Consider the following 102,459-nt stretch of genomic DNA (forward strand, 5'->3'; position numbering starts at 1 on the left):
CAGAATTTCCAAGGCAGTTGTGACAGCAATTATATTACTATGTTTATAAACACTTTGCAAATTGAACATACAAGAATTTTACCTTATAATGCTTCCATTTGTAACATTAAGCCTGATTTTTATTTAGCATATAGATATTATGGACATTTTAAGTATTTTAAAAAGGACAGATGATTAGTTTGGTTAAAATAATGTTAAGGAAGTAGAACAATGTTATTTGTTGTTAAAATCTTCCGACTTTTTCCTGATGTGAATCATTACAAATTATCACGTACATACAAAGAAAAAATAAATTTGGTCCTGCAGCTCTAGGGTTAAAAAGAGGAGGGCACACCGCCTCACACACAGGCAGACCTGACGTATCCAGCGTAGTGCAGGACTGAGCTGTCTGCAACATCAATAACTTGCATCAAGGACTATCCGCACACGTTACTACCGGCTGGTTTACAGGCCGATGAAAGAGAAGGCTTATAACATTTTTTGCAGAGCAAACGCAGGTTGCCTGGGGTGAAAAGAAACGAAACGGATTTTATTGTTGTCTTTCCAAAGAGGGCGTTTCAGGAAAAACAAAAGGTGACACGTCCTTCATCAAAGTGATGATTTCACATTAGCAGTCAGACAAGGACGATTAAACATGTTAAAACCTCAACCCGATTTAAGAAGGTGGGTGTTTCTTAAAAAGTAAAGATCGAGGGAGATGCTTGTGAATTCGTACTACAAACACAAACAAATGCTTTAGATCCGATCTAATGGGAAAATGCTTGGTCTCGGGTCAAGCTGCTGCAGGTGGATGGCTGACCTGACAGTGTATATTTTGTTTCCGTCCCCCGCTCCTGCGGCGCTGCAATGCTGTGAGTCTGTGATGGTAAAGAAGGAGCCCGGTAGCGATCAGTGAACACGGCTGTTCGAGTCATGCTTCCTGGGGTCGGGGTGTTTGGGACCAGCCTGACTGCCCGGGTGATCATCCCCCTCCTCAAAAACGAAGGCTTCGCAGTCAAAGCTCTTTGGGGACGCACGCAGGAAGAAGCCGAGGAGCTAGCCAAGGAAATGAATGTGCCGTTTTATACTAACAGAATAGACGATGTCTTGCTGCATCAGGACGTGGATTTGGTGTGCATTAATCTACCTCCTCCTCTAACTAGACAGATCGCTGTCAAAACGTTGGGTAAGTTAAGAAAATAAATTATTTTATAATGAGTTCTCGCATTTGTAGGCTACTCTGATTAATAATATGCAATATTGAGAGTTGCGAAATCTACTTGTCTCTGCTTATATAGTTACGCACTTTACTTGAATGAAGTTGATTTTTTTTAGAAGAATGACTATTTCTTGAAGATAAACCTTAACAAATGTACTGCAATTTAGAATGTCGTTCATTTCTGTATATACAGTATAGGCAGTTATATTTATATGGACACTAGAAGTCGAGAATTTCATTACAAATCAAGCATTCGTTATGTTTGCATACGACCGGAATTAAGGTTGAAGGGGAGAGGAACGGGTTAGTCCTGATACTTGCACTGTAGTAACCAGCAGCAGTGTCACAAGGGAAAGCCGCGAGACTCCATGTGCTGCTGTGCCTTCTGACATTATTGGTTCTTATACAAAGACAGTACAGTTCAAAGTTGGCTGTGTAGTGAAACGAAACCCCATTTTAACGTAGTGAATTAAATAAAACTACATTGCTAATCTTTTTATAAAGAGGCAACGATGACATTTGCTTTTTTTTTTCTTTGTGACCTGGAAAGGTAATAAAATATACGATAGATGGTATTAAAACTGCTGTGAAGTGTACTGTATATTTAAAGAGGAAGACTTCTTAACCTACTGGCTGTGTTTGTTAACTGTTTCCTAAACATGAAATGCACACTGCAATATTTGAAGTATTTTGCACATGAAAGAGAAATCGTCTTTGCATCATATTTTTCTCTGTGCTTGAAAGTTCCGTTGTGCTGGGTGGGGGGGAATGGCAAATGTCTGCAACAGGGAATTGCTCTGGAAAACATTGGTCTTTACTATTCGCCACGTGTTTCCCCATGAAAATGTTGTTGGGACGACTTCACTTTCCTTCTACAAGCCAAAGAAATAGGAGTCCTAATGAAAAGTACATTTTAATTTAAGTTATTTAAAAAAAAATCCTGCTTGAGAAGGTAAGAAACCAGCTTGGGTTAAGGTAAACTAATGACCATATCAATCACTGTACATGGTAGTTGTACAAACTACCATGTTGTAATGTAGTTTTAATTTAGAAAGCACAATCCTGACACTTTTTGTGAGAGTTTTGTTCAGAGTATTCTAAAATGTTGTATTCAGAGCTGGGGAGGTGCCTTGACCTTGCAGAACAAAAGCAGGTTGAACAAAGTATTCGGGCCAGTGGCAAGATTATGGGTTCATCCTTTGACTCAATAACATGTCTAACTGAACAATTTATTATTAATCTTGCACTTAAAATTTTATGTCTCTCCTCTCATCCACTCTTTTTAGAATATACTCTACTACCTTCTGGAAGGAGGTACCAGGTCCCCTTTATAGAGATTAAGGGAGCATTTACTTCATTCATACCTATAAGATTGATTGTTGTTGTTGTTGTTGTTGTTGTTGTTGTTGTTGTTGTTGTTGTCGTCATTACCAGCTAATTGTCTGTTTGTAATCTTATGATATTGGATTTAGGTCTGACAGCAATGTTGTTAAATATTGTTTTGTATTATGGTATTGTAGAGTTGCTGTGTTGTATTATTGTCATATAAGGTATACGTTAGGAGCTCTTGATGTGCAAAATTCACTTAGGGACAATAAAGGTAAATTCAGTATTGAACAAAAGACTTGCAGAAGTAACCTTAACCAGCTACTACTGCAATATCTGCATGGGTAAAGTTTCTATGTGTTTTTAGTGTGTAGTGTACAGCAGTATCTGCTCACATTTTTCATTCGCATTAGTCTAAAGTCTGGACAGTAGAAAACAATTGCCCTGATAAGTGTATTAATGTGTATAAATTAAAAGGGTGCTTGTAGGTCAATTGTGACTTTTAAACTGCCTATTATTTGTAGTACATTCATGAGCGTTCTGTACCTGGTAATTGCTGTAGTGTGCAGTGTATCTTTATTGCACAATTCCCCTTGCTTGTGCTTGTTTCTGAAACAGTTCAGACATATAGAAAAGAAAACTATTGTTATGGAGGAGCTGGCTGATGGTATGAAAAGAGCTTCTTTTGGTTATTGTGAACAAGCCTGGAGTTTGATTGTGATATTGAATTAAATCAATCTGCTCTGTAGATTTTGGCTTAACATTGAATGTACAGTAGACTGACAAGTCCAAGAGTTTGGTGTCAGCAGACATAAAAAGCTAATTTGTCCTTTTTATTTGCAGAATTGCAATGCCATCATGGAACAGAAATAATTTTGCTACTAGTGAAGAGAAATTTACTTGTAGTTAGTAACAACAACAAGAGTAAACATAAACTTACCCTGTCATGCAAAAATTCTAGAATGCGCTGTCGTATTTCAAATACATTGCCACCTCATTGTAAAAAAACATTTTGAACCCCTCCAACCTGGCTTCTATCAACTTCACAGCACAGAAACTGCCCTGGTCAAAGTCACTAACGATCTTCTAAGAGCTTCTGATTCTGGTTCTCTCTCTATCCTCATTCTTCTTGATCTCAGTGCTGCTTTTGACACTGTTAACCATGAGATCTTACTTTCTCGTCTTGAGACTCTGTTTGGAGTTTCTTACACTGCTCTCAAATGGTTCAAGTCTCACCCCACTGATCGCTGTCACTTTGTCTCTCTTGGCGGATTTAGGTCTGAAATTGGTCTCATTAAGTCTAGTGTTCCTCAGGGTCCCCTACTTTTCAGCATTTACATATTTCCACTTGGTCAACGTTTAAGATCACATGGCCTCAACTATCATTTCTATGCTGATGATATTCAAATATACATCCGTACAAACCTGACACTGATGTGGCTGTCTCTGTTCTATCTACTGTAATTGCATCTCTCACATAAAGACTTGGATGACTCAAAATGTCCTTCATTTTAACTGTGACAAGACTGAAGTCATGCTTATTGGCACCCCCCATCGACTTTGTAAAGCCAATCCTGTAACCCTATCTGTAGATGGTTCTCTACTTGAGCTTCAATCTAAATTGAAAAACCTTGGGGTTATATTTGATTCTGGCTTAACATTTGACCCACATGTGCAGCATATTGTCAAAACATCTTTCTTTCACCTCAGAAACATTGCTAGACTATGCCCTATGTTATCACTAACTGTGGCTGAAAAGCTGATCAACACATTTGTCTTCTCCCCAATTGACTACTGTAATGGTCTACTTGCTGAGGTATCTAAATCCACATTTAACAAATTACAGTATGTGCAAAATTCAGCAGCCAGAATCCTGACCAGGTCTAGTGTAAGTGATCACATTACTCCCATCCTGGAGTCCTTGCACTTGCTTCCTGTCAAGTTTTGTGTCATCTTCAAAATCCTCATGCTCACCTATAAGGCTCTGCATGGCTTGGCACCTCAGTACATTCTTTACCCCTCTGCTCCTACTATATTTAGTACCACCATCTACTGTCTCCTCTGCATATTCTTATCATGTTTATCTTGTGTATTTTATATTGTTTATTTTTAATTGTCATTGTTGCTGTTGTCATTCTGTAAAGCCCTTTGAGAAGCCACCTTTAAAGGCACTATATAAAATAAAGTTTGTAATTATTATAAACAATATTCTGTCCATTGGGGAACAAAAAACACATCACTTGCCAGAACTTTCCTTATTATATGGTAACAGGTGTTTGTGTGTGTGAGAGAGTATGGAAATGCAGTGCATAACTGATGTGCCCTTAAACTATGGTAAGTATGCCACATGAGTTAGTACTTTAAAATCACCTTCTTGCATTACAGAGAAGTTTTTAAAAATACTTTAAAACAGTATTTAGTGAATGATTCTCTCTCTGCACAATATTAAATTTATGCTGATGCATTGTTAAGAGTTTTCTTGTATTTCCTTTTGTTATGTCATCGTTTTATTTATACACATATTGATTGTAGCACTATATTGATTGCGTGCTACTGTATATCAATCTAAATTAGGGCCTCTGATAAGCCAAAAAGCACACACAGCCACCCTTTAACAGTGATGGTGTGTGTGCTTTTTTCAAGGAAGTGATTTAAGATGTTTTTAAGATGCCAAAGGCATTTGTGATATACTGTTCTATACAACTTCAGATGCTTATGTTTAACCTCACTTGTCTGAGATCGGGAGCATGCGGTGTGCCTTTTCAAATATCATGTTCTCCAAAACCTCCAGCATGACAGTGCAAAGTCTCATGTCACTGTGGAGGTTTACAGTACCCACAAGATTAGAACATCCCTCGGTCTCCAACTGCTGATACAGTGTTGATTGCACCATTACAGTGTTGAAATTGTTACACCTTCCACTAAAATTCAATATTGAACTACAAGAGCTTTGTCTTGCTCAGGAAAAGAAGGAAAGAATACTCCAGATATACTTTTTACTTTTTATAGTAAAAAGTATATCTCTAGTCTATCATGGTTTATCTGTATTCCCACTAATAAGTTTCATACATGATACTTATTTAAGAATAGTAACTTAACTCTGAATATATGTGACAATCCCTGGCAAAAATGAGTCAATCTTTTGCATAAGCTTGGTCGTGTCATTGTTAAAACTCATTAGTATTGCTTAACAACCCTCAGAAATGTAGTGTAGTTTTAAAGCTGGTTAGCATTGGAATAACTGGACATCACTGTAACTGTTTGATCACAGGATGGTTCACTTATGCAACAAATGAGCACTAAGAAATTATTACTTGACCAACATCTTCGTTATATTCATGATCTTGTTCATGCCAATACCAAGAACTATGCCCTCTTTAAACAGGGTAGTTGCAAAACTATCTTAGTGGTTTTCTTTGTATTCTTCGGACAAACATGATCTAATCTTGATTTAGATATCGGTCTAGGTTTTTTAGATGGTTGTAACACTTTTATACTGAATATAACAATCGCCACTTAAGCAGTACTTTGCTAATTTGCAACAATATACCTTTTGACACCTTTGACTTGGTCGTAAGTGTGGTTAAAAAACAGTGTACCTGCAGCAATTGAGACTCCCTTGCTTCTGCACCCAGCTACAAATATGTACCAATTGAATGGCTGTTTTGTTTTTGATAAGTGTAAGCTTCCATAATCTAACACTGTAAATACAAGTTGTTTTTTTCCTGGGTTTGTGTCCCATTAAAGAAAACATCATCCTGACAGACTGCTGGAACAATATCATGTTTTATGATTTGTTTAAGAGGTACTTGAAATAGTGCAGTGGAATTTCATTTCTGGAGAGCTGGGTCTTACCTTTACCCGTACTGATCTTCATTAGTGTGTGAGCTCACACCTGAAGAAAGTTCCGCACACAAAATACTGTTTTTTCTATCTGCTGTATAGAAAGCAGAAAGGTGGCTTCTCAAGGTGCTTTACTGAATGACAACAACGATAAATAAAAAGAATACACAAGATAAAACACAATTACAATATACAGAGGAGACCGTTGATGGTGGTACTAAGAAAAGCAGAGGGGGGAAGAGTGAACCAGTTAAATAAAGGCTTTTCTAAAGAAGAAGGTTTTGAGTCTGGATTTGAAGGAGTTTAGAGAAGGTGACTCTGATATCCTTGGGCAAAGAGTTCCAGAGCTTGGGGGCATAACAGTAAAAGCCCTGTCACCCATACAATGTAGAGGGGCTTAGGGGACAGTAAGGAGACCAGAATTAGAAAGTTGTATTAGAGCGAAAGTTAGAGCGAAAGTTGTAAGGTGGGGAATAGGGCAATAATAGTTCAGAGAGGTACTGAGGTGCCAAGCCATGCAGAGCCTTGTAGGTGAGCATGAGGATTTTAAAGTCCACATAGAGTTTGACAGGAAGCCAGTGCAAGTACTCCAGGATAGGACTAATGTGATCACTTATACTGTACTAGACCTGGTCAGGATTCTGGCTGCTGAATTTTGCACATACTGTAATTTGTTAAATGTGGATTTAGATACCCCAGCAAGTAGACCATTACAGTAGTCAATTGGGGAGAAGACAAATGTGTTGATCAGCTTTTCAGCCACAGTTAGTGATAACATAGGGCGTAGTCTAGTGATATTTCTGAGGTGAAAGAAAGATGTTTTGACAATATGCTGCACATGTGGGTCAAATGTTAAGCCAGAATCAAATATAACCCCAAGGTTTTTCAATTTAGATTGAAGCTCAAGTACACAACCATCTACAGATAGGGTTACAGGATTGGCTTTACAAAGTTGATGGGGGGGTGCCAATAAGCATGACTTCAGTCTTGTCACAGTTAAGATGAAGGACATTTTGAGTCATCCAAGTTTTCATGTGAGAGATGCAATTACAGTAGATAGAACAGAGACAGCCACATCGGTGTCAGGTTTAGTACGGATGTATATTTGAATATCATCAGCATAGAAATGATAGTTGAGGCCATGTGATCTTAAAAGCTGACCAAGTGGAAACATGTAAATGCTGAAGAGCAAGGGGCCCAGTATTGAGCCCTGAGGAACAGCAGACATAACAAGTCCAATTTCAGACCTATACCAATTAAGAGAAACAAAATAACAGGGATCAGTGAGGTAAGATTTGAGCCATTTGAGAGCAGTGTCAGAAACTCCAAACACAGTCTCAAGATGAGAAAGTAAGATGTTATGGTCAACATTGTCAAAAGCAGCACTGAGATCAAGAAGGATGAGTATGGAAAGAGAACCAGAATCAGAAGCTATTAGAAGATCGTTAGTGACTGATCAGGGCGGTTTCTGTGCTGTGAAGTTGACGGAAGCCAGATTGGAGGGGTTCGAAAAGGTTGTTTGTCATGAGGTGGTTATGTAACTGAAGTGTGACAGCACATTCTAGAATTTTTGCAAGAAAAGGTAAGTTGGTGATGGGGCGAAAATTGTTACGGTTGTCGAGAGCCATGATAGGCTTTTTTGGCACGGGGGTAATGGCAGCAGTTTTGAGGACCGTTGGTACAATGCCGGTGCTCAAGGATTCATGTATAATATTGAGCACGATGGGACAGAGAGAAGAGAAACAGGACTGAAAGTGGTGGGAATGGGATCTAAAATAGATGTGGTGGTTTCATATGTGTAATTAGTTTATTGAGGGATGTTGAGAAGCTGGAGAGAAGGGAACCAGAAAAGTTGGATGAGGAGGGAGGAGGTATGGAAATGATATGCATAGTGGAGAGAATGTGATGTTGGATATTGTCGATCTTAGAACTAAAGAAATCTAAGAATATGTTGCAAAGTTGTGATGAGGCAGACAATGTGGTGGGGCAGTTTGGCTTGAGTAGTTTGTTGATGGTGGATAAAAGATGTCTGGGGTTGTTTTGGTGATTTTCAATGATTTGAGAGAAGTAGGTGGATCTAGCAGACTCTATAGTAACCTTATATTCAGACAAGTAATCTCTCCAAGCCTGATAATGTACATTTAGGCCAGAAAGACGCCACCTACGCTCAAGTGCGAGAGGCTGCCTTCATATTTCGCAGATGGTTGTTGTTCCAGGGGGCAGGGCGAGAGAAGGAGATGGTTCAAGTTTTTAAAGGAGCAAGCTGTCAAGGGTAGATAAAAGAGCACTGTCAAGTTACTGTATTTTGTCCTCTAGAGCAGTGGTTCTCCAACTGTGGTATGCGTACCACAACTGGTACGCCAAATGACCCCGGAACTTTGTTGTGTGCACTGCAAAACTGGGACGGGTTTTCATATTTTCTATTTTCTTAAAATTAGTTTGTGTCGAATACGCAGCCTACGTACTACGATACAGCGCGTGCTAATACTTGAGTGGACACAAGAGCTACAATGTAATTCTATATCATTCTATAGGAATGCGTGCTACGAACGCATAAAAGTTATCTCCAGCAAATAGGGAGGTAGGAGAATGCGTGACTTTGGAACAATGCCAATGTTGTAAGCACAGGAAAGCATAGAAATGCGTACTACGAACGCTGGCAATCTTGTGAGCACAGGAAAGCATGATAGATAACAGAAAAATATTTAAGAACTGTTCTAGGTTAATTTGAGAGAAATACACAGAGCATCTTTGTGTTTCGCTCCCATGTGCATGAAATAAAAACTTCTTTTAACTCCTGAGACAAACTGCTGAAATGGAAACTGGGAAAAATGCAAGCTTGCGGATTGCTAAAGCAGGTAAACCCCACACTGGAGAAAAAGCTGCTGAATACCTCGACTTGCTGCCCCCTTAGAAAGACAGTCACTTGTAGAATTATTAACATGGCAGATGATGTCAAAAATACGCTGATAGAGCGTGTTAAGATGAGTAGATGTTTTTCACTGCAATTAGATGAGTCTATAAATGTCGTTGATTTGGCCAATTTGCACATTTACACATGGGCATATCCCATGAGGACTTTCTGTTCTGTAAGCCGCTACAGGAACTACGGGAGAGCACATATTTCAGCTTCTGAATGAATTTATTGAAGAGAATGGCATCAACTGGATAAAATGCATCGTTTGTACAGACGGTGCTAGAGCTAGAGTTTGTACAGACGGTGCTAGAGTGATGACAAGCCTTGGCCGTCAAGAAAATGCCAGACGATTTAAAATCTGTTCGACTCTGTTGTGAATTGTATCAAGGCTCGACCAATGAATTCACATCTGCTTTGCTTGACTAAACAGGCTCACCCCTCTGACTGAAATTGTGCTTTTTATTGTTTATTTTTATTTGTTGTTGTTGTTGTTGTTGTTCCTTTTGTCATTCTGTAAAGCGCTTTGAGAAGCCACCTTTAAAGGTGCTATATCAAATAAAGTTTATTATAATATTTATTATATGTGTGTGTGAGTGTGTACGTGCGCTCATGTTGGTCATTGAGATTTTCTGGGGTTCCTATGAGAAGATGACTTGTAGGTGGTACTTGGATACTTTGGTTTGATCAGGGATGGTACTTGGTCCAAAAAGTTTGAGAACTACTGCTCTAGAGGGTCAGAGGAAGAGAAACAAGATAAGGAGGACAGAACAGAATTTGCAAACCTTGGGTGATCAATTGATCGCCAGTTGTGGAAATTTACAGAGTGTGAGGGGGAAGTGTTAGAAACAGGTAATTCCAGATTGAAAAGAATAGCTAAGTGGTCAGAGAGGCCTAGATCAAGGGGAGACCAGTGGGAGACAAAAGAGTCATTTGCAATAATTAAATCTAGGGTGTGTCCTTTGTTATGTGTAGGGGTACAAACAAACTGAGTAAGATCAAAACATCCCAATAGAGTCTTTAGCCAGACTGGAAGACCTTGAATCGATGTGTATATTAAAGTCTCCTAGAATAAGGATCCTTTTAAACCTAAGGCATAATAATGAGAGTAAGTCAGCAAACTCACCAAAGAAGGCTCCACTGGGTTTGGGTGGTCTATAAACTGTGGCAATAATAGTAGATTGGGGGATAGAAACATTTAAAACAAGGCACTCAAAAGAAGAGGGAGGAGGTATAATAATGGGACTTAGATTGTAAAAAAGGTTGTAAATAACAATGATGCCCCCCCGCCCCTGAAAGGCGTGGAAGGTCAAACAAACCATACCCAGGAGGGACTAATGTGTTAAACAGCAGTCCATCGTTTTGTTTGTGCCAGGTTTCGGTTAAGCACAGAAGGTCCAGTTTTATTTCTTTGATAATGTCACATAAAAGAAGAGCCTTGTTGTTTTTGGAGTGGGTATTGAGTAGCGCTGATCTAGCCAGTCTCGGGGATTCAGGGGGAAGTGGAGTGCGTCGGCGCCGGTTCGGGATGGTAAAAGGTCTTCCCCACTGTAATTACCACTGTCTGCATTATGGTCTTGTATTAGTACAGTGACAATCTTATACATGCAGAGCCTGGGCAGGAAACATATTTTTCACTTGCTGTCTTTCAAGATAATTTCAAACAAAAGAAACTATAATCTACTTTTAATTTTCAAAGAGATACAGTATGCGTGAAAGACTGGAACTTGTTCTTAAAACTAAGAAAGGAAAGTATTTCCTATTCAGTGTACTAAATATCCTGATTAATGTGGTATTACTGTATATGGTCCAGAAGCTTAACGAACGAAGAAGACAAAGGAAGACTGTGGAAGAATGAACTAAGACAAAGGAAGCACAGTATAGAAATCCAAGTACTATTTTATAGATTAGTGATTGTTAACACAGTTCTGAGATCAGATCTGAGAATACAGTGCTTTACACTCGCTTGCATTCTTGGTAAAAAGATGGCTGGTTGTTGTTAACCATATACTTCATTCATACTTCATAGTTTCATTTCTCCTCTGGTATTTTTACTTTATTATTACTGTATATACTTTGTTTTTGTGGACGTCTTTAATTAGGGGTTAACTGATGTACAGATATGCATTTGTATGTACAGGAATTTATTGAAACCAAATGTGTTCAGAAACATAATAATTAATAATAATAATTTCTTACACTTATATAGCGCTTTTCTGGACACTCCACTCAAAGAGCTTTACAGGTAATGGGGACTTCCCTCCACCACCATCAATGTGCAGCATCCACCTGGATGATGGTGTATTAGTGATGTTTGTAATGACAACACCATATTATTCTAAATTTGAAGTTGCAGACTGAGCATGGATGTTCATGCTTCCCCAGCTCCTATCAAACATGAATGTGTGAGACACACTAATGAACTGTAAGTGGGACAGTACAGTATGTGCAGTTATAAGAATATTGTGTAATGTGTTTATTAGTGTCATAACTGTGTCGTCTTTGGCTCTTCGAAGTTTCTTTTAATTTCTTTCTCTTTTCCCTCCCCCATTGTCTTTCTTTCTTTTTTTTCATATGTATTTTCTTTTTTTTGATCTGGTGTCAAGAAAGGAAAACAAGAACAAAAAACAGACTTTTAAGGTTATAGAGTTAAAGTAACATAATCATGCTATATTTTACTGTATTTTACTTCCCTTTAACTCAGTTCAGTTTTATTGTGTTAAGTAGATTTCTGATATTCCCTGTTTGTGATAGTAGCTCAGATAGATTAAATTAGTAAAATGAGTGCACTTTACCTAAAGATTAACTTCATTATTTTCTGCATGGTTAAATCCTAAACCTAATACTGAATTTAGGATTTAACGGGATTGAGTCAAATAACACTGAAATTCCTAGCTGATCAATTTTCATTTGGCCTCTGTGTATTCCTTCTTCCACAATTAAAATCACAAAAGAAATGTACTGTATCAGTAGCCTCCTTTTCTTACAGCGTTTATATTAAACAGGCTGTTTGAGATCTAAAAATAGTAATTATAATTGCTGCCCTTGGCTGGAGTTAAGATTCATTCTCTCTTAAAAGTCAGACAGGCTTTCTTTAAATGTATTAAGAGCCAGGAACCACAATGTAAATAAGCATTGGCTAAATTTCAGGTATAACTGCTCTTTTACTGGAATTAAATTACTTTTTGTTTGAAGGGTTTAGATTTTCTAATGTAAGGATAGAGTCTTGCATATTTGCATTAAAAACGACAAATGAGAGGAGAAGATTCTAGCCATCTTATTTATTTGATTGCTCAGTAGGTACTGTAAACATTGCACAATCTTAAACAGGTACATTCAATGTAAAACAAGTTCCTACTGTTCTTATTGTTCCTCCTCTTAACTTTTACTTGTACTATATGCCTGGATGTTCATTCCATTGCTAAGACTTTTGATCTGTAGCCTCTTGTCTTAACATTGATTGGTCCTTTGTTTGATATTCTTTCAAGAATTTTTTATCTTTTTTTGGTGAATAATTTTCTACAATCTTTTGTTGGCTTGCTATCTGTAAAACACTTTTTTAACCTTTCACCACAACCATCTAATAGAGACATGGTCTCTATGTCTCTATGTCTATGTCTCTAACTCCTTCCTGAAATGCCACCGTTCTCCTGATACCATTCCAGCTTAACCCTTTAATGGTCTAATTAAAGAAACTTTTGGCTTAATTGGAACTATTCGCATATTTTCCAGCTATTAAGGTGCTGCTCAATGGATTCCTCCAGGATTGAAGGAGAATACCCTACTACAATATTACAAGATCATTCTGCAGCACCAACCCCAGGTTCTGTAACACTGCAGCTGTTCTTCTTATGCACTGCATAGAGTCATGAACTGCCCATGTCATGCACACTGTTTGTTAAGGACATTCTCAGAATGCAGGATTTTTTACTGTCCTTATTGTGCCAAAAAGGTTTTTTGTCAGCTTCTTTTTATGGTTGACTTTTTAAAGAGAGTTAAGGAAATCCAAATACCTTTCCTTTTCACTTAATTCACTTTCTCATTTCCCAATTCCTTGTCTGGGCGGTCTTTTGGGTTGAAAAACAATATTAAGAACATGCCAGTTCTTGCCTGTTTTGCTAACAAGTTCCTGATGGATGCCGTTATGATTGACTGGCTCATTTACCATAATCATCAGCTTTCAGCAAACACCTTTCAGTGCCAAGTTAAGAATGTAAGTGTTATACCCTGTCTCAGAGATGGCCAGGGGGCAAAAGACAACTGAAATACCTATGTTCACAGATGTGTGCCTTAATCATGATCTATATTAGTCCATTAGAGGTTTTAAAGAAGCAGTAAATTAATGTTTTGTTCAAATGTGGTAAAGATTGTCCTTGTGAACATTTATTAATGTAACTGTAAAGTGCCACTCTAACTGCTGGTACAGAACTTTCAACCTGACTTATCTTTCCTAAAACCTGTATGTGGTGTCGTCCTTTGGATGAGATGTTATAATGAGATGCAGACTGCTTGTACAGTATACAAAAGACCCAATGGCAGTGTTTCAGAAAAGTTGGGGGTGTTAACCCCATTGTCCTCTGTAGATTCTATTCTGGGCTTCAACAATCTGACCTACATTCGTTTCCACCTTATTTCTCTTCCTTTTCTGCAGATACTCTATAGCTTTTAAAAAACCTGCTTAATTTCAGAACTGTTGAAATTCAGTAAAAAGTTGGTGAGCAGGTGACAGTAATATAATTTGAGAAGAAATAATTATTTAAAAGATTAATTTAAATGCCATTAGCATTTAAATGCCAATTCAAGCCAGAATAGGTGTCGCATATACTGTAGGTTCTGTGGGATCCTTTATTTTCCAGGAATTAATGACATTTGTTCATTCCAGCTTTTAACTATTCACCCTTGTTCAAGAGTACAGCAGCAGTACATCAAATCAAATCAAAGTTTATTTATCCAATGCATAACAATATAGCATGCAACAGTAGTTGCTGGCAATGAAATGTCTTTTCTGCGAGCTCACAAAAATCACAAAATAAGGTTAAATAATAATAGATGTAATAAAAATTGAATAAAACTCAATATGAATAGAGCTTCTATGTGTCCACGGTGTATGCAATATATACAAGTAGTGGTATGCTGAATACAATGAAAACTGTATGTCCATGTAGCCATTACAGGTGATTTGCAGGTTGGCTATTTAGCAGTCTTATTGCCTGGAGGTAGAAGCTGTTCTGTAGTCTGCTGGACTTGGACAGAATGCTTTGGTACCGTTTACCAGACGGTAGGAGGGACGGTAGGACTGGGATGACTGGGGTCCTTGAGAATTGACCTGGCCTTCTTAAGACATCTAGCTGAGTAGATATCCTGGATGTTTGGTAGCTCACAGCCGGTAATGAGCTTCAGTGACTTCACCACCCTCTGCAGTACTTTGCGATCCTGGGCGGAGCAGTTTCCATACCAGTCAGGATGCTCTCAATAGTGCACCTGTAGAAGTTGGCATGGATATGTGATGGCATGCCAAACTCCTTTAGCCTACGGAGAAAGAATAGGCGCTGCTGTGCTGTTTTGACCACGGTGTTGGTGTGGTGGGTCCAGGTTAAGTCCTCTGAGATGTTAACTCCCAGGAACTTAAAACTGCTGACCCTCTCCACTGCACTCCCATTGATGTAGATAGGTGTGTGATCTCCTCCCTGGTGTTTTCTATAGACCACAATCATCTCCTTAGTCTTACTGGATGGAGTTTGAGATATGCCTGGTGACACAGTCATGGGTAAATAAGGAGTAGAGGACAGGGCTAAGCACACAGCCTTGGAGGGCTCCAGTGTTTAGAGTCAGGGTAGAGGATATGTTGGTGCCCACCCTCACCACCTGCGGATGTTCCGTCAAGAAGTCCAGGATCCAATTACATAGGGAGGTGTTCAGTCCCAGGTCCTGGAGCTTGATGACAAGCTTTGATACTATGGTATTGAATGCTGAGCTGTAATCAACAAACAGCATTCTCACATATGTTTCTTTCTTATCCAGGTGTGAGAGGGCAGTGGCAAAAGCATCTTCTGTTGACCTGTTCTGGCGATACGCAAATTGCAGTGGGTCTAGGGTGTCAGGTACTGAGGAGGTGATGTATGCTTTGACCAACCGCTCGAAGCACTTCATGATAACTGATGTGAGTGCAACAGGGCAGTAGTCATTCAGGCAGCTGACTCTGGGTTTCTTAAGAACAGGGACAATGGTGGTTTTCTTAAAGCAGGAAGGAACTATAGACTGAGCTAGGGAGAGATTGAATATGTCCGAGAAGACATCTGCCAGCTGGTCTACACATGCCTTCAGAACACAGCCAGGGATAGCATCAGGGCCAGGAGCCTTGCGTGGATTGGTCTTTTTAAAAACTTTATACACATCCGCTCTGGATATGATCAGTGGGTTTCTGTCTTGGATTTCTGGAATCTTCTTGACTGGATCTGCGTTACTGACCTCAAACCGAGTATAGAATGAATTTAGCTCATCAGGAAGAGAGACAGACTGTTGTGTGATATAGCTGGGTTGCGTTTTGTAGTCTGTAATGGTGCGTATACCACTTCACATGGTTCGTGTGTTGCAGCCGTGATAATATGACATATGACTAATTTTACCCTGTAGTTGTATTTAGCTATTTTGATAGCTTTCCTGAGGTCGTATCTGGATTTTTTGTATTTATCCATATCGCCAGAATTGAAAGCAGCTGTTCTAGCTTTCAGTTTAGTGCGTATCTCACCATTTTACCCACGGTTTCTGATTTGGATATGTGCGAACAGTAATCCTGGGAACCACGTCTTCAATGCATTTACTGATGTAACCACTAACATAGTCCGTATACAGATTTAAATTATTTCCGGCAGCTTCGCGGAAGATCTGCCAGTCAGTGGTAGCAAAACAGTGATTTAGTATAACATCCGATTCATCCGACCGACATTGAATGGTTCTTAACGCTGGCCTCTCCTGTTTAAGCTTCTGCTTGTAAATGGGAAGTAGCAGAATGGAGGCATGATCGGATTTGCCGAAAGGAGGTCGGGGGACAGTTTTGTAACCATCCCAGAAGGGAATGTAAACATTGTCCAACATGTTTGTTCTGCGCGTCGGGCAGTTGATGTGTTGATATAGATTAGGCATTGTTTTCTTCAAGTTCGCACCGTTGAAATCACCCACTGTGATGAATGCCCCCTCAGGATGTCTTTTCTCATGTCTGTTAAGGTGAGAGTGTAGTTCATCCAGTGCCTTTGTGAAATTTGCCTGCGGCAGAATATACACCCCTGTGAGAACTACCGATGTGAACTCCCTCGGGAGATAGAAAGGACGACATTTTATTGTCAAATGTTCAAGATGTGTAGAGCATGATGTTGAAATAATCTCCACATCCGTGCACCAGGAATTGTTTACCATGATGCATACCCTGCGGCCTTTGCTCTTACCCGAATCCGTTGTTCTGTCCTGACGGTGAATAGAAAATCCTCCCGGGAGGATAGCAGAGTCCGGAACAGACGGGTCAACCCAGGTTTCAGTGAACGCCAGCATGTTGCAGTTCTTGATGTCCCGTTGGAAAGCAAGCCTTGCTCTCAGTTCATCCAGTTTATTGTCCAGTGACTGAACATTAGCAAGAAGTATACTCGGGAGGCGGGGCCTCAATCTTACCAGAACGCCTGTCCATTTACCCCTCTTCCTACGACACCGTCTTCTTCCCAGTACAGGTACAGGTGAGACACCACAGTCCGTATAGTCGGCAGTAATTATTGGTGTAGATTTAACTGTGCCAATATTCGATTTTATGTCTGTAAGTGTTTGTTGGTCATATCTAGTCACCGAGCAAACAGTATGTGCCTTTAGCAGCACGAAAAACAACAAAAAATAAAGAAATAGACAAGGACAAATGGGAGCTCGCAGGACCGCAGCCTTCCCTGTCGGCGCCATCTTAGAAATACATAGTCTTTTAGGTAATAATCCAGAGTACTAAACACTCTTCTACTTTCATTAGTGTATTACATGTAATTCTAAAGAATTAAGACCGAGATATTTCTCAGTGACATCCCAGTAGTTGAAACTTCTTTATTATGAGTCAATGAGGTTTTTTTTATATATGTGAATGTACGAGATTTAGAGACTGGTCTTCAGTGTGTAATTGTTTTTCTTATTTAAAGACAGTGTAGCTCACTGCATTGTGTCCCATTAATCTAGTAATTTTTATATTGAAAAAATGTTGGAGTTGGGAGAAATTGAAGAGCCTATATTCTAATGCTACACAACAGTGTAGCTGTGCCAAAAGCTGAATCGTCAATTAGAACCTGCATTGTTTTAATTGAACTTTAATAACATGTTTGATATAGGTCATGACTGTTTTGTGACTATATATAAGAATGATTAAATACCAGTTATGCCACATTCTAAATGTTATATAGCTTTAATTTATAAAGAAATAGTAGATGTTGGGCCCAAACTTACCCTGCCAGCAAACTATGAGCATATTGTCTATATAGTTCTTTTTCTGTGGAATTAGTAGATTCTTTGCATGAAAAATGAGGCCAATTGATTTAAAAATCAATATGAAGACAGCTGTGAAATATAGAATAGTGCATAACCTGTGTGCTTTGCTGTCAGCCTGTCATTCATAGTTTTTAGCTTGATCATAGTTACATTTTGTCTTCCTGTTCAGCAGAATGTTTTGATTTCTAGTTTCTCCGGTCTAGTGGGTTTTGGAAGTTTGACACCAAAACAAGATTTTATTAAATGTGCTTAGACTGTACAGATGTGGCAAAATGTGTGCTAAGACTCAGGAGACTTGCAGGCTAACAGTGTTGGTCTAATTTTGAATCTTTAGTTTTTTGGGCAAAAGTTTTGTGTGTTATATAACCTGTCTTTGTGTTATACTTTGTAAAACCTTAATTCTAGGGCACAACGCCACAAAGGGGGTTGTCTAACCCCCTTTGTGGCGTTGTGCCCTTGAATTAAGGTTTTACAAAGTATAACACAAAGACAGAAGAAAACAGCCACACACCAGCCATCTCTCCTGTGATGTTGTATGTTTCTTTTCTCTGAGGCTCTTGTGCAATTTATTATCAAAAAGCTTTTATACTGACAATTCTACTTCTATTTAAATACTGATAGATGTACCTAAATCTTTTAGGCTTTGAGAACCATGAATCCATACTGTATAAATAATTTTTAATTGAGTTGTCTGTGATTAAGTAAATTCTGGCAACAATAAGACATCATAATTCCCTTGAAAGTTAAGTACTGTATATGAAGGCTGATTCCCTCATAGAAAATATTATCTTTGCTGAGCTCTTTCAACAAAGACTCTACAAAGGGTTTCAAGGTCTCTTTGTATTTTTTAATCTTCCCATGTTCTTACCGTGTTTATACCATACCATTACTTAATATGGTTTTCCATAGTCTGTTTTGTGTTGTTCAATACTTCTATGTGCTTCCCCCATGATTGCCCAATGTTTTAACCGAGGAGGCTTCAAGGGGTTGTTATTTCAGTAAAAAATGTATAGACTCACAAAACCACTTTTATGGTGAACGGTTACTGCTTTGCTGTTTTTTTGCTGGTTTATGAATAATACTCCATCCATTGTCAGTAATTGCTTAGTCCAATACAGGGATGTGAGACAAGACTTAACCCAGCAGCCAAATACATCTTGAATGGGACACTAGTGCATTTCAGTCCATTTCAGAGCAGTCACACATCTAGGGGGATAGTACAGTATGCGGACACCATGTAACATAAATAATATGTTTGACTGTGGGAAGAGCACCTGGTGAAATCCCATGCTGCATTAGGGCAAACTCCATGCAGGAGGCACTCCTGACCCAATTTTTTTATTAGATACCTGCCATATCTCCCAGGGCCTTACAGTATATGTATTGGCTTATAATATTATTAGTAACTCTGCAAAGAACAGTGAAGATAAAAAAGAGAAGAGATGAGGCGTGTTTCAGTCCTGCACAGAAGAAGCAAAAAAGATGCTTGAACTTGTAACTGATATTCCTGCTGAGGGCCATTCTCTGTTAAGCTGCATAAAAGACTAGATGTCTTTGTAAGAAGTCAATGAAACAATACTCAACACTGAAAGCCACAGCTGTTTTGATACCAAAATATGTTAAAATATTTGTTTTAGTGCAAAGGTTGCATTTCTTTGGTTCGTAGTGCGCTCCCAAGATCAAGATTTGGTGCCTTGCAAGATACCGAGCTGAGATATCTGAAGATTTGCTGTAGCAAATTGAGTTGATACTCGATTTTAGGCTTTTTAGCGGCATTGATCAAATGCAGAGGCAGTGTGACCTCATGTAAACCATGACTTTTGGTGTCTTTTCCTGATCAAGGTAGTTTATCTTAGCCACCAAACTACTGTATTAAGTAAAATCTTTCCATCCATCCATTTTCTACTTGCTTCCTCCAATTTAGAGTTGTAGGGGAGCCGGAACCTATCCCAGAAAGCAACAGGTGCAAAGCAGGGTACTCCCTGAATGGGACGTCAGTCCATCACAGGTCTCACAAAGACACAGACACAGACACTCACATTCTCACACCAGGGCCTGTTTTTCCAGAAACCAATTAACCTATCAGCATTTCTTTGGAATGGAATGAAACTGGAGCTGCCAGAGGAAACCCAAGCAAACATGGGAAGAGCAAGCAGGTAGCACCCCAGGTCTGGAATTGAACACAACCCCGTTCTTTTGGATATCTCTTTCTTCAGTTTTTGCAATTCCCTGCACTTACAGATCATGGGCCATGTTTTCTTGTACCCATTATTTTTATGTTAAACTAAATCTAGATACTCACTGTGCACACTGTTAGCTTTAAATGCTCTCTGAATTTAGCAGGGTTGTTCTCTAGATCTACCCTGATAAGTCATTATGGAAGATGAAGATGTAAAGAAACAAATGTATTGCAATCACTTCATCAGAGAGGGTGATATCCAGAGCAGTCTGCAATTACATAGTAATATGAAAAAATAAGTCTTTGTTCCACGTCTATGTATAATTTCCTTTTCTTGGCTCTTTTAATATTCTTGTATTTCCTATGGTGTCTGACATGGCTATCAGTTCCCAGGCTGATGTTTCAGATCTTCAAGCAAAATAAAGTTCTTGGTCTGAAGCTACAGTATATCAATGCACATAAGCAAGTTTCTAATTGGACTACTGGGAATGTGCATATAAAGCATGTATATTCTATATACATATATCGATTCTGGTACCATGTAGAATAGCTGAACATTGAGTGCTATCAGTGCTCTGTTGTGCTTTCCCAGGCCTAATGCACAGTCTAAGGCACCATGTGCAACATGTGTAGATGAGATCAGCAGGGATCTGTGCAGAAAAGCCAAGACATGCTCAGTTGTGATTGACCAAACCTTGGCAGAGCTGCAATTCTCAGACTCTTTTCCTGTCCTTGTGTTGTTTGATCTGAAACACCACCATTATCCCTAAAAGTGCTGCCTCCTTTGGACACATTGATCATCGATATACTGTACATGGACAGGAGACACCTGCAAATGTGGAAGAAATCGTATTTTGTTTGAGAACCAACAGGTGTGGCTGTACAGTGGTCCAGATCTCCCTAAAGTACTGTACAGTGTGCTGAACTAAAAGCTTGCATTCTTCTGTTTGCCAGTTCTTCTAACATAAACAGATGATTTTGCATGTTCATCACGTTTTACCAGCCTATTAAAACCAGTATTTCTGGTTAAGGAATTAAACTGTTCAACATTTGTACGGGGATCATGTACAGTATTCATCCCGTAACCAGGTTGCTGAGATAAAGGAAGTGTTGCAAAGGCATAAGCATTGTCACTCCTAACGTAGAAGGTTTGTGTGAATTATAGTGTTGGTATATATTTAAGAATATATATTTAAGGACGCAGGCAAATGAGAGGAAGCCATTCTGCCCATTTAGCCCAGTAGCCCATTTAGCCCTGTTGATCGTAGGATCTTATCCTCTCATTTCTTATAACACTAAGTGCATACTGCCTGCTGAATGAATTATCTTTGTTAGCATGTAACTGAGACTCTACAACAAAATTAATAGTTGTTTACATCCAGAAACGCTCAGTATTCCACAGATTGCATTTAACTCTAAAGTCAAGCAAGACCTTAGATCTTTTCTTAATATGTGTTGACTATTTCCTAGGATATTATTTCCTTTAAGCGATCCTCTAGCTTAGTTCTTATAATTGTAGTACTTAACTGTGTCCTTCTCCTTCCTGAGGCACGATGTTAAGTTAATCTTTAATGAACACCTGAATTGTAAGGTCTCAGACCGCAAGTCCGTTCAACGAATTGTCAATACAGCAGGAAACATCATTGGAGCTTCCCTACCATCCATTCAGGACATCTACCACAAACGTTGCACACACAAAGCCTCCAGTATTGTGGACGATCCCTCCCACCCCTCCTGCAAAATCTTTGCCCTCCTACCATCTGGTAAAAGGTATCGCAGTATACGGGCCAGCTCCACCAGTCTCCAGAACAGCTTTTTTCATCCTTTTTACAGCCTCAACATCCTGGTACCTACTGCACCTACTCCAAATCTGGAAACTTAGTTCTTTTTTGCCTAATGTCGGGCATACTGTCTGATGTATTCTTGATGTTAACATGATGTTACAAATAAGGAGGATTTTCAACGATCAAATCAGTAAGTAAGCAAGATTGCAAGGGAACTGCCTTTGTTGTAGTGAAAAACAGATATTAAAATATTTGCTTTGTTGTTATGAAAATTAGTAAATCAAGTATTTGTCTAGCAATGAGTCAATGTACAGTATAAACATTTATTCAGATTTGGGTAATGTACAATATTCATCACCTGGATAGTTTAATTAATTTAGGTTAATCATAACATACCATACTTTTTGCTGAACTGGAAGCTAGCGAAGGTGCAATGACTTTTTGCATTTTAAAGGTAATTCTTGAATGTGGTGAAACTTTAATTATGTCAAATGATTTACAAGAAGGGGTAGCACAGTGGTGCAGTGTTTACCGTTACTGCCTTGCCGCACTAGGGCCTTAGTTCTAGAAGTGCTATCTGCATGAAGTTTCATTCTGCATGAAGAATGTTCTACCTATGTTTTATTAGAAAATAGTGATATCTGGATTCTTCATTAAGGAGTGTAACAATTGACACATTCCCCTTTTTCTTTGGAACATTATTTGCTGTAGTGTCTCAGAACATTTTTGTAATTTTCCTTTTTTTTGTTGCTATGTATCATTATCAGATAGGTGTTGTGTTGTTAAAAAGTAAGGCAAAATGGTCTTACTGTGTAATGATTTAAAAAAGATCATAGTTTAAGTAAGATGTTGCATTAATTCAGAATCTATCCAGCACTAGACAGTCAGGACTTGTGCGGTGTATATTTTTGGAGTTAGAAAATCTTGCTTTTATAGTACTTGCACTATTATTCTTGCCTCTGCTTGGAGGTTTGAGAGACAGGCGCCTGCAACCAAAAATACAGCCTTAGCAGTCTCTCTCCAGTGCCTCACAGGGCATTTTAACATTCATCCCAGCAGTGCTGCCTCTTCTCAGAATTAATTAATCCCTGCCAGTTCCTTGAAAATCTGAAATCTGCTTTTAATATTTTCTTAGTTCTTCTTCTAACTACTCCATCATCAAAAATCCTACTGATAATTATTTACTTCAGTACATTAAATAAAAATAATAGTAATAATACAGTTTAACAGTTAGTAGCTCATTGTTCCACAGATGTTGTCACACCATTTTTGAAAGAAATCTGGTATTTCAAAAAGCATATGTTCTATACAATATATTGATCAAATATTGTAATATTATTTTAATTATATATCATTGATAAAATGATTAATAAAAGTAATAGTTTGTGGAGAGCTATGTATGTACAAAACCATCTTCTGAAGGGGACTGAGTAAAACTGAATTTTTAAAAATGGAAGAAATGCACAAAAAAACAGGATTAACAATGTGATCCTTCATTAAAAAATAAAGACTTTATTTTAGACACCTTTTGTCACTACATGCTTTCAGTCTGTTGTATTATGTAAATGTGCAAGAAGGTGACATTTTTAAATGATTCTTAGCACAGTTCTTCAAAACATTGAAGAAGCAGTGCTGTCTCAACAATGGCTGTTTGTTTGGCTAAGAATGATCCGAGCGGGCAGGCTTTCCTGTGCCAGAAAATTTGTGTTGTGGTTTTAGTGCCACTACTCAATTATCTTTAGTGAACTACTGAAAACCCAAGATTCTAATTAAGAAGCTGTGAAGAGATTTGCAGAGCTGATCCCAGGGGAACAGGCCTGAAATAAATTATTTAAACCTTGTCCCTGCACACAGGCATCTAAACTTCTGTTTTGTAATCAAGTGACCTAGCATGTACTCCTATTTATCACTATGAAAAAAAGAAAGTGTTGCTTCTACACTTTGAATTACAGATTATGCTGTGCCAACTATAATTGTAAAAATTGTCAAACTGATGCTGTAACTGCATATTTCCATCCATCCATTTTCTAACTGCTTCTTCCAATTCAGGTTAGTGGGGGAGTCGGAGTCTATTCCAGAAAGCAATGGTAAAAGTACACCCAGGATGGGACACTAGGGCAAATAGACATAGACACAAACATACACTCAAAACCAGGGCCAGTTTTCCTAGAAAGTAATTAACCTACTGGTATGTTTTTGGACTGAGGAAGGAAACCCACGCAAACTGGTACAGAACATATGATCTCCACACAGATAGCACCCCAGGTCCAGAATTTACAGAATTTGAGAATTGGGGCAGCAATGCTTAGCATCGAGCCACTGAGCTGCATATTTGTGAAATTGAATTTCTTGATGTGCTCTATATTCAGTGTCTTGACATAATTGGATTATCTGTTGGTTTGTAGTCTCTTTAAATTCTGAGTCCCACCAAAACAGCTACAATTTTATATCAGCGGGTCATTGGGAAAATAATATTATTTACCTTATTTCCTAAAAAAAAGAGGAGAAAAATGTCATAAGGATAATTGATTGGAATGTTGTTTTGAGAGTGCAAAACATTGTACTGTTGCTTCCTCTTTCTATAAACTCAAAAGACAAGTAAAGCAAATTTCACACATTTAAGTTCAACAAGAGATTAAGTAGGCCCAGTGATCAAATTTTTTCACAAGTCTTTATACATTGACATTATTTTTAATTGTTTTTAAATTATATATTCCTGTGTTGATGTAAAAAAACTCCTTATACTGCTGAACAGCCTTCTAAACATTTAAGGCCTAAGTTAAGTTCTAAACATTTTATGACAGTAATGGCACCACTGTTTCTAGGTATTAAGTTGGATTTAATTCTGTTTTTATAAAACTGGTAGGACTGCTGCCCTGCAGGGCTGGGATTACATACAGTACCACTGCCTTTATCAGTTGCAAAAGAATTGTGATGCAACCACAAATGTAACACTGATGTTTATTTTTGTTTCCATTAATGTTCCTTGATATATTGGTAAATTTGGTCCTTTTACTTTAGAGGGTGGATCAGTGATTCACGTGTGTTTAGCAATTATGTGCCTTAATGTGGCACTGGTGTGTTTCAGCAATGTGACACGGCTGACAGGAAACTGGGGGATGGTGAGTTAAAGTCAATTCAAGTCATCATGAGCCGGAGCCATGGCCTGCTTGTGAACTGCCACCCACACACAGCTAACCAATGGCTGTAGCTGTTGTTCTGCAGCATGCAGCATCCCGTATCTGCCACAGACGAGTCAGGTGACAGAAGAATTGCTCATACACACATGTTTCTGTAAGATACTTCCAACTGATTGAGTTCTGTACACAGGAGATAACACTGAGAGTAGACCTGGGCATTTATGAAATCTTTGTCTCGCTTAGTCAGACAAAGTTTAAAAAAGTTAAAAAGGTAAAGGTTTATTTCAGTAGATGTTTTATGTATACTAAAAATATGTTATGGCAATATGGTGTTCAATTGCTTTGACCCATATTGTAAAACAATATGCATCCATGTCTTAAAAACATTTGTTGTTATTGAGTAAACCTCGATTTGCTATACTTCAGTAATTATGGTAGTGTAATGTAATCGTGTTATAGTACTTCAATCAAGGGGTTTTCAATATTACCAATTGTGGATTGTGTTTGAAAAAAAACACTGAACAGATTAATAGTGAAATAACTAAATAAACTAACTATGATTGTATATTTCTAAATATACGTTGTTCAAATGTTTTCTTACCTAGTAAATAAGCACTGTAAGTTTAATCCTGTAATGCTGTTTAGTCAGCTGGTCTTGTAAAGTTGAAACTTGATTATTAAAGAATACTGAACACAAAAGCAGAGCAACGAGTTACCATGGGGAAATTCAGAGATTTATCAATACATCTTACATTACATCTTACATCTTAGGCTTTTGTGACACAATTATAAGACATCATTTTTTTGTGGTGTCCATCTTAAAGAACTTCAAGACTAATTGGGTTTTTGCTGTTTCACCAGGAAGAGGATATACAAAAATGTTATTTTTTATCTTCATGTCAATTCTGTCTTATATGCTGTAAGGTGTACTGTACAATACACTTTTATTAGTTTACTGTACAGGTCATTATTATATAAATGTGATGCTTTTGATTTTATCACTAAAACATACAGTATGATAACATACCTTTTCAAGCCTTAGGTTAGACATCTTCAGGATACTCTAGATTTCCACTTTTTTATGGCACACCCCTTTTACCCTATGAGTCCATTATATGGAGGATTTACTGTATCCAGAATTTACAATGTGTTTGTTTGATATTCATGTGTCCTTGCTGAACGTGCTTGGACAGTTACTTAAGATGCTGTAGCTCTTTAAGAAATTAATCGATAACTTGTGAGAAGCAATGAAAGAAACTAATTTACTTTAACTAATTAAAGAACTATTGCCAAGGTACTCATATTTTAAGGGTGATCTAAATCTATAAACGTACTTTCAGTTATAAATTACTTTTCACTTGATTGCGTTATTATCAGTATAATTGGTAAGTTAATCCATTGCCTCTCCGCAGCCAAACTCTATCAAGTAAATCCAATCTGAGAAATCAAGTAACCATTTAATGCTGCCCTACATTGTAAGACATTTGCACCATAAGATGCCTCTGCATTCTGCGCACCTTGGGTGTTATCTGAAGAGAAACACCACCTTTGTGCTTTGCCATCTGAAAGAACAGTGGAGCTGTTTTACTCACAAACTAAGACACAGCAAGTTAACACAGGGTACGCTGGAGAAAGGCACAATCTCAGATATGCCAGAGCATTGTTTTTCTTTTTTTCTTTCCTTTGAGGGTGAAGCTTTAATCTTTGCAGCCAACTAAATATAGTGGTGCTACCAGAGCTCTGGTGTTGCTGAGGGCCAAAAGAATCCTGTTCAATTCCAAGCATACTACGAGCTGACTTCTGTGGAATCTGGGTCACAGCTGGCTTGTTGATATAACCTAGGTTTTAGTATCAGTTTCATAGAGCTCAACCTGCACTTGAAGTGGACACAAGCTTACCCATCAATTCTTTATAACTCTTTATATACCCACAACATAGAGAATAACCATTTGCTTTAGATACCACTTTATACCTGAAAGCTGTGTTCCACACAATAAAAAATGTAGACCTGCAGCTACCATTCTTCAAGAAACCCACCTGTCTCAGTCATTTCAGTTTTTAGGATGCAGCAAGCTTTGCAAGTGCTTTACAGGACAGTTAGTACTGATTTTATACAATCAATATACAATCAATGCAATATAAAATAACTATAGCTCAAATACAATGCAGTGCAGTACATTTCATTAGGTGTCACTGTTTTGCAGAAACACAACAATACCAGTTAACAATACCAGGAACTACATGTAACTGGCCAGTGGAACTCTATGGATTGTTCCCCATATATGTTTGTATGAAATTGAGCCTACGGATAATTAGATTTAGTTTTCACATTCTGAGCTATATTACTTTCCTCTTAGAATTATTTCTTAATGGTGGTAAGTGCTTATAAACATGAATGTCACAGATATACCTGAGTAGCATCTATTATTTGAGGCACACGTGTTCATTATTTTCTGGAACAGCTCTTGCGAAAGAATAATAACAACTAACTGACACAAACATTAAAGGACATACACTGTTACTCATAACACAATATACAGTGCCTCTGGAAAGTCTACGCTTTGAGACTAATAGCTTGTTGCGTGATTTGGAAGGCAGTTGGTTACACTAGACCTAATTTAAATTTGCTATTAGAGGTGTGTACACTTATTCAACCCTTTTTCTTTGGTTTTCATTTTTAATTATTGTTAAGAATGTTTGAGAACTTATTTTCAAATGTGGTTAATGTTATTTTAGGCCACAAAATATTTTACTTTGATTTGGAAAGGATTTGTAGATTTTCTGTACACTGAACAAAACAAGGTGTTTCAGAGGGCTGCATTCTACAGAACCAAGAATGCTAGCCTGAAATCTTACCTGAAAAAATACAATACCCTGACAGGCCAAGAAGAGAAATACCCTGCATCCTAAGGAAAAGAATACAGCCCAGCGCTTAATTTCCCTTTCTATAGCAATCTAAAAATACATCACCAAGCTAGGAGAGAATGATTTAACGTGAGGATTCCACAAAAGAGGAAATCAATGTTTATTTAAATAAAAAGACACCAATCTCTCTAAAGCAAGGTTTTTCTGTCTTCTTCTGTTTGGTCCCTGTCTCTTCTTAATCTTTTCTGTTCCCTGTCTTTTTATGCTACAGTATGTTTTATGTTTGATGAAGACTCTAATGATCATTAACTAGAATAACCCAAATAATTCCCCTTTATCCTCTGTCTCTTAGCCCACATACAGCTAGGAAAGGCCATGAAATTAAAACTGTTTTTAAGTTTTATGACCACTTAACAATCTTATATGCCTAATACTTGAGCAATAAATGTTTCATAGTATACAAAAAGGTCTCCTATTCTTGCCTGCTTTTAGAGTTTGGTAATATATAGTATTTACTATTGGTTCTACTTTTGTTTTTGGGAAGACTTGCTTGAAATCTCTTTGTTTTGCAGGACTACATCTGGATACTTTAATATATTAATTTGTCTATGCCTCCTATTGAGAAACTGAGACATTTCTCTTAAAGGGAGCACATTAATATCTGACCCTCTGCATCGCATAAAAATGACCAAGACACCACAGGCCTGTCAACTTTCTCTTCAACTGTTTTATGCCCAGAGGAAGAACAAATCATTAAAAGCTGCACAAAATGCTGTATTACTGCTGGAATTGGTAGTAAAATGAAGGATAAAATCTACTCTAGAAGATTAGAATGAAAAGGCACAGTCATGCAAATTTCCTTTTGGAAGTCAAACTTGCGGAAGAAAAGATGACGCTGTTAATGGAAACTATTGTATTGATGATGCTGCATTTAAAACAAGCAAAGCATTCACTTCTGTTTTATGCCCATTCTCAAACATAATTGTGTGTATAAATTAATTGTCTGGATTTACAAATAGAAAAATTGACCTTTTGCTTGAATTAAATTAAAACTGACAAACTATAAACCCAACTTGATATGATGGTGATTTTCCATTCTTTAGAAACAGTAAGTTTCTTTAAAATGTAATGTATGATTCAAAAATAGTAATCTGAGATTGATGGATGTAGCGCTGATGTTTGACTATACTTTTCAGGGGTTGTATCACTCATATTCATAAGACTATTTTTGTCAGATTAATAAATGCTGTATCCACTTTACATTTGTATTTACTTTACAACTGATCAAGTTTGGCGAGCTCGTATGCAAGTAGCTTACTCAATGTTGCACCTCAACTGGCGGGATTTTTTATTTTACTCCAACGTCAAGAGTTTGACAGCGACTTAGTCAGTTATATCACATTGACCTCCCCATTTTGTTTCATTTTCTTATTGGTTAGTAACGCTATGACGAATTTTGCAATATGGAGGTGAGTGGGGAAATGAACCTACAGAGTATTTGATTGAGAGATATTAACAGTACCGGTACTTAGCGATACATGGATAAATTGCAGTAATCTATTGTCGTCTCCTAATTATACCCAAAGTGCCCCACTGGCCCCCCCCCCCAGCCTGGGGGCCCCGGGCTTGAGCCCCAGTAAGCCCATGTGTTAATACGTCCCTGGTTGTGAGTGTGCATATTTGTGTCTGTGTTTGTGTCTGGGTGTGCCCTATGATGGACTTGCATCCTGTCCAAGGTGTGAACCTGTTGCTTTCTGGGATAGGCTTCATCTCCTCCAAAACTACAGTATGTATTGTATAAAGTGGGTAGAAAAGAGATGGGTGAATGGAATTGTTAGAATCTGTTTTTCAGTATCAGAAACAGTTTTTCACTAGCCTCAGTGAAATCTGATGGATGGCCAGATAAATCTGATGGATGAATTTACATAAACTGGTTTTTAAACAGAAAAAATATGGAAGGAGGTATTCACTGCAATTTTGAAAATGACCACATCCTTCTGATACAGTATGTTTACTTCATTTCCCTTTATTACAGGTAATAAACACATTTCTAAAACAGCTGGTCTTTCAATACCAGATGAGCCCAGTTTGACAAGTGACAAGTGCTGGGTGTTTGATCTCTTAAAATAGGATAAACAGCAATGTTATTTTAATTTTATAATCAATAAATAATCTTTTAATAAAATAATGAAATGGTCCGAATTCGTTTTACTTTAAATTGAATACCCTTCTGCAGTTGAAAGTACCAGCTTCTTGGAGCTCGTCACTAATCAATGGTGACATTCTACTATTGCATTCAAGTTGCCTCAGTGTTAATCAGTCATTATGTTTCCAAAACAGGGTTTGCACTGAAATGAAGAATGGAATGGTCACATGCTTTACCAGTCAGCTAATTCATCTTCTGTAATCAACAAAATTGATCAGGAGGAATAAAGACTCAAATTTTTAAAGATTTCAAATGTAATATAGCCTGTTACACAGGTCATGTACTTGGGAAAATACTCAAAGTGAAGACAATAAACTGCTACAATTTTTATTAAAAAATGCACTTGGTAAAAGTGTATTACTGTAACTGTAATAGCAGTACAAACTTGGTTATAGTTTATTTTGAGGAGTTGTTTATTAGTAAAGTGCTCCCTTTTTTTAATAAAAGTCAGAGAAGGTTGTTCTCTGTTGCATGCCTCATTGAAAAAGAAAATGGAAATAATACAAGGACAAATCTCTTCAGTCTACGGTACCAATATCAAGGTACACCAAGGACTCTCATGGCTCCAGTACGCCGAACATGTATTCTCACCTGCTGAAATAAATGATACAGTCCTTAGCATTGCTACAGTAGCTCAACCAGTTTGAAGTTCAGCCTACACCACAATTCATTCAAATTGTATATTTTATAAACCTTTTGTGAGCTATAAATAACAGCATCCAAGAAGGTTTAGAGACAGCTGTAATGTTTTGTAATATTGACAGTTTTTTTCTTTACTTTTAGAAAAAAATACAGTGTGCACACAGGAGTTTTATAACTGCAGATAGTTTTACTTTAAGGTTAATTGCATTTAAATACAACAATAAAATTGATGCTGTAGGTTTCCTATCACTTTAAGAACTTTTTATTTTTAGTTTAAGACAACTTTAACACCTGCTGCTTGCTTAGTATGACTAAGGATTGGAGAGTCTCTCCATTTAAACTGATGACTGTTTCAAAATTAAAGAAGCCTAAAAGCATGTGATTTAGTCTTTAGTCAGTGGTACATCACATTTATGGAAAAGGGGGAATTGAAGATTAATCACCTTGAAAATTATTTTGTCTTAATGGATTACAGCTATATTATTAGTTTTAAAATATTTTAAAACTTTTTTTTAAAATTGATAAGCTATACATTAGGGTGGAGTGGTGGCACTGTGGCTAAGGATCTGTACTTGTGGCTGAAAGGTTGCTGGTTCAAATCCCACAGCTGGCAGAGAAATCCTACTCTGTTGGGCCACTGAGCAAGACCCTTAACCCCAGCTGCTCCAGGGGTGCCATATAAATGGCTGACCCTGCACTCTAACCTCACACTTCTCTCCCTGCCTGTGTGTCTCATGGAGAGCAAGCTGGGGTATGTGGAAAGACAAATTCCTAATGCAAGAAATTTTATATGACTAATAAAGTGATATTTTATTTTAAAAATGTAAATGTCAGACGAGAACAAATCTGTTGGTAGCATAACCCATGATAACATCATCAATATATATTAAAATAACAGACTGTAAAACCATATATTAATAGTTATTAACAGTAAATGCATCCAAGAACCTTTCATTATAAGCTGTTTTTGCATTTGTAAGAAAATAAAACAATACTTGAAATGTTCTAGCAACTGTTCAGGATCTTAATTCTTACAGAACTCAAGCAAATAAAACATCCTAGTTCTTTCTTTAGCAGATTGTTTTTAAAATACCTAATTACATAGTCATGCTTACATTGAAAAAATATTAGTTTGCCATTAGGACATCTTCACAATATAGACTCAGTACCTGCTGACACATAATACATCCAACCATTTTCTAACAGCTTTATGGGGCGGAGTAGTGGCACTGTGGCTAAGGATCTGCGCCTGTGGCTGGAAGATTGCTGCTTCAGATTCCGTGGCTGGCAGAACAATCCTACTCCGTTGGGCCCCTGAGCAAAGCCCTTAACCCCAGCTGCTCCAGGGGTGCCGTATAAATGGCTGACCCTGCGCTCTGACCCCAAGCTTCTCTCTCCCTGTCTGTGTGTCTCATGGAGAGCAAGCTGGGGTATGCCAAAAGCAAACAAATTCCTAATGCAAGAAATTGTATTAAGGTGATCTGATCTTATCTTATCCAATACAGGGTCGTGGGGGAGCTGGAGCCTGTCCCAGCAAATAGTGGGTGCAAGACAGGGTACACCCTGGATGCGCCCTATGATGGGTAATCAGTCCATCATAGGGCGCACACACCCTGACCAGATTACCCTGGAGCCAATTAACCTACCAGTATGTTTTTGGACTGTGGGTTGAAATTGGAGTAAGTCGAGGAAACCGACGTGAATACAGGCAGAAAATTACAAACTCCATGCAGATAGCACCCCAGATCCCAAATGGAACCCAGGGCCCCAGCTCTGTGAGTCTGCAATACTCCCCACTGAGCCACCATGCTGCCTATTGGCACATAATGGCGGCAATTATTCTTACATATGAGAATGCATGTGTATGAGTGTTACCTGTGGGTGACTTGCTAGTAGATCACTGTTTGGTTATAGTATAGAACAGCAAAATGTTAATGAGAAATTATGCCTTAAAGGGGAACTGCAACACTATAATTATATTTCTAGGTTAGAGTTGGCATTGATGAGTAGTTTTTACCTATTGTTGTTCGAAATGCACACAATGACATGTAAAACCTTCAGTTTACATCACAAAATAGACAAAAATTCCAGATATGCTCAGCACCATATTGCCGGTGTCTGTGATTCAGCATGAGGCAGCAAAACTTCCTGTGATGTAAAGCAGCCCTATTACATTGTAAACAAGCAGGCTTGTGGATAACATCTCTTTTAATCCAATAGAAATATTGCTCTCAACCTTGAGATGTTTTTTGCAGACAAATACAACTTAATTGTTAACTCTGCATGCAGATCATGTTGGAACATTTCTTCCATGAATTGTCTGCTGCACAACCCTTACTTATCGGCTCTTACATCACATTACATTTGTCATTAGAGTGACTAGTGAGCAGGAAGAGCCACTTCAGGTTGCAGTTCTCGCAAACTTTCACTCTTGCCTGTGAAGAGACCAGAGGCTAGCAACAAAATGGAAGCCATGCAGTACTTTCACAAAATTCACGATTTTGTGCTTAATTCAGAATTTGAAAAATGTTGTGATACTTTCAATTAATTTATTTTGTTATCAAGAATTAGTAACTGGTCTTAGAAGTTGGGACTGCAGTTCCTCTTTAATAGTCCATCTGAATAATATACTCTCGTTATAATTAATTGAGATTGTACTGGGGACAGTGGTGCTTTTTCTTTGGTTGCAGAACTACTGTGAAGAGCTACAAGATAAAATGCAGACCAGACGTTTCAAAACTGTCTCGTATAGGTTTTGTCACTTGTGAGCCCCTGTTGCTAGAGTGCAGACATTGTATGAATCAGAGAACATGCTTGACCTGTTTTAAATCTTAAATGTGGCGTGTAAGCTAATATTTAGATGGTTATTTTAGTTCCTGTGGTACGTAGGTCAGGAGTTTAGTGATTTTTTCAAGTGCAAAGGTGTAGTACATTCTTTCTAGTCACTTGACAAAATGAAACAACGAGAATATGATACAGTTAACATTTTTTTAGACATTGTCTAATTTAGATAGTGAAACCTCATGGTTTCTTGACTGTAAATACAAAAAAAGCTGTAATATTTTCCCTGCTGTTTTTTTAGATTCTGCTGAAGGAGAGAAACTAAAGCTATAGTATGCATTGCTATACAGTAAACCCTTAGTTTAATAGACTAATGGGGAAGGTGTGTCTTTAATTGCTGGATGTCCATTAAATCACAAATAATGTTTTTTCAGGCCAAAAAACACACTATTATATGAGAAATATACATGTACTATGTTGACCTACATTTTTAACACCAATGAAAATTTTCTTTACCTTTTATGAGCTCTTTATTGCTTGTGTATGAAATTTGCTCAAGCATGCTGTTACAGCTTTAGGTGACTTAGAAGTGTCTAGATTTTAGATAACGTTTGTGACACTTGGGAAGAGTAAATACAGTACTTCAAACTTCAAAGGAGAGAGGATGTTTGCTGAGGTCTGGGGGTCCCTTGAGCAGTATGTGATCTCCTGTCACAGCCTGAGGAACAGTGAGTCTGCCTCCCAATAATGCTCCATCTGTTTACAGTATATGTGAATATTTTATGAGATGCCATTGTTGTAAATGCCTGTTATATGTCTGTAGATTTTATTTTACTATTATTGTTATTTTGTTTCGTGTTAATGTTATTATTTTATTTGCTTTGGCAACACTGATTGTACCCATCAGTCATGCTATTAAAGCACCTTGAATTGAATTGAGAAACAATGATAATGTTTACCTTAGTATACCTAGGGAAGTTGTGGATTAATGATTGCAAAGGAGCAGTGCAGAAACACACAGCGTAAATTCACCTTAAGAGCAGAGAGAGAGGAGAGAAGAGAAAGAAGCAGGAGGAAGGAGAAGGATCAGGTAGAAGGGAGAGGAGCCCAGAGTGGTTGGGACTTGAAGCTTGCACCAGGCAAGAGCTCCTACTTCATGATCATCCAAACAAAACCTGACTGGAGCCAAGTATTCGAACCTTGTTAGAGAGATCATGCTGTTTTTAGGGAACTTGGGTTTCCTGGTACCTCAGTTAGAAATGTCTTTCTAACTCCCATTTATTTTGTGGCATCCAGGGTGCAGAGAGGGAGTTTTAACTACAAGTTACTTTTTATTTAGTTCGAAGGCAGCTCATCTCTCTTGTTGCCTCGGTAGGCATATTAAGAGTATAATGCTTAGTAGCAGTCTGGGGATTTCTGGGTGACCAGAATGTTAGCCTTCTGCTGTACATTTAGTACACTAAGGATTGCATAAGCAAACACACAGATAGACATCTCATCTCAAGTTTTCAGATGACGCAGCCCCAGTCAGTTTATTAAAGGACACAGAATACTATCATGGGCTCATTCTAAATGATGTTACTTACTAGTGCAACGAGTTCTCCCTAAAGTTAAAAATTTCAAAAACAGAGGAACTGGTCATTGATTTTAGGAAAAATACCACACCCCCTCAATCCACTAATTGATGGTCAGCCTGCTGAAATTGTCAGTGACTATAAGTACTTGGGACTGGTCATTGACAAAACCCTAAAATGGGACAAATGTTGTGACACTATCTATAAAAAAGGCCAACAGAGACTATTCTTTCTTAGGAAACTCAGCTACTTTAAGGTAGATAAAACTATTCTTACATCTTTCTGCAAATCATTCATTGAAAGTGTCTTAACATACTGCTTCACTTGCTGGTTTGGCAACATAAGTACCGGTAATTGCAATAGGTTGGGTAAATTAGTGAATAAAAGTGGCAACATAATCGGGAATAATCAAATCAATTTAAATATCCTTTACAAACAGAGGGTGACTAAGAAAGCCAAAAGCATCATGGAGTGTGTCTCACCCCCTCCACTGCAAATTCACACTTCACCCATCTGGGAGACACCTCTGTGCCCCCAGGTGTAAAACCAACAGACTCAGGAAATCTTTCATTTCAATTCTCTATGAATTGGCTTCATTACTCTCTGCTCTCCTCCCCACTAATAGCTGATGTGTGGTGAGCGTTCTGGCACACTATGGCTGCCGTCGCATCATCCAGGTGGATGCTGCACATTGGTGGTGGTGGGGGGGAGACCCCATTACCTGTAAAGCGCTTTGAGTGGAGTGTCCAGAAAAGCGCTATATAAGTGTAAGCAATTATTATTATTTATTATTATTGTTATTATTATTATTATTATTATTATTATTATTATTATTATTATTATTATTATTATTTCCTCTGCAATTACACTCTTAAACATGCAAAGCAACTATTTTGTCTCTTGTTTCTTATCTCTTGTAACACTACTGTATTCTCTTCCCTTTTGGTGATGTTTATTTGTCATTGTGTTATGTTTGACTGTGCCGTAAAACAAATTTCCCCTAGGGGACAATAAAGCTTGAATTGAAATTGAATTGAATTCTCTGAAACGCCTTTTCTGTTTATAATGTAACTTTATGTGTTTTGTTGTGTGTTGTGTCATTGTTTTAAAATATCTGTCCAGTCCTATTTGTAACAATATAATGTAACTTGGTGTGTTGTATGTTTTATGTCTTGTGTAGATAATTGTAATAAATATTTGTTTTAGCCAAGTATGCCTGGATTTTTGCTCCTTTCAACAAAGCTGTGCCAGAGAATTAAGAATTCACATGCCTCTAATTACATGGTTAGAAATCACGTACAAGTTGGGGGTAATGAATAATTATTTCACTGATTGACTAAACCGATTGAATTCCTGATTTTTACCAGTTTCGTAACCCCCCATTTGTAACACTACGAAACACAAAGAACACCCATCACAAGCGATTGACCCGTTTTCTTTAATTTTACCTAGTTTTATTACTTTTGCATTACCTTGTTATTGCAGGAAAAGTCAGGTGTTTATTATTTTACAGAAAATTCTCCTCTAGCAGATTTTGTCCGTTACATACGAAATCTAGTTAAGAGAAGTCTGTTAAACGGAGGGTTCACTCTATATGCAGATGGCCTGTCTACATTTGAAATCAATTGTAATGGTTCTGTTTGAAAGATTAAGTACTGTATATGCATTATAAATGTAGATGGTTGGTAGCTCCAGAGTGGCTTAGCAAGGGTGCTTGCTCCATGTGGAGCTCAAAGGCAAAGAAATCAGCTACATTTGTGTCAGTAGCTGAATGTGATAACCCAAGTGGAGCCATATTGGCTGAGCTCCATCTGGACTATGGCTAATGGTCATTCTTGGCCTCTCTTGCCTCCTGGTGAAAAAGCAATAGGTTTGCTTTGACGTCAGTCACAGAGGACAGTCACCACCCCGGGCATGAGCTCTTCACCCCACTGCCCTCAGGCAAGAGATACAAAAGCACTTACCACCAGCTTTCTCAATAGCTTCTATCCACAAGCAGTGCGATTGGCGAACACATTTAGCCATGCCCCTCGGACCACACCTACACCATCTACCGCATTATGATTTCTTATTTATTGCACATCTCCAGTCATTGTTTATATGTCTGCATTGTTTATATTCAAACTGTTTACTTGTACATTGTCTACTGTTTGTATATTGTCTTGATGCACTGTCTGAACTTTGTGTTTTTACACTTGTTTTAACAATCGAGAGACTTTCCTCTCCTCCAAGAATTCCATTGTGCCAGTACATGTACGGGTTACATATGGCAATAAAGTTCAAGTTCAATAAGATGTGTGTCTTCAGCCTACAATACATTCAAGTACTGTGGAGCTTGCAGCATGTAAAAACATGAATGGCTCTGATAGGTGGGATTACTAGAGGATCGTGTTTGCCTATCCTGAAAAGTACAAGAGTCATTCAAATGAAGCAAGATATGTAGGAACATTAACAAAAGGAAAATTATGAGATTTCTAGTATGTCAACACATCATTTTAATTCTGGACACCGGAACTCCCATTTTTTAAAGTATTTTTCCAAGTCCCGCCTGATCCCCTCTATAAATTCTCCTCCCCACTGATAGCTGATGTGTGGTGAGTGTTCTGGTGCACTATGGCTGCCGTCACATCATCCAGATCAATGCTGCACTTTGGTGGTGGTGGAGGAGAGTCCCCATTACCTGTAAAGCGCTTTGAGTGGAGTGTCCAGAAAAGCGCTATAGTATATAAGTGTAAGCAATTATTAATTATTATTATTATTGATGTGACAGCCTTAAGCATTTGCAAATAAAACTGCCTGATACTATAGTTACCCACCCATATAGAACATTTTTTTCTAAACAAAATGACTCGGTATCACGCAATAGGGCCTTAAACACATGTATCTAGTTTCACATTGTGGTGTGCACGTATGACTAACTGTATAGTTTACTAATTTGAAACGCAGTGCATTGTTGAGTGGTTTGTGTATATAAGTGTGTCACTGAAGGATAAGAGGGATGTGTATTTAGGAGGTGTAGTTAGGGCACTAGAAGACTAAGTAGAGTATAGTTTGGTTTTGGAGGTTTTGGGCATTTATACATACAGTACAGGTGCTCCCATACTGCAGAAAGCCATACAATAATCATAATTGTAATCATAACAGTCTTAGTGGTTACCCTTTGGGTACCAAGTCTGTTTTTCAAGGGTCCAGGTTTCATAGGTCTTCCTAGGCAAGTTTTCTGTCCCTCTTAAAGGTGCTGATGCTCTTTCTTTTGATTTGGTGTACATCTTTGTTTTTGAATCTTGTGTTGCTCTTGCTGGATAATTATTTTTGACATTTTTTAAAAAGTTCAGAACAGTTTTATGCAGAGTACAAATATCAACTGCCTTCAACTTTATTACTGTGGGGCATGAAAGAGAATTCTTCGCTGCTCTTACTGTGTTAATTAACTGAGGCTCTGAAACTCTAAATGGAACAGAATTCCCCGTTTTATCTTACTGTAGGAGTATTTGTCACTAACTTAAGGTGTCTTTGAAAGAGCCTAGACATAATCAATAAAGAGCAACATTCGCTTTTGTGTGAGAAAATAAACAAAAACAGCTAAAGCAGATGTGCAAACAGTCCTATTTAGTGGTCTGTCAGGACTGTGTCATTGTGCCAGCTCTTTCCAGAAGGGCTTATATGATTTCTGGTTATTTCCAGCTCCTGACTCCCTACCTGTCATGTGTTTTAGGCAATTAGAGAAAAAAATCAAATTATACATTGTGCATTAATTGAATTATAATTATACACATGATGTTAAGCTAGCCTATTCCATATAAGCCACTCCTTTTCCTAAATTGTTACCAATTGTGGTAAATTCCACAAAGTTGCTTTGATTGAGCAATTACCTCCTGAACATAACACCCAGTGGTCTCTCTATGGTTCGATGAAACACTCAGTCAAATCACAGGGATGCCCTGCTAAACATTTCTATGAGAAATATTCTGTTTATGATATTTATTAGACAGCAAGATCACAATGTTTCATGGTGCTTACAAGTGAAATCTATGTGTGTGGTGTGAAAAAGGAATGGGTTTTATAAAACTGAGTAGGAGAACTTGGATTCCTTCATTCTTTGCTTTCTGGCCATGATAGAAAGAGAGAGGAAAAAACTATTTCAAACTGACTTTATACTCAACATGAAAGCCTTCAATTCTTTGTATCAGTTGACATCTGAATTTTGAAAAAAAATATGCATTATGCATGTGTTTGTTTGTAGTATATGTGTATTTTTCTGAGCTGCATTAATTAGTTTTTAAAAGCTCATACGGTAAGACATCCATTTCCTTTAAAAAAACAATAAAGATGATTTCCTTTTTATTGTTTCTTTTCACTACCTGGGGTTATATTATCAATGCCCAACTGAGTCCTGAATTCCAGACTGGACTGAGTGTGGATTCCTGGCAACTGAAAGTTTTCCTGGTGGGAAAGCCACAGCCAACACTGTTCCCTCTAATGGTGGAGACCTAGTCTACTGAGATAAATGCTGATTTGTCATGCTTACTGTTTTTTTGTGACAGCGACAGTGTGGAAAACAGAAACCATTCAGTGTTTCCCTTTGACTACAACAAGACAGCTAGACTCTTAAAGTCTAGGCAGCATTTGAACCTCAGGTACTTTGAGGACGATCTGTATGGAATCCTGAACTTACATCTCCTCAGTCTTATACTGTCCCTTTGAAGCAAATCATGTATACAAATGAGAAGAGTTTATTGCTGAAAATAAACTACAACAGAGGAGCTATGCTGATAATCTTAAAGCCCCTGCCAGGATTTACACAGAAACTGGACAAAATGCACATTTCCTTGTCAGAAACCTAATTATAAGGAATGCTGATTTAATCTCATTGGGTCTCTTATTTGCATAAATATTCAGCATGCATTGTATTTTTTATAATAGAAACATGAAAAGCCTTCATGTGAAATTAATCAAAATGCAGTTTGAATAGATGATTATAAAACTCAAAAGAATCACAGCCGTGAAATTACAAAAGTATTTTAATTTTGATGTTGTAATAAGCTATATTGGAAGCAACATTTTAAAATTTTATTTTAAGTCAACCCTATTTAGCTGTGTATGTCTTAATAAGATCCTTATTGAAAGTTTTTGCACATCTAATGCACCACTCCTTTCCAGCCAAGACTGTCAGCCATGGAGAATTTCTGTACCTGCACTGTACTGTACCTCAAACAGGACTAAGGAGATCTGATAGTTGGTGATACAGTATTGTTTAAATGCCAGTTTATTCCTCCATTGTGCAAGAAGATCAGTTTGAAACTTTTAAAATGGGACAATCAGCTGTTTCTCTACTAAAATCCTTAAGCTGTTACCAGTAGTTCTTAAACAAGGTTCATAGCATGTACAGTACCATTGATGCTGTCAAAATACAATTGTAGGAGGGCACCAGTGTAATGTGGCTGTGTCTGCTCGAACATGCATGTCTGGGACAAACATTTCCACTGCTTGACCACTTAGGATAAGTAAATATGTTTTCTTAAAAAGATTAAGGGGTGTAGCAAAATGAATTGTTTAGCAATTTTATTGTTATAACACCTGGTACACAGACAGCAGTAAGAATGCTTACACTATCAACTGAAAACTGCTGGATGCTTCAGATAGTAATATTACCGCACAGGATTTCCTGCAGGAAAAAGCTTAGGCCAGATGGTAACCGTCAGACATTCCTCCACCAAAAACAAACAACAAATTGACAAATTAACATTTGAATATCGACAACAATTTCAAAATTCTACTTTCATTACTTCATTTTTTTAATCAACCTAGACTTGATGCAAATACATTACATTTTCAGAGGTGTGAGACTGTGAGATTTGGTCCTGATGTTATTTGATTATGTATCAAAGCAACTGCTAACTGGCATATGATCTTGTAGTGTATTTATTAGAAAACACTATGTCGATATGGAGTCTTGTGTACGTTTTGTCAGCATTCACTCATTTGTTAGGCTCCTGGCCTGTATACAGCAGAAATAATCAGCAGAAATAATGCAGGAAACCATGTATTACCTTTGGAGCGAGACAATAGGTGTTCCCTCTATGATTGATAATAGAGCAGGCTTATTATGTCAAAATGTGCATGAAGTCTATTAAAGTGTGTGTGGTGGTGTGAGGGTGGAATGGATAATTGTACTTATAGGAAGCCAAAACGGCTTTTTGTTTGGTCAGAAATCTTTATCAGTGATCATATCCAGTGGGGACCCTCTATTGCCGAATTATACTGTATAAAGTAAGTAACCTTGCATTGTCTGTTGGGAGGATTGTTCCAACTAAAGAATGAAAGAGGAAAGTATATAACTTACAAGATTTTCATAAACAAACTAAGGAGTTATTTTGCCTTGGCATGAGTTTCAATATTTGACAACCGAGATTAAAGCCATTTCAAGTTCTTTTTTTTGAATTCTTGAAATCCATGCTATAACTCTCATTTTATGTCTTTGGGGGTTTCCGCTTCATCTCTGCACTTGTTAATGAAGTACACCTAATCTACAGCATTAAGTTAAAGGATGTGAGCTGTGGGGAGTTTATCATTGTGCGGTAGTGAAATTGTGGCTGTTGATATTGCAAGTAACTGAAAAAATACAAAGACTTTTCACAGCTACTCATATATCCAAGATAAAGTGATGAAAGTGGAATATAACTGCAGGACATTGACCTGCAAGGAAGAAAAGGCTATTCCAGACACATCAGGGTAATGGCAATTAATGTTATTAAAATAGTTTACAACTCAGTTTAAAAAAAGCTTCTGAAAGAAGAAAATAAAACCTTGTCTTCTTGGAGTTTTAAACTGTACTTTATTCATAAGAATGAACTCACACATGAAATATCACAGGACACGAGTACCACAGCTGGTAGTGGGGAATGAACTCCCAGCCTCGTACATTCTCCCATTCTTACATTCTCCCATTTAAAAACTTTTACATACATTACAACACATTAAAACACAACATAACATCATCATTTCTAACATTAAAATTACATAACGTTTAACTCGCAACAAGCACTGTAATCCTAATGTCTAAACACATTTGACCAATGGAGTTCAGTGCACGTCCTGTATATGACCCCCTTCAGCCTACCATATACACTTTTTATACCTTTAAAACAAATGTGAACACTTAAACCTTAAACAACGAAACAGTGACATTGCTAAACATAAAACTACAGACATTTAAAAATTCTGGTACCTCAGGTTTACTGATATTACCGAGTAAATATCATGGTAGGGTTTCCAGAGGATTTTACAGGATGGCACAGGGCCTGAGTACTGCAGCTGGCAGTGGGGAGCTAACTATTGTTCCAGCGTTGTGGGAGGACACTACTCCTGACTCCTGTGCCACCATCTTATCATCTGGTTACACTGGGTAGTGAGTACTTGGGTAGGGGGCAGGGAGTGGCTCACTCACTAGCTACTGTATATTCATCTCACAATTCTAGGATTTGGTGCTTGGTTTCATTCTGCTCTGCTCTTCTTCCATCCAAGACCCAGTGGGCCAGGCCTAATTCGGAAAAAGTAATTTGATAAATGTTAAATTTGCGGATGTTGAGAAAAATAATAATAGGGTTTTATAATGGGGACTCCCCATATAATGGGGACTCCCCTCCACCACCACCAATGTGCAGGTGGATGCATATTTGAATAGAAGCAGGTCCTAATGCCCCAGTGTAGTGACGGGGACACTATACTGTAAACAGGTGCCATCCTTCGGATGAGACGTAAAACCGAGGTCCTGATTCTCTGTGGTCATTTAAAATCCCAGGGCGTTTCTCGAAAAGAGTAGGGGTGTAACCCCGGCATCCTGGCCAAATTTCCCATCGGCCTTTATCAATCATGGCCTCCTAATAATCCCCATCTATGAATTGGCTTCATAACTCTGCTCTCCTCCCCACTGATAGCTGGTGTGTGGTGAGCGTTCTGGCGCACTATGGCTGCCGTCACATCATCAAGTTGGATGCTGCACATTGGTGGTGGTGGGGGGGAGTCCCCATTACCTGTAAAGCGCTTTGAGTGGAGTGTCCAGAAAAGCGCTATATAAGTGTAAGCAATTATTATAATTATTATTATTAATCCACTGAAGACCTTAACCCTAAGGCACAAAAGGCATTTTAGGCACAAAAGGCAGTTTCTTTTAAAACCTAGCACCTCATTTCTCTATCAAAGTTCTTAAATTGTAATTGTGTATATGGTGTTCACTGTATGTTTTGAAAAGTTGCATTTTTAATTAGGGCTGGGCGATATGGCAAAAAACATTATCACGATAAAAATGTTCATATCAGTCGATATCGATAATTATCACGATAAATGTCAAATCATTATTTCTTTCAAGTTTAAAGGCAGATTTTTTCTCCTGAGTGAAAGTTGAAGAAACCAGACAGTTAATTGGTAAATTAAACAACTCTTTATTTTAAGAACACAACAAACACTTGCCAAACAGCAGAAACATTAAACAAATCTGAGGTAGAGAGTATTCAAGTCTTTTTTATTTCAAAATATGCATGAGTAAAATTTACAAAATAAATATCTTAATAGAAAAATTAAATACTGCAGTGTGATAAAGTTGAATGACCGTTTCTGTCAACGATGTCATCATCCTTCGAGCTGGTCATTGGCAGCACTACATTTGCTTCAGTGTCGCTCATTTCTCCACTCTAACTATAATCCTGTCAGCCACCACCGTGTGGGTAAACAACACCACGATAGCTGCCCGGTCTGCAACACGCACGCCCACTCGCGCTTTATTTTGTGCGCAAAGCATAAACATATATCGAACATTTATCGAACTTTTGTTAAAATTATATCGAGGAAAATTATATCACGATAATTATCATTATCGAATTATCGCCCTGCACTATTTTTAATTATTGAATATTATAGCCTTCTGTCATGTTCTTGAAAGTCTTGTATGTGTTTTCTAAACAGATTGCATGGTGTACTGTGGCTCCACTCATCCCACACTGCAGCATGATGTTTATTGTCTTTATTCCCTCACTCTCAGGATTAACATTTCTTCACATGAAAAAGGATAATGCCAGGTTCAAGATTAAAGGCTGAGTAAACATACCTGTAAAGGAGTTTTCATCTTCTGTTATTGCTTCTTGGAGGAAGGAATGATTTACTGTTCCCTGCCCATCTATAGGTTTTTGACTTACTATTGTTATTTCATGGAGACATAAAAATATTATTTTTATTAACAATTAGTTAATTCTTATTTTAATAATATATATATATAAAATCATACATCATGTATACCTTTAGTTTGTCAATAGAACAAAGAAGCACATCTGGACTTGACAAGGCTGGATATTGTATGCTTTCATCTGCTGCAAAGGGGGAATAGAAGTTCAATTAGTATGTATGGAGAGGGAGAGTACTGTGTTTTGCAGCCCTAGTTTGTTGACAATGCAAAATGCCATGGTGATTCATGTATACTTCCAGTTAGCATACTCTAATGTTATACAAGAGCCTTTTACACATCCCGTTTATATATTATATAAACATAGTCCAAGATATCTTTACTTCCTTTTTGTTCTCTTGTTTGCTGCTGTATACTTCAAAAATGCCACAAAGCAGCCTGTTTGCTTTCTGACACAAATTTCATCTTACTTGTCCCTTGGATAGACAGTGTGTTATATAATTTTCAACTGTTTTATTCTATTTTGTTTACTTTCAAGTACTGTATTACCGTGAAGTGCAAGAGAACATGTCAAGAACATTTTTCATTGCCTGAATCTTTCTCCATTGAAGTGGTGGCGCTTCATAGAAAACAAGTGACTTTCTGTCTCTTTAGAGTGAGTTAATGTTTATAATAAATGTCATTATGCAGGTAGCCAGCTGTACATTTTTTAATATAACACGAAGTTCCTCCAGAAAACCTCTGTGCTAAGTATAATTTGATTATGCTGTACATTCATTATTGGTAAACAGTTTGACCTACAGTAGGTGTTCTGTGATAACACTGAGTTCTGCAATTATGGAGAAGCCTTCAGTAGACATACTAGTGTGTGTTTTGAAGCTTATTGAGCCTTATAGACATTGTTCAAGAGAATCTCTCATCGAACCAGATGATTCCTCTTAGTTTGCATTTGTAGCCTTGAGTGTGAAGGTTAGTCATTAGGTGCCTGCCAGTAGAATTCCAAAATAAGATTTTCTTTCACTGCATTGGTAGATCAAAGGTAGAGTCAAACTGTGCTGCTCAGATGGAATGTGCGGATCTGCCATTGTCTGGCAGCAGCAACAGTGTCTCACAGAGGGGTGATGCTGCTGAACAAAACAGAAACCTTTCTACTCCATCTTTGACTTTAACAAGTTGTTCTGGCACTGTCATATCACTACATGTTTTTCAAAGTGCAGGAAAATGTGGGTCACTTGATCTAATTATTTAGCCTAAATTTGCAGTTGATGGCAGATTAATGAGCAATGTAGTTTCATAAGATCTGAGACCTGTTTGTCAAACCTGTCCTTTCTGGAAGACCCCATAGGAGAGTTCCAAGTGAGTTCAGGGAGAAATATATAGCAACCCTATCTGACCCTTATAGTTATAGTTCCCCATATCCATAGTTTTTCATAAATAACAGAGCTTTCCAGAACTTGCTATGATATAATACAGTTTATTTGTTAACGTGTTATAATTTACAGATATCATCATCAGATTGTCCGTCCATCCATTTATTTTATAACAACTTTATCAAATGCAGGTTCATGGAGGATCCAGAGCCTTTCTGGACAAGCAGCAGACCCAAGGCAAATATGAACACACTCACACTTGGGCTAGTTTTACCAATTAACCTGCCAGTATGTCTTTGGATTGTGAAAGGAAACCACATAAACACGGAGAGAACATACAAACACCACACAGATAGCACTCCAGGTCTGGAATTGAACCCAGGGCCCCAGCACTGCAAGGCAGCAATGCTAACCAGTGTGCCACCCGTATTTCTTCATCCTAGTGTTAATCCCGCATCAGCCGGGTCTGCTTGTCGGCACGCCTGTCTCCATTTGGCGTGGTCATAGGTGTCTTCCGGGGCGACATTCACTTTCCGCATGTCTTTAGTGATCCGATCTATCCACCACTTCTTGGGCCGCCCTCGCGGCCGCCGACCCTGCTGGCTCAGTCGCATCGCTATCCGTGCCACCGTGTGCTCGCCACTTCTCATCACACGTCCATACCATCGCAGTCTTCCTTCTCGCATCTTCTCCGTCATTGGTGCCACTCCCATGCGTCGATGGATACCGTCATTGAGGACGTGGTCAAATCTTGTTAGGCCGAGACTGTGCCACCCGTAATTAGTTATGATAAATAATCAATAATGTAAAATGCAGTGTTGCTAAATTTGTTTATTTCCTGTATTTTTTTTTGAATTAAACTGCATATAGGATCCGCATAAAAAACTGCATTTTACTATGAACACAGGGCTTCATAGCAGAGAATAACTGCACTACCCAAGACTAATGGCAAATAATTATTCTCTCCATTTTGAATTTATACATTTAAACTTCAGTTAGGGTATATGATTTTACAGATTAACATAGGTTATATTGTTAAATGTTTTACCACTCTGAATACAAACTTTCTTTGGTGTTCAATTCTTTTTATTGAGTATGACTGAACAAAACAAATTGTGCCTGGTGGGTATTTTTAGTTTTGTGATGTAGTGCTCTGTTAGCCTTAAACAATAGATTTGTCATTGATGTTTCTTCTGTGTTTATTTAAGTCTCATTCATCTAAGCAATCAGAAGCTCAAATGTCTTACTGAATTAATTGGGTGAAGATAAAGTATAGTACTTACAGTTTTTAGAATAATTATGGTAACAGAAATAAAGTTATGTGTAAATATGTGTTATAAATTAAAGACTCTTTGAACTGAAGACTGAATTGTTGTATTGTATTGTATTGTATTGTATTACACTGTCAGGTAACCAAAGGGAAAGTTTTAAATATTAAGGCCCATGTAGGTACAGACAACAACACCTTTGTAGAGCTTTAAATGTAGTAGAATGTGGCACCAGGGAAGGAATTTTCCATACAGAAATAAATGTTTAAGTCGTTTAATCTTATCAACGGGTTACCTTCACATTTCATCCAGTGCAGTAAAACCATTACCAATGGTGCCTCATAACCAATGACATTGCAGTATACCAATACATGCTGTATTGTATCATATTTAGTTTTTATTAGCACACAAATGATAATAAAATCAAAATATAATTACATTATTATTATTTATCATTATATATATAATACTTAACTGATATATCAAAGCCACAATTTTTTATAATATAATACTAGGGGACAGTTTTCAGAAGGAGGAATATGTGACCAGATGTACTGTAGCTGCCTAGGTGTATTTTGTCCTCTGTTGTCTGAGAAAATGTAGGTGTGGTTGAGAACCTGTGTGCTACAATCTGCACTGCTTCAGTTAGGGCATTCCATTGCCAGAACAGGACCAGTTCCTCTCTAGGAGCAGCATTCCATTTTAAAAGTGATTTATTTAAAAGTGTCTGAAACAATGCATTTCTTTGCTAGACTGGTGCTGTCGCCCAAACTAGCCTTAAAAAACAAAAAGAAAATTATAGTTGTATAATAACCAAACTTTTGACAATGAATCCACATTGAGAAACTTAAATTGCTAGTCCTGTTGGCATGCTTTTTATTTGCCATTTTCTATTACTGCTCACCCACATTCATTTATCGTTTCATAAGTCATTGAAAGTTAAATTTGAACTGTGTAATTTACAACCCGAAAAATGAATACAGTTGTGTGATTTATAAAATCAATTGTGTGCATTGTTAGGACTAAAATGTTAGCAGTTGCATCATTGATTATGGGTTGCACAGTATCTCTGTGGTTAGCATTGCAGCTGTGTAGCACTGAGACCCTGGGTTCAATTTCTGGGATGCTATCTGGGTGAAGTTAGCATGTTCTCTCCATGTTCACATGGATGTCCTCCCACAGTCCAAAAGCATGCTGGTAGGTTAATTAATGTAAAACTAAGCCCCGGTCTAAGTGTGTCTGTGTGTGCCTTGCAATAGATTGATATCTCAGCCATGTCACCTTGCTGCAGTTCACAACGTGCAACCCACTGAAGCTAAGCAGGCATGAGCCTGGTCAGTACCTGGGTGGGAGACCTCCTGGGAAAAACTAAGGTTGCTGCTAGAAGTGGTGTGAGTGGGGCCAGTGGGGGGTACCCACCCTGTTCTCTATGTGGATCCTAATGCCCCAGGATAGTGATGGGGACTCTATACTGCAAAAAAAGTGCTTTTAGTGGAGTGTCCAGAAAAGTGCTATATAAGTGTAAGGAATTATTATTATGTGGGGTACATCCTGTGTTGTGCCCAATGATTCCCAATGTTATGCTCTGGGCCACCATGATCCTGAATTGGATAAGCAGTTATTGAAAGCAATTATCATACATTTGGCACACAGCTGTACTGTGACATTATAATTAATCATTAATCAAATAAGTAATTTTCTTTTCAAAAGAATGCTTTGTATTTCAGCCAGTAACTCACTTTTGTCTCTTTTCAGGTATTGGCAAGAATGTAATCTGTGACCGAACTGCAACCCCCTTGGATGCTTTCCGAATGATGTCGGCTGCCCACTATTACCCTAAGCTAATGAGTATTATGGGAAATGTGTTGCGCTTTCTGCCGGCTTTTGTAAAGATGAAGGAGCTGCTGGAGGAGGGCTATGTGGGTGAACTCCTGGTGTGTGAAGCCCAGGTACATGGTGGAAGTCTGCTGGGAAAGAAGTATAACTGGAGCTGCGACGATCTGATGGGAGGCGGAGGGTTGCATTCAGTAGGCAGCTACATCATTGACCTACTAACCTTTCTCACAGGGCAGAAGGCCGCCAAGGTGCACGGCTTCCTCAAAACCTTCGTCAAGCAGACTGATCACATCAAGGGCATACGACAGATTACTAGTGATGACTTCTGCACCTTCCAGATGGTCTTGGAAAGGGGTGCCTGCTGCACGGTCACTTTAAACTTCAACGTGCCAGGGGAGTTCAGGCAGGAGGTAATTGTGGTGGGCTCTGTGGGGAGGCTGACTGTCAGTGGCACTGACCTGTATGGCCAGAAGAATGACGCTCCAAACAGGGAACTACTTTTGAAAGACTGTACCCCAATGGGCAATGCCTCTTTGCCTGAGAAGGCCTTCAGTGACATCCCTTCTCCATACCTCACTGGTACTATCCGGATGGTCCAGGCTGTGCGGCAGGCCTTTGAGGACCAGGACGATCAGCGCACTTGGGATGGGAGACCACTGACTATGGCAGCGACTTTTGAGGATTGCCTCTATGCCCTTTGTGTGGTGGACACCATCAAGAAGTCCAGCCAGTCCGGGGAATGGCAGAACATCATCGTCATGACAGAGGAGCCAGAGCTGAGCCCAGCCTACTTGATCAGTGAAGCAATGCGACGCAGCCGAATGTCTCTGTATTGCTAGCAAAGCAAGATGAATTCATGGACAGCCCCGTTCAGTGTGCTAACAATGAATGTGAACACACCACTTGAAATTGCATGGAGAAGGTTTGCGAATAGAGCATGGTGAAGCATCTCCATAGTATGCAAGAGTTCTGAAAGTCCTACAGTTATTGCATACGGTGAGTTTGCCAGAGAAAGCTTCACAGCATCCATAGAAGCAGGTCTAACTTCTGATCTTGAATGTTGAGAACTAGTGTGAAGAATGTATTGCATGTACAAGTAGCAAATTAAAAGAGCAATACTAGCTTTATGTCTCTGAATTACCTATGTTACCTGTGTCCTTCATTCATGCATTGACACTGAAAACACCATAACACCTAGTTTGGCTAGCAAGATCTACATAAAAAGAACCTTCTTGTTATTTATGCAATAAATCCTTCTAGTAACCCTAGTGGTATAGTGGAATTATGTTATAATGCCTAAAACAAATTAAGAACTTGAACAGTTTTTTTTCTGTCAAATTTGGTATTGTTGAAAAGTTTATGTGTATTTAAATGCAATTTATGTAATGTTGTAACCTAATGTTAATGCATTTTTGTGCTGTGTGCCATAGAGACATGTTATCCCTTTAGATTTTTTTTTTATAAAATCACATCTTGGATCTTGTCTGCTTTCATTTGCATATGTAAAAGGCAGTTTCCTTAGCATATTAGAATGGATGGGGGCTTTACTGTCATGTACAGTACAGTACATATTGAGCTGGAATCCTCTGAGAGCAGAGCAATCCTACAGCTTGAAGGCAGCCAGAAAGACCAAGACTGTGCCACATGCCAGCAGTGTCTGGGAGTGACAGAACAAATCACACCAGGACTGGATGAGGCGTACCTGGGCTGTTGGATGAATCTTAGTGTTGCTGTGGACAGCCATTGCTGTAGAAAGGAGGAGTGCCTGTCTATGGTTAAGGATGGCTCCAGATCTGCAGTTAAAAAGCTGACAGGACCAGGCTGCATGAGTACATACAACTTTTTTGTATTCTAAGTTATTAATACAGTTAATTATGTAGGAACAACAGGTACTTTTATAACTTACTGTAAATTATTAGGAAAATCAAAGGGTGTTTGGTATTATAGTATTTTTGTGTTCCATGGAACAGGTCTCATTTTTTTAAAGCTTTCCTTGACCTACAAACCAAAAACATTTTTATTGTTTTTCCCCAGTTTTTTCAGTAATGACCTATTGCTATTTTCCAGGTATACAGTCTGCATGTCTGCATTGTTTCAAGGTTTATTTCTTATTCCAAACTAATGTGGAATAATGTAGGCTTTTTGAATGTTTAGATTTTAATTATTTTCCTAAAAGCACCAGATGAAATTGACAATGGTGCAGAACAACATTTTCATTTATTAATAATAATCATAATAATTCCTTACACTTATATAGCACTTTTCTGGACACTCCACTCAAAGTGCTTTACAGGTAATGGGGACTCTCCTCCACCACCACCAATGTTCAGCCCCACCTGGATGATGCGACGGCAGCCATAGTGCACCAGAACGCTCACCACACATCAGCTATCAGTGGGGAGAAGAGCAGAGTAATGAAGCCAATTCATAGATGGGGATTATTAGGAGGCCATGATTGGTAAAGGCCAATGGGAAATTGGGCCTGGATGCTGGGGTTTTTATACTATTTTTATGTAATGGTGAATATGAGGATCAGTGTTTGAGCCAAGCATGCTCTTGCATTTCTTTGTACTTTGCCTAATTTTGTAAGGAGAAATGACCTGTAAAGATGTGTTTTTTTTAATATTTCTGTTATTCAGAAGTTGATTAGCTTTTCATTTAAAAAATGTTTGCATAGAATTTTATTGTATTTCCATTTTAAATCAATCGGAGTCAGTAATAAGTTGTATGCCATGCTGCTTTTACTTTCAAATATTAATGTGTGGCCCATTCAGAAACATTTCTCAAGTTTGGGAAATTGTGTAATAGTCACCAGGTGAGTCAGTTTGATTTGAAATGTGTCCAGGTTTAAAAACTGCTGGTTTAAAAACTTTGGTGCTGTAGAAAGTAGCTGCACAGTAGAACTACTATGAGAAACATGCTGCACATAGTCGCTGTCCTATACCAAACTGGTGATAGAAGTCTACAGTACATCTCTTCCTTGACCATTCAGCACTTATTTATAATGAACATCTATAGTTTTTCTTATTATAATTTTAATAACGTTCTCTGTTACTGTGAAAAAATGATTTAAAATTGTTTTTCTTGTCTCAAAAGTATTTCCACGGGTCTTCCGTATTTGATTGAGTGACAGAAAAGCAAGATATGTATTTCTCACAGAAATGTTCATGTAAGACAGTAATCATCCCTTCCATGACATCATTTTTCACTACTTCAGATTTAATGTTTTTAAATCCCCTTGGAAGAGTTTGAAATCAGTGGAAGGCTCAACCACTGAGACATTGTGCTTTTTTTCTTCTACTCTTCAGTATGGAATTAACCTCTGCTTGTTCTTTTGCACCCCACCCACTCACACAGCTCCCCACTCCATAAGTACTACGTTTGTGTCCAGATCTTTTAGCAGGGAATTGAGCGGTTGTTAGACTTGTTGTGCCTTTCCAGAGATTTCTTGTTTAACCCCTGTTACCCTGGTTTATAAATTGAGTAAATCATACTTTTGTTGAAGTTATTACTTTCTGTTGTTATCTTGTGTCCACAGCCAGGATAGTTGTAGTTGTTTGGCAGACATACTCTTCATAGGATCTTGTTAGCTTATCTGTTCTATCTACATGGAGCTTGTTTGTTCTCCCTTTTGGGAAGATTGGCCTTTTTGGTGTCTGCCTGCCCTACAATAGACTGGTGTCCTGCCTTGCACCTGTTGCTTGCTGGGATAGTCACCGGCACCCCTATGACCTTGATTTGGCAGATGCAGTTAGAAAATTAAATGATGGACTAGCAGTAAAGAGTGTTACTTTCATTGGAAATCCCTGATTTCCCTACATTGAATTGGTGAATTGGCCTTTTTTACTTTTGGAGAACTGCACTAGTGAAGCCAGCAACAGTTTAGGCATGTTTGTGCTGCAGGTAATATAAGTCTCCATATATATATAGGAAGCATCTTTTTTAAGTGGAAAACAAAATAATTGTAGGCTAAAAAATTGCGTCCCCTAAAGTTTATATGCATGGAGCCTGTTTTGATATGTGATATAAGTTTAATATGTGATAAAATGCCTTTCTTTCAGTCTTTTCAGCTGTGTTAATGTTAGACTTCAGAGTAATTTTAAGTAGTCTTAGAATTAAACGTACAAGATACAAAATACATTGAAATAAGCAAGAACTTATTGGCTGTTGCTACATGGAGATGGGTTTACATCTGTTGACCTTGTTTTGTACTTAGAACAGTGTGTGATTTGTAGGGAGTGTCTGTGTTAATTATCTATCTACTGTATGTGATAGAGAACTTGCTACTAAAACAGGCCCTCTGTTAAATTAACTGTTATTATTCATGCACCATTGCCTATAACTATGTAAGGTCTTTCTGATTCTTAGTTTAAAACTTGAAACACGTGAAAACACATTTGTTACAAATGTTATGTTTTTTGTTGTTGTTCTGTTATACTTTAATGTGAATTACTGTACATAAATCCATGGGCAGCATTTGTACAAGAACAGTTGTTCTAATGTACACCAGGTTTGGGGGGGTAGTGGGGCTTTAAAGCGATGTGTCATGTTAACCAGAAATCATGTCTGCATTGCTTCAGTACACATTCTATAGGGCTTCCAACTCGCTTGTCTCTGAGAACTCAAACCTAGCCTTTTCAGATTCAGAGGATCTTTCAGCTCAGAAGACGCAGGACAGCGTTGTTTGACACAGTGCAAAAAGTGTTCTGTGTTTTTTCATATTTAAATAAAATCCTGTGAAAAGTCCAAAAGATTTTTAAGTGATAAATTCATTCATCTTTCCATTCGTTACTTGTACTAACTCTTGTTAGACCCATTGATCTTTCAAAATTCCTTTAATAAAATGAGGAGCAAATTTTGCATTGGACCAAAATACTATAAAAGTCATCCTCTTTGTCATCCTACAAGCCCTTCTGCTGAAATGCAGCAGTTATATTAGTTATGAAGAATGAATTAGTAAAGTTATGCATTGCTGTGTTTTTGTCATCACTGGAACATGACATCATGTCTCTGAGGAACCCAGGTACACAAAAGCTTACACAGCTCATACAGTATTTCTAAGCACATCAGGTATGCCAGTGCACTCTGTTTCAAGTCTAGTTATGGGTACGACTTTAAAAAATGAGATGAAAGTATTGCTATTGGAACAATTTTAGATAAGCACCCAAAAGATATGTCAGTTTTTTTAAAAGACAAGAATAGCATTTCAAAGGGTATTTTCTTGGCTTTGGTTATAATTTTCTTTTTTATTTTGCTGCTTTTTCTGGATCTTTTTCCAAGGCAGAATTTTGTCTTCTGGTGCATAGACATGCTCTTGTTAAAATGTGCCCATTTGTTGAAGGCTATTGAAATAGTTCTGTTCATAGCACATAGCCATGCCTCTGACAGCAGGAACTGCTAAAATAGGTAACATAAAAAGCCAGATCTTCTAGCACCACCGTGGCTTCAGCCCAGGGCTTGGGCCAGTCTCATAAAACATGTTAAGTGTCCACAGGAGTGCTCCTAGAGGCCATAAGGACAAAATAATATATTGAAGTCCACACCTTAGTTAAAGGAAGACATAGCAAGAAGTTCATCGGATATTTCAGATGCTCTATCAATCACATAAATGTGCAGCCACATTCAGTGGTGTACAGACAGTGGGTTTGTTACAGCAGGTCCGGTAAAATTTAGCCCGTTTCTGCTTAAAAAAACATTAAATATGGCTTCTGCAGAAATAAGTTTTCACAACATTCAAAGTCTTCCTCTAAGCTTTGGCCTGTTCACACTATAACCATTAATGAGGCATTGAAAACTAGACTACCTAACAGGTTGTTAAGAAGAAAGCATTTTTCAGCACAGCTTTTACCTCATTGTCAAGTTCATTTTTCAGTAATTGTATTACTAGAACATGTGAAAGTACTGCAGGGGACAGGTCTGAAAAAAAATATAAGACTGTTTTTGTCAAAGTACATTTGAAGGGGAAAATGACCTATTTGATGGTCATAATGGTTAATTCTTAATTCCTTTTAACTGAATGAGAAAAAAACTAAAAAGGTGGTAGAGGAGTTACTTCTTCACTCGGACTGTGGAAGTGTCAGTAAGGATTGCAGCAGCCAGGTTTAATCCTGAACACAACTGGAAACACCCCACATGCTAATGGGACTTTTTGAATGCTAATAGAGAACCTTGGGTCTGTGCTTCTCCCATAAATAATATTTTTACCATTATTTAGCATTTATTTCAGAGTTGCTTTTAGCCAAAACCACTTATATCTGTACACTTTCATGCAGCAATGTACTGTAAGTGAAGTACCTCACTCAAGAATACAACAACTGTATCTCTCCCAGGATTTGAACTTGCAACTAATGATGAAATCCCAAACCCTAAAAAAGTTATAACAAATAGTATTGTTGCAAAGTGACAGTAATGAAATATATTTTGTCTGCTTTATGCACACTTGGTGTATCACATTGTCAGAGTACACTACATTCACAGTGTAAATCAGACTGAAAAAACATTTTGTTCTGGGTTACAGGTAAAAGGCTATGCTATTGTTTAGTAGTTTTTGCTAGGTGGTGAGACAGTCTTCAAGCATATTAAGTCTATAAAACTAGGAAAAATGTGCTATCCGCAACAGGAAGAATGAAGATGTTGTTTAATGAGGTTTATTAGGTTGCATTTTTTCCTTTGTATAAATGACTTTAAACAACAGGTAACAAGTAATCTTATTACGTGCAGTTTTTCAGGCTGATGGAAGCTTGGAAAGATTGAAAGACATCTGTTTTAAAATGGAGATTCCGTGGCTTCTTTGTCACATTGAGCTTATTTTGGCTGTTTAAGGAAGATGGGAGCAGTTGCTTTTTTTCAGCTTGCTTTACCCCATTGCTTAATCTATGCCTACAGTGTTTTGGATTTGATCAGTTCTCTCTGAATGAGAAAAAACATTGTCCCAACAAACCTATTCAAAAATAAACAGGTAAGTGAATGATATTTTTTTAATGAATTGGGGAAATCAATCATTTGTATCTCTAGTGCCAGCTGTCAAACGTCCAATGCAAATAAGTCTAGCAGCTTTTTCAACCTGGAGAACAGAGTGCACTGACATTCTGGAATGGGTGAGAAACTATTTAGTTGACCTTTTGAAGTGGTTAGTCAGAGGCAGGCAAGCCAGCCTGAATGTGTCCTGCCTTTATTCAATGTTCATGTTAATTTTTTTTTATACAAAAATGTTGTTTCCTTTTGGTAATATATTGATGATGAATATAATTATTGTAATTTATGGATATTATGGCTGCATGAACGTGTATATATTTTAAGACAACAACAAAATGTTTATCAACATAAAATAGAGAATGTACTTTAGGTATATAAATTCTATATTTTATATAATGGAGAGAGCTGTTGCAAAAAACAGTGTTTAAATTATGAGTTCCTTTTGTTTTAAATGAAATGGCATGGAATTTGAATGTCTCAAATCTAACTCCTTTGTACAGCTTGGTTCTGTGAACCTGTGTGAGTAACCTATCTGCTCTGTGCTTCAGTAATCTGCATTGCTGCTTTGCATTTCATGGGGAATGTTTGTCTGACCTGTAAAGTCTGGTATGTGAAGCCTGCAATGTGCTTTACAACTACAGTACTTGTTCGATACTTCAGTTAAAATGAAATAAAAAATACAAAAATTAAATTAACTCTTTTTTTTAAATGCTTGCTAGTTTGTATTTCTGTTGATAGTAAATTGTGCATATGGCATAGAGAGAGATCATCATTCTCTAAGGGACATCTTTTCAGTATTGCTTAGAATAGTAGTGTCTCATTGGTGCAGAAATATTTTTTCAAAATTACCTCCAGATCACTAGTTTCAAGAAAAGGATCAGTTCTGTGAGGAAAAAAAGGCTAGTTTCATTACGTTTGAAGAAATAGTATGGTTTCTTAATGACTTATTACAAGGTTACAATGACGTATAATGTAGTGCTTCCATGCTCATCCATTGACTAAATAATTGTCAATTGTGTGCAAGGAATCTGAATTAAAAGTTCCAAGAAGTATGTTTACTAGGGTTTTATGATATATCTCTCATGTTCTCAATGGGATTAATTTCTGGTGAGTATCTAGAGTTTGTCCTGTATGTCTCCCATGATTTATTACTTAAACCTCTGTGAATAACTAGATTTAGTATCTCCAAAACACAGTGAAGGTGATCAATGGCATATGGGTTAAGGCTCTTTCTCACAACTTTTGGGTGAAGGTTTGATTCTGGTCTAGATCACCTTCTGATTTTTTCCTCTCTGTGTTTGAGTGGGTTTTTCCCAATTTCTCCAGTTTGATCCAAACTTCCAAAGACATTTTGGATGAGTTAATTAGTATATCTTAATTGTCAATATGTTCATCCTCTGCAAGCATCTCCTTCAGGGCATACTCCCACTTTGAGCTCTGTCTGCCAGGTTGGGCTTTGACTCCCTGCACTGCATCTATAGGTTGAAGTGGCTTTCAGAAATATCACCTATGCTGTCTAATAACATGAACATGGTCACGGTGATGGATTAAATATAGAAGAATGTGTTAAATTAGAGCTCAAGTTCAAATACAATACTTTATTGCCATACAGCTACACCCGTACATCTTTTTCCAAATGTTCTTGAAAATGAAAATTCAATATTATGAAGCATGTGAATCGTTACCTACATTTCAAATAACAAAAGCCAACTTTGAAACTACAAAGAAGTGATGCAAAGAAAAATTGCAAAACCTCAGCCAGATGTAGACAGTGAAGAGGTGGCATACAGTACGACTTGTTTCATATTGAGTGTACACATCACATTCTACTAACTAGTATAGGTGAGAGCTAGTACAGAGCCTAAGAAGTGGCACGAGAGATGTGTGACGTGCTATTCTGTGCACTCTTACTTTTTGTAAGATTATTTAAGGTTTATACTTTATCGTGGACCCTAAAGGTGTTAAGAAACTAAAAACTGTGTGTGTGTACAGTAATTACACAAAAATGGGTACTGTAGAGTACTTAGAATACTCTACAGTACAGTACGTACGAATACTTAAGTATGATTAATAATGCAGTGGTTTTATTACTAAAACATATACCACAGTATAAGTGTTAGTTGTTATTGTTTCTTTAGTTATTTTTGAAAAAAGTAAAAGTAGGGGTGACATTTTCAGGGTCGGAGCAGATCATAGTTTTATCTTATAAGAACTATTGGAAATAGTTTTTTTATTTTTTCTATACAAAAAGGCTTCTGGGAACGAATTAACATTTGAAAAAGAAAATGTACAGGTATAGTTGAATAGAATTTGCTTTGGTGAGCTAATACAATTAAAATGCTACACCGCAAGTACTTGCAGTAAAGTGCCACGTGCGGGTTAGCTAGTTGGGATCCAAGCCCAGGGCTTCTCCAGAGTTATTCAGGGAGAGTCGAGTACAACAAGCACGGAAATTAACAGGTCTGTCCAGGCAGGATGGCTGTCAGAATTTTGACTGCCCGAGTTTTATCTAGACAGAGATGACAGCAGCAGGAGTGCCTGAGCCTTTCAGAGTTAGTGAAGCTGCCTGCTTTCTAGGCAGACGGAGACTGACAGCATATGCAGGGTTTGTCAGAAGTCCAATCTGATATGGTTGAACACAGAGCTGATCATCTATGGCAGTCTTGCTCAGTATCAGAGCTACAATATCAGAGTGCCAAATACATTGTGAATCAAGCCTTTATAATTGTGTTAACTAGGGGCTTGATTAGTAGAGTGGCTGCCCGTTTGAAAGGCAGCTGGACGAACAGACAAGCAGCCCAGTCTCGTTCGCACGGGCTTGTCTGGAGGGTGAGCACTCATGCAAATGTTGTGGTGGCCCATAGCAACCGCAGGCTGCAAGCTGCTCCCAGCCGGGGTGTGAAATAAACAACACAATACAAATATATAAATAAAGCCAATAATAAATAGCATCCTTCCAACACATCTTCACATACTGTACCATCCTAAACACACACCAGGAGTAAATAACACTTGAGACCTTATAAAATAACAATGAGCCATGCAGAAATTCAAAAATCAAAATACAGAGTTCAGGTGTTGTTATGGAACCTAGTAGTCCTTGTCTTGATAGACCTAAGACCTGAACAGAGGGTAGAAAAGTAAAACAACTCTTGTGGGCAGGGTGGGAGGGATCAGCAAGGATCTCCAAAACTTTGCATTTCAGTCTAGAAAAATGCTCCAGAGTCCACAGAGGGAAGGTGGGATCTTATAATTTTAGAGGAAATATACACTATTCTCTCTAGCTGTTTTTTCTTCTGGGCAGAAGCCAAACCATACGGTAATGGAGAAGGTCAAAACACTCTCAATGATCTGTAAAACAGGGTTATTGCTTCCTGTGACACTCAAAATGTCTTTAATTGTTCTCAGATAGAACCACCTCTGGTGAGGTTTCGTGACCAAATGGATGTGTTGACCTCCGATTTTAAAGTGTTGGAGATGGTGGTTCCCAGGAACTTAAAATTCTCCACCACATCTACAACATGGCCATTGATGTATAATATTGAGAGTGCGTCCTTGCTTTGCCTAAAGTCCATCACAAGTTCTTTTGTTTTACTGACATTAGTTACTCGTTGTTTAGGCTTCTACTAATTCAGCCACTTCATTCCTGTATTCTCACTCCTTGTTGTTTGTGATGAACCGAGAGTATGAGATGTGAAAGTAGCATCATTGGCGAACTTTAACATTTCGACTGAATCTGAAAGTTAAATAAAGTCGTTTGTGTACAGAGAGTAAGGCAGAAGTCATAAGACACAACCCTGAGGAGCACCTGTAAGTAAATCCAGGAGCCAAAAACATGGAGTCTGTTTAAAACCTATCTCTCCTAGTGTAAAACACTTGAGAGGCATGGTTTTGTTAAAAGCAGAACTATAGTCAATATAGAGGACATGAACGTTCGTGTTGGGTGCCTCGAGATGTTGAAATATATCATGGAGCCCCAGGGAGACTACATCATAATCTGTAGGCAAGCTAGCATTGGTCCAAATGCACATTAAACATGAAATTGGTGGAGTTGCTAGAAAACCTTCATAATAACAGACATAAAGGCTGGTCTGTAGTTGTTGAAGCACAATAAACTTTATTATACAGTACACAGTATATACATGTAGCCAGCAGCCATTTCACTCTGCAACTCACAACTGGCAACCCACTAACACTAAGCAGGTGTGAGCCTGGTCAGTACCTGGATGGGAGACCCCCTGGGATAAACTAAGGTTACTGCTGGAAGAGGTGTTAATGGGGTCAGCAGGGGGCACTCACCCTGTGGTCTGTGTGGATCCTAATGCCCCAGTATAGTGACAGGGACTCTATGCTGTAAATAAGCGCTGTCTTTCAGATAAGACATAAAACCAAAGTCCTATCTTTCTGTGGTCATTAAAAATCCCAAGACCCCTACTCAAATATAACCTGGTGTCCTCGCCAAATTTCCCATTGGCCCTTACCAATCATGGCCTCCTAATAATTGGCTACATTACTCTGCTCTCCACCCCACTGATAGCTGATGTGCGGTGAACATTCTGGTGCACTATGGCTGCCGTCGCATCATCCAGGTGGGGCTGCACATTGGTGGTGGTGGAGGGGATTCCCCATTAGCTGTAAAGCTCTTTGAGTGGAGTGTCCAGAAAAGCGCTATATAAGTGTAAGCAATTATTTTTATTATATATTGCCTTTAAAAGTGGCTTCTTAAATCGCTTTACAGTAAACAAGCACACATTGAGAGGTGACAGCAGAATTACAAGGGTTTGGAATACAGTAGGAAAACAAAGAGCCACACAGAACCAATTAAATAAAAGCCCTCATAAAGAAGAAGGTTTTGAGTCTAGATTTGAAAGTGCTCAGGGAAGGTGACTCACCGATATCCTTAGGGATAGATTTCCACAGCTTTGGGGCATAGCAAGAGAAGGACCTGTCACCCATAGAGTGTAGACGGGCTTGGGGGACAGACAGGAAACCAAACTTATGAGATGAAAAAGAATGGTGTGAGATGGGATGCTAGTAAGTGAGACAGGGGCTGAGGTGCCAAGCCATGTACAGTCTTACAGGTGAGCATGAGGATTCTGAAGTCTACATGAAACCTGATAAGGAAGCCAGTGCAAGGACTTCAGGACAAGAGTGAAGTGACCACTGAAACACAAGACTTGGTCAGGATTCTGGCTGCTGAACTCTGGACAAATTGGAGTTTAGTGTGGATTTAGATAACCCAATCAGTAGGACGTTACAGTAATCAATTCGAGAGGAAACAAAAGTATTGACCAATTTGACAACACGGGATATAATCTATATTTATACACTACATACATTTCTTTCACACAGCTCCTAAATGTTCATACCCACAATTGAGATTATTTTTGTAAAGTCAGATTCAGAAAAATAATAAAAGTTGTAGCTCTTCTAAAACTTTGTTGTCCACATCCAGCAAAAGACTGATGAAGTTAAATTTGCTGTTATCACCTACAACCATATAGTTTTACTACATTACATTTATACATTATTATTTTAATCATTTGTCTTATGAAACAGTATTAACAGAAAATTGGGTTCACTGGTAACCATATTTTTAAAAATAGGTCTTCTGGTGCCATCTTGTGGTTAATATGTATATTATTGTATATTACTGTAGTAATATAAGCCTTTCTACAGTGGTTCTCAACTTGTGGTACGGAGCGCCCCCAGGTGGCATGCCAGATGACCCTGGAAATTTGTTGTGTGCACTGAAAAATTGGGAATTATAAATTATGTAAAAGTTTCGTCTGTAATTTACTTTTAGAAAGCTTGAGAACGGATTTCATATTTTCTATTTTAATATAATTAGTTTTTGTCAAATACAAACTAAGGTACGTAGTTAGCTACCTCGATACAGCGCGCACTAATACTGGAGTGTTCATACTACTCTCGAGCTTTCAGAGCTCATCGCCACATTCGCCAACAGAACAAGTGATCAAAAATGAATACCTGGCAAAAATCAAGTATTATGTCATGGCTGTAAGGAATAGATACCAAGAGTACTGACGCCCGCTCCGATAGATCACACACACCCGTTGAGAACGAGGAGGCCGCTAGGGTTTTACCATATTTGAACTTAATAAAAAAGGACACCCTGAGAAACATCCCTATTGCCCTATCTGGGAAGGGGTTGGGGATGGAGAGGGTTTTCAAAATATCCCACGTTTTATGTTTATTGGTAAAGTAACTGTGATGATGTTTAACTGTGTGAAATGCACAAGTCCCCTCTGCTGCAATAACAGTATCCTCTGTTTTGCTGCCAGAATTTACAAAATAATCTCATTTGGTTGACGGACTCCTCTCCTCGAATTCCCTTTTTGTCTTTGAGTAAACATGGGCTTGCAAGTCAAGTACACCTTTATTAACCACGGAGATAAAAGTACCAGGCTTACACAGCAAGCATTCAGCTTCCCAGTCTTCTCTGCCACTTCGAAAACAGAAATTTATTTGAGTTCTGCTGTGAATTTACACTTTCATTTTGGCATTGTGTTTGAGGGTAGGAAAACAAGAAACAAAATAGGGAGCCTTTCAATGGAATGCTTCTGCGGAGTCAAGACACTAATACGGACGCCCGATTTCGCGCTCTCATGACATAATCATACACGTACAGGATGAAAACTGAATGACAACGTACCGTAGGTCGCGAAGCGAACTTGAGAAGTTAAGACATTCTCTCTCTATCTTTAAAACTTTTGTTAATTATTCTTTATGGTGAAAATAATGGTGTCGAAATCCCGGACATTTTTGGATATTTGAAAAATCCCCCTGGACAGAGATATAAGGATCAAAATAGCGGACATGGCTGGGAAAATCCGGTTGTATGGTAACCCTATTGGCCACCGACACTAGCTCTGCTGCTGAACCTGACTACATTGTATTTTTATCTGCTGTATGCATTATAGATAGTATCCAAGGTTCTTACTTGTTCCACAACTGTAGACAATCAACCAACTTGAATAAAGGCTGCAGACCTTAAGGGAAATCCTGCTTTATAGTAATTTTTACTAATGAAATGTTTGTTATTCAGAGCATCTTCTTTATATGTGCTTTTAAAAGTCTTTTTATAATATTTTAACGACCATTTAAAAGTTTTAAAAAAGCTGCACATATACACTATTGTAACGCAACGGGGGTTCAGGCAGGCGTCCTTGCCGCATTAGGTCGGCCCCACACCATCAGGGGCTCAAACCCGGGACTCCCGCGTCACTCAGCAGGGAACCAGCCCGGTGAGCCAAAGAGAGATCTCTCTACAGCCCTGTACTTCTGCTATCACAGGGAAGGGCGGCGACGTCACCGCTCTGGTAAGCTGGCTCTTACACACCCTGATGGCCGTATGCGTTACACTATTATAGGCAAAACATCAGTTTGAAAATTGAAAAGTTCAGATGTTCTGAGATAAAGCACTACTTTTAATCTAAGATTTAAAGTGTTGTTTGATGATTTCTCTAGATGATTAACTGAATCATAAAAAAATTCAGTTCTGCACAAGAAATTGCACTCAAGGAAAAAGGGCATGACTGTGTTCCTCTCAATAGTGTAACATAACATTACTACATTAAATGTTCCAAATGATAAACAATGTTACAGCCTTGTGTACAGCTCCACAACAGGCCTCATGCTAAAGCTACTGTATATGATCAATGTATAAATGGGGTACTATACAAAAGGCTATACATTAGTGATTCAGGTGGGTAGCTGCGTCAGCATGCGTAGGCTGCAAAGGAACAAGTAATAGGTTTATTCCATGCTGAAAAAAAGAAGAAAGAGAAGACAACGTTTCGGCCGTGGAGCCTTCTTCAGGTGTGAGAGAGACAGGGCAGTAGGCAAAGGTAAAGTAGCGGGAGAACAAAGGTTGGGAGGGAGGAGGAGTGAGAGGCGGGAGCAGGGGACAGAAAGAGAGGCCAATCAAGAAGTGTGAAGTCAGAATGGGTGCAGAGAGGTGTGAAATGAAACTTCCAATGAATGGAGAAAATTTAAAAGAACAGTAATCTGTCGTTAAGGGAAGGGAGAATGTGTGATCCTAGCTGCAGAATAATTTTAGTTTCGGTGGTCTTTCTGATGTATGAGTTCGGAAAACCGTCTTTGAGAACACAGACGGAGAGATTAGAGTGGTCGTGGCCGTCAGAGGTGAAATGAGAAACAATGGGCTTGGAGAGATCTTTAATCTTCATCAGCTAGGATCACACATTCTCCCTTCCCTTAACGACAGATTACTGTTCTTTTAAATTTTCTCCATTCATTGGAAGTTTCATTTCACACCTCTCTGCACCCATTCTGACTTCACACCTCTTGATTGGCCTCTCTTTCTGTCCCCTGCTCTTGCCTCTCACTCCTCCTCCCTCTCAACCTTTGTTCTCCCGCTACTTTACCTTTACCTACTGCCCTGTCTCTCTCACACCTGAAGAAGGCTCCACGGCCGAAACGTTCTCTTTCTTCTTTTTTTCAGCATGGAATAAACCTATTACTTGTTCCTATACATTAGTGAGCCTTGAAACGTAAATAATCTGTGAATCTAAAACATACTATATTTTAAGTGCATAAGGGTCATTTGTGCAGAATCATGCTTTTTATGTCCTAGGAGACCAAACATAATGAGAGACTTAATAGTAACAATAACTATAGAAAGATAGACACTGTGCAGATAAGCTACAGGCTAATCACAATCATTTAGAAAAGGAATAAAAAAAGATTTATTCCATGCTAAAAAGAGAATAAAAATAAAGACAAGGTTTCAGTCTGAAACATTGTGTTTTTCTTCTCTTTTCAGCATGACACCCGAAGAAGACTCCATAGCTGAAAAGTTGTGTTTATTTTCTTCTCTTTTCAGCATGGAATAAACCTTTACTTTGCAGCTTACGCATGCTGACGCAGATACATACTTGTATCACGCCCTGAATATATCACTTAGAAAATGTAATTTAGAGTGTTTTCTTCACAAAGTGAATTCTTGGAGCAATAACATAAGATGAGCATTTTGAAGGTAAATTCATCATTGCTTTTCATTAAGAATGCAAGGCTCTAGATCACTTAAAAGTTTAAACCTGTACAAAAATCAAATACTGACTAGGGGACACGGTGGCACAGTTGTTAAATGGCTTCTCGGAAAACTGGCCCTGGTGTGATTGTTTGTGCCTGCTTTGTGATGGAATGGCATGAGGTTCAGAGTGTATCCTGCCAAGCGCCCATTTCATAATGTTGTATACTAAGGCTGAAAAAGGGGTTAAAATAATGTCTCTGTCAGGCTTGCTCTTGCTGGAGCACTGCGGAGTGAGTGAACAATGCCATGGTAGCCAGACACACCTCTAGCCACCTGTCAGTTAGTGCTGGTTGTCATTGATAAAATATCTGACTGGAGCCTGTGGGCAATAATCAAGCTCGTCTCAGGTGATTCCGGATATTTTATGTCTCCTCTGACAATGCTCTGGGCTCTGGTATGGGGTTTTTGCCATTGTGTTTAGGTCTGACCTAGTTTTGTTCCCGAGTTCCTGTGTGTTTTTTCCTGTTTCTCCTGTTGTGTTTCTCCCTGCATACTTGACCCTAGCTCCGCCCTGAATATGTCTCCAGATTTGCCCATTTGTACCTTGGAAATGTGAATTTCTTGTGCTACGAACCTAGCCCGCTTGGCTCAAGTTACCTTGTGCAATTCCCTTCTTGCCTTTACTGTGCACCTCTGTGTCTCTAAAACTTTAAACCATGCATTGCAGTGGATCTGGACACTTTTGCTTGTCCTTTTTTTTTGCTGAGAAGCTGTCTTGTCCATTGATCCATTGATACAGTATATATGGTACACTTATTGAATATAGAAGAGCAGATAGGAAATTCTAGTTTTTAGGAACTTACCTGCTCCTCTATTATGAAAGTATAATCTTGTTAAAGAGTTTGATATTTATAAAAACAAAGAAAAGGTTAAGACAAAGTTACCTTGCTTCAGGTTATTCTTTTTAAATAACACACATGAAACAACACAATACATTTCCACATTAGTGACACCCTGAAAATGAGCTGTAAGTGACAGCAAGATGCTACCATATTCAAGTGATTTAACTATAAGAAGAGAATGGAAGCTTCCGATATTGGTACCAGTGCTTTAGGTGCCTGGGCAGCAGCTGGATGACATTTTCAGTCAGAAATAATAGGGCATCCTGGACTGCAGGCCGGAGAAGCTTATCAGAAGGAAGTGAAAGTGTAAGCAGGCACATTTTCTCCTAAAATGACAAAGAATATCATTTTACAATCTACAGTCCATCTTAAGTGTTTTAAACATTTTTTCACATAATACATCTTCATAGAAATTTTAAAATGTGACTGAGATTTTTGCACTACCTTGGAATAGGGCACAGCTTGGCTAGAAAAGGTGTGAAACTGGCTGAGTTTCTCTAATGTGGCATTAAGTCTTTGATCTGTTTCACCGACCAGTTCAGTAGCTTCTTTCTTCAGCATTGCTAACCTGCAAGGAGGAGAGCTGTTATCATGCTATAACTTTTGAAAATCAATAGAGCTGCTCTAAAACACCCACAGACACTGAAACATTTTCTGTAAGTATGTTTTTCATCATTAGAAAAAAGTATAACAATAACATTAACTTTTATTTAAAAAAAACTTTTTCTTTAGTTAGTTAAATGACTATTTTATTTTAGGGAATTATAGGGAATGAAAGACATTGTACGCTTACCAAAAGATGCTGCAAGACTTGGGCTCTCTCAGTTCATGCTTTAATTGTAACAGAAGTAAAGACAGACTAGTCTTATTTTTTGATGCCATTAAAGCATTAAGTAGAGTTTTAATTCTGACTTCACGGTTTCTGAAAAAATAATGCTAGTATTAATAAACTATTAATATACATAGAGCTCTAAGTATGCTAAAACATCATTGGTATAGGGTGTTGAAGAAATGTCAATATTTAAAATAATACAGAAGAAAAACTGGGAAAATTTGTTTAGTAACATTAATTTTTAATAAAGGAAGACAAAAAACAATATGATTTCTTGCAGTATTATATCGTTTTGGTAAGCAATGAATTATGTGAATTATGTTTTGCAAACTTACTTTCTTTTCTCAATGATACCAGTCTCAATAAGGTTATTTGTAGAATTTTTTACTTCCAAAAACTCTGTCTTCACTCGTTGTAGTATATCAGTTTTATTCTTTTGTCTGATTAATAAATATAACATAAAATAATGATGAATAAAAATTAATAACCATCAGAAGGGAATATCTGTTTTTAGAAATAATAAAGCACAGGGATTTAAACTCTACAACAATTAATGTGCTCTTGGCAGAAAAATGAAAGAGCTCTCTGTGGAATCATAATAAATGAGTCAGATTCAACATTCTAAAATTACATGTAGTAGGCATATGCATATACATATACAGTACTGTGAAAAAGTAAGTACACCCCATGAAAAGGTGTGTGTTTTTGAACATATTTGCAGGTATGAATATTTGATCTTCATTTCAAAAATACTGACAGATCAAGGTGATCAAATTTAACAAATAACATTGAATTTTCTTTGATTGCAAAGAATTTTCAACAAAAAAGTCAGAAATGCAATTGTCTGCTGTGGAAAAAATAAGTACACCCCTTTAACTTCAATAGCTGGTGTTGCCCCCTTTGGCAGAAATCACTTCTTGTAGGCATTTCTTGTGATTGTCTATCAGTCTCCTACTGTACATTGACTTAGATACATTTTTGCCCACTTCTTCCTACAGAACTCCTTCAACTGTGTGATGCTTGAGGGCTTTCTTGCATGTACTGCCCGCTTCAAGTCCCCCACATCATTTCTATGGGGTTAAAATCTGGGCTTTTTCCAAGTTACTCTCTAATGATGTTCTAGTCATTTGCACCTATTTTGGTGTACCTGATTCTTATTTTTAGGCATTTCATGCAATGATAAAGGTAGGGGTGTACTAACTTTTCCCCCACAAGGAAATTGCATTTCTATTGATTTAGATAGTACAAATGAGTGCAAAATGTGATTTTTCAATGTTATTTTTAAAAATTAAATCAGCTTTAACTATCAGTATCATTGAAATGACGATCACATGTCCTTTTGTTGGTGTCCGTTTTGTTTAAAAATGTTAAAAAAGACAAACCTTTTCATGGGGTGTACTTACTTTTTCACACCACTTTATTTGGACTTGAAAACAGGTGAACAGAAAGAAATCATAGAGTACAGATAAAGGCTAAATATTTATATTAAGTAATGTTATTAGTGGAGTACCCCAGTGTCACACCATGTCCTGAGGAAGGCCAAAGTAGGTCCATTTTATAACAGAATGGCTCTACCGCAGAAGCACTCAAGTGAAATAATTGCAGTTTATTTACAGTGCTCCCAGTCCCCCACACCAGAAAACAAAACCCCCAAAAAAGAAACAAAACTAATTCTTCAAATAAAAATAAATCTTCTTTTTCTTATTGCTCTTATCTGTTTTCAGTCACATTGACATACCAACAACCAACTCCCTCTTACGCTGAGGAACCATCTTAAATAGAATGTAAGCCCCTCCACCTCTGGAACAAACCATTTCTCCAATTCAATGCATGTGGTTTTTCCCATCTCCATAAATAAACCTTGAAAAGTGGGGTTAGGTTTGGCCTTCTGAGGCCACCATAGGCTGACCCACCCCGGAAGTACCTGCACCAAACAAACAGTGAGTATCATCCATTTTGAGAGCGCTCTCCATTCACACCACAATACTCACTCACTCATGCATGTTTTTAAGTATGTATGTTATGTATGTGAATGTATATGAAATTAAGTAATAGCAGTTACTAGTCAAGCCCTGAGTGTGCACCCTCTGGAACTTATCTAGCAACCACTCAATGGAAGGTGTATGAACAGTGTATTTCCCGTGCTATCTGTACCTCATGACAGGCTCCTCTGTCACACCCAGGGATCTGTATTGATCACTACTCTTAGTTTAGTAAAGTAAAAGATGAGGATTAGTGAATGTTATTGGCTGTTAAAAGCAGCAGAGGTAATTTAAAAAATATTTATAGTAGGTTCACTTCAACACTGGGTGAAAACATGACAGGTGTTGTTTAATGTGGATAATGACAAATCATAAAAATCACAGCAAAACAATTGTGATCAATTTTGCTCACCACATTGCAACAGAATATTGCTATTTGGAATAAAGCCAGACGTGAGAAATCAGTTTCATACTGTAGGTAGTTTTAAAGGTAGCTTTAAAGCAATGTCTACTAAAAGAGGTTTGTTTTGAGCAGGGGACTATGATGACATCTGTAGTATTCTTAAGTATTCAAGTATTCAATACTTAACTATTAAATCTTTATTTTGTCTTGTTTTAATAAAACTAAAAAAGAAAACAATATTTTGATCTAGAAAAGAAACTTGTAGATAGGGTGAAAATACATGTAAAATCTACCACAAAGGAGAACTACAGTATGCTAATGTTTTGAAACCATATATAAATAAAATGCTAAATTAACTGAAGAAACTAATTTTTTTACTCCAAAGAAATCACTTTATGCAGTTTGAAGAGGGTAAAAAATCAGGCCAAATGTTGGCCTAGCAATTTAAGAGGAACATTGAAAGAAATGTTATTTCCTACATAGCTAATTATTAATTGATAATCAATATGAGATTAATTCAACTTTTACACTTTAAGTCTTATCATTATAGTAATGATCTTGTGCTGAGGATGTAGATACACAATCATTCCTGAAGGCTATTAAACGCCTTACTGTTTTATTCTCCTTCAGCTGAGGAGTCAAACAGACTAGATTCTCCTCTCTCATTGACTGAAATGTAGAAAGATTTACTCAGCATGTCTAATGGAAAATCACCAGGATTGGATGGTTTTCCAGCTGAAATTTAAAACAATTTTGGAATCTTCTCTCACCTACTTTATTTAATATGTTTAGTAATATTACCTCCACAAGTACTTTAAGTTCTCCTAACACTGAATACAACTCTGATTTCTGCTTAAAAAGATAAGAACCAACCTACCAAACAAAAATAAAAAAGCCTATAAAAAGCTTTGGTAAAAATAAAAAAGCCTTAAAAATTCTTAAAATTACTTTAAAAATACTTCCAACTTACTTTTTTAAGAACTGATTCAACATAAAGACTCGTGTAGCATTTAACAATGCATCTACTTTTGTCTGTTTCTGTTTGACATGAAGTAGCTTTAATTTGGCGTTAATTTACAACATTCAGGTAATACCCGCCAAGGGGATTCCTGAGAATTTTAGATTAAATTATTATGAATTGCTGATTATTAATCCCCCTGAAAAAACAATGCTTAAAATTATAGGCACTCACTTCTGTGGAATAGTTTCATGGGAAGCTGTAAAAAGAAAAACAAACCATATAACCATTCTGATCATACTCCAATTTAGCAAAACATACATTTTTAAATACCATGTGCTCAATATTGTATTTAGCTTTAGTAATAAAGAAAAGCAAAAAATATAAGCAAATGAATTAGATGTAAATACTCATTTATTCAGCACTGCATAGCATTGTACTGGACCAGACTTATTCATCTTTATGCCTGGATATTTACGTGTTATTGTTGTTTTTTTCACGAATGGAAATTCAGACCTGTAGATTTTTGGTAACAATTTAACATTTTTTTTTCATATTGTCTCTCTACTGTGCTTTGTTGAGATCTTCTATTCTAACGTTTTCAATTGCATTTTCTGTAAAGGTGGAACAAACAGACATCCAGAAACAAAACTTAATAATGTGTCCCTCTAAGTCTTCACAATGGTGACTTCACAGAAAGTCAACACAATTACCCTGCTTACTTTAATTATTTCAGTTGTGAGAACAGCATTTGTACCTGTGTAAAAATAGTGCATGACAAAGCTCATAGTGCACAGTGTTTAAGAAGGTATCAGATGACACGGTCCACCTTTTCCATTACCTTGACCACGTTCTTGTACTTGTAGTGTACCAGAGTGAACCTGGCTTGTCTCCCACTGGCTCTAAACATTATTTTCCCTACCAATACTCAACTATTAGTTTCTACTCTAAAACTCATGCAAACTTTGCCAGTCTGTCAATGTGAAGTAAGGTAGTGAGACACCCTGAAAACATGTTCTTCACGGAAACTAACTGCTCTCATCCAGTAGCAGCATTAGCCATGGGGGCAAATCACTGGCATCTGTCTCCAGTTCCCGAAGTCCTGCCTTCCTCCTGGGCCCAAGTAATAACTGTCTGTACCTGAAATGGATGACCCATAAGACACCTTTTGGATTTGTTTTTCATATTATTTTATGAATTGATGTTGTTCTATTGAATTCAAGATGCTTTAACAGTTTTAATTATTTCAAACAGTCTGCTTTTTTCACACTTGATGTTGATTTTTAAATGATGTGTTATTATTTAATAAGTTTTAGAAAGCCTTACCCTGCATATCTTGTGGAAGCTGATTTTATTTCTGTAAAAGTCAAGAAAATGTAGGCATTAAGATGCATATTCTGACAGGACACTAATGGTGTTGCTGCAATAGTAATTCTGCCAAACATTTGATGTCTGTGCTTGGCCAAGGAGCCATGGTGTAAAGATGATCTGTGGGATTATGCCTGAATGTTCTAAAAGTGGGGATTAACCCCAGTTTTAACCGCAGTGTTAACTGTAGATAAATACTGTATTTCCTCATCTTCATAACTTTCTTACTTTTTATTAGTTCTAATCTATGTTGAAGCATGAACATTTATTTTCAAATATGAATGCATTTAGTTCACAAACATTTATACTGAATGTGAGTGCTGCACATATTAAATATATAAACATATACTGTAATAGGAGTTTTTTTTGTTCTATTAGAATTAGCATGAATATGTAACACTATATACTGTAGCAAGAAACCAGGACATTATAAAGTGGGTCCATCTTTGATATACCACAGATTAAGTGCCCAGCAGCTCAGTGTCCTTCCAAGGTGAGGAACACATATTGTAAGAGGTGAACACAACAATGGAAATTCTCTTTCTCACTCAGTGCCTGGCATCCTGACAAGTTAACCAACCATTTGACTACAAACCCACTGTCTGAGCTGCAAGGAAATTAACTAGGGTTCAAGAAACTCTCGGCTAAGAGAGTATGTAAAATAATTCTGTAGCAAGAGAAGCAACAAGCTCTCCAAATTCTAATTTTACCTTATCAACAAAATTAATACAGTTGGACATTTATTAACACACGTGATTATAAAAACAGTTTCATCATTTGATATATTATTAATATTTTATTTTCCTCTTCAACTCATGGTAATGAGCTGGTGGAGATAGTTATTCCTTTTTGAACTATTCCTGCTCAGCAATCATAATATAAAGCCTGTGTATCTGTTCACAATTTGACTGGACTTGGGCTATAAATATCTTGTCTTATCTTGAGAGTAAGACTGTTACTACTGCACTGTGCCTCCTAGTTTGAACCTGTTAATTGGAACAATACTTTATAAACAATACTTATTTAGTATTCAAGTATATTTTGAAAGTTACTCTATATTAAAAGGCTCTAACGTTTTGCCAGATTTTCTGATGGTAAATTGAATTACAATATGAATTGCATTGTAATGCCCAAACGTTTTGTTTGCTGGGTGTGTGAATACCGGGAGCTGAGGGTGGTATGGATGTGAATTGCCTTGAAGGGCCAGTGACACCTCAGTGATGACTGGTTTTCCTCTTAACATAAGCGCCAAGCAATTGCCACACCATTCATGAGTAATGTGTGGGGTTGCAAACAGGTTTGACTGGACCTTTGGTTGAAAGGGGGGCCTGAAAATAGGATGAGATGGAACAATACTGTGCATCACTTGGCCATATAAAACATACACTTGGCCATATCTGGACAGCACCTTGCTGAAGGAACCATGGGCAGCTGACTCTGCCCATGCAAACTTCCCACCTAGAGGGGAAGAGTCAGGAGCTTCTGTTATGAAACGCTCCCAAAGGCTGGGACCTTTGGAAGAAGTACGTTTTACAGGGCAGATTACGGCATTGGATGCGGGACAGAACTTAGACAACGGGGACTGGAAGCAGTGAAGGAAGACCTTGGCATCGTCTTTCTGAACAATCTTCCCCAAACTCGACTCGGGGACAAACCAGGTAGAGGGAGGAAGCACCAGGGATACATTATTCGGGATGTCCAGGATTGGAAAACATACCTAAGGAACTTCACAAAGAACAGAACTACAGGACTGCATCATTTTGGGACATTTGTTGAGCAACTAGGGTCCAAAGTGGTTCTTGTGGCCACTCTGGAATGAGTGTCTTTTACCATTGAGTTTTTATTATAATGTACTCTGTGTTGAGTGGGGAAAAAAAGGGCACTCTAGCTTATCTGGTGATTCTGGGAGATGAAAAGAACCTGTAGCAAGGAAGTAAGAAGCCCAGAACTCTTTATAATTGACAGGTGGCATAGTCATGTACAAGGCAGAAATAGTTCTTGTTTGAAAGGTCACCTTACAGTGACATTAGCTCACTTGCTTTTTGTGAATGCATTTAAAAAATTTAAAAATCACATTTCCCTAATTGATGAGATAAGTAGCTGCTGTCCTTGTCCTGAGAGGAACATATGAATGTATCACCTGTGAAAATTAAGGTTCTACCAAACATGGAACACTCTAACTGCCTTGATGTACAGGTGAATAATTTGAGTGACAACATCCATTCTTACCTGAATCAGGATGGATGAACGTTTCCCATATATCTGGAGTGATACTCTGGCTGTCTTCAGATGCCAGGGAAAATGACCTTTGCTGTCTTTTGGTATTTGGTGGAGGAATAGAGCTGAAATCCAAAGAAACCAGTTGCAAGTTAACTAGTTTCCACAGAGGATAATGTTCAACACATCCACCAAAAGGAAGTACCAAAACAGTGCTTGATGGCAGTTTTCTTGTGAACAAGCCAAGAGGCTTCTAAGCTAACATTAATGTGGAAGTTGCTCTTGGCCCATGGGTTGTAATCCAGTTATAAGATAAAACTGCATGAAGGACAATATGCTGATGGTGAGGTCTATGCAGCAGTTCTGATTTTAATATCTTTAGTTGAAATAACCATCATTTAGAAAAGTTAATCTGTTACCTAGTTACCTTGCTGAGCTTCTAGGAAGAATCTCGGTTTCTTTCATTATACCTTTTACATATGCAGGAGAGAGAGGGACCTAGAAAAAAATATTGAGCACTTATATACTTATTGATAAATGTAAAATGTGTACATCACTTTTTATGACTATTAAATAATTTTCTATGCCTAGAAGTTTTAGACAGTAAGAATAATAGTGTGTTTAGAAGCAATTGTATGTTTTTTATTTTGAATATAAGATTTACCTGCCAGGATTCTGTGATAAATTATATTTATCTTGCAGTACACTATACACAAATTATATGCAACTTTTTTAAAAATTAAAAAACTGCTGGTGTAAGAATGATATTTATGAATATACATATATTTTTTTTTAAATGCACAAATATATACTGTACAGTATATTATATACTGTACAGTATATTATATACTGTACAGTATTGTTCTTTATATCTCAAGAGACCTGAGTAAAAAATATGTACAAGAGCTTTCAATGTGTTTCATTGTTACATGCAGGGATAATAAGATTGTAATGTGTACAAGACACCTCTGATCAAGACTTGAATGCTGTAGGTTACTTTATAGATGAATGCAGATCATTTAGAACCCTTGATCTGCTCCTAATGGATAAGGATCTAAATTCAATCTGAATACCCAACTCACCATAGTCTTCAGGTCTCTGTTCTTCATGTTTGTTATCCCACATAGCATCATGTAAATCCACTGGAGCTTCTCTGCAACATGCTCCTGTTTTCTAATCAACACATTCCTATATACACATACAGCAGTTAAATATGTCAGTTTAATGAGGCAGTTCAATGAGGCATAGATTATACATCTGATGATAATATAGGAGTGTGGACATCTCTATATTATGATAGAGCATAAAAGATAGAGCATTTCTATCCATGTCCATATTTTACGGTGTTTGTCCTCTTCATAGAATGCAGGGAATATAGATCCATGTACTGCAAATACTACAACAAAGATTTCAATAATGTGGCAGTGTTATCATGAGCAAAGACTACACATTTATCACATTTCATCATTCATCACAGTAGGAGTGTAACCCCGGCATCCTGGCCAAATTTCCCATTGGCCCTAACCAATCATGGCCTCCTAATAATCCCCATCTATGAATTGGCTTCATTACTCTCTGCTCTCCTCCCCACTAATAGCTGATGTGTGGTGAGCGTTCTGGCGCACTATGGCTGCCGTCGCATCATCCAGGTGGATGCTGCACATTGGTGGTGGTGGAGGGGAGACCCCATTACCTGTAAAGTGCTTTGAGTGGAGTGTCCAGAAAAGCGCTATATAAGTGTAAGCAATTATTATTATTATTATTATTATTATTTCTTTGTTTATATTTATTACATTTTATCCAGTATAATAATTTTAAGTCATTACCTAAGTCTGTACTCCTCCTCAGGGTCAATTGCTTGTGTATTAATTGACATAGTGCATGTCTTCCCAGAGTCTTTACTACCTGTAGAGAGGTAAACCACATGTAATTGGTCTTCTGAGGCTTGGAAATGAACCAGATTATAAACATAACCTATTAAACCTGGGGATTTTAAGACAATAGATTTACTGTGTACTATCCATATCACAAAGCTAACAAAAGTAAAGAGTGATTGTACCTTTACCACAACTGTTATCCTATTGTAGTGGGAATAGAAGTGACTCTTCAGTTCAATTATTATCCTTATACTTTTACTTCTGAGTGTACAGTATACATCGAAATTGAGATAATATTTTGAAATGGTAATACAGCTACGGTATTAAGGATTTCCTGTCGATTTACAAACCTGACAAATTCTGTTCACTGGGTGTTTTGGAGGGCAAAATCTTCTTTGCTGAAAATGATGGATTTGCCTTTTTAAGTAAAAAAAAATATAACACTTGCTAATCCTTATCTTCATACTTTCTATATATAACTTACATAACAATAAAGTAAGACATTTCAAACTTCATTGCACAAGTCATTATGGATTTTATAACATTTTGAAACTACAAATTCCAGACCACTCTTGCTTCATCCAAACCATCTCAAAATCTCACCATCTTCAGAAATAAGGACTACATCACAGTTTTTTTAGAAATGTTGCTACCATCTAAAACATCCACACCAGGGTTTTTAAGCATACTGCCAGAGGTCGTCCTGTGTGTAAGGCATGCTTCATCCAAACCATCTCCTCCAAATACGTTTTCAGAAAGAAGAAACCGTTGCTGGCCTGCAAGTGAATCATCTTGGTAGGAGGTTTGACTTTTTCATCCTGTTAATAATAATAATAATCCATATCACCCTGCATCACACAACTGGCAACCCACTGAAGCAAAGCAGCTGTGAGCCTGGTCAGTACATGGATGGGCTGGATGGGAAACCTAAGGTTGCTGTTGAAAGTTGTGTCAATGGGGCCAGTGGGGGTGCTCACCATGCGGTCTGTATGGGTCCTAATGCCTGGGTATAGTGACGGGGACACTATACTGCAAAATGGCACCGTCCTTCAGATGAGGAATAAAACCAAGGTTTTGACTCTGTCCTCATTAAAAATCCCAGGGTGTAATTTCGAAAAGAGTACAGTAGGTGTGTTACCGTAGGCATTCTGGCCAAATTTTCCATTGGCCCAATAATCCCCATAATAACACTAATAATCCCCATCTATGAATTGGCATCATCACTCTGTTCTCCCCATTGATAGTTGATGGGTGGTGAGCATTCTGGCACACTATGGCTGCCGTTGCATCATTCAGTTGAATGCTGCACATTGGTGGTGGAGGGGAGTGGAGGGGAGTCCTGGGACATTAAGACACACAAAGACCGCAGGATGAGTTCTCCGTACTGGTCCCACTGACACCTTTTCCAGCAGTAACCTTAGCGTTTCCAGGAGGTCTTCCATCTACTGTAGGTACTGGCCAAGGTCACACCTGCTTCACTTCAGTGGGTTGCCAGTTGTGAGTTGCAGGGTTATATAGCTGGTGGTAATGTGTATAGTGCTACAAGGAGATTAATCTGCCAAAGATTTCTTAGTTCCCAGCAAAACAATTTGCTGTATCACTTGCAAAGATACATACATGACGTGTAGGTTTTCATTTTTTAATTTTCTTTGTAGAATAAAAATATTACCCCTTTTCCCTTACCTTTTTGGCTTTCTCTTGGCTAAATTTGCTCAAGGTCACTGAACCGCCTGCTGTCTTGACATATTTCTTTTCAAGCTGTTTCTGTTTTGTTTTTTAAAACAAGAAGAGCATTGGTCCTGGAGAAATCTTAATCCCACATTGTTACACTAAAATACATAATAGTCACACTGCCTGACTGTGCAATCCGAGAGTCTGGCAGGATCGACTCAGTCCGTGGCAGAAAAGAAGGTAAAGGCAGCTCCTGTTGTCCCTCAGTTCAATTCAATTTATTTTTGTATAGCACCTTTCACGTCAAGGTTACCCCAAGGCACGTAACAAAGCTGTGTGACAGTACATGACATTACAATACAGAAAGAGAAAAAGCCAGAAGACAACGGAGGAGAGGAACCAAAAACTCCTCTGTAAGAACAAATACCTCTAGGGGTCCAAGGTCAACTGGCTGCCCAACCCCTCTGGGCACGCTAACATTATACAATTAAGTTGTAGAATGTTGCAATGCAATCTATAATGTTGCAGTTGCAATGCTGTTCAGTTGAATTTCTCAGACAGATACTCTTGATAATTACATCTTTCAGAATTATATATCGGAAAACATTATAACATTTAACATAATTATACCTTAAAAACGGATATTATATAAACCCATATATAATATACAAAATATTTTTTTTCATCAACTATGTACAGCAGAAATTCGGAAGGATACAACAGATTCTGTCAAATCTGCCAAATAGATTTTTGTCAGAAAAAGTTTTAATGTACCCAAATAAGAAATGAATAAGAAATAAGAAACCTTCTAAAGTTGGTATACAAAAACCCAAGATGATGCCATATAGTGTGAATATCAGAACCCTTTTTCATTGTGAAAAAGTCAGCTTAGGAATTCAGTCATGATTGCACAATGACACTTTGGTTTGGTATAATGAGATATGTTATACACAATAGAAGGTCATTTGGCCCACCTAGCATTTTTGTAGAAAGACGGACATTTGCAATGAACAGGAAGGTTTTTACTGAAAAACGCACAATAAAGCAGTTTCAAACATGTTCCCTGAGATCCATAGTCTAGAGCTATTTTAGCGACCTTTCACCTGATCTAAATCTATGTGGATTTTACCTTAGGGGATACTTGAACAACTAAGCATTTCCACTGGATACTTGTGCAATGTGATTTGATATTTTGATGCAAGAATGCAAATTTCAAGATGATTTGGATTGTTTAATGTTACTAATAATGTAAGACCATTAACACAAAACTTTCAAGTGTCTTCATCCATACATCTACAATTTTAGCATTTAATGCTTCCTGTTTCTGCTCTTCTTTACTAAGAATTAGCTCTTCTTTACTAATTCTTAAACTAAAGTACCTCTGTTTTTACACATGCTCTGTCATTTGTCAAGTGAAATTTGGTGCATCGATCCTTTTAGTTTTCACTCACTCTGAGTTGCTCCTGATCCTCAGAGGTCAGACAGTAGGAAAATAAATCAACATTGTCCAGGCTTACAGTCCCAACATTCTGATATGCTCTTAGAGTGAAGAAGAGAAACACAGTGGAGTAAATGAGGAAATATTAGTTTAATATCAACATACCGTATTAGAAAAATGTGACCATATCTTTTTATACTGAGAAAATACTAAGAAACTGTTTTTTACATAATGAAATAAATGATTTGTCCATTTTATAAGAAGTGATGAGCAATATTTTTGTTTTGTTTTTCCACAAAGGATTTAGTAGCTAGGAGGAAAACATAAAATAATTCACAAGTATTCAAAAAACTAAATTTTCTAATTAAAGTAAAAAATTCTAAAATTGAAGAAATGCAAGTTAAGAAGAAATGTTTCTTATATACAGTAAAATTACATATTAACACTATTTGTTAACAAACAATATTAACAAATTACTTATCAGCAGGAGTGAAGAATCCATTGCTCAGCAGATCTTTTCTCCTATCATAATTCTGCTTCTTCTGTTGCTCATGTGGAAGGATATATGTAGTGTCGTTTCTAGTTGTCACCTTCACCGGGACATAACCCTGATCTTTGAATACACAATATTTCTTTAAAATATATGCTTATAATAATCATTGTAAATTAATATGTATTAGAAACTAACCCTTCTACAGTTTTACACACCTACTATGCTTTTAAAAATTCCACTTTTATAATCCATCTTCTTTTGAATATTGGATAGTGTTTCTTCTGAGCCTTGTTTGCTTTTCAGATTTTGGATTTCTTGGCCAAATAACAAAAGGTACTCTGTCTTTTAGTTTTTCTGATGATATTTATATTTGATTATGGCACGAATTTCTAACCACCTTGATTTAAAAAATGATCACTTAAGTATGTGTAAAAATGATGGACTATCATGAAGCAGAGGTCACAGAGTTTGTATGAAAAAGTATAACAAAAAAATGAGTACTGTACTGTTTTATCCAACATATTTTATGTAAAGACAAAATAAGAACAATATGCCCACCTGTTTTCAAATTTGTGGAAAACCTTTGCCTTATAAAATTAATGAGTTCCTGGTCTCTGTCGCTCAAAGGCTGGTCCAGGTGAGCTGCTATTCTTCGTATTACTTCAGCCATGTCACCCCTCCTGTAATGTTACAGGTACCTTCTGTAAAATAACATATTTTGTGTCTACATACATGTGATTCTTTCATAGTTCTTGTCTTTGAAGCCTATTTGAGAGATTTTTTTTTTATTTTGAGAATTTTGAAAGCTGGATTCTAGTGGATTTCTACATACTTCACCTCAAGGGCTATTATACAACAAAAATATAACAACTAATACCTTTGCCTACTTATTAGGATCCCCATAAGAGCTAATATGAAAGCTTTAATCAAAGAAATAGAGTACTCTACTGTTTTTATGTATATTTTATGGGCTTTCCAAATATGTGCATCCAGAAGGATTATTCCTAAAAGTACCAAAAAGCTGCACCGAATGTATTTAATAATATTTTGATTTTCTTATATTGTTTCTCAGCTAAACTTGCATTTAGTTGACTTCAGAAACTTGTAGTTATTTCCACACTTTCTTAGGGGGAGGTGTACCTTAGTGGGTGAGCCTTTGTACAGATTATGTCAGATTAGCAATCTCTATATGAGTTTGGGTTTTATTACAGACACTAGTGTTTTACCCTTTAATGATGCAGTGTATTCTGCTTGTTCCACCAGATTTATAAATGGGGACACGAATGTATTTGCGTTTTTTTTTAAATCTTAATTGGAGTGTCATTCACAACCCATGTATAGTGGTGTTCTTTTAATTTTATCTTTTTCTGTCAATTCAAGTCCTTTTTCTGTCAGTAATGTTCTGCAACATCAAGAGTAAAATGCAAGCACTAACTACTGTACATACTTTAGAAAAACGCTTTCTTTCTCTAAATCTAACCACATCATGGTCATGTTCTATAACTTAGTTTGTTCTTCCTCAGAAGGATGTGTTCCCTTGGACTCTTTAATGGCACCTTGGTATTTATAAAAACCTTTAAAACTGTCTACCAGTTATGGAAACCATATACTGAAACGTTTGGGGCTCCTGAATGTAAACACAGGTTTATAACATACTGACAGATGCATATCAGGGATTATCAAACTAAATCTCTTCCAGAAAAGGACCCACAATTTAAATTCAAGTCTGTAAATATTATAAATAATGCAACAAATAGTCTTAAAAAACAAAACTTCAGGTCAACAAATCTCTCTACATTAACAGCCTGTTATAGCAAATCCATTAGAGTGCTGATCTGGGATGTTCCACTTGTATAGAATTTTGGGGTTTGTTTCTGCAAACCCCACTTGAATCTGGACCTTCTAATTACCAGAGGTTGGGAGTCACAGAGTCATGGTCTTAGGGGGTAGGGTTTAGGAGTGGCGTGGGACTCAGTAGTCTATGTGAGTCAAGGGATGGGCCTTTCTTTCCTGCTTTAGAGGCCTGAAGATGGAGCTGGGAGCCAAAGCATAAAGAGCACATTCTTTGTCATTTGTGAGCAGGAATCCTTTGGCACCTTCAGAACCCATCAGTACTACAGTATTGAGAACAGGTCCTCTTAATTAATTAATTACGATTCTATAGAATCTTGATGTTTTAGTCATTGATATATTTGTGCTATGGAGATGAGTCCAGTCTTAAGCTTCACCTTAGATTTAGATAAATCTAAGACTATTGCCTCATTCACTGTTTTTTGTCTGTTTTTTGTCAAAAGTGCCATTTGAACACTTTCTCCAAGTGTTCAAATGGCAGAGGAGTCTCGAAAAGGGTGGACTGAAAATGAATGCAGAAAAATCTGAAATAATGGTAATGGAGAGAAGAGGAGATACTATGACCAATGTTGAGGAGACAAATGGAGGAAAACTGAAACAAGTTGATGACTTTAAATACCTTGGATCAAAACTGGTAAAGGGAGGAGAAACACTGGAGGCAGTAAAACAAAGAGTTAAAGCTGGATGGAACAAGTGGAGAGAAATAACTGGAATAATCTGTGACAGGAAAATTCCCAGAAAGTTAAAGTGCAAAATGTACAAGACTGTGATTAGACCTGTACTACTATATGGAGCTGAATGCTTGGCAGTTGGAAAGAGGGAAGAGAACTTGATGAGAAGAACTGAAATGAGGATGTTGAGATGGATTCTGCAGATTTCAATGAAGGATAAGATCAGAAATGAAGAAATCCGTAGACGATGTAGGGTGGTGGATGTGGTTGAGAAGATGCGAGAGGTGAGGTTACGGTGGGATGGACATATCATGAGGAGGGACGTTGAGGAAGTAACAAAGAGGGTAATGGAATTTGAGGTGGAAGCTAACAGAGGAAGAGGCAGGCCTAGAAAGAGATGGATAGATTGTGTGAGAAAAGATATGGAGGTATGTGAAGTGAGTGAGGAAGATGTGCTCGACAGAGACAAATGGAGAAGAGCAACCAAAGCAGCTGACCCCAGGACAGTCTGGGACTAAGGCTGTGAAGAAGAAGAAGAAGAAGAAGAAGAAGAAGAAGAAGAAGAAGAAGAAGATAAACCCATAGAATAATTTCTATAATTTCTTAATTTATTTAAAAAATTACAAAACTTTTAAGAGAATCGACGCTTTTCAAAACGTTATCAAATACCACCTAATTAAAAACTACATTCTCTAGATGCATGTTGATACAGTATATATTAATAATATTTTTAAGGCATTGTTTCTACATAAGTCGCTAATTGTTCCTGCGTTGTTCAAAAGCTTAATTTCGCCACTTTGATTTAGTACGATTCGTTTATCTACAATGCGATGGTCGCCCAAAATAATAATAAATCCTGGGTTCTATGCTTTTTAAGGACTGTTTTAGAAAATAGCTTTATATTTAATTATATTTAATTAATTCTGTACCTTAGTCATGGCGGGGATTAACAACTCTTCAAATGATTTTGTTTTTTTGAAAATAAGCAAGTACCAAAGATGTAGCGAGCAAACGCGCGAGCGGAAATCCCCGAGTCGGGACATACAGTACAGTGCTAACGGCCGTTAGAGCCAGCAATGGGAGATCTGAGAATTGATCTTTTTTAATTTAATCTTAAACAAAGTTAAGTAATTTATTTACTCAATCATTATTGTTTTAATTTATTACTATGTATTTAATTATTTCATTTATTTATTCACTTAATTTACTATTGTCGCCTGTAAATATATGTGTTTCAAATGACCGTAACGTACAGTACGAGGCTGAAATCGGTTTCTTAATTCGCCAGCTTCTTATTCGTGTTTTTCGTTCCACCTTAAATGCTGCTGCTGTGACGTTATGTCGCCTTTCGCCTGTAGATTACTCTCTACAGTCTTTTTAAAATGCACTAATCCGGATGGATAACTGTGCATGTACTCAGTAAAGTGTAATATGTAAGTAAATAGCGACTGTCCAAATTGCATTCCAGATAATCGAAAACCAATTTTCAAAACTCACAATAACACATGCTGGCATGTTAGACAACGAGTAAATAAGACAAAGGCAAAACGTGAATTCACTGGCACTTTCTGCAAATTTACCACGACCTTGTCTTCTGATCATTAAAAGTCTCAAAGTATTGTATTTTACAAGACATTTTAATATAGCAGTATTAAATGGGAAATTTAGAACATGGCGTATGAGAATATGAGGGTAACCGAGGATGAGCAAAGGGTGATGGGACTTTCTGCTTATTGCTGTGAACCTCAAAATTCTGACACGGAGATATGAGAGACAATGTAACAGACAAGTTCAGATAATGTTCAGAGGGTCATATTTAAAAAACGGTACAGTAAAATTTATTTAACTTCAGGATTTTGACAGTCTGCTATATTGTCTCTCACACCTCGGTGTCAGATTTGTGAGGCGATTTTATCATCGGAGGGGAGGGCCATAGTAAAAAGAAGAAAGTGCAATCACCTTTTCCCAGTGTAAGTTAGTGTTATTGTGAGTTTTTAAAATTGGTTTGCGATTTTCTGAAATATATTCCATACATTTAAGGTGGAACGAAAATCGCGAATAAGAAGCCAACTTCAGCCCCGTCCTTAACGTAGATGTAGTAGAGGAGCAAACACATCTAAACACGTCTTTTTTTACACATTGAGAAAAATAATATGAACTTAAACATTGATTTTTGATAACAACTTTAAACTTTATGAAGAGTTTAGGCAGAAACATAGATATAGGGACTTAGCTGATTAATATTTTTTTTAAATTATGAACTTATTTTGACAAAACCTAATAAAACCTGCAATGCAAAAGAGCCAATAAAATATACAGTATACTATTGTTTAACCTTACCACATATAAAGAAGGTTAGAATTAGAATATGTTCCTAAGTCTTAATAATTTACTTTATTACTTTTAAAAATTGAGAATTTCTATTTGAGACCAATTGTTTCTTAGTGAATTGAGCCTTAACTGGAATATCATGGTGCAGCGCTGAACTTCAACTTGGACTGGATGACAGTCCATACACACACATAGAGCAGTATTGAGACGTTAGCAAATCTGGGCAAATCTGGGGAGCACATCTTGGACTGTGTACCCTGAGGAAAATATCACAGACTACGATAAAACCTGCTTTACAAAGAGCGCTCCCCTAGGATGAGTATATACTGTAAAATTTCTGCGCAGCCTAAAGTTTTTTAAATTATAGTTGGGTTGATGTACAGTATCTATTAGAAGTCGCATGGCGGTGCAGTTCTCTTAGCATTACTGCCTCACAGCCCTGGAGGTCTGAGTTAATTCTGAACCTGGGGTGCTAACTGCATGGAGTTGATATGCTCTCCGTATGTGGGAGAGACCCCATCCCACAGTCCAAAAACATACTGGTTTGTCAATTGGCTTCTGGAAAAATTGGTCCTGGTGTGTGAGTGTTATACTGGCGTCCCATCCAGGGTGTTTCCCACCTTGAGTCCATTGCTCCCCTGCAACCCTGTACTGGAAGAAGTGGATACAATAAAGATATGGACGGGCAATATGTTGAATATTTTTTGTGTGATGTAAGATGGGTCTTTACATATTTCTGATATGGAAAAGTATTTGATTAATTTTTATTATTAACTGAAAATATAGTTGAATATCCAGATTTCCAATGTTATTAAAAATGAACAGATTTGAAGGTTATTTTACTTATATTTTATTTCTTTAAAACAATATCTAAGAAAGAGCACCTTAAGAAAACAATAAACGACCTAATATATATTCACAGCATTGCAGTCTGCCTCTAATGGAAAGGTGGGTGAAAGTGCTGTAATGGCCAATCCAGTATTTCAGAAATCCCACATTTGTGTCATGGTTTCATGTGCTTGTATATGGTTATGACAATTTCTAATGGGGAAACAGTATAAACAGTACTTTATACTATATACGCTATACTTAGAAATACACTTTATGTACTTGCTCATTTCGGAGTACTAGGGAAACCTGATGAATTGGATTACCTCAGAATTTCTGTCATTGAATTATGTCAGAAATCCTCCTTGCATTAAGGAAGCATTCCAGATGTAAAATATTCTCCAGCTGTGGGTTTTCCTGCTGCAAAAAATAGTACACTTCCTAGTGACCCTTTGCTGAATTCCTTCCAAATATACAGTATCTACAGTATGTTGCCTAAGTACAGAGTGAGAAACTGTCTAAAAATATTGATTCAAAGAAGTACAGGAGAATAAACAGATCAGACCAGTTGCCTATGAGAGATTATCATTATTTCTTAAAATAATGGTAATGTAATCAATTAATTTCTGAAAATATCCTCTTTATTTATCGCATTTCTATTGCATTATTTATTGGATTATACAGTATGTATATATTTTGGAACCCTGTGTATCTCTGTCTGTGCAAAGTGCCAGGATGAGTGAAAGCATAGAGTAGGTTCGGCTCATGTGCTGTACAAATTGATCAAGAGCTTTTGAGCCAAAAGTGTTCTTAATATCAGTGCCATGTGTGGTGTTTCAGAAAGCAGGCAGCCATTTCTTGTTTTATTTCACAGTTCAGGCCAGGTTTTTTGCCCTTTATCTGTTCCATGGCTGATATAAACATGGAACAGATAATCATTACATTTTATATTTATAATTTATCTTTTTATCTCAAAGAATTTCAAAGGGTTTTACATATAACTTTGAGTTTTACATCCACCTTACCATTACTGATGCGTGACACCTACAGTATCTATGTGATGTGCCATTATGTGTCAGTAGTTTCACTACACATTAAAAAAGAGGTGGGAAATTACAGTACCTTACTAATTTTAGTAAGGAGAAACTGTAGGTAGGCTACATTGTGTAAACACAGAGAGTAATTTCGTCAGGACACCACGATTAACACACCTGCTCTGACAAACAGTGCTAAGGAAATATTCCCCCTTTAATTATTTAAAGCTATACTGTAGTGTTACCATTACTAGTTAGTAACTGTTTTAGCCACTTCTGCTACCAGCAAATTGCTGAGATAACCTAGCCAAAGAAATGGCTGTGAGTGTGCACCCCTTAACCTCATATTGCTAAATGTACTTGAGTTCAGTTCAGTAGACCAGTTCAGTATTTGGGAGATTCCCAAAGTACAAGGTTCTTAAATTGGATGAGCAACTGTGGTGTCAGAGAAAGGACATGGCTTTCAGGTTTGGCTTTCAGACTCAAAAGGTTTATTTTCTGCAGTCAAAGTGTAAGTGTACAACTAGTATCTCTTGACTAATAAAACTATGCTTGACCATATAACAATTAATGATTTACATCAAAACCCCATTGTGATAATAAACACACTGATGAGCTAATACATACACAAACTAGATCAGAACAGTTCAAATATGACAAACGTACATTATGTTAGGAGCACAGTGTAGAGTGGGAAACAGGCTTAATAATAATTATTAATTATATTTAACCTTAATGCAGGCTTTGTTCAATAAAGCCAAAGCCAGTCAACTTAAAGGATCCCAGCACTACTGAACTGAAGTAAGTGCACATCTGAGACCCTCCAGGACCCCTGAGCAGTTGCACCTTAACACTTTGGCAATTTGGGTTTTCCATCTAAGACTAGTTGTACACAAAGCAGTTTTTGACACTTTAATCCTGGAGGTGTCCCTTTAGTAAGTAGATACTAAATATTTATATGTCATGTTAAATAAATATAAAAAAGAAAAACATGAAACCACAAACAATAAAAATAATTTAAAGTAAATAATTTAAAGACTTAACGTGGGTGACTAGCAAGTGACTATGACTAATAGACATTTTAGTTGACTATGATTATGACTAAATCAAAAACCGGTGACTAAATTAACCTACTTAAGCCAATTAAAGATCATTCTTATCAAGTGATTAAACCAGCACCATCAATATACAATGCAATAGCATTGAAAACATTCCTCGGGTACTAACATAAGCTACATGCATCAAGAGAGTTGATGTATACTGTAGTTGGTCCAGTCCATAAGAATTATAAATATACTCCAAAAAGAATAGTGTTCTTGGACACTATTGAATGCTTGATTTAATTTGGGTATTTTACTGTGTGCCAAGATGTTTAAATTAATTTTATTTTTTTCTTCCCCAGATTTTAGCATTGAGCATTTGTAATGCCTCACATGAGGTTTTATTTCCAGTTTTTTCCACTGGCAAAATCATCTTCTCATGTGACTTGAAATTGCTGATCCGCACAGCTCACTGTTTCTATAGTCTTTTAAGTCAAACAATTCGAAACCACTGACATCCTAAACAAACTGTAAACATTTCTCTATATAATCTCAGTATGCAATATGAAAATTATAGACAGAATAAAACAACTGTATTCTGTAATCTAGAATTCTACAGTTGTTTTATTATGTGTAAATTGTGACAGTCTCTCAGTTGTTTTTGACAGAGTTTTAAAGTACACAACTAATGACTGTTTAGTTTTAACATCCTATAGTCCCTCCCTCCCCTTCATGAACTGGTAATCTGTTCTGTATTCTTTGTTCTTTTTTCAGTTCAGTTATGGGCCTCTGCTTTAGTCATGTTATATAGACAACTAACAATTCAAAATTTAAATGAATACAATCAGAATTAATACACTTAACTAAGAATTGAGAGCAAACTCTTGCTCCATGCATTCCATCCATGCATTCTCATTCTCGGGATTCTTACATTTTCTTGATACTTAACATGTGGCCAATGGGTCTGTGATTCACTGGATTTTCCTAACTCCTGCCCAGCAGCATGTGTGTCAAAGATAGACCCATTGTCTCTGAAAATTACTAGGCTGTGTTGCTGTAAAGATGAGCTGAAGACAATAAATAGCAACCATCCGAAGCTGAGCATACCACTGTAGGAAAAAGGTATATTCTATGTCAGTAAAATTATATGCTGTGTTTTCATTTGAAACCAAAATGTATTGTATTATTCTCCAACAGGAAAGTCTTGAGGGAGATTTAGGTCATTTTCATGGTTTCTGTGTGAATAGTTTAAGCCTCATAACAAACATCTTTAGCAGGTTACTTATTTAAAATGATGCACTTGGCATGGTTTTGTTTTTTTAAAATTTAGGTCAATTCTTCAGACTTCTATGGTAGTGTCAGCATGACAGAAGAGCTTCCCTTAACAGGCTCGAGTAATTTGGACTCTTGCTCCTAACGCATATAGGAAAACTAATCAACCTAACAAAGTGGTTTTGGGGGGTGGGTGAAAACCCATGTGAACATATAGGGAAGTTATAAACTCCAAACAGAAGGTATCCTGGCACAAAGCGCCAAATCACTGTGGCACCTTAGGACAGTTTTTTCATATATTTTCTGGAATTTCTTTAAGAGGACAGGGAACTAACCAATTACTTCTTGTTATTCTGTTGCCAGCACAGGTCATTTTATAGCCATTCTGTAATTAATGTTTTAGTTGTTAATTTTACACTTGTGTAAAATTTTACTGTAGAAAGTTGAGTTTAAATTCAATTTGTTTGCAGTGTTTTAAGTTTTTAGAATGAGAGTATATGTTACTGCTCAGAACATCTGTCTGCAGTTTCATCTGGGCTCTCATCCAGGTCTGAGTTACTTCATCCCCTTAAAAGGTCAGCAGACCAAATTGCAAAGGCTGTGACTCCCACACAGAGTGCATAAACCCCATAACATTGTTCTTTTCCAGTCTGTAGGATGTCCATAGCAATGTTTAGACAGCTTTCAAGCACTTACATTCTACAGTAATTTGTTTTTAATATTTTTAAGTGAACATCACTTAAATTCTGAGGACCAAACCTTTGGCCTTTAATGGGTGAATCTTACAGATTTCTCACATTAAAGTGGAGTATTCAGGGTTTTCTATTTGTGCCCACAGTCAGGAACCCAATGGCTGAGAGTGTTTCCAGCAGGTCAAGACAGAGATGAGTTGGCAGAGCTAGTTGTAAGGGGTGGATAAGCACAGTGAGTGCCAAGACATGTCCAGCCAAAGAGCAGACCTTGTTTTAAATTACATTTTTTCTTAAACAGGAAAATGTTAGTGTCTCTTTAGATTTCTGCTGGCCAGATTCTTTTTAAAAAGTTATCCCTGTAAACTTGTACAGGTACATTCATTTCATTTTCCATAATGATTTTGCCAAGCTTATACCATGTATACAGTACAGTATATACTATATACATTATAGCACTTCACATTGACATGGATTCCTGTAATTAATATCATTCTTCAACTTTTTTCACCTCTGTGCTTTACCAAATGTTTTCCAATTTTTAGTGTGCTCCAATATACTGTAATTCTCTCTTATTTTACTACACAAGAAAGCAGTGGAAACAGAGGTTAATACAGAACTACTATAGGAATGGAATTCTTGTTCACTTTCATGATACAAATTTATCAACTTAGCATTTAATATAATTAGCAAAATACATATGTAAGAAACTGCTTTTAAAACTGTAAAATGGAAAGATGATATTCCTTTTAATGGGATAGTATGTCTGCTTCAGTAGTATTAAAAATATTTCCTAAAATAAGTGTAATATTACCCCCAATTGGATGATCTCTGACATTAATAATAACATAGTCACCAAATATGATTAGAATAAAGTGCTTGCTTAGACTGAAGCATCCCAAATGGTAAAGAGGACAAATTGGTATTTTGTTGCTGTACAAAGGCCATGAGGAATGTACTGCTATACACTTCATAGTGGCAAGCTGTAAGAGTCATGGCCTCTTAGAGGAAGGGCCACTATGGGAAGCTATGATAGGAAATCCCATCATGACTCAAAAGGGTCACAGTCTAGAGCACTGAAATATGGAGGAGTTTTTCGTTTGCCATATGTTAAAGTGAAGATGTATTCCATTTCAGTGAGTCACTTTGTCTTTTTATAACTTTAATTATTTAACTGCTTTTCATCTGCTCTTAGTAGTTTTCAAGGTTCTGAACATTATCTATTTTTGTTATTTTTGTGACTGCAGGATCTTCCTGCATTTGAGTTGACCATTCACCTACCTTCATTTAAATACTTTATTTGTAGAGGGTTGCAAATGACCTGGGGCCTAACCTGACAGACACACAGAATGTCTTTGGACCATGGAAGTGGAACTAGTGCTCTAGGCAAGAGTCAAACTCAGGACATAAGAACTGTCAGGCAGCAGTGCTAACTGCCCTCATTATACTGTAGTTTTCACTATACTGTAAGTTAGATATTTTTCCAATAATTTAGACTTGGGGAGGCAGAATACAGTTCAACATTGTTGATGTACAGTACAGTAGCTGGGCTGGGGCTAGGAAAACATGCTTAGTTTGTTCACATTAAAAATGTGACATGAAAATAATCAATAAGACTCAGCATAGATTTTTTTATAAAAAACACAGAATTAGTCAGATTAGAACTATGATTCAACTATAATTTAGAATTGGCAAATGGGGGCGGGTATTTTAGACTGTTACATTCTGTGGAAATTACAGTAAGTACTCTTTAACCACAAGTATTTCTTTAAAATCTTGATTTAATTCTCACAAGTTGTCCTATTTGTTGATCCGTTGCTATGACTTTACTGGTGGGATTTTAATTTTTTTCCATTTTTTTGGAAGACTAGACAAAATGACATAATTTAATTTTTTTTTTACTTTGTGCACTTAATATTGCATTGGCAGTTGCATTAAAATTAGAATAAGTGTATGGTAAAACTCTCAAAAAGTTGTCCATTTGTGTCACAGCACAATCCTCTAAGTGCTCTTTTGCATTTTGTAACCTTTTGTTTCTCTTTATTCCCTTGAGTCTCTTTTTTTAAAATAAATCAAATACTCTGATCTTTCTTTTGCAGTCTGTTGACTTCTTCCTAAAAGTAACTGTATTTGTATGATATTTATATAATAAGATGTGTACAACAGTAAACACCTGAAATATTGTTTCAAAAGAGCAGTTGGGGCCTGTTTTCCACCAGCTTTCAAGGTTCCTTAAAGTTCTGAACTTTAATTGTTTTTCTCTCTTTTCTTCTTTATTGCCTCTTTTTATTGAGAATGTCTCTGTAAAAGTCATGTTTTACTCTGCCCTTTAATTATGGACATGGTGTACCTAAATACTCAATATATTTAGGAGTGTTTGAGTTTTGTCAGTTTAAATAACTTGTGCTTACTGTTCTGATACCCATGCAACAATTATCAGCACAAGACTCCTGATTGTATGTGTTTGACATTTCTGTCACCTCTGTGTTTCTTTTAAGACTGTAGCCTTTTGTCTTTTTTGGGTCTTTTTCCTCAGCTTTCTCATTTTCTTTTGAACTTCCAGTTCTGTTAGTCTCAAGGAGTGGCGGTTATTTTACAACAATTGGTTCTTTGCAATTACTGCATAAAAATCATTTGTATTTCTTTTAATAAAAAAAAAAACTTCCAAATAATTTCAGTAGAAGAACATTTTTGTTGTTTTCAAGAGAAGAAACAGACAACTTATCTTCTTCATGAGCGCTCTCTGTAAGCTCACTCAGGAAGCTTAGTCATCCTCTGAGACTCTTCGAAAATGCATGTGTTCAAAACTCATTCTGTTCCACAAGTCACTCACTTCCTTGCTCAATCTTTCATTCTATCTCACTCTCCCTCTGGTGCAGTTTGAATAGCAGGATCTGCCCTCTTTCTTCAGACATCACACTTTTTAAACTGTGCTGAGCTGACTGAGGATGGTAGATTGTTCCTCCACCTTTCTGGAGAATGTAGTTCAGACATGAGCTTTCACCTTATTTGAACCTACTGCCCTCTCACAGTAAGATATTCCCTTATATTAAAGATATTTGCTTTACACAGGCATGTTTTTCCGTCGAAGTCCATATGGGAAAAAAGCACAGGCCACCCAGTAGCACTACCACAGCTTCCTCCAGCCTCTTGAAACATTGTACTGTACTGTAGGATATTATGATGGATGTATAGGATCAAAATCAAAAGCCCTTTTATAAGAGTAATCAGAACCTTACTACCCTCTCAATAGGAGGTTTGTTTAAATACATTTTTAGAGTCCAGTGAGAAAGTCATATTTGTAAGAAGTATGGATTTTTCCAGGAAAGCTACAACAGTAATCTACAAAAGAGTACAGAATTTTTTTAAGTGCAATAGATATTAGGAAATTTAAATTTCTTTACAGTTCTCACAGTAGTAATAGTAGCAGTAGGTACAGTATTTACTGTGCAATAATATTTCTTGATAAATTTCTTGATCACTTTTCTCATATGATAATGAAATATTTAGGATTTGTGTCAATAATTCCCTCCTGTTTTACATAATCTTAAGGTTTATTGATTTTATTGGCACATTACAGCCTTTTAATTTTTTTTCATTAAATTCAGACTAAGACTGAGACCCTACTGTATATAAACCTTAAGATTGACACACCTGAAGAAGGCTCCACGGCCAAAACGTGTTTTCTTTCTTCTCTTTACTATATCTGAAGCTTTCAAAGACATCCACAACTGTATTCGAGAATATAAGATACTGCATACTGTATAATATCAAACATTTTTATTATTTGACCCAGGCATACAGTATATAGAGTCCCATATATTGTTAGAAGTTGAAAAATGAGTACAGTTCCTATGAAAGGGCTTACAGCTTATTATAGACGGTAACAAAATGGTGTCATTAGAAATGTTTACTTTTATACATAAATGTTATGCATATGTGGATTTGTTTTCTATTTGTTGTGTAAACAGTGACGTATCATTTCATGAACCATGAAACTGGCTTCATGTTGTAGTTTTTAATGACAGTTTTGTAACTGTAGCTAGTTTCAAAGTTAAATAAGAAATTTTCAGAGTAAACATGATAAAAAAACGTAAGGCTGCCTGTTGTTAAGAAATAAAAATGCAGTATCCCAGAAGAGTTTATCAGAGCTGCGTTTCACAGAAGTCTTTATTATTACAAATAACTCCCCAGCTCTTCTTATTAAACTGAAATGCAACATGTTGCAGTAGCACAGGATGAAAGGCCACTCTGTCTATTTTATCAGAAGAGCCTTTCATAATTGTCAGAACAACTGCAAAAGACAGAGACAGTACCAAGCCCACAGTTCCACAGGGTCCAAATACCTCAGCAGTAACGTCAAGGGAAATGTTGAATTGAATCAGGAATTGATTTCTTTCTATGGTGTTTAAATATGATGTTGACATGATGATTTTATAGGACCAGCAAAAACCTTATTGTAAATAATTTAATATTAAATACATTTTAAAGATAGTAAATGATCTAAATATTTATAGAAAATGTTTTAAGCACAACAATGCAAAAGTAATTTTTTTAATGATCACAGAAAGTCAGGACTTCAGTTTTAGGTCTCATCCGAAGGACAGTGCCTTTCTACAATATAGTGTCCCTATACTGTATATAGGGACATTAGGGCATTAGGACCCACACAGACCACAGGGTGAGCGCCCCCTACTGGCCCTACTAACACCTTCTCCAGCAGCAACCTTTGTTTTTCGTACTCGGAGGTCTCACATCCAGGTACTGACCAGGCTCACACCTGCTTCAGTGGGTTGCCAGTTGTGATACAGCTTCTGGCAATATCTTTAAAGGTTTGAACAGTATCATTTTCCTTTGGAGAGGAAAATTAACCAGAATTAAACTTAAGGTCAGTCCCCAAGTCCTGGAGGGCTGGGTTTACCTGATTTACAAATGTACTACTGGACTGCACAATTTTTGATTAAATGGATATGGCAAGCAAATCCTCTAAATACTCCCTCCTGAGTACAGACAGGTACCCTTCGTGGGTTTTATCCCTTCAATTCACTCCATTAAGAGCATAACTAGTAGCCCACATATTAGACATACACATAAGATGTGGTCATAGATTTATAAAAGGCTTAAAGCCCAGAAACATATTTATACAGCTACATCATATTAATTAACCCTTTCACACAAATATGGAACAAAACAGGAATAAAAATATTTAGGTATCTATTTCAAAAATGTTTTAATGATCATAATCAGCTGAAGTTGAAATATAAGTTATACACTTCATATTTCTTTAAGCATTTAAAGTCAGGAATGACTTTAGAGAGCAACAAAGTGACCTATTACTGCCCCTAAATCCAGTAGAATTAGATATGAAGATTACTTGCTTGCAATGTGTAAAGGGTTATGTTTAATCTATTTATAAAACACTGGTTGGACTTATTAATAAGGATGTACTGTGTGTGAAGACCAAGTTCGAGCAAGATCTGAAATGTTTTTTTGATGAGCTTGAGTGGAAGACAATGTGTGCCAAATATCAGTCTTTTCTTTTAATAGTAGACATAGTTTGTTGCAATTTAATCTAATACATAGAACCTACAGTACCTATCCATCATTCAATCTTCCTGAAGCTCTCAATGCCGTTTCATAGTTTCATCTTCTTGGACTGTCTGCAGTTGCATTGCACAGTGTGTTGCACATTATATCTTTGACACAGAGTATCCTTGACCTATACCAGGGCCTGGAGTGCATCTCAATTGTGACTTTGCATCTCCAGAGCTCTGATAACGTCTTATCTTACATGATCCAGGAGTGAGATGGAAAGAGCTCAGTCCATACCGGTTATTTTAATTGTTCATTTATTGTCATATACTGTAGCGTTCTAAGATGGTTGTTCTTAACCTAAAGTGCAGTAACCTCTGTAATTCTTCCCTAGAATATTCAGGGCAGAAGAATTAAAAATAATACTCAGCACAAGTTATTGGAACAAAAAATTAAGGATCTACTTTGAGATACCTGACACTCTCCTTGGAGATCATTTCTAATTTAAATACATTTTTTTTAAGAAGGGCAAGAGTTTGTGTAGGCAATTGCTTAAATACTATATTATAAATGTTCTGAAATAAATTATAAGCATAATAATTATTAGAATAAATAAGAAATATATTCAATACAAGTATGTAATGAACACCTTCACTGAATGAGTTGTTTCAACTTCAGTGGACTATTCATGTTCTAGTAATCTAAGGAGTTCTGGGGAAATGTGACATAGGCACAGTGTAAGTGTTTATTAATTAAATTCAGGCCCTAACTTCATCATTTGTTTGGTTCCTGTTTAACCTCCTTCCTGTAGTAAAACCTTTTAATCCTGCCTGTAGCTATACATCCTGTGCAGTCTACAATAAAATACAATTTAAAATGCCATCACCATATTAAAATTATTTCCTTGCAAAGACATTTCTTCCCAAGCTCACATCTGTCTGCAACAAAATACTGTATGCACAGACTACAGGGAGAGGAGGCTGTGTCAGATTGCACATCTGTGTGTTCTACTACCAGATTGTAATTGGAATCTGTAGAGCTGATGTAGACAGTGAGCTAAGTTATCCTCAAGTCAGTTAAACTTTGTATTTTTTAATATCAAGACATGTTCCAAATTGAATGCTCAAAGTTGCTTTGCTCAGTGCTCAATGCTCAAAGGTTTATTTCCAGACATGATGTATGTAGTGTTTGTACATAACATAACATATTTTATTCAGTATATTACATATGTATCATATACTGTATGCATCACCATACCTACAGTATATGTTTTTAAATTGGAATTTTCTGAGAGTATTTAATTTAGTGCACCAGAACATTTAAACTGCCATACCAGTAAATAGCATAAATCATAATTTTGTTCTGCTCTTGTTATAATTTCAGAAGCAAATAGCAATTTGAGTACCATTCCCTCAAATAAAAGAAATTCATATCAATGTTAAATTTATTTTAATATTAAAGTAATGTTTCATTAGCCTGGATTCAAGTAATACACATAGAGGTTACGAAAATAGAGAATATCAGAAATCAGACTGATTGGGTACGTGACTAATTAAAATTAATAATGATAATCCTCAAACTATAAAGGATACTGGAAGGAATATACAGAGTGGATGGTGTAATTGAGTTATTTGTACTCTGCCAAAGCTTTGGTGAAGAGCAAAAAGTCAGGGACACTGATGAACCAGAAAAAACATAGGGTCCTAACAAGTATTCAACTCCTATATAACACCTACACAGGCCAGCAGAGGGGTGCCCTGCCGTCTGCACCTAACAAAATACAACCTAGAGTTAAATATTTCTCTCTATAAATCCAAACACTACAAAATGAATGAGAACCTACAGTATTTGTAAATTCCAAAAAATGCCAAATACAGTAAGGCTGTTTTTAACCTAGGAATTCTTAATACAGGAAATCACAGTTTCCCAAAAACAACAGAATGGAAAGCTCTCTTAACAAGGTTCAAATACTTAACTCGAATATGGACAAGGAGCTCTTGACTGGCACTTTCTTCTTTCTCTGTGTCCTCCTTTCTCCTCTCTCCTCTCTGTCTTCCCTGTCTTTCTCTCTCCTCCACCTCTCTGTCTGTCTCCCTTCCTTTTTTATGCTGTGTTCCTGGACTGTTGCTGACTCTCAATCATTTATCTCTAAAACTTAGGTAAACCAGACGATTACTTGGATCAGCATGTCTGAGACTTAATACAACTCAGTAAACACCTCAGTTCCTTTCTAGCTTTAAGCTCCTGGAGAACTATAAATGCTGACACTAGCCATGTTTTAGTTATTGTCTCTAGATTATTAAAATATTTTAATTACCACTTCCGATAATCTATCTGTATTTATAATACTAAAACAGTTGTGCAGTCAAGCATTGTTGGCACAAACAACTGAAATTAGTTTCATATGCAAGCTCAGGCATACATTTTTATGTGTGAGATATTAAAAAGATGAAAAGGCAATAGTACAATAAGTTTGTTTTTAAAGCACAATTAATATTGTAGCGTTTGCAGGTTCTTTTTCAGAACTAAAGAACAGTGGAGACGCGATTAACCAAGCACTGACTTTATTTTACAACCACACCAAAAAACCAAACACAGCATCTACACACACATGAGGAGACTGACGAACACGTACACACATTTAGGGTGGTAATTACCTAACAACACACTCTACTTTTACAGGACTACACAGGGCACTAGAATTACTAGGACATTATTTACACAGGTAGGGTCAGCCGCTGGTCATCGTGCTGACCCTCAGACTCTTCCCGGCTACCACTCCCAGCATGCCCAGCGGTACTACGACCGCCTAGGGGCGCTTCCTCCTCACCACCAGGCGAGGGCGTTACACTGCCCCCACCTGAAGCATCTGGCGTCTGGCGTCTCGCCGACGTCGAACACCCCCCTCAGGCTGTACTCGTATTCGGCCAACTGCTGCGGAACCCTGCGTGAGCGGCCGCTGCGCCGCGGTGACGGCTGGCGATCCACGGACGCCCCACTATCGGCCGGCTCCGGCCCCGGCTGCTCCTCTGGAGCCTCCCCACACGGCTCCTCCTCCCGGGCCCGGTAGGGGGCCAGGCGGTCTCGGTGCAGGACCACCACTCTCCCCCGTGTTCGCAACCGGACACGGTAGCAGACCTCGCCCACCACCCCGAGTACCTCAGCGGGCCCCTCCCACGACGGCGCCAGCTTAGGACTGAGGCCTTTGCGGCGCCGCGGGTTGTACACCCAAACCGAGTCCCCGGGCTGGAAGGCAGGCCCCCTGCAGCGCAGGTCGTAGTACCGCTTCTGCCGGACCCCCGCCTGTGTCAGGTGGGTCCGTGCAAAGCTGTGCACCCGCTGCACCCGCTGCATCCGCTGCCGCAGGTCCCACTCGTAGTCCATTCCAGCCGGCGGTGCCGACCCGTCTCCGGGCGGCGGGCCGAAGACCAGGTCCACCGGTGTTCGCATTTCCCGGCTCAGCATGAGCGAGGCCGGGGTGCACCCGGTGGATTCCTGGACCGCGGTCCGATACGCCCAGAGCGCAAGGGGGAGGTGGCGGTCCCAGTCCCGTTGGTGCCGGGACACCAGGGTGGCCAGCTGGGTGGCGAGCGTCCGATTAAACCGCTCCACCAACCCGTCGCTCTGGGGATGCAGCGGGGTGGTCCGCGTCTTAGTAATCCCCAGGCGCTGGCACACTCTGGCGAAGACCTGGGACTCGAAGTTACGCCCCTGGTCACTGTGTTACTCCTCCGGCACCCCCAGCCTGGCAAACATCCCCTCCAGCAGTGCATCGGCCACCGTGGGGGCACTCTGGTCCGGGAGGGCGTAGGCCTCCGGCCACTTCGTAAAGTAATCCATGGCCACCAAGACGTAGCGGTTCCCGGCCTCGGTGCGTGGAAACGGGCCCAAAACGTCCATTCCCACCCGCTCCATAGGAGCCCCCACCTGGTGTTGTTGGAGGGGGGCCCGAGAGCGCTCGGGGGGACCCTTCTGCGCCACGCACACCACACACGTTCGGCAGTACCGCTCCACGTCCCGGTGGCAAAGACCCCAATAAAAATGGCCTCGGAGACGCTGCAGGGTTTTTTTACCGCCGAAGTGCCCCACACCCGGTTGGCCGTGCACCGCTCGGAGCACCGCCCCGCGGAGCGACCGAGGCACCACCAGCTGCCACCGTACCTCGCCACTGGAGGGTACCCGCCACCCCCGGCGCAGCACCCCGTCCTTTACCTCCAAGGCCTCCCACAGGGCGCAGAGGGCCTTGACGGACTTCGGGTGCGGGGCGAGCTCCTCTCGTGTAGGCCGCACTCCTGCTGCCCTCCAGCGGAGCACCGGGCCCACGTCAGGATCAGCTGCCTGACGCTGCGCCAGGTCTGGCAGGCCCACCCCCAGCGGCCCCTCCCGGGCCGTGGCCGCGGCGCTCACCCCCGCCACGGTGCGGACAGCCTCCTCACGCTGCTCCCGCCGGGCGCAGTGATGGCAGTCCGCGGCCTCGCAGGGGCGCCGCGAGAGAGCGTCGGCATTGAGATGGCGAGACCCCGCACGGTGCACGACAGTGAAGTTGTACTCCTGCAGGATCTCTATCCATCGCGCCATCTGTCCCTCTGGCTCCTTAAAGTGGAGCAGCCAGGTGAGGGATGCATGGTCGGTCCTCAACCGGAACCGGGTCCCGAACAGGTACGGCCTGAAATGGTGGACCGCCGCCATCACCGCCAGCAGCTCGCGACGGGTCACGCAGTAGTTCCGCTCAGGCCTAGTCAGAGCCCGACTATAGTAAGCCACTACGCGCTCCCCATCCGGCCCCTCCTGCGCCAACACCGCCCCCACCCCCGAGTCACTCGCGTCGGTGTCGAGAATATACGGCAACCGCGGGTCGGGGTAGGCCAGCACGGGGGCCCCCACCAGAGCTTCACGCAACCGGCCAAAGGCAGTCTCACAGCCCGAGTCCCAGTCAAAACGGCGGCCCTTGTCGGTGAGGCGGTGCAGCGGGGCGGCGATGCTGGCAAAGTCCCGGACGAACCTCCGATAGTACGAGGCCAACCCCAGAAAGCTGCGGAGCTCCGCGACGGTGCGTGGAGTCGGCCAGCCCCTCACTGCGGCGACCTTACCTGGGTCCGTAGCCACCCCTCGCGGTCCAACAACATGTCCCAGGAAGGTCACCTCCCGCCGCAGGAGCTCGCACTTGCGGGGGTTGAGCCTCAGGCCAGCACGGCGGATGCAGGCCAGCACCGCCTGGAGGTTCGTCAAGGCCTGGTCGAAACTCCGTGCATGAACCAGCAGATCGTCCAGATATAACACACACTGGTTCCGCGGGACCGATGCCAGCACCCTCTCCATCAGCCTCTCGAATGTCGCCGGGGCATTGCACAGGCCAAAAGGCATGACAGTAAACTGCCAGAGGCCCTGGCCGATGGAAAAGGCCGTCTTCGGGCGAGCATCGGGAGCAAGCAGTACCTGCCAGTAGCCGCAGCGGAGGTCCAGGGAGCTGAACCAGGTCGACCCGGTGATGTAGTCCAGGGCGTCATCTATCCTCGGCAGGGGGTAGGAATCTTTCCGGGTGACCTCGTTCAGCTTGCGGTAGTTGACGCAGAACCTCCACGAGCCGTCTTTTTTTTTAACCAGTACGGCTGGCGCCGACCACGGGCTCGCGGAGGGCTCAATCACCCCCGCTGCGGCCATCTCCTGGATCTTTTCCTCGGCGGCGGTCCGCTTGGCGTGGACCATGCGTCCTGGTGGGATGCGGATGGGCCGAGCGTCGCCGGTGTTGATCTCGTGTTGGACCAGGGCAGTGCGGGTGCAGTCCTCATCCCTCGCCGCAAAGAGGTCTTCGTTCTGGGCGAGTAGCTCCTGGAGCCGCTGCCGCTGGTCCTGATCGAGTCCCTCGCAGCTCCGCTGGAAGAGGTCCTCAACGGCACGCTTCGCTTCCACGCAACGCTCGGCCCCCGCCGCCGCCTTGTCTGGCCCCCCGGCCGACTCAGGGGCAGGATCCGGCACGCTCGCTCCCCGGCTCGCAGGCCTGGTCTGCCCCGGCGACTGACGCCGCCGCTGCCACCGCTGCCTCTTGTTCCCCCGGCTCCGGCAAGCCTGCGTCCCTCGGCCTTCGCCGGACCTGCCCTCCACCAGGTGCAGTCGCTCCCCCTGCCACACCAACTCCTGCCGGTCCAAGTCCAACCTGGCCCCCACTCGCTGCAGTAGGTCCAGCCCCAGAATGCAGTCCTCCTGGATGGGTGCAAGGTAGCAGGGGTGGCGCACCGTCGCTGCACCCAGACGGAAGGCAAGCACCCGTTTCCCCCGGACCGCAGCGAGCTGTCCCGTCACGGTCCTCAGCCGCAGGCTGGAGGCCTCCCATCCTGGGGGGTTGGTGCCCTCGGTGTCGGGGAGGACGCCCGGCCGAAGTAGGGTTACTGATGAACCGGTGTCGAGTAGGGCCAGGCAGGGTTGGTCCTCAATCCGGCAGTGGAGGTACAGGCCCCGGCTACAGCCGACTCGCCCCACGGTGGCGTGAGGGGCGCTGGTTTTTACAGCGCTCTCCGGAGCGGGGGTTGAGGTGTTCAAGGGCGGCCTTCCCCGCGCTGAGCCGCCCCGTTCCCGTTTCCCGACGCCGATCGGGGAGAGCGAGGTTCGGGTGCCCAACAGAACCGGGCTCGGTGTCCTCTTTTCCCGCAGCGGTCGCAAATCAGCGTGCGGGGCTGTTCCGCGGCGGTCGCTGCACGGGCTGGCTCCTCTTCCCCCTCGCTGGATTCCTCCGTCGCCGCCTCGGTCAGCCGGCAGGGCGCACTGCGTCTGCTGGCGCTGCCAGTCACCCCGAACACTACCTCAGCCCGTGTAGCAAGGGCCAAGGCCTGCTCCAGCGATGTTGGCGCGGCCAGCTGCACGTGGCGCCGCAGCTCCTCGGGCGAGAGGGCCTTGAGAAAGGCCTGGAGAGCCATCTCCCGCTGCGCCTCCCGGGGGAAAGTTGGGTATCCTCGGCGGGCGAGGAACATGACATCCGCGGCGACCGGGCCCAGTCGCTCTCCTGGTCGGCGCCGCCGCAGGGCCAGCCTCTCCCGCATCAAGTCCGGCGCCTCCTCTACACCGAAGCGCAGCTGGAGGGCTGCTGCCAGCGCCGTGTAGTCGCCTCTGTCCTCCTCCGGGACGTCCAGGAGCACCTGGCAGGCCGTTCCTTCCAGCGCTGCCGCCAGGTGGCCGGCCATCTCCGCCCGGCTCCAGCCATTCGTCCGGGCCGCGAGCTGGAACTGCGCCTCATAGGTCTCCCAAGGCGCCTCACCATCGTAGCGACCTGGTCGCACCCGCGCCGATGGGTGTGGGAATCGCTGATCGGCTCCGGCAGGGAGGGCATCCTCTCTCCGGGGCGGCCGCCCCAATTCTACTGGCGGGACCACTACTGGGTAGCCCTGGTAAGGGCTGTGGCCACCTGTCGCACCCAGGAGTTGTTCAGGCTCCCTATGTGCGCCGCCGATGTGTTCTGCGTCTTCCAGCGTCAGCCGGCGCTTTATGGAATCGGGTAGTGTCTGCCACGAGTTGTTCATTCTGCCCGCTTCTGTCACCAATGTAACGCAACGGGGGCTCAGGCGGGCGCCCTTGTCGCATCTGGTCGGCCCAAAGTATAGGTGGCTCGAACCCGGGACTTCCGCGTCTCTCTGCAGCGACCTAGCCCCGTGAGCTAAAGAGAGATCTCTCTACAGCCCAGTAGCTGTGGTCCTGCTATCACAGGGAAGGGCGGTGACGTCACCCGCTCTGGTACGCCGGCTCTTACACACACTGCTTGTCGGCCGTAAGCGTTACACTCTCCCCCGCTTAAATCGCCGTCCCCGGCGAAGGGCTATCTCATCCCACTTCTGACACCAATGTAGCGTTTGCAGGTTCTTTTTCAGAACTAAAGAACAGTGGAGACGCGATTAACCAAGCACTGACTTTATTTTACAACCACACCAAAAAACCAAACACAGGATCTACACACACATGAGGAGACTGACGAACACGTACACACATTTAGGGTGGTAATTACCTAACAACACACTCTACTTTTACAGGACTACACAGGGCACTAGAATTACTAGGACATTATTTACACAGGTAGGGTCAGCCGCTGGTCATCGTGCTGACCCTCAGACTCTTCCCGGCTACCACTCCCAGCATGCCCAGCGGTACTACGAGCGCCTAGGGGCGCTTCCTCCTCACCACCAGGCGAGGGCGTTACAATATAATAAAACACTTATAATATCCATGAGGCTCACCAATTGTCTCTGAAATTACAGATTAAAAGATTTGAAGACCATCACTTTTGGTTATTTTTAATATTTTTTTAAGATACTGTAATACCCAGGAGTAATACTTGGTGTAAATTGTGACTATTAAAATATTGGAGGGTAACAATAGTCAAATGCCAGTTTTTCTGAACACCAACTTGAATATATGCAATTTCTAAAGGTTAAGTGATAAAACACCCCCACAGGGAATTCCAAATGTTGTTATATTTTCTATG

At 38.8% G+C, this 102,459-nt stretch overlaps 2 protein-coding genes across 5 annotated transcripts; one reads left to right on the forward strand and one right to left on the reverse strand.

The window, feature by feature from the left end:
- The first annotated feature begins 346 nt into the window (after window positions 1–346).
- gfod1 (glucose-fructose oxidoreductase domain containing 1) lies at window positions 347–56,275 on the forward strand. The gene is made up of 2 exons (XM_088643367.1): window positions 347–1,165; window positions 48,529–56,275. The coding sequence occupies exons 1-2, from the start codon at window positions 913–915 to the stop codon at window positions 49,446–49,448; spliced, it is 1,173 nt and encodes a 390-aa protein (XP_088499493.1). The 5' UTR covers window positions 347–912; the 3' UTR covers window positions 49,449–56,275.
- A 9,273-nt stretch (window positions 56,276–65,548) lies between these two features.
- Window positions 65,549–82,272, reverse strand: LOC148657296 (uncharacterized). 4 transcript variants are annotated; one of them, XM_088643369.1, is made up of 18 exons: window positions 82,196–82,272; window positions 79,303–79,424; window positions 78,729–78,864; window positions 78,265–78,352; window positions 76,826–76,906; window positions 75,814–75,960; window positions 75,493–75,559; window positions 75,092–75,170; window positions 74,348–74,453; window positions 73,693–73,763; window positions 73,278–73,390; window positions 71,007–71,037; window positions 70,714–70,820; window positions 69,915–69,939; window positions 66,673–66,777; window positions 66,299–66,427; window positions 65,950–66,073; window positions 65,549–65,831 (listed from the first exon to the last, which is right to left on the reverse strand). In XM_088643369.1, the coding sequence occupies exons 2-18, from the start codon at window positions 79,412–79,414 to the stop codon at window positions 65,667–65,669; spliced, it is 1,686 nt and encodes a 561-aa protein (XP_088499495.1). In that variant the 5' UTR covers window positions 79,415–79,424; window positions 82,196–82,272; the 3' UTR covers window positions 65,549–65,666. The 4 variants fall into 4 exon arrangements, with proteins under 4 accessions (XP_088499495.1, XP_088499496.1, XP_088499494.1 ...); XM_088643370.1 differs by having other exon boundaries at window positions 75,832–75,960; window positions 79,303–79,445; window positions 82,196–82,254; XM_088643368.1 differs by having other exon boundaries at window positions 79,303–79,445; window positions 82,196–82,254.
- Window positions 82,273–102,459: the final 20,187 nt, after the last annotated feature.

The sequence above is a fragment of the Lepisosteus platostomus genome, chromosome 8 (assembly GCF_059453375.1).
Source record: "Lepisosteus platostomus isolate fLepPlt1 chromosome 8, fLepPlt1.hap1, whole genome shotgun sequence".
NCBI lineage: Eukaryota > Metazoa > Chordata > Actinopteri > Semionotiformes > Lepisosteidae > Lepisosteus > Lepisosteus platostomus.

Excerpts from the sequence above, each read along its gene's own strand:
- LOC148657296 (XM_088643369.1), bottom strand. The coding sequence starts at position 79,414 with ATGGCTGAAGTAATACGAAGAATAGCAGCTCACCTGGACCAGCCTTTG. Across the intron at positions 70,821-71,006 it reads GCTTCCACAAGATATGCAGG|GTACAGACAGTTATTACTTG; the intron begins GTAAGGCTTTCT and ends CATCCATTTCAG. Across the intron at positions 69,940-70,713 it reads GCTGCTACTGGATGAGAGCA|CTTCCCATGAAACTATTCCA; the intron begins GTTAGTTTCCGT and ends TTCTTTTTACAG.
- gfod1 (XM_088643367.1), top strand. The coding sequence starts at position 913 with ATGCTTCCTGGGGTCGGGGTGTTTGGGACCAGCCTGACTGCCCGGGTG. Across the intron at positions 1,166-48,528 it reads GATCGCTGTCAAAACGTTGG|GTATTGGCAAGAATGTAATC; the intron begins GTAAGTTAAGAA and ends GTCTCTTTTCAG.